The sequence below is a fragment of the Magnolia sinica genome, chromosome 6 (assembly GCF_029962835.1).
Source record: "Magnolia sinica isolate HGM2019 chromosome 6, MsV1, whole genome shotgun sequence".
In the NCBI taxonomy this organism is placed as follows: domain Eukaryota; kingdom Viridiplantae; phylum Streptophyta; class Magnoliopsida; order Magnoliales; family Magnoliaceae; genus Magnolia; species Magnolia sinica.
Genome location: NC_080578.1, coordinates 64,761,220 through 64,905,398, shown reverse-complemented (window position 1 = coordinate 64,905,398; position 144,179 = coordinate 64,761,220). Strand labels below are relative to the sequence as shown.

The following is a 144,179-nucleotide window of genomic DNA, read 5'->3' as shown; positions in this document are numbered from 1 at the left end:
GCTTCCTAATCAAATGGGGGCATGACAAATAGAAGAATGAAAATGCTACAAAAGGTGAGTCATGTTCTCATCTTCATGTGAATGAATAAAAGGTGTAAATTTTTAAACAAAGCTTCTCAAGTATATCAGGCATATCAAGGTCAAGCGTTGATGATTCCTACCAAGCACTGATGATTACCGTTGACGTTGATGATTTTTGTCCTGCCGACGTTGATGATTTTCATCAAATACGCCAAGTGTCGATGATTATCGCCAAAATTAGCAACTATTGCTGTCGTCATTAATCATTCATATAAACTCATTTTCTCAAAATTGCTATCATCTCCAAGCTGATACACTATTTTAAATATGATAAGAATGTTCTCAAAACATTATCAGCAGTGGCGAAATATCAATTATTAATTCACCAATTTTGGCACTGGAATAAACTATATGGCCAACCACATAGAAAATTGACGACAGCGATGGTAGCTTATCATTATTTAAGGCAGCCTAGCCAAGCCCTCAATGGTCAACTTGCATAAGACCTATCATCATCGGCGCTATATATATTATTCGGGCAACAGTGAGAAGCCATTGGCCCTAAAAAGCCCATATAGACCATCACATGCATACCCATGCAGGCAGTAGACGGAGCCAATGACAAAAAGTCTACAATGGCCAGTCACATGTGAGACCAATGCCACCTGTAGAGATTCCGACAGCGTCACGGGGAAGGATGAAAATACCCTCCCGCGAATGGGTCTAACCTTGCAGGCAAAGATAAAATCTATGTATGATCTCTTGAGCCTTTGCTCTTTGAGCCCTGCTCTCTTAAGCCTTTATTCTTTAAGCCCTGCTCTCTTGAGCCTTTGCTCGTTTAGCCTAGCCCGAAATCGGTAGTAAACTATAATTACTCTTTGAGCCCAAGTCTTGTCCAGTCAAGTTGTGTCTAGTTGTGTCTAGTTTGGTCAGGTCAAGTTTAATCAAGTCATGTCCAGTCAAAGTATGGTCAGTTAAAAGTACACTAGATCCACTACTCAAAAGCATGAGCTATGTGTGCATCAAAATGCTGCCGATACATATTTCACTTTAGATATTCTCAAATATGCAATTGCCTGATGAAAATTTCAAATATTGAGTAAACAACATACAAAAATGCTTTTCTCTTGAATCAGGTTCAAATAACAGCAACAGCAAATGCCTTTAAAATATTGGCAATTATCAAAGTTCAAATCTTCAATATTAGCAATTATCTACTCAAAAGTTCAAATATTCGAGATCAACTACTACCCTTTAATTGCAATATATTTATTTTTCTGACAAGAACTATGAGGTCTTTTGCCTTCTTGATAATAAAAAATAATTATCTCACAAAATTCTTAAAGGCGGCAGAAAATAACTAGCGAAGAATTAATGTTCTCTTTCGGTCAATTTAAAGATTTGGTCATATTTTTTAGATTTGTTAAAGGAGCAGCAAAGATTAGTCATCCTTCAAGGGTATCAGCAGGCTTTACTTCGGAAATATTATTCTTCTGAAGAAATCTTTATATGAAGATTGGCTTGGACAGGGGGCATGATATATTTCCCAAAAGTAATTTATGCCTTGGTCTTTCTGATAATTTCTTATACACGGTGGAGGAATCAATATGACACAATTAGCTAGGTAATAATCACACACTAAGTAATATTGACAACCCCACCAATACACTCAGCTATAAGAAGTATGAACCGAGAATAATGAAGCATGATCCAGCATGAACTTTCAAGAGTTGTTTTTTTATATTAAGGCCCGGTTATATGGTCTGATGTCATAACTTCTTACTGTTCTAATAATAATATTGCAAGACCCCAAGTATCGGATCTGATGGAGATAAGGAACAAATGTCTATCAAAAGAGATAGAATCATCATCAACAACTTCTATGGCCTTCAGAAGTTATTAAATGAAATCGAGAGAAGTCTTGTCTATTTTTCTGAATCAGCAAAGGTTCAGGAAAAATATACTCTTAGCCAGTCTATGAAGAAATGCTAAGGAAGCACAAACTAGAAAAGACTCAATAATTAAATTTATAGAGCCAGAAATAACGTCTCCAAAAGTGCGATATAATGCGAAGCACGATGACAAACACAAAGAGAAGACAACTCAATCGTTATCCTATTGCAAATATTACAAATATTCTAAATTTTTTTTCAATATATACTTCATGAAACTAAATTGCAAAATTATGATATTGTGAAGTACTAATTCTGATTAATTTGGAAGGAAAGATTACCATTCGGAAGCTTAGGTTATGCAGATCATGAATAAAGGAGACAATCGAAAAAGTTGTTACAATAGGAGTAGCATTAAAGAACAACTCTCTAAATGCAGAGTTCAAAGAAAGAATTGCAGAAATTAATCAAAGAAACTGTTGCAGCAGCAACATTGAAAGATAGTTCTCTAGCCAAGATACTCAAAGACGAAGTCATCACAGCTGTTACGGTGACGGGTTTCGATGAAAAGAGAATTTAGCCTCCCTATTCAAGCATCTGCTCGACACTACTGGCTGGGTCCAATTAATCTTCTAGTCGAGTGTGATCATTTAGTCTTCCATGCAAGCAAGGTCATCCAGTCATCCTTTAATTGTAATTCATTTGATTCTTCGAAGAAAATTGATCCTCCATTTGATTTCATAAATCAATTAAAGAAGGATCAAGGGGGCATCTGTTGGGTCCCAAAAATATATATTTCTCTCTCTAGAAGTCTGAATGTGCATCCATCGTCTCAGTGTAGAAATTCCATTGTGATCCTTGTTAGAGTGCAGAGGCCCTTGCTAAGAAGCCTCTGCTTGTGCACCCCTAGTTACGTGCCCAGGGTTGTGTGCTCCTAGTTGTGCGCCCCCTACCTAGATTCTTGTTGTGCACCCTTACCTAGATTCTCGTTGTGTGCCCCTACCAAGATTCCTATTGTGCACTAGAAGTTGTTGTGCGATGGAAGTTGCTGTGCACTGGAAGCTTTATGCGCTGGAAGCTGCTGTGCGCTGGAAGCTATTACGCGCTAGAAACTGTTATACGCTAGAAGTTGTTGTATGCTGGAAGCTGCTATGCGCTGTAAGCTGTTGTGCATTGGAAGCTGCTTGCGCTGCAAGCTGTTGCGTGTTGGAAGTTGTTGTGTGGTGCAAGCTATTATGTGCTAGAAGCTATTGTGCACTGGAAGCTGTTGCGGGCTGGAAGCTGTTGTGCGTTGGAGGCTATTGTGCACTGGAGGCATTTGCACGCTGGAAGCTATTGTGCGCTGGAAGCTGTTGAGCATTGGAAGCTATTGTGTGTTGGAAACTGCTGTGCGCTGGAAGCTGATGTGCGCAAATAGCCCTCTCACACATGTGAGATGCTTATAAATATGCCTCTCTCATCTTCATTTGGACAGACAAAAGTTGAAGAGACTGAAGGAACTCCCAGGGGTGAGAGAAAAGTGAAGCATGATGGAAGATCCGCACAACGGAATTATAGCACAACGGAATTATGGCACAAAGGAATTATAACACAACAGAATTATGGCACAATGGAATTATAACACAATGGAATTTTGGCACAATAGAATTATATCACAATGAAATTATGGCACAACGGAATTATAGCACAACGAAATTATGGCACAATGGAATTATAGCACAATGGAATTATGACACAATCCAAGTTCATGAAATTTCCATATCTTCTTAGATTGTTCACAAGTATGCTTGCCCAAAATGCCCTTTCCTTGATCAAGTGTGCCAATTGCTCGATTCATAAAGGGATAGTAGAGGAAATGTGAAGAATGGAGAAAGTGTACCAGGAGAAAGAAGAGTATGTCCGTACGACTGAAAGGATAAGTGAAAGAACGATCAATGCCTATCGCACAACCAAATCAAGGGCTTTAAGTCTGCATGACTCATCTGCCTTTACGATGAACAATAAAAGCGTCGAAATGCTACTAAAATTGTCATTGAACTATCTTTCTCTTTCATTCATTGTGTTTATTCATTATAATCTATCTTAGAATCAATGAAAATCAAAGGATGTAAATGAACTGAGAATAAATAGAATATTTTATGATCATTGTTCTCTCATTCTTTCTTTGTTATCATTAAATGAAATCCCCCAAATCAAATGCATTTGTTTCTTGTTCGAAACACCATAGTTTGGACTCACTTTTTACAGCCATATGACATTTTGTGGACAATACATTCTCATTACTACTTTTAATAATGTAGTAGTTGTCACTTGTGCATAAACCTTTCATGATAGATTTTCCTATATGATCTAAGATTCTACACATCTTTTGAGAAGGTGACCAAGTGTTCTTTGTCACGGAGATTATGTTTTAGACCTTCCACATAGAGAACATTTTTAATTTTGGGGAGCCCTGGTCCAACTATTGTTCCTTACCCAATTATTTTGGCGGAGCTCTCATCTCCAAATGTAACAGACCCATCATCAAATTCTGAGTAGTCACAAAAGTGAGTTTGGTCACCAGTTATGTGTCTGGAGCACTCGCTGTCAAGATACCACTTGGAGCTATTTCCAGCCTTAAGAGTAGTATGAATTACTAGACATTTGTTCTACTTGTTTTTATTTTTGATAAGGCTCAGTAAATTGAGAGATTCAGAATGCAGTTGTTTTGTGTATTTGCATTGACATCAACTACTACCTCTAGTCCTACATTCTTTACCATGATTCCAAACTTCAGTTGTCATGCCCCAAATTGGAAACCGGGCTCAAAGAATTCCTAATCACCAAATTCGGTGCCGATAGCCTTCGTAATACCCCATTCTCGGCTCCCAATGCCCATACACCAGATTATGATCCTAGGATCCTATAAGGAGGAAAATATATTTATCTTGTAAGAAGCATAACCACAAGTTTACCCAAATCACAAAGGCAACATCATCATCATCACATATCCACTAATATAAATCATTTGAGTACAGTGCTGAAAGGGAAACACAAATATCAAAAATTAAAGCTCCAGAAGACAGATGCACGCTCCAAGCTCAACGCTGCTGCGACTTAACGCCAACTGCACGCATCAATCGTGCATAAACTTATAGAAAGCTTAGAGGGTAGTGTAAGTGTGTGCGCAAGGTAAGTGCTAAGTATATAATACAAATTCATAAATTATATAATGTCGAAAATACTAGCTAGTCTAAGAGTCATACAATATCAGAGTATGCTATGTTAGAGTAATATGAAAACATGGTGGCAGGTCCATAAATACCATCAACCTTATTCAGGCTATGCGATGTAAAAACATAATAAGCCAAATATCGTATACTGAGGGTGCAATGTAATATGCAAATCCTGATGAGTCCACGAGTACCGTCAACCTCATTTAGGCCATATAAATGCAGAAACATAGTAACCCAAAATGCCAAATGCCTCGGATGTAATGCAATATGAGGTGCGAATGAAATGACCAATCTAGAGTGTCAAGTCTGGATGATAGTACATAGTATCGCAAGCTATGGGGTCCATTACAAGGGACTTCTATCCAAACTAGTCTCATACATAAATTTGGATAAATAGACTCAATGTGGTAAACTCTTGATCTCAAGTTGGTCGCGTGCCCAACCAAAACCATGGCCATTACGAAGGTACATGTAATGATCTAGTTACGAACCATCAACTCGAGTGGATAGTGAATGAATGAATAAGCGAGTCAAATAGTGGGTACGTAACCTCATACTCAGTACATCCATATGTCAGTATGACTCATCTCTATCACCGAGGTCTAGTATACTCCACAATGGCTGCCACCTCCCTAGCCGAACAACCAATGAGTGAAAACGACCTCACTATCTACTTAACCAGTAGTCTGCCAGTATATATCCGACTCATCGATAGCGAACTCATTTGGGAGCTGGTCAAAATCAGCCTAGTTTACAGTCCCCTCACTCGAGCGGATAAGGCCACACCCCCTTCCAACCGACCATAACACAGTGGGAGACGCTGCCTACTGGTATTCAGCACCCAGACACTCATGTATCCACTCGGTCTAGACGTTGGAGTCTCCTCTGGTACCAGAGGATTCTGGGACTCTCACCCAAGGGACATCCTATGTGTCCACAGTGCTAGAACCAAATATTTTTAATATCCCATATAGCCATCTACGATGAACCTATTGAGGCCACAACCCTGATATCACTAGCGCGCCAAGTGATCATGTCACATAAATGTGAGATGTATAAGTCATATCATCCAGTCATGCATCAAACCTATGCGTACTACGCGATCATGTGGGGTAACTCCATCTCTTAACGAGTCCACTAAGTAACTCAGCCCAATCGCAATCCTATGATCAACCATTCCTCACAACAAGTATACAAATGATGCATATGGACATGTATCATGACGTAATACTAAGCATGATCTCAGCGTGTCCTACTAGACTAAGTATACTAGCATGAATATTAGATATAAAGGCGACGACCGGTCTTAACCGGTATGTCACTTAAGAGAGTTGGTGCTGAATGACACGCCCTTCTAGACATATATAAGTCTATATGGAATGGTCCACGATAAACTATCCTAACCTATTCAAGGTACTAACATATCATATATCCTAAAGCGGGGTCCATAGAGGGACTGTGGATCTAACACATACATTGAGATAGGCTCTACACGGTGGATATACTAAATCTGGTCCCGTATATTCTTTCATCTACGGCAAGGGAGGTGAAGATAATGTACTAATTGCAAAGATAGGCCTCACACTCATCCTAAGAAGGTAAATGGACAGTGGGGATGATACATACATAACATGAGGTCTTAACAATTGATTACAAGGTAGAATACATCTCACGGGGTGAGTTAAGCGGGTATACAACAAGTGGGCTTCCATACTCCCTCTATCATGAACAACTGGGCTTTCCTATGAGGGCCCAATACGAATATAAGAAGGGCCTTTGTAGGATCCACACATCTAAGACTATCTAACCCTGTAAACGGTCCTGCTCATCAGCTAAGTGGGTCTTAAGTATAGACACTAAAATTTAAGTAGTCACGTGTACCTAGGTGGGTCACATCTCTATTGGAAGGCTCGGTATGAATACAAGGTGGGCTCCAATGTTTGGATAATCCTACAAGGTATGGTAGAAAGCACCATCATCAACTAGGGGCCCAAAGGATTAGGATAGCATAATCAAGGTAATATAATCATCAATGGGTGCCTAACGGTTTGGGGTAAGCCCAATAAGAGGAGATGAGAATGGGCCTAACAATGGGCCTCAGGGAGATTACAACGTGGACATTTAATCATCATTACTCCCAAGGTAATGAGCTAAATAACGGGTCCTAGGGAGGATTTCAATGGTGGACATTTAACCACTATTACCCCCTATAGAGCGGTCCACATGGGATTGAATCTAACTCTCTATGGGACTCACGACCCTTATACAAGTCGGGGAAATGAATGGGCATCGTGTATGTGACACATACATCATGATGGGCCTCATAAGGTAGCCCCATGGTGGGCATATGTCTCATAAATCAGGGGGGCCTGTTAAGGCAATGGATGAACGATGTGAATATAACACATACATCATGGTGGAATCACTCACAACAATTGGTCCTCAAATGCAGGCCGCACATACATCACAATGGGCCTCATACTCGGGCCACATATACATCACAATGAGCCTTATACTCGAGCCACAAATACATCACAATGGACCGCATCTCATGAGCCTCTTACATCAAGTGAGCCGCATCAATGGGTCGCACCAATGGGCCTCATATACATCAAGTGGGCCACATCCACGGGTCGCACCAATGGCCCTCATTACATCAAGTGGGCCACATCCACGGGCCACACCAATGGGCCTTATATACATTTAGTGAGCCGCATCAATGAGCCACACCATCTACACCATTCATTTATTTTTAGAGATTATTTTAGAACATTACCCAAAAAATGAATCATATCGAAAGATCATCTTAACCATACCACAAATAGCAGTGGAGATAATGATTTTCACAGTTAAGACTTCACAGGGCCCACCATCACATTCATTTTCCATCCAATCTGTTCATACGGTCACAAAGACCCGAATCAAGAGGAACAACAAATATCATATTGATCCAGAATTTCCATGACCCCTCAAGGATTTCAATGGTAGGCGTTCAACTCTCCACTGATTTCTACAGTGTGGTCCACCTGATAGATCTGTCTCACTTTTAGTCTCAGGCCTTAAGACGAGCTTGCCAATTGGATGGATGGTTTGGTATAACACTAGCATTAGCGGGACCCACAGAACTAGATATAACACAAACATCAGCAGGACCCATAGAACTTGCTAACGAGATCATAGCAGTGGCTCCCACCAATATTGCTGAAGTCATCAGCAGCTATGGCTGGCAGGGTCCCTAAATGGACGGTAAAAATAAACACATATATCATGTGGGTCCTGCACGGATGGACGGCACAGATAAAACACATACATTATGGTGGGGTCCACCCTCAAATGGACGGTGTTGATGAAACACTTTCATCACCAAGTAACCCACCGTCTAGCAATCTGGACGGTGGAGATAAAGTACATATATCATGGTGTGGTCCATGGTTCAGACGATGGACGGACGACATGGATGAAATCCACACATTAGGTGGTCCCACCGTCCTGACAGTGGACGATGTGGATGAAACACATACTACACAGTGGACCCCCATGTGGATGGACGATGTGGATGTGATCCATACATCAGGTGGGTCCCATCGTCCAACCATCTGGACGGTGCGCTGACACCAGCCAATCCCTTCCAACCTAGGTGGGTCTCATGTGGGGCCCACCATCATATGTATATTATTATATATTATATATATTATTATTATATTATTATTATTATCATTTTTTTAAACGGTCCAGCATCCAGCATCCCAGCTGGACGGCCAACGTGGACAAAACACATGCATTACATGTGGGCCCTACATATGGAGGGTTTGGATTTGTCACACGTGCAGCAAGGTGGGTCCATGTGAGTGGCCCACCAAGATTTCTGGATCAAGCTGGTATTTTGTGTTTCCCATCATCTAGACCATCCAACTGGACCACCAGTCCAGCAGGGTGGACAACAGGGCCACTCCACCTGTTGGACGGTCTGGATCGCCCCTAGGTGGGCCAACAAATTAGGAAAGAGAGAGAGAGAGAGAGAGAGAGAGAGAGAGAGGGAGAGAGAGAGAGACCCTGCTGGATGGTCTGGATCACCCCTAGGTGGGCCAGCAAATTAGGAAAGAGAGAGAGAGAGAGAGAACGAGTGATGGAGGGACCCCGGCACTATGGGCCCCCCCTTCCATGCATTACAACATACATCAAGTGGGTCCCATTACATGTGGGTCCACCAATTGAAATCAATGGTGGAGATCCATTCTCCACCAAAATGTAAGGTCTAGATGACGTTTTCAAACTAGGAAAGTAAACATCATGATGGGGTCCATGGAGAATGGCCCCATCATGGAATGATCATGTGAATCATGGCGGGCCATCGGCCACACTTAGGGTCCAAAGTGAGATCCATATCATCAATCGGTAGGCCCCACTTGGCCCATCATCAAAACACAAATCCAAGCCTATAAAACACCAACCATTGGATATTCTTGGTTCGATGGAATGCCAAACTCCTTGGCTCTCTCTTTGATCGAAGATGATGAGGATTGGAGGGTTGAGATGGGAGATGAGAGGGGTAGGAAGTAGGCCACACATAAGCTCTCTCACTCTTTGGGAATGTTTGGACGGCCAACCTCTTGGTTGCTTGGAAAATGGGTAGAGGAAAGAGAGAGAGAAGGTGGTTGTAAGAGAGAGGTGATGGGTGGAGTGATGGATGGAGTGATGTAAGGGTTGACTTTGGGGTAGCTTATGTGAGAGAGGCATGGGTTATCTAAGAGAGGTGACATGTGAGGTATGGGTGTGATGGATTGAGTGATGGGTTGTGTACTTGATTGATTGATGTGATGGGTTGTAGAAATTCTCTCAAATTTTGCAACGCATGGCGTTTCTTCGAAAAATATGCGGGCCCACAACTCCTGTCCTGGGTATGACATCGGTGCCCAAGACACAGCATTGGAACCGCAATGACATTGCGGTCGTGATGGTACAAGTTTCAAGTCAAGCCAACTCAGATTCACATGATGCGACTTAGGGTTGTGGGCAAACGCCAATTACAGGTCACAGGTTATCGAAATTTGAAGGGGAGGATCACGGGAGTCTACGGAACGGTACGGAATAGGACACGGGCCTTACATCAGTCAAGATCACTCTCTAGGCAGTTAAGCCCCTAAGAGAGACTCGCTTTGATACCCAGTGAAATTACTGTAATGACAGCTCTAGTAGAAGTAGGAATAGGTCAAAGTGTCCTAAAGTGGGGTGAATAGGACTTTATAAAATTTTATGACAATTTAAAATCCTATTAACCTAATCTTGATCTAATATGAAACTTATTAAGATAGCTTCAACTTAACTCTAATGGCTTCCGATCCAAATAGAGGATCCAATCATAGGATTATTCAATATTTAACTAATATATAAACTTAGTCTATAATGGATGAACAATGTGACTATGTGTGGGATGTGATTCTTATCAATTCTAAATAATCATGTTAATATGCTTCATGAGAACATTCAAAGTAAACACAATAGAGTAATATGCAAATAAAAATCTCAAACACAATCATTTATAGTGGTTCGGCTACGTGCCTACTCCACTCCCGGTAGACGCACTCAACCCTTGAGTGTACCGAATTTCGGTAATGAAAGTTTTAAATCAGGTTCACCTCTAACCTTTACACCCTACACAAGGTTGACTCTAGGACCTACACAAGGTACCTAAACGTGCCTACACAAAGGCACACTTTTATGCCCTACACAAGAGCAAAGGATCCATACAAGGAACCTAGGGTTTTAAGCCCATAGGCCAAGGATCTACAAGAGGAACCTAAGGTTTGAGGCCACACAGGCTAAGGATCCACATAAGGAAACTAATTTTAGGCCACACAAGCCAAGGATTCACATAAGAAACCTAAGTTTTAGGACACACAAGCCAAGGATCCACACAAGGAACCTAGACTTTATGCCCTACACAAGAACAAGGGTCAACACACAGCACCCACATGTACTCTCCCATCGGAAGCCTCCTATGAGGACTTGAAAGGGGTGAGAAGCACCTGTGACCCAAACCTATACAAGGAATGATCAATAGGGTCTCTGGACTCTAATGACTTATAGATAAGTAGGTGAACCCCGCTAAGTACGTTGATTAAGATCTCCTCCTTGATGATGAAGATTCTTCAGCTCCCTTGATCCGTAACACTCGATGATGTTCTAATAAAGGCGACGGGTTGGGTCAAGGTTATCTTGGAATCTACTTTAATAAATATTACCTATTAAGGCGATGAAGAGATTCCAAGTTGGTGAAGCATTTAAGGGATCCTAGCTCAATGAGTTGTCATTACGGTGGTAGCTGGAAGATCCTTGAATGAGGAAGTTCATTCACCAATCCACTTTATTGAATATAAATGATGAGGGTGGATTGAGGAATGAACTCCCTATGAGAAAAAGGGCTTAGGGTAGGTGATATGAAGTTACTCTCTCAAAGATCTCCCTCTCTTTTTCTCTCACAAGCAACTAAGGGCAAGCTTTCCTTATATAGGTAAAAAGAACCAACGGTAATAAAAGATGTCAGTTTCTGACTGAGTTCGATATCATCGAACCTGCTTCGATTTCATTAAATGTATACTTTCGATTTCATTGAATCAATGTTCGATTATGCGAACCTAACTGAAGTATATACCTGGACCTTTCTGACAGAAGAACAATGACATTGAACATTCGTCGATGTTATCAAATTTTGAATCTCGATATCATCGACACTAGTTTCGATATATCGATCTTTTCAATTAATATTTTAAGAAAGCTTGCTGGTCATGAACAGGCTGGATTCAATGTCACCGGGCTTACTTCGATATTATCGAATTTCAAATGTCGATGATATCGAACCCTAGTTCGATACATCGATCTTTTTAGAAGATTTTCCTAGAAAGAATGCCAGACATTCCATTGTCTAAAATCGATGTCATCGACATAGTTTTGTAACATCGCGGAAAATTTTATGCAAGGACCTGAGCACCACCTCAATCAGGTTTCCCTTAGGACTCAAGCCTTTAGAAGTTAAATGTGAATTAGCTAGGGCTAAACTCGATTACCTGTGAAATTAGCACTAATCACTTTAAATTTGATCTGCAGGACCCAAAACCTGTATAATCGTTAGCGCTATGTTACCCTGAAATCTAGGATTCAACGCTAAATCCAGTTGCTCTCGGGAGTACTTATAAACTTTGTATCAGACCTGGACCACGTGTTGAAAGTCTGATAGCGTTGATCTTAGACAATTATGATCACCTTGCTGGGCTTGACAATCACCTCAAAAATTAAGTCCGGATGATGTCCTAAGACGATTTGCTTGAGTCCGGAGTGAGGAGTGTGAGAAAGGTGAAATTATTTAGAAATTAAATATGAATTTAAGAAATCTGAGTCGTGTCGCTTGCGCGCCGATTTTAAGCATTCTGACCGTCAGAATCTGACCCAAATTTACCCTTGGATCAGGGAAGATGGTCCATACATGTCAAAGTGCCGGTGGACCTGATCGAGTTTTGGTGACCGTTGAATTGAAACTGGTCTGCCACAGCTGATCTATAAATCCGATCGGTACAAAAACTTAGCCTGACCTAGATCCATGGTCAGTGAGCTTAAGTCCGACCGCACGTGGAAAAGGGACCACCAGAAGTGCTCCGTTGGACCGAAATAGACCCGAATTGGTTATAACCTAAATATACCTTGGCCCTGGGGCTATTTTCATCAATATTAGGCCTATATAAAGACCTTAAACCCTCACTCTCAAATTCCATACGAATTTTCCAAACCCTAGCTAAGAGAGAGAGAGAGGAAAAGAGAGAGAAAGTGAGAGAGAAGTTGGTGAATCATCTTGAGATTCTTCCCTGTTACTCTGCGTACCTAAACCATCACATCTGAATCATTATTCCGATGATTCTCAGTTCATTCTTGGGTAAGTCAATCAAACCCTAACCTGTTTTGGAGCTTAGAATAGTCTAAGTGTTGATGTAGCTCATTTCAATCCTGCCTTAGGTTATCTAGTCGCCGTTGACGAAGACTTATCGTCTGAATTAGATCTGTTGCGCAATTTCTGGTTTAAGGTGCGGACTATATTCGTATAGGTTATGGTTTTCAAGGCTTTCAATGTCGGTTAATGATTTATTATTATTGTGGGTGCAATTTCACATGCCAAATGCGATTTTTGTATTGCGTTTCTGATATATATGAACTATATTGAGATTTGTGTATTCTATGTATATGTAGAAAGTATCGTATTTGTATGCAATATGAGTATGTGGTTGCCATGATTAATTGTCGCATGTTTATGCTAGTTGTATGTGTAACAACTCCTTGGCAAGAGGAATTGTCCTAAGGTGAGCTATCACCAACATACGTCATGTATGTTGGAATATGTAGCCTAAGTGTTTGTAGAAATGTCTAAATGAATAAGTGTGTCATATATTGTACTTTTATGGGCGTTGAGAAGAGATTCTCAACTATCTTAATGATGTGTATGATTTCCTCCATGCAATCTATATTCTTTGTCTGTTTAACTTAGACGTTACTTACGTGTGAATTCATGTTAAGTTGATATTCAACAAATGCTAACATGCTTGTATGATTAGAATCGTTGATCCATTACTGTTCTGAATTGCTAGTATGAATATCTATTATACTTGAATGTGCTTGGGACTATGAAATAGTCCAGGGAATCGGTAACAAACCTTGAGTTCGTGGCCGAGGTCATTTTTGCCATGTAGGACGTGTTTGACGAACCCAAGTCATAGTAGGGTTGTCGGCAGTGGTTTGGCCACACGGAGTATTTGCGCACTTCATGTCGTTCAACTCAACGTGCGCTCGTGCTAGTCGAGTTCGTCAAGTAACCCGATTGTCCCGGTGGATGTGCACCCTGTATGGACGCTATTGTTTGAATCTAGGGTACCAAACTTACCAGTGCAATCCTGTTAACTATGGTACCTTGATCCACTAAGACTTATGAGTCGGGCATGGTGGTATGGAACACCGTGGTCGAGCTGTTGGCCTACGCTGGGGTGACGAGCCTCCCCGTAGTGACCAGTGAGCAATTCAGACTAGTGAGCCGATTATGGTGGTATGGGACACTATATTCGTGCTGTCGGCCTACATTGATTGGTGACGAGCCCTTTGTAGTGACCTCGAGCATACTTTGATACTGCGTTGAGGTGACGAGCCTTAGGGTAGTAACTAAAGTATGATAGGCATGCATTGATTGGTGACGAGCCCTTTGTAGCGACCTAGAACCACAATATCGTATGAGATTGTCTAGGACTGACTACCCTAGAATGGATCACCATTTGGGAATTGATATGAGGAAGGTACATTTGCTTCCCAATCCTGTTGTATGAAAAGGACTAATAACAATTTGGTAATCATATTCATGCACCGCATTGCATGTGCTTTGGCGTCGTGGAGCACTGTGGGAGGTTGTCATGCGTACCGTAAGATGAAGACGCTGAGGGAGTGCAGGCCGAGAGCATGCATCATTTCTGCATACATCCTTGCATTAACAAGAGTAATTAAGACGTGTTTGATTGTATTGCCTTATCATTACTGCTTGATTGAATTGATAATATGTTAACTTTTACTGTATAGTTCCACTGAGTTGATCACTCACTCCCACATTATAGGATGGTGTTTCAACACCAACCAGACTCTGTCTTAGATGCAGATGATGATGCGACCCCCGAGGCAGAGCAGGAGTATGAGGATGACGAGAACGCATTTTCTTTTATGTAGTTCTCAGGCAGGTTCATGTGAGCCGTGTCCTGAGCTACAGGGATTCTAGGTTTATTTTGTAATGGATGATTTCGTTTTGATACTTAGATTGAAATAAACACTTGTAATTATGACCTGGCAGAGCATACATATCTCAAGGACTCATATAGATATACATATATGTTTCTTCAGTCTTCTGCTTGTAGATTTCACCTATCCCTGGTTTATGTTTGCAGTTTGGCTTAATCTACTCCATGTTTTATGCACTCATACAGACAACATACATCCATCATTGCATATGTTGCATAAGTGATGTTTTGAAACTTGAGAGTTGAGTTATGCTCGACCCCCGAATTTCAGGGCATTACAAGTTGGTATCAGAGCATGATTTGGATTAAATCAGACCTGGGTTATGGTCACACAATGCATGCTGACACCACCTTAGTGTAGGAGGGTGTGAGATAAATCTAAAATTAGTGTAGGTTTTCTAGTTGCACCTATCGGTGAAAGTTTACTGAAAACGATCGCTGAGATCGGGTCTGTACACACTCTTGATCACAAACAACGGCACCAAATCTCTTCTAGACCATCCATCAATGGGTTTAGACTATGTATCATCCCATCCCAGCCGTTAAAATGTCAATAAACCTAAACCTGTATCAGATTCTAGTCGAAGTAACCCGAATCGAGTCGAATCGGACTAGGGGCCCAATCAGGACAATTCCAGGGGGACCCACATCATTTTTGTTCTTGGGAAGGGGGAGGACCTCACCCCACCAATGAGTCATCGCCGGTTAGTCTAGAGACCGGCGAGGCCCTCGCCGGTTCGGCGAGCCCTTGCCGCCCAGTGGGTCGGGACGGGCTGGGCCGGTCGGGCCGATGCCGTTGGGGCCTAGTGTGGCCCACTCCTTCATGGTTCATTGAATAAAACACCTCCCAAACCCTCTTTCCTTCATAAACTACCCTCTCATGCTTCCCTTTTCTTGAAGTTTCTCTCAAAACCCCATAAAAACCCATCTTCAAACCCTTTCTTCTTCCATTTTCGTGCATCCCCATTCTACCCATCTCAAAACCCACCTCCATTGCTAATTTTCTTTCCTTTTCATTCCATTTGAGCACTCAAATCCCTACTTTGAGTCTCAAATTTGTGGAAGCCCCATCATTCCTTCCATTTCCCTCTTTTCTCTCATTTTCCATGGCCCTATTCAAGCTTATTACGGCCATATTTTCTATTTCTAACATTCTCTCTTTCATAGGAAAGAAAAGAGCTCCCGTTGATGAAGCCGGGCCTAGCCGCCCAACCCGTGCACGGAGGCCAAGAGGTGCCGCCGCGAGCACGACCGCCACTCGAGAGTATCAGACAAAGCTGGACCTCGATCCCCCTGCTGCCGTTGGAAGAACTTTGTTGGTGGAGCTATCTCATGGAGTCTATGAGGGCCATAAGGTCCTTTTTGAAGCTCATATAGATGCACGGCTATTTAGAGAATATCTCTTGTTTGAGCGCCTGGAGGAGGCCAGGTGGGGTCCGCTATTTGAAGGCGAATACTGCATGAATGTGAGTACTGTCCAAGCTTTCTATTCCCACATTCGAGAACCTTCACTGGAGCCATTGCAGTTCAAGATCCCTTGCAGAAGAGATCAGGAGGCCACAATCGACATTGCTTTGATATCCCGACTTCTGAACGTGCCGCTCAGCGAGGTTCATATTAGTGAGAAGAATTTGAATAATGTGTGTGAAAGGGATCGCCGCACGTGGTTCCTGTGTGGTCGTCTGGTCGAATGGCAGCCAAATAGAAGCCTCTTAGGGACCAACATGACAGACGATTTCTGCTTGCTTCACCATATCTGCACATTCAATGTCTATCCTAGGTGGAGCAATCGCAGTGAGTGCACACGCCTGATGGTGAATTTTTTGTATCAGGTGGGGCAAGGAAAGAAGCTGTGTGTGCTTACGTACATCTTGCGACAGATAGTCCTTATTGCACGTTCGAATAGAAGGACTGAATCACTCCCATTTGGCCGACTCATCTGTAAGCTTACACATGAGTTTGGCTATAGGCTTGGGGCGAAAAAGTCGGTACCTGTCCGTTACATCAATGAGATGACTCTTAATCAGATGGACATTGGGCCTCATCGACATCAAGCCTTACTTAAAGAAAGTGAGGATGAGACTGAGAGAGAAGAGGAAGAGAGTAATGAAGAAGGTGGAGATGAAATAGAAGAAGAAGAAGAGCAGGATGAGGAAGAAGTGGAGGCCCAGGACACGAGTGAGAGTTCTCCTCCTGCGGCACCGGAGCAGTGCACAGATCAGGCCGCTAGGGACGCCCGTATAGCTCGGCTTGAGGAGGGTCAGGCTGTCCTATGGTAGGACTTATGGATCTTAGAGGCCTCGTGAAACATAAGTTCAAGAAGGTATCTCACACTCTGAAGTCTATCCTGTGTTGCCTGCAGGATAAGGGTGCTCCTCCTCCATCTCCTGATTTCGATGAGTAGTTGCAGATGTAGCTGTCCCTTGCTCTGTTTTGTTGCTTGTTATTGTGTGTAGCCGTTATAGGCGTAGTAGTTTGGAAGTTATTTTGTTGTTTAAAGCTTAAGATGTATTAGCTCGCATGCTTTCTCTGTCGCGATCTATGTAATGCTGCACTTCTTATATTACGACAATTTTGTTAAATGAAATGCATGTTGTTTTCCTTAAGTTGTGATGAAATGCTGTGTGGGTGGATTATGTGGATGTTGAATCTCACAGGTTGCATCCCCAGTTGAATGTAGGGTATGCCTCCTAAGGGCTCGAAACTTCGACCCGTCTTTCTTTGGGTGAGTCGCTTGCCGGGGTTCCCCCTAGGCTATAGCCAGACGGATCCACAGTTAGGCCTGTCTCATTTTGGTGTTGGGCCAGACTCTCAGCCAGCTACTGGCCCTGCCGCTGGGCTGACTCCTGTGATACCACCCATGGCTCCACCAGTCACGCCTTCGGTTCCTGAGCCGAATCGTGCATCTGCGTCGACGCCTCATGCATCTTCGTCCGCTCTGCCTCCTGATAGGCTTAAGCAAATGATGTTGTTGATGCAGTAGCAGCACTAGCAGTAGCAGCAGTAGAAGCAGCAACAACTTTTGTCTTCCATGGCTGGTATCTTTGCTCAGTCGATGGGGGCGACTCCACCTGCTTCACCTATGCACCCATCTGGGAACACTAGTGCTAGCAGCACATTTGAGCGATTCTAATGCTTACGTCCTCCCACATTTGCAGGTTCTCATAGACTCGAGGAGGACGAGTACTGGATTGACCGCATCTCTAAGATGCTAAGGCCGCTTCACTGTTCTAAGGCTGAGCAGCTTGAGCTTGCCTCCTTCATGTTTGAGAAGGAGGCCAATTTATGGTGGGACAATGTTCTCCGCAGAGTTGTGGAGGGTTTTGAGTGGACATGGGAGGCGTTTGAGGCTCGCTTCCACGAGAAGTATTTCCCGGTCACTTACCGACATGAGAAAGAGAGTGAGTTCCTTTGCCTCCATCAGGGAGGGATGTCGGTGACGGAGTATGAGAACCGGTTTACTGAGTTGGGTCAGTATGCCCCATTGCTCCTGGGTGATCAGCCGATGCAGATGCAGCATTTTTCTGAGGGGCTGAGGCCTGAGATTCAATTGAAGATGTGTTGTGCTAGCATCTCTTCTTTTGCTGAGTTAGTGATCATGTCCCTGCGAGCTGAGCAGGACGGGGACAGGTAGCACCTTATGCGAGAACCTATGGTTCCCAGACCGCGACCTGACTTTTTAAGTACACCATTTCTTGGAAAGAGGTCGTGGGGAGATTCTCCTCCGAGATGTGCAGCGTCGCCGGCTCAGTTGATGCATTCATACTTGCACTGTTCATACTGTGGAAAAATCGGGCATTCGGATCGTAATTGCTTCACATGAATGTGGGACAGTGGATTTACTCCGCCATAGAGGATCAGTCGTCCGATGCCTCAGGTCATATTAACTCCACCCCTTCATTCAGTGCCAACTCACCCATCCTTTAGACCTTCTGTACCTCGCTTCAGGCCACCTCAACGGCCCATGGTACCACCGCTGAATCGCCCACAACAAGCTCGAGTTCACGCACTTACAGCTGAAGCGCCTGGGGCTGACTTGGCACCGAGATCCTTTGAGGTTACAGCTCACATCCAAAGTATTCCTGTCTCCTTGTTGGTGGATACCGGGTCCACTACCTCTATTTTATCATATGTGGCAGTTAAGCGCCTAAGTTTGGGCACTGTTACTATGAAGGGAGTGACACTCACTACCGCTACAGGGACCTCCTCTGATATTACCAAGATTTGTATGGGTTGTTTGATTGATCAAGGGAGCAGATCGATTCTAATTGACCTATTTGTCGCACCTCTATATCATTACGACGTCATTTTGGGCATGGATTGGCTCACGAAGATGCGAGCAGAGATTGATTGTGAAGCTAGACTGGTGACAGTCCATGGACCTGAGGGCGAGACATTTACTTTCCTTGTTCAAGTCAGTTACACTTTCCGTTTTGGTTGTTATACTTCTCTATTGGAGAGTATTGCTGGTTCGGCACTTAAAAGCACGCCAGTAGTTCAGGATTTTGAAGATGTATTCGAGTCAATTCCTGGATTACCCCCTCGGCGCGAGATTGATTTTACTATCGATCTCATGCCTGGTGCGACACCTATTTTATTGCCCACCTATCGTATGCCTCCGAGTAAAATGGAGGAATTGAGGAAGCAAATAGATGGCTTGTTGAATTTGGGCTTTATTTGACCTAGTGTGTCCCCTTGGGGAGCACCTATTCTGTTTGCCAAGAAGAAGGATGGTTCCTTGCGATTATGTATAGATTATCGCAGGTTAAATCAGGTGACAGTTAAGAACAAGTATCCCTTGCCCAGGATCGATGATCTATTTGATCAGTTGAAGGGGGCACTATACTTTTTGAAGATTGATCTGCAGTCATGGTACCATCAGTTGCACGTCAAGGATGAGGATGTGCAGAAGAACGCATTCAAAACTAGTTTCGGCCATTATGAGTTCCTTGTGATGTCGTTCGGTCTTATGAATGCACCGGCCGTGTTCATGGATCTGATGAACAGGTTGTTTCGGCCATTTTTGTTCCGATTCGTCATTGTCGTTATCGATGACATTTTGATATACTCTACGAGTCGGGAAGAGCACGAGGAGCACCTAAGAGCGGTCTTGGATGCTCTCAGGAAGAATCAGCTTTTTGTGCAGTACAAGAAATGTGACTTCTGGAAGGAGGAAGTCAAGTTCCTAGGACATGTGGTGTCCAAGGAAGGATAGTTGATGACCTCACTAAGGTAGCTGCAGTTCAGGACTGGAAGCAGCCTGGTTCAGTTACTGAGGTGAGAAGCTTTCTCGGTCTAGCAGGCTATTATCGACGCTTCATACAAGACTTCTTGAAGATAGCCAGACCGTTGCCTCAGTTGACACAGAAAGACTTGAAGTTTGCTTGGAATGAAAAGGCAGAAATAGCTTTTCAGGAGCTGAAGGACAAGTTGACGTCCGCCCCTGTACTAGTATTGTCAGAGTAAGGGGTTAAGTATACAATATATACTGACACCACTCGCATTGGTCTGGGTTGTGTCCTTATGCAGAAGGACAGGGTGATTGCATATGCCTTAAGACATTGAGGAAACACAAAGAGAATTACCCTACACACGACCTGGAGTTGGCAGGTGTCATTTTCACATTAAAGCTCTGGAGGCATTACCTCTACGGAGAGGAGTTCGAGCTCTTTTGCGACCACAAGAGCCTTAAGTATATCTTCACTCAGCGTGACTTGAATATGAGGTAACGCCGATGGATGGAAACATTGAAGGACTTTAAGTTCGATGTCTCTTACCATCCAGGCAAGGAAAACCTTGTGGCAGACGCGTTGAGTTACAAGAAGGCTATAGAGTTTGCAGCTCCGGTAATGATAGCTAAATGGGACATGATGGAGTTTGTGCGAGACTTTGAGCAGAAACTCACGGTGGAAGAGCTGTATGAGGTTATTGCACACATTCGAGTACAACCCCTCATTGACGAAAGGATCATTGCAGCTCAGGCAGATGATGAGCTATTGGCGAAGATGAGAGAGCGGGTTCGTACAGATGAACACTCTTAGTGGAGTGTTGGTTCAGATGGGGACCTACGATATTGTGGCCGCCTATGTGTCTCAGATGTTCCTGACTTGAGAGGAGAGGTTCTTGAGTCAGCCCATAATTCAAAGCTTGCAATGCATCCAGGTAGCACGAAGATGTATCAAGATATGAGGAGATCCTACTGGTGGGACAACATGAAGGTTCACATTGTTGAGTTCGTATCTCGTTGTCTCACGTGCCAGCAGGTCAAGGCAGAGCATTGCCAACCTCCTAGACTGCTTTAGCCCATGCCCATAGCAGAATGGAAGTGGGACTTCATCTCTATGGATTTTATTTCAGGGCTACCGAGAACGAGGAAGGGACATGACTCTATTTAGGTGATCGTCGACCGATTGACGAAATCGGCTCATTTCTTACCGATCAGAGTGACAAACACTACAGACAAGTTGGATAGGTTATACATCAAGGAGATTGTACGTCTGCACGGAGTTCCCTTGGTGATTGTGTCTGACAGAGACACGCGATTCACATTTATCTTCTGGACTCGTATCCAGGAAGCGATGGGTGTGAAATTGAAGTTCAGCACCGCGTTTCATCCACAGACAGACGGGCAGACAGAACGTGTGAATCAGATTCTGGAGGACATGTTGCGAGCTTATGTTTTGAATTTCAAGGACAGTTGGGATGACTGTCTCCCTTATGCAGAGTTCGCGTATAACAACAGCTTCCAGGCGAGTATCGGCATGTCTCCCTACGAGGCATTGTATGGTCGCCCATGTAGAGCACCGCATTGCTGGGCAGAGGCTGGCGAGCGTAGTTTGATTGGCCCAGAGTTGGTACAGGCGACTTCAGAGAAAGTTGACATTTTTCGACGCCGACTGCTGACAGCCCAGAGCAGGCAGAAGAGTTACGCTAATACGAGGCGGCGACCGCTTGAGTTTGAGGTTGAAGACCATGTATTTCTTAAGGTTTCCCCTATGAAGGGAGTCCTGCGGTTTGGTAAGAAGGGAAAGCTCACGCCGAGATTCATTGGTCCATTTCAAATACTAGATCGAGTGGGAGCGGTAGCATACTGCCTTGCTTTACCCACACCACTTGCGAGCATGCATAACGTATTTCATGTTTCTATGTTGAAGAAATACGTTCCTGATCCTTCGCATATTATCAGTTGGGAGTAGGCGCAGTTGAGCGAGGATGCCACATATGTACTGCGACTGACGTGTATCCTAGACAGGAAGGAGCAGGTATTGCGTAACAAGGTCATCTCTCTTGTGAAAGTACTGTGGACACATCATAGTGAAGAAGAGGCTACTTGGGAGACTGAAGTTGAGGTCAGAAAGAACTACCCTCAGATCCTCAAGGAGTATGAGAAGGTACTAATTTTGAGGATAAAATTTTTTCTTTAAGAGGGGTAGATTGTAACATCCCAGAAAATTTTATGTCAGAACCCGAGCACCACCTCAATCAGGTTTCCCTTAGGACTCAAGCCTTTATCAGTTAAATGTGAATTATCTAGCGCTAAACTCGATTGCTTGTGAAATTAGTACCAATCACTTTAAATTTGATCTGCAGGACCCAAAACCTGTAGAATCGTTAGCGCTATGTTACCCTGAAATCTAGGATTCAACGTTAAATCCAGTTGCTCTCGGGAGTACTTGGAAACTTTGTATCAGACCTGGACCGCACGTCGAAAGTTTGATAGCGATGATCTTATACAATTATGATCACCTTGTTGGGCTTGACAATCACCGTAAAAATCAAGTCCGGATGATGTCCTGAGACGATTTGCTTGAGTCCGGAGTGAGGAGTGTGAGAAAGGTGAAATTATTTAGAAATTAAATATGAATTTAAGAAATCTGAGTCGCGTCGCTTGCGCGTCGATTTTAAGCATTCTGACCATCAAAATCTGACCCAAATTTACCCTCAGATCAGGGAAGATGGCCCATACATGTCAAAGTGCCGGTGGACCTGATCGAGTTTCGGTGACTGTTGAATTAAAACTGGTCCGCCACGACTGATCTGTAAATCCGATCGGTACAAAAACTCAGCCTGACCTAGATCCATGGTCAGTGACCTTAAGTCCAACCGCCTGTGGAAAAGGGACCACCAGAAGTGCTCCGTTGGACCGAAATAGACCCGAATTGGTTATAACCTAAGTATACCTTGGCCCTGGGGCTATTTTCATCAATATTAAGCCTATATAAAGACCTTAAACCCTCACTCTCAAATTCCATACGAATTTTCCAAACCCTAGCTAAGAGAGAGAGAGAGGAAAAGAGAGAGAAAGTGAGAGAGAAGTTGGTGAATCATCTTGAGATTCTTCCCTTTTACTCTGTGTACCTAAACCATCGCATCTGAATCGTTATTCCGGCGATTCTCAGTTCATTCTTGGGTAAGTCAATCAAACCCTAACCTGTTTTGGAGCTTAGAATAGTCTAAGTGTTGATGTAGCTCGTTTCAATCCTGCCTTAGGTTATCTAGTCGCCGTTGACGAAGACTTATCGTCTGAATCAGATCTGTTGCGCACTTTCTGGTTTAAGGTGTGGACTATATTCTTATAGGTTATGGTTTTCAAGGCTTTCAATGTTAGTTAATGGTTTATTATTGTTGTGGGTGCAATTTCACATGCCAAATGCGATGTTTGTATTGCGTTTCTGATATATATGAACTATATTGAGATTTGTGTATTCTATGTATATGTAGAAAGTATCGTATACGTATGCAATATGAGTATGTGGTTGCCATGATTAATTGTCGCATGTTTATGCTAGTTGTATGTGTAACAACTCCTTGGCAAGAGGAATTGTCCTAAGGTGAGCTATCACCAACATACATCATGTATGTTGGAATATGTAGCCTAAGTGTTTGTAGAAATGTCTGAATGAATAAGTGTGTCATATATTATACTTTTATGGGCGTTGAAAAGAGATTCTCAACTATTTTAATGATGTGTATGATTTCCTCCATGCAATCTATATTCTTTGTCTGTTTAACTTAAACGTTACTTACGTGTGAATTCATGTTAAGTTGATATTCAACAAATGCTCACATGCTTGTATGATTAGAATCGTTGATCCATTACTGTTCTGAATTGCTGGTATGAATATTTGTTATACTTGAATGTGCTTGGGACTATGAAATAGTCCAAGGAATCGGTAACATACCTTGAGTTCGTGGCCGAAGTCATTTTTGCCACGTAGGACGTGTTTGACTATGGTACCTCGATCCGCTAAAACTCATGAGCCGGGCATGGTGGTATGGGACACTGTGGTCGAGCTGTCGACCTACGCTGGGGTGACGAGCCTCCCCGTAGTGACCAGTGAGCAATTCAGACTCGTGAGCCAATTATGGTGGTATGGGACACTATATTCGTGCTGTCGGCCTACATTGATTGGTGACGAGCCCTTTGTAGTGACCTCAAGCATACCTTGATACTGCGTTGAGGCGACGAGCCTTAGGGTAGTAACTAAAGTATGATAGGCATGCATTGATTGGTGACGATCCCTTTGTAGCGACCTAAAACCACAATATCGTATGAGATTGTCTAGGACTGACTACCCTAGAATGGATCACCATTTGGGAATTGATATGTGGAAGGTACCTTAGCTTCCCAATCCTGCTGTATGAAAATGACTAATAACAATTTGGTAATCATGTTCATGCACCGCATTGCATGTGCTTTGGCGTTATGGAGCACTGCGGGAGGTTGTCATGTGTACCGTAAGATGAAGACGCTAAGGGAGTGCAGGCGAGAGCATGCATCATTTCTGCATACATCCTTGCATTAACAAGAGTAATTAGGACGTGTTTGATTGTATTGCCTTATCATTACTGCTTGATTGAATTGATAATATGTTAACTTTTACTGTATAGTTCCACTAAGTTGATCACTCACTCCCACATTATGGGACAGTGTTTCAACACCAACCAGACTCTGTCTTAGATGCAGATGATGATGCGACCCCCGAGGCAGAGCAGGAGTATGAGGATGACGAGAACGCATTTTCTTTTATGCAGTTCTCAGGTGGGTTCATGTGAGCTGTGTCCTGAGCTACGAGGATTCTGGGTTTATTTTGTAATGGATGATTTCGTTTTGATACTTAGATTTTGAAACAAACACTTGTAATTATGACTTGGCAGAGCATACATATCTCAAGGACTCATATAGATATACATATATGTTTCTTCAGTCTTCCGCTTGCAGATTTCACCTATCCCTGGATTATGTTTGCAGTTTGGCTTAATCTACTCCATTTTTATGCACTCATACAGACAACATACATCCATCATTGCATATGTTGCATAAGTGATGTTTTGAAACTCGGAAGCTGAGTTATGCTCGACCCCCGAATTTCAGGGCGTTACAAGTTTCGATATGATCAGTATTTGAATTTTGATGTTATCGAGGGTAGCTCGATTCTTCGATCATATCGAGATGATTTTCCTATCAAACTTGTTGGTCATGATTTGTCTGAATTCGATGATATCGAATCTCCCTCGATGTCACCGGTATTTGAATTCCGATGTCATCGAGGCTCGTTTCGAGTTATCGACAAAATTCCCGATCGACCTTTGAAGCTTGCTGGACACAAACTAGCCTATATTCGATGATATCGACTCTTGCTTGATGTCATCGGCATTTTAATTCCGATGTCATCAAAGCATGGTCGATTCATCGGGAATATTGTCCAAATATCATTTTGGTTGTTGGACGTGAATAACCTCAATTCGATGTTATCAAGGATGTATCAATGTTATAAAAAAACATTTGTTCGATATCATCGATCCAATCTCGATTCATCGAAGAAAGCTGAAAACTTAGAGAATTTTCCTATTTTGCAAAATCAGTTTTCAAACTTATACTCCTATGTTTTTCTAAGCTTTTTAAGGATTTATATACCTAGGTGTTTTGGGACATGGGACGTGAGGCTAAGTTTACCTGTGACGAGCTCTGAACACACATCCGGTTGAGACAATGTCTTGAACGATCTTCATATAGGGCCCACTTAACTTATGGACTCAACACTCACGCTAATTAACAAACTAGGGCACTTTCATATAGAACCACTTCTCTTTAAGTAGATTGTTCAATATCCAATCATATAAACAAGGGTTCTAGTTTCTAGATTGATTTTAAATTGATTCATACCAAAGGCTACTTGTTTGAATTCCTGAAGATCTCAAAGAAGAGTATCTACTCTCTTTATAGAATAAGATTCATAAAACAAGAGATCTAGGAATTGAAACAAAAAGTTATTAAAGAAATATTAAAAATACCATGCAATAGCTTGACAATAGTGGGGACTTCTCTCTCTCTCTCTCTCTCTCTCTCTCTCTCTCTTGATGAAGGCTTTTATCAGCTTGAATTGGTAATTTCGAATTAAGAGAAGGCCTTTATTTATAGGCTGAAAGGTTGTTGCTTCGACTCGTCTAAGAACAAACAAAATTTCAATTTTTGAGCGCGATCAGATAAAACAGAACTTCGACTGGTCGAGGGTGTTAGTTTTTAGTTACTGGACTTCGAGTCGAGCAACCCTCGACTGGTCAAAGGCCTCTCTTTCACTAGTCGAGTAGCCTGCTTGACTAGTCGATGAAGTAACGAAAAATCCATTTTTTTAAGTTCAAACTTGGACTGGTTGAAGATTTCTTTAGACTGGTTGAGCCACAGATTAGACCAGTCGAACCTAAGCCTAGACTAGTCGAACTATTGCCTAAAAAACCCATATAAGTTTATATATTGAAAGAACCGAAGCCTTAGGTCTTTCTAGAGTCTGTTATACCTAAAATGACTGAACATTGAAGTAGCTTGAATTTTTAAGAACTTGTTCTTCTACTTGAATCTTCAATAGAGCTAGAAGTTGAAGATGGAGCTTGATCTTCTACTAGAAGTGTAGTAGAACTTGAATTTAGTAAAGCTTGAACTTTCCATCTTGATCTACTTCATGACATGAACTTCAATAGAGTCTTGAACTTAGTAGATTGTGAACTATCTTGACTTGAAGTAAGGTCTTGAACTTTCCATCTTGATCTACATTAGACGGACCACTTCATAAGTTGTTTTGTCTTAAACGAAATTTGACAAACAAAGGTGTGCTTTATACGATATAACACTTACATTATCAGCGTTAGTCATTGATCCATTCCTCCAACTGAGATTTGGGTGGTTCCACCAACTAGAATTGTATGTTTTTTAAATTGGACCACTGAAAGGTTATTGATAATTATTTATGACATTAGATTGCCCATTCAACAACTCTTAGAATACAGGAATTGTGGGACAAACTTGCATCAAGTGCACGTTACTTGTGCAAATATCACAAATAGTTTTAATCGTATCATTGGGTTTGACCATTTCCACTTTCTTCAACTCAATGGCCTCAACTTTTCTCGTGAGGCTAGCTACCCTAGAATTAACATCGTCTTCTTCCCTTAAGACATAAATTCCTCATTTTTCCTTGGGTTGAGTCAACTTGGGATTGGTCGACTTATTCGTAGTACCCCATGATTGCACGTTTTCAGATAACATATCAAAATAATCCCACGCATCATTGGGATCCTTGTTGATAAAGTCCCTATTGCATATCATTTTATGAATTGGTGCATGGGTGAAGTCGATAGAAAAAACTTATTACCGGCCAAATCTCGTAGCCATAATGTTGACCGGCATTTAGAAGTTCCTTAAACCTCTCTCAACATTAGAAGAAAGTTTCCTCCTCTTTTTTGTGAAAATTTCATTATGTCTCATCTAAGGGTGTCAATCTTATGAACTTTGAAGAACTTTTTAAGGAACTTTCAGGTCATGTCAACCCATGTTATTAATCCCGGCCTTAAGGAGTGGATCCATGACTTGGCCTTCTCCTTCAATCAAGATGTCATCAGACATGTTATTAAAGTGCATGGTGGCTACGATCTCATCAAACTCTTTGAGATGTAGATATGAACTTTTAGAGTATAGTCCATGAAATTTTAGAAGTAGTTAGATCACTCTCGGTTTAAAATCCATGTTTCCTGCATTGTGTGGAAAAATCATATAGGTAGGGGTGCACATCCTAGCTGGTTGTAAATAGTCATGTAAAGTTCTAACCGGTGGACCATTGCGCATATCATTATCATCTTTTTGTGTTTGTTCTTCAACAATAACACACTCATTGGGTTAGTTATCAGCCATATTCTTAGCCAATTCAGAGGATCTCATGTATTTTCTAATAATGTGGTGAATAGACAATCCTTCAACTAGTCCTCCCTCACTTAGAAGACAAAGAGTGTGATCACGGACCCACTTGGGCATGAACCACTTAGACCTAGTTCTAAATGTACTTTCACTCCTAGAGGCAAACAATTAAAACCTCTACAACGAAAGAAAAATTCAAAAATGATCTAAAGGAATAGGGTTTGAACTGTAGTACCTGATTAATGTTTCCAGGTTAGATTTTGCAAAACGGAAGAACAAAATAATCAAAATGATGTTAGTATCTATATTTTAAAAAACCCTAACCTAGAAACACAATAAAAACTATCCTTGTCCTAAACAAACTCTAACCCTAAAGTATTTCAGAAAAACGCAACCGAAGTCCCCGGCAATGGTGATAAAAACTTGATCGATTTAGAAGAATGACAACCACAAGTGCAAGGCTATGATGTAGTTTTTAACTCGGTGAGGCTAAGATCAAATCCTTAGGTACTTACATTGGTACATTCTCAAAACACTTTAGAACTAGAATTCAAAGTAGAACTAACTATGAAATTTGAATTAGAGGAAGCTATAATAGAAATCTAAGTATTATATAAAGAAAATAAATAAAATTAAACACTAGAGCATCAATGATATACTTCTAGCCATTTTTAATGTATAATTTACTTGATTCAATTAGATAATACAACTAGAATCGAAGTCTTATCCTATCCTGCCGAATAATAGAGTGGTTAATTCAAAATTCAGAAACCAAAACAGATATGAACTTCAATTGATTCAGTTCCCACATGAAGTACCAAGTTATTGATCGTAGGGAATCTAAAGTATGTATCGTACCCATAGTCTATAATAAATTCATAAATTTTATACATCAATCCATTACAAAATAGATAACTAAACAATCTTGGCCTTCCTAATTATCCAAAATGCCTGGACTCGACAATGGATTAAAGTAAACAAAAACTAAAGCTTTATTTTTAAAAAATCAATGAATTATTCAACATTCAAACCATAAAACTTGAATCAAAGTAAACTATAACATTAAAAACAACTAAAAGCTTCACCTCATAGCCATAACTAAGATATTTATCCAACCATTGTCATAGTTGAACTGAACTTAAAAAAATATATATATATGAAAAATAAACTAGAACCGAAAGATTAAGGAAGAAGTATAACTCTATGGAAGCTCTCTCTCTCTCTCTCTCTCTCTCTCTCTCTCTCTCTCTCCAACCCTAATTCTTGTTTAGAGAAGCTTAGATATCCACTTTAGAAAATTTCGTATCGACTTCAAAATTGCACACGTTTTGCTATGCTTCGGTCTCACCAAAGTTGCACGAAATCCAGCCAAACATTCCTTCAATTAGAACTGAATTTATCTAAAAACTACATTGAACTCTCTATCTCCTTTCAGTCGGGACGAATCACCCTTTGGTCTAACTGAACATCACTTTGGTTGCACCAAATAGTCCTTCGGTCGAGATGAATTTAATATGAAAATCCACTATTTATTGCTGGACTATTTTTAGCACCTTCAGTCGGACCAAACATGCCTTAGGTGGGATTGAATAGTCTGTTATTTCTGTTATTTGGCTGTGTGATTTTTCAGACTTCTCTTCATCTTTAGCACTTGATTTTCTTGGATCTTTGGCATTGGAATTCATCAATATGATCCTCCAAGCATCCAATTATCCACTTGATCATTCTTTTAGCTTTAAATCATTACTTTAATTGCCTTTTTGTCTTACCTCTCCATATCACCTTGCATAGCAAAACACATAATTAGATCAACTTAACAATCTACGCATATAAAACTTGTCACGCCCCAAATCCGGAAATCGGGCTCAAAAGATTCCTGATTGCCGAATCCAGTACCGACAGCCTCCGTAGTACCCCATTCTCAGCTCCCAGTGCCCATACGCCAGATTCTGATCCTGAGATCCTACAATGAGGATTTTCCAACGTACATTTGTCTGATAAGAAGCATAACCACAAGTATACCCAAATCACGAAGGCAACATCATCATCACATATCCACTAATATAAATATTTGAATACAATGCTGAAAGGGAAATACATATTTGAAAATTAAAGCTCCATAGGACGCAGCGTGCTCCAAGCTCCACGCTCCTACAACCTAACGCCACCTGCATGCATCTATTGTGCATAAGCTTATAGAAAGCTTAGAGGGTGGTGAAAGTGTGTGCACAAGATAAGTGTCAAACACACAAATACAACACCATAATCATACAATGTCGAAAATAATGGCAAGATCATGAATCATACGATATCAAAGTAAGCAGAAACATACTAATAAATCCATGAATTTTATCAGCCATACCAAGGCTATGTGATGCAAGGCATGAATACTACGACCATATCGAGGCTATGCGATGCAAAAACGTAATAAGCCAATATCATATACTAGGGATGCAAATCAATATGCAAATCCTGCTACGTCCATCTAGGCCATATAAGTGCAGAAGCATAGCAACCCAAAATGTCATATGCCACGGATGTAATGCAATATGTGATGTGAATGAAATGACCAAGCTGGAGTGAAGTCGGGATGATAGTATGTAGTATCGCAGGCTATGAGGTCCATCATAAGGGAATTCTATCCAAACCAGTCTCATACCTAAATTTGGATAGTCAGAAACAATGTGGTAAACTCCTGATCTCAGGTTGGTCACGCGCCCCAACCAAAATCTTGGCCATTGTGAAGGTACACAATGAATTAGTTACGCACCACCAGACCGAGTGGATAGTGAATGAATGAATGAATGAGTAAAATGTTGAGCATACAACCTACTCAATAAGTCCACATATCTATACCGTATATCTCTGAGATCATTACCGGGGTCTAGTTGCCACCCCATCGCGCGTAACAAGGTGAGTGGAAGAGACCTCACTATCTGCCTTTCAATATCGGGCCCGACTCGTCGATGGCGGACCCATTCCTCGAGCTGGTCAAACTCAGCCTAGCTTTGCCCCCTCCTCTCGGGCAAGTAAGATCGCACCCCCTTCCAACAGACCACGACACAATGGGAAATGCTGCCTAATGGTGTACGGCCCTCATGCACTCATGCATCCACTCGGTCTAGACATTGGAGCAACCTCTAGAACCAAGAGAGTTTAGAGAATTTCACCCAGGGATATCTATAACACCCCATGTAGAATAAATTTTTGGTGTCCTATTTGGCCATTCATGATATGCTTGTGGAGGCTACGACCCTGATGTCGTTAGGGTGTACGGTGGTCATATCACAAAATGCAAGATGCATGAGTCATACCATCCAGTCATGCATCAAACCTGAACGTCCCGCATGCTCACGTGAACAACTCCTCCTATCAGGGAGTCCCATAATAATTTACCCAATGGCATGTGCTATGATCAATCATTCCTCATATCAAGCATTCATATGATGCGCATGGGCATGGATCGTGAAGTTATACTAAGCATGTTATATGATGATGGTGTGCTCGCCGCATATCAAGGATGGACCTAGACAGCCTACTCATAAAAAGAATGGGCCTTACAATGGGCCCAAGGGAAGGTTACAATGTGGACATCTAACCATCATTGCCCATCAATGTGGACATTTAACAAACATCGCTCCTAAGTAGTGGCTCACATAAACATCATTACATACATTATAATGAAATCACACATTACATCGGTTCGCACATTCAACGCATTGGGCCTCACTCAAGGGCCACATATACACCACATCGGGCCTCGCCATATGGGCCATAAATGTATTACAATGGACCTTATCAAATAGGCCACAAATACAAAACAACGAGCCACATACATGGGCCTAATACACATCACAATGGGCCGCATAACATGGGCTTAACATATATCACAATGAGCCGCATGACATGGGCCTAATACACATCACAATGGGCCGCATGACATGGGCCTAATACACATCACAATGGGCTGCATAACATGGGCCTAAGCCATCATATACATCAAGTGGGTCGCATCAATGGGCCACACCAATGGGCCTCATATACAACAAGTTGGCCGCATCAATGGGCCGCACCAATGGGCCATCATATACATCAAGTGGGTTGTATCAATGCGCCATGAAATAAATACATCATAGTGGCCCTTAGAACTTGCTGATGTGGTATAGCAGCTACATAACTGGAGTGAGGTACACCAGTCAATCCAATCCCCACCGTCCAAGGTCCAGATAGTGTGGATATACAACATATCATCAAGGTTGGGCCCATCGTGGATGGACAGTGTGTAGATAAAATGCATACATCTAGTGGAGTCCACGTTCATGGACTGGACGGAGTGGATAAAACATTTACATCATGGTGGACCCCACGTCCATCAGCTGGATGGCGTGGATATAATACATACACCATGGTGGGCCATATACATCAGGGCCCACCGTTCCATACACATGGACGGTGTGGATATATGCAACACATTAAGGTAGGACCCACATGTGTGGGTAAAACACTTGCAACATGTGGGTCCTAAGCAGATGAACAGTTGGATAAAACACATACTCCATAATCAGACTCACTGAGGTTGCTGATGTCCATTCAACAGCTATTTAGCTGCACGGTACACCAGCCAATCTACATCCACCGTCCATGGATTGGACAGTGTGGATGTAACACAACAATTTAAGGTGGGCCCTACACGCTGCCATGGTGGGGTCCACGTCAAATGAATGGACGTTTAGGATATAACAAACGCCTCATGATTTGGCCCACCGTCCAGAGTTTTGGACGGTGTGGATCAATGACACATACATCATGGGGCCCACACAGCACTGCTCATCGTGGAGGGGCCCACCAGCACGTCCAGACCACTGGATGGTCTAGATGGACGGACAGCGTGGAAGACACATACATCTAAGAGCCCACAAGGCCGTTGACGTTGTATACAACAGCTAAATGGCTGGTGTACACCATGTCATCCAACGTCCAGGTAGGTGGGTCCCACATGGGGCCCACCATAACGTTGATTTCCATCCAATCTGTCTATAAGGTCACAAAGACCTGAATAAAGAGGAAAAATAAATTTCATATCGATCCAAAACTTCTGTGACCCAAAAAGGGGTTTCAATGGTAGACGTTCAATCCCCTGCTGCTGGGTGGTGTGGACCACCTGATTGTTCTGAACGACTGATTTTTGGGATGTCCCAATAATTAAAGGGGACCCATCAAATAGACAGTGTTGATGTTCAACACACATTAAGGTGGGGCTTGTGGTGGGGCCCACTGACCCTTCATCCAACCAAGCAGCGGATGATGCTTGCTGCAACGTCCTCTGGACGCTAGCAACAACAGTGTCTATATATATATATATATATATATATATATATATATATATATATATATTTGCAAGGTTTTTCATAGGTGGGGCCCACATCAGAAGGATCCACTTCGCTGATTGGGTCTCCAGGCTCATGACAGGCCTAACAAGCCCAATATTGGATATATTTTGGCGTGTAGAAACATCATAGCGGGCCCTAACAATTTAAATCACCCAAAACCACTGTTTTCTACATTATGGCCCGCCACAGATTTGAATTGGCTTCATTTTTTGGCTCAACGCCTAAAATAAGCTTGGAAATTAGTGGACGGTAAGGATCAGATACATACATCTTGGTGGGGCCTGTTATGGGCTCCACACTCCTCCCTACAAAGAGTGTTGGGATGCTGCTTGCTGCAGCATTCTCTAAATGCTGGCAGCAGCGTCCATTACACACACCACCACATTCACACTGTAGTGGGATTTCACCACCTATGTGGGCCCACTTGATGCACAACATGGATGGTCCACTGGATGGACAACGTGGGTAAAATACACACCATAAGGTGGGTCATCATTCAAGGGAAAAGAGAAGGAGAGAGAGAGAGAGAGAAAAAAAAGAAGATGGTGTGATGAAGAGGCCTCGCCACTGTGGGCCCCTCCATGCTATACAAACCATACATCAAATGGGTCCCACCATATGTGAGCCCTTAAATCATCAAAATCAAAAAATTTAATGCTATAAACACCCACCATTTTCGTTTCTTCTTAGTTCGATGAAATCCCTAGCTCCTCGGCTTCGATTTTAACGAAGGATGATGAAGATTAGACGGTTGGATGGTGGAGATGGGAGGTAGGAAGGTGGGACACACTAGCTCCTCTTTGGTAACTTGGACATTTCTCTTGGGAGCTTGAAAAATGGAGAAATAAGAGAGAGAGAGAGAGAGAGAGAGAGAGAGAGAGAGAGAGAGAGAATGGGATGTAAAGAGAGAGAGAGGGATGGGTGTGAGTGAGTGATGGAGTGATGGGAAGTGATGGGTGTGTACTTAACATGTATGGGTGGAGAGAGAGAGAGAGAGTTGACTTTGGGGGTTGCTTTTGGGGATAGGACATGTACTTGACTAGAGATGTGATGTGCACTTGAATGATTGATGTGAGATTCTCTTGGGTTTACAAATGCACGGCGTTTTTCTTAAACTAAACGCGGGCCCACATCTCTTGGCCCGGGTATCGCATCGGCACCCGAGACGTGGCGACAGCACGGTCGCAAGGGTATAAGTTTCGGGTTGAGCCGACTTTGAAATATGAGATACGACTCAAGGTTGCGCACAAATGTTATTTACGCATCGTGGGTCACGGAAATTCAACCCAGAGGACCGCGGGAGTCTACGAAACAGTACGGTCTAGGTATGGGCCTTACAAAACAAATGCAAGCTTATAAGTAAATATGTAATATTTCACATTCAACATCAGGCTCGCAGTTGTCATGTGTTAAGGGTCGTTGTTATCATGTGTTAAGGGTCATTGTTGTCATGTGTTAAGGAGAGGAATGTGCACTTGACTCAATTCCCACGCTTGAGAATGTAACTAATGAGAATGATCCACCAAAAAATAATGTGTAGGTGTATGGTAGTGGATTTTGTTGAGAAAACTTTGAAGAAGAAATTTTTTGGCATAAATAACATCAGAGATTGTAAAACTGGAGTAGACAAGAGAGTGGTGGTGGGTCCCAACAAAGGAAGTTTCGAAGGAAGAAAGAAGAAGCCCTTTGGAAAAAAAAAGGTTGCAAAATGTAAAATGAGATCTCTCAACGTATTCATCTTGGGTATGGGTCGAATCCACTCAATCCATTGTAGTAGGATTTTCACAAAATGGCATGGGCCAAAGAATGAGCCAAATCTGTAGATAAGGTAGACCACACAGGAAATAGTTGGGAGTGAACTACCATCATTATGGGTTGTTGTGAGCAATAAAAAAACTCATATCAAGTAAAAATTAATGTTTTCCCGCTAAAAAGATGGGCCAAGAAAAGAATGAATGGATTGGATTTACGTTTAAGCGGGTTCAATCGCCACATAATGAGCACTTCATGTATAGGTATTGGGGATTCGATCCAAATTTCTCCTGTAATCAAAAGTAAGAAGAAAGCTCCGAAGGCAAGGAGCGTTTTGGTTCTTATAAAATCTTAAAGAGTCCCCAGAAATAAAAATAAAAGTAAGATAATTTTCTTGCAACAGCCACACCCGGATGACATTTTGGTACAATTTCTCCAAACGAGTCAAACAATAGCGTGTGAGCAATTATTCCAAACAACACCTGTTTTTACGCAAAAGGACCAAGCTCTTTGAGATCCCATATTGTACGCCTAAAAGCTACTCCCTACTCCGTGCATCAGGAGGTAACCCCCGTGTAGACTGCACATTCATTCGGGAAAAAGCTCAAACCGAACCGGACCGGGAGGACCAGAATCCTCTACCACACTCTTTTATTTGTTTCTTTTTTATTCTCGCGCACACACGCTCCACACACACACACATACTCACGCAGTAGTGGGATTTTACCACCTATGGGTACTCAACCCTTCTGAGTTTTTAATACGTTCGGTGTAAATAAGTTTTTTACACGTGATGGACGGATTGGATTTTACAAATACACCATGTTGGGGCCCACAGTGCTTGGATGTTTTAAGCAGCATAAAACAGGTGTGGTAGACGATTCGGGTCCGAACCCCGGGGGGGGGGGGGTAGGCCAGGCAGCGTGGGACAAAAGAGTTTTGTCAGTATATGGGTACAGAAATCATCGCTCCCCTTGTCTTAATAACTACCTTCCAACATTCCCAGCAGACAAAAGAAGAAGGAAGAGGTCATGGTTTTTAGTTTTACTTGCATATATAATTTATGGTTTGCACCAAACAAAATTTCATTCATTCCTTTGAGAGAGTCAGTGAGAGGATGGAGATGGAGATGGTAATGGTTAAGAAGGAGGAGAATGGTGGAAAGCGTCGTTCGGGCAGTGAGGGGGAGATGGCACTCTCCAAAGCCAAGTGCATAAAGAGGAGGAGAAGGGAGGTGGCCGTCATGGTGGGGGACGATAACAAAGAACAGCTCGACCCTTCTTCAACAACCACAACTGTCAAGAGGAGCTCTAAGTTTCGAGGCGTTAGCAGGTCTTCTTCTTCTTCTTCTTCTTCTTCTTCTTCTTGTTTTCAAAGGGTAAGGGAAAGGCTTAAAAGATTGTAAGTAGCGGTAGTAAGGAAAGACCTAATGACCTATCATTTAACAGATGATATGGTTAATTAAAAAAGAAAGAAAGAAAAAAAAAAAAAAGATGAACCTGATTGAATAGTGGAATGGTTTGGCGTAAAACCATTTGCGTAGCTGCCCAATTAGGTGAGAGAAAGCGATAAATGATTTTTTTTTTTCTAATTAATTTTTTTCTTTTTTTTTTTGAGTTTGCTTGTTAGTACACACCCATGTCAGTGCACACACTCCATGTTAGCCACCCCCGCTAGGGATGGATGCCAAAAAGCGATAAATGATTGATTATTATTACTATTATCATTTTATGAACAGTTATTGCATATCACTAGTAACATATTCTTCACCCAGCAGATATGTCAACGTGCCTCACGGCCCCCACCGTTGGCATCACATGGATTGAGTATTACCCGCAACTGTCCCGAGCTTGGCACAGGCTGGGGCTCCGACGGGGGCCATCGTGATGTGTGGACACTCCGTCCATATCCAAAAATGAGGCTGATCCAGGGTTCATGGACCACACCACGTACAGTAAGCAGTTGTCATAATGACTCACACCGTTGACACCTTCCTAGGGCCCGTCATGATGTTCATTTTCCATCTAATCTGTTCATAAAGTCACATGGACCTAGATGAAAGGAAAAAAGAAAAAATAAATCAGATTAGTTCCAAAACTTTCCCAAGAATTTTTTTAATGGTGGTTGTTGAATCCCCACTGTCTGGTCCACTTGAGCGTTGTATCTGACTCTTTTTTTTTTTTTTTTGTCTTGTACCGTAAAATCATATGGAAAATTGAATGGATGGTGTGGATTAACCCATGCATCACGGTGGGACCCTCAGAGCCCCATCCTATGCCGAGCTCGGTAGTACCCAATCCGCGTGGTGGGGCCAACTTTATGTAGGCTGCAGGTGAGGTTGGTTCACTTTTCGGGGAAGCCGTGGGTGTGCTTACATTCCACCTAGGTGCATGATCTTATCCTTCGTCCTACTTGTTTACTCTCACGAGATTCCGTGGATACACACTGCTTTTCTAACTTTAGTATTAGAATAGTGCAACTTTGTTCCATTTTATTACAAGATGTAGATCAAATAATAGGGGGTTGCATATATACCTAACTAGAAGACCAGAATTTTTTATTAGGTTTTATTCGAATAGCATGTGGGGAGAAATTAAAATGCATTTTTAGTTGCAACTAAACACGTCTTCATTAGGTGGGTTAGACTAGCAAACAACTGGGTAAAACTAAATATTGATGGCTCTACAATAGGCAACCCAGGAAAGTCGGGAGGTGGAGGAATTGTGAGAGGAGACAAAGGGGAATTTCTATTCACCTTTCGGTCAAGTTATGGGCTCGGCTCCAACAATAGAGCAGAACTGAGAGCGGCGTAAGGGGTCTTCTACTGTCACTAAACAACAAGTTGTTCCAAATCGAGTTAGAATCGGATTCGAAATTCGTTATTGACCTCCTCTTAGGGAGATCGACCCCTTCTTGGCAACGAGGACCATGGGCTGCCAGGATTGGTAAGCTCATGGGTAGGGTAATATTTCTCTCAGGCTCATTCATAGGGAGGGGAACGGCCCGGCCAACGGAATGGCCCGTATGGGGAGTAAGTTGCAATCGTTCATCTTCTTCGACAGTGCAAATGACCTCCTGTCTCATATTCGGGGCTTGGTCTTCTTAGATAAAGTTGGCATAGGTTCCATTCGGGTCTTCTTGGTGGGTCCCTAGCATGATTTTTTTTTATAGGGGTAGTTGATTTTTTTTAGCTGTGTTTACGATAGGTGCCACCATTTTCTTATGTTGGTGCGGGGTTCCCGAATTGCTCCTGATGGTTGTACAACATAGTTGCCATTGAATGAAAAGTTTGCTGAGGTTTTTTCTTTTTCCTTTAAAAAAAAGAGAAAAAGAAAAAAAAGAAAAAAGAATTTGGATAATGATGCTAGCTTCTCATTTGATTAAAAAAATGCAGGCATAGATGGACAGGACGTTATGAAGCACATCTATGGGACAAGGGTTCCTGGAATGCAACACAGAAGAAGAAAGGAAAACAAGGTATAGAAGATAGCATTTGATCTTTCTTCGATATCTTTCATTTCTTTAGATCATATATATATATATATATATATATATATATATATATATATATATATATATATATATATATATATATATATATTAATACTTTCCTGATCATTTCATAATTTTGTTCTATGTGGGCCATGTTCATCTTTCATCAACGAACCAAATAGTCTATTTAGGTGAGCAGTTGTTTGATTCATAAAATTTCATCTATATTTGATACATTGTTATTTTAAACTAAGGAGAAGTGCTCCTTGCTTTTGCTAACCAGGGGCTTACGATGAGGAAGAATCTGCAGCAAGGGCTTACGATCTGGCCGCACTCAAATATTGGGGGACCACCACGTTCACAAATTTCCCAGTACTCTCACTCGATATGTCACTAGATCCAATCTGAAATCAAATGTTGATTATTGTAGCGGGTTTGGGTCCAAAGTTTTAACAGGATTATGAAATGTTAGTACACCCACTGTCAGTTCACACTTCACTGTTAGCCACCCCCACTAGGAAATCATACCAAGACCTCAGTGTTGAAACGAGGTATCTTTCACTCGAGCTATGGATCAGGGTGTAATTGAGATCTCCCAAAATCAACAACCCAGCCATACCAGACCTTATCCAAGCTACAACAACCAAACCCAGAAAACTAATTATTTCAAGGGAAACTGGGAATTAGAAAACATGAGGTCACAAGTTTAAGCACCACTCGTGGTGTGAGTGCAAGAGTGTGTGGGGGTGGGTGTGTGTGAGTATGTGAGGGAGGGGTGAGTGTGTTTTATTTATTTATTTATTTTAATTTTAAAGAGGGAATTAGAAAACTATGTAATTACTAAGTATAATTGAGAAAATTAGGAATTAAAAATTCTAATTAGCTGAGTGAATGTGAAAGTTGGTGAGACAAAAGTCAACATGTTTATCATCGGTTAGTAAATTTCTAATGTATTTATGTTACATTGTTGATTGTGGACCAGGTGTCTGATTATGAGACTGAAATCCAAATAATGCAAAATGTGACAAAAGAAGAGTACCTAGCCACTTTAAGAAGGTATTTACATAGAAGATTTGGATCTATTAGTGCTAAATTCTTTCGTTTGTTTGTTTTTATTTTTTAATTTTTTTCTTCTTTCTTTTTTATTCTAAATTTTTTTCTTTTCTCTTCTCCTCTTCTTCTCTCTTTCAGGAAAAGCAGTGGCTTCTCCCGAGGTGTATCCAAGTACCGTGGAGTGGCACGGTAAATATATTTGGTGGTCTCCTTTATAATGCTTTCATGGATAAAAGGAACAAGGTGGCACAGCACACACCACAGAACTGGGTGGTGCGTATAACATCACTAAGTTCTGGGTCCCACCATGATGTATCTGATATATCCACACCGTTTATCCATATTGCAATATCATTTTAGGGCACAGGGATAAAAATGAGGTAGATCCAAAGCTCGAGTCAACCATAACACAAAAAGCAATAGGGATTGAAGGCTTACATTTGAAAACTTTTTTGAGGCCACCAAAGTTTTGGATCAAGCTGATAATTGTGTTTTTCCTTAATCCAAACCTGTTTGACAAATAAACATCATCATGGGCCCTAGGAAGGTTTCAACTGCTTTCTTAGGTGTGGAATCGGATTGTGCAGTGTGCACCTAACTAGTGTCTTGATGTCACCAAGTTTTGTGGGCTCTGCCATAATGTTTTTGTTATATTTATGTAGTCTATCCATTTTGAGAGATTATTTTAGGGCATGGGCCAAAAAAAATGAGTTAGATATAAGGCTGAAGTAGACCAAATCATAAAAAGCACTAGAGAGAATAAGGCCCACCATTGAAACCTTCCTAGGGCCATGATGTTTATTTGCCATCTAACTTGTTCATAAGGTCACACAGACTAGGATAAAGAGAAAACACAAATATAAGCTTGATAAAAAAAACTTCTTTAACCCCTCAAAAGTTTTCAATGGGTAAGCATTTAATACCCAATGTTTTCTGTGGGTGTGGTCCAATGGAGCTTTAGATTGCCTCATTTTTTGGCCCTCGCCATAAAATGATCTCATAAAATGAATGGACAGTGTGGATTTAACATATACATCATGCTGGGTCCCATAAAACTTGGTGAAGGTCAGTAGAGTGTGGCACACCATGCAAGTGATTTCCGGTCAATAAGGACGCAGATTGGCCCCCGACCCCAGCACCAGCCCGCTAGCTGTTGTCAAAGCTATGTGGGCCAGCGTGATCCAAAATATGAGGCAGATCAAAAGCTCAAGCAACACTAAGGAAAACAATGGACATTAATCGCTTACAATTGAAAAGCTTTTGTGGCCAGAAAAGTTTAGGATCAAGCTGATATTTGTGTTCTACCTTCGAAGGTCCCTGTGACCTTATGAACAGGTTGGAAAACATCACTTTAGGGTTAGGAAGGTTTCAAAGGTGGACATTATTCCCCAAATTATTTCCTGTGGTGTGGTCTTCTTGAGCTTTTGATCCGCCTCACTTTTGGGCTGATTCCCTGAAATGAGCTGGCAAAATGAGTGGACAGAATGAATAAAATACACACATTGGTAGGGCCCACGGAGCTTTGAAATCAGCTAGCTGGCTAGTGTTGAGATCATCAGCCAGACCGCGGCTCGTCAATAAGCTGCTAGCCTTTCCATTTTATCAAATGAGAAGACATGTACCTATCATCTTAACTCCCTTTAGGAATGGACTGTGAAAGTGGGACTATACGCTGAATAATGCTGTATACACTCTCTGCCTAACATCTATCGCCCCGAGATTTATGGACAGAAACTTGTTGCTTTTTCGATACAATACAGGCACCATCACAATGGCAGATGGGAAGCAAGGATAGGAAGGGTTTTCGGAAACAAGTACCTTTACCTTGGAACTTACGGTGAGTGTTATTTCTTTAATATATAATCAATCTTCTCCCACTGTTATAAGACTTGGACACTTGGACAAGTCCGATACAGACTCATCCAACTGATATGGTTTAATACCCATGGTCACCCCGATCGACTAGGGCAATTAATTAGGCTGATTCAGCCTCGACTCAGGTCTAAATTGAGATACAATCAGAGAGTCACCGAGCCTTTTTATCATTTTGACAGATATTGTGTGAGTTCACTAGACTATTGGGAAGCCAATACGACACCAAAAAATGTGGTCCTCCTTGGGAATGCAACAACTACTGCAACATCGATATCAATAGCCTTGTGGGGTGATGATGACATTGTCACCTCAAATCTCCTTTATAGTGTAGTAAACTCACTCCTCAGTGAAGACGTAGATATGTGGGGATGACTTGAATGTCTTCTTTCAGGTACCCAAGAGGAGGCTGCTGCAGCTTATGACATAGCAGCCATAGAATACAGAGGTATCAATGCAGTGACCAACTTCGACCTGAGCACATACATCAGATGGCTACGGCCTGGTGTGAACACTTCCACTCCTCTCCAAGAACCAAGATCCAGCAGTGAAACTCGACCAAACCCATCCCCGTCCACCATATTTCCCAGTGAAGAACCTGAGCCGTTCTTGCACCGCAACATCTTCGCTATGGACAACATGGGCTCCCCTCAGAAGCAAGAATATCACCCTCTGCAAATACCATATGGGAACAGCAGGTCATCCACAACTACTGCGCTTAGTCTCCTCTTCCGATCATCAATATTTAGAGAACTGGTGGAGAAGAACTCGAATCCTACAGACAATCAAACCATCGAAGGGGATGAGACAAGTCATAATCGACAACATTTGGCTAGTGACGATGAATTTTGCGGGATCTTCTACAATGGGATAGCGGACATTCCATATGTTTGTTCTTTGAGTGGTGATGTCGTGCCCAGCATTGAATTGCAAGAAGAGGGTGTATCAACTTACTACGATCAGACTGCAGGGTCAGTCCCCTTTGAGCAGTGTTTTTGAGCATGTCTCCCATCCATTAACTAGCGTTTGATGAGACATCTTAGATACATCTCGTTCTAACTTCATGGACATTCCTCCTCCCTTTAAAAAAATAAAAAATAAAAAAATTATATATATATATATATATATTACAATCGATTGCATGCACCCCAATTGTCCTCTTCAAACTTACATGAAATATCCTTTTAGAGTCATGTACAAGTGATCCCGAGGTCAAGAATAAAATAGAAACAAGTCTCTTGTATTTTCGAGCTATGTTGCCTGGGAGTTCCATCAAGGTGCACACCAAACATCTTATGGAACACATTGACACTGGTATATAGTAATTAATGAAAGCCGGAAACATCCTTGAACACATAACTAAAAGAGCCTTCTTTGTACAAAGACGGATTAAAGACAAGCACGTACTATAGAAAACATTATACGTACTATAGGATCTTTAGATATGTTGGACAATTTTTTAAGGATGAGATTAGATTCTCTATGGTTGTCGTCTCCAAATCCTGACACCTATATTTATAGGCTTCATTCCTAAAAATTCAAAATTGAGAACAACTCCTTTTTCCATTATAGGTTTCTATAGAAATGAGATCCTTTTCTTTTCTTTATTTTTATATATTTATTTTTAAAAAATTTTAAAATTTTAACTGAGGATTAAAATCATTGTATCTTGCCATCCATTTGTTTTATATGTTGTCTCTTATGAGGTGTGTGATGGCAATTTTAGGTCATAAAATCTAAAAAGTTAATGAAAGCCCAGATCTTACACGTGTTCCATATCTGCACATATATGAGGATTTAGCAAACCGTTCCATCATGACACACTGGGAGAAATAGATAGAGGTGTGTAATTCCTCCTCGTCCCACAGCTCTATCGTTTTAAATGGCCCACCTGGTGAAACGAAGAATTCTCCCAAAAATCCCCTATGCTGTGGAATCTGACTGATTTCTTGCAAATCTTGCTCACTCAATGCCCAATCGAAGATCTGAAGGATCTCTTTCATTCTCTCCTTGTTAAAGCTTTTCACCACCACACTCACTCCTTGTTCATACAACCACCTTAGAGAAACCTGAGCAATAGATTTTCCCCTAGCGTTTGCAATTTGTTTAAGGATTGGACTCTCCATCACCGCAAGTGATCCCCAGTAGGCTCCGTTTGCCCCAAGTGGAGACCATGCACTCACGTGAATTCCTTGCTCCTTGCAGAACTCTCTACGCTTCCTTTGCTGCCATGCTGCGTTCATTTCCACCCTGAACGAAACTGTCCAAATCTTGGGCCCCATTGCAGGTATATCACAACACAAGACAAATAGTTAGACAAAGGGTGCCCATCAAATGGACCGTTACAATGGAAAACATTTCAATAATCTAAATTCAACAAACAAGTGTCCGGTCAGGGAAATAATTTTGATACCCTATCTAAAGTTGGGCCGCGAATTTTTTTATTTTTTTTATTTTTTATTTTTTATTTTTATTTAAGAAAGAAAGAAAAAAAGAAAAAAAAAAGTCTAAATTCTAGCCTGGAATTCATTTCAAAGTGTTAAGATAACATGACAGGGACTGTACTTCGGGTTGCCCATGGAGCACCAAAAAAACATCTCCGGAGCAGCCTATGGTAAAAACCTATACATGGTCCAACTCCCTAATGGCACCGAGCCATCTAACACGACCATCCCCCGGATGGCAAGGGGAAGTTCCCGTGCACCCTTGTAGCAGCGACTACCTTGGAGCTCACTGCCCTCACATGCCAGCCCATTTGCCGGGCCATTTCCCTCTCTCTTGATGTGAACAAAACAGAAATAACTCAACCTGTTGAGGCTGGAAATGTGGGCCATCCAATGCCTCCATTTCTGGCCTGCCTGTGAGATTTGGTTAAGTGAGTCAACCACCAACTTAGAGTCCGATTCAACTACCACCTTCCACAGCCCCAGGCTTGCGCATATGGCAAGGCCCTCATAGACTGCTGTAAATTCTGCGTCGTTGTTTGTACCTAGCCCATAACCATTGGAAAAGGCAAAGACTATGTTGCCATCAGCCCTCCTGCAAATGCCGCCTACTCCCGACATCCCTGAGTTCCTCTTAGCCGACCCGTCCACATTAAGCTTGATCCAGTTACTCTCAGGCCTCACCCATTTCACCACTTCAAAACGCTTAGCGGGGAGAAGAGGTGCATTGATACCCAGATTCCTAAGCTGGAGACGACCCATCCAGGATTCTGATCCGGCTTGAGAGACCCATTTACTGACCCATCCCAGCCACTAGTTAACATGTGCTATGACAGCCCGAGAGGAGATATTCTTGCCATCATACCTAGCTGAATTCCTAGCTTTCTAAATTTCCCAAAGCATAAAGCAAGGGGTCAAACCGCGGAGCTAGAATAAGGAGACACCCGGTGTCATCACCCCCCACCATTGGGCCATCCTTTCTTGAGTTGAGCGGTGGGTGGCAAGGTTAAGCGCTAAACCGCAGAAGCAAGAAAGCCGATGTTGAACAAATGATCCCGAGTTTCAATGTTGGGTCACTGGCCATTGGCCAAATATAGAAATGTGATCTAATGAACTGCTACAATCCTGAATGTAAAATGCTCTAAAATCAGATTAATATCACACCCTGGGGAGATGCCATCATGCCAAATCCGTAAGTGACCATAAGCTTTTATCCAATTTTCTCATAGCTTTTCCTTGACTGTTAATACGATAACATTGAATCAAACACATTTGATTCACAAATCTCAATGCTAGGTACAATTACAATACGCACTTACCTACTTTTGATACTGAACTGATTTTGTTTTACACTCTCAATCAATCAAAGCCCATTGAAATTATTTAATGTATAATATAAATGATTTTCTGAAATCATTCATTGTAAAATCTGGCAGTGTGTTCAATCTAACACCTCAGTAAGTCTGTTATGCATCATCACCAACATTTGATAATTTATGATCTTCATCTAACCCATCACCGTGATCCGATATATATTTGGCCACATTCATAGGATGCTTGTGACCTACTCAAATCCATATACAATACCTTGATAATGCATACTGAAGTAACGTCACCTTATTGCAATCTTATTACTTAGTGTACACTAGTAATGAAAAATGAGTCAATATAAACTTAGCAAACTTGAAAAGAAACAAGATTATAATCAACTTATTACTTGTAGATAAATGGCCTCTGGGTATGTGCCAGTTTATTAACACATTGTGATCAATTATTAAGTGATTGCTATTCTCGTCATCATCATTGTGTACGGGATTTGCATGTCAACTAATGACTATCCCCATTCCAACTTGTAGTCTTACAGAACCTTGTTAGGCACGTAGATTATAATAATCATCTCATAGGTCTGGACAGAGGTACTATTATACGTGCGTCTTATCAAGCACTATATTGCACATACCCATATAATAGTCTACAATGTGCAACAGGAAGAACAAGCCTTTAGTTAACAATTAACGACAACAACACCCCATTATATTGACCATAGAGTAGATTCATCATCACTGCATGTATAAAATATTCACAAACTCGTATGTAAAAGCATGAAGAAGATAATCAACTCAATAATCATGCGTCCACTATTGTTGGTGTTTCGGAGCGCTTGTCAAACAGGTATGATAATTTCAAAGATTGTTTGACTTCAAGTGTCTGTCTCCTTCAGATGTATGGACTGCACGTAATCAGACGATCAAGACGATTGCTAGGACGTAATATTGATTTCGATTGTGATAGCCATCTGACCACTACCTCCAATGAATGGTTAACTCAAATAGTCAAACATTCTACCAGCATAACCCAAAATGATCAGATACTATGGAATGTTCCTATTATTTCAAAGGCAGAAAAATTGAAAATGAATCACTTAAAGATAGGCTTAAGGTACGTTACGATGTCGCTATCTTCAAGGCGATATTGGCACCCTACTGGCGATTAAACCAATTTGCAAGAGGGTTACAGCAAATTTGCTTCCAGGATACAATAAACCTCTTCTCCAAGACTGGAAAAATGTAGGTTTCGGCCTACAAAACCTAAAAACCCCACCCCGAACACACTTTTACAGCGTACAACCCTGACTTCTATGCTGTTATAATTTACCGCCTAAAAATTGTTTGTAATTTACTGCCTGAAAATTGTATCTTTCCAAAAATGAAAATGGTGAAGAAGAAGAAGATGGAGAGGAGATTGTTGGAATTATGAATTCGGATTGACCCAAAGATAGGTTTATATAGAATCACAAGAGATGCTTAAGGCTCTTTTCATGAAAAGACATCTTCCATGGTGTCTTTCCAACAACAGCATCCCTCCATTTCAAATTCAAAAGATTCTCCCTTTACCAAGATGTAGCACCATTCATACCAACAATCACCAAAGCCACAACCATTCTTTTCCCAAAATAAAATTTCTTTTCTTCTTATTTAGAAAAAACCCAACAATGCCCCACTAATTTTCAAAATATAGAGGTCAGGGTATGTAAGGAACATAAGTGCATAGGAGAAGATGTCGTATGAACTTGAACCTTCACTTAGTGTAAATAAATCAAAGTTGAATCAGAATCCTTAGTGACTATGGTCTTGAACTAATTATTCTATATGACACAACCGGACATGTTACACACATATATTTCAATTGTCATGTGTTCTAAAATTATAGCACATTAATGGTCTTGTGCTCTGTCCTGAATTCATGAGTTCAAAGAATAGCTAAAAACTCTCGAACATCAGGAAGTGGCCCCACTTCCAATACTCATATTGGTGAGTCTGTATGAATGCCCCTGTAGCTATAGCACCCTTGAAAGAACTCATTAAGAGCAACATCTCATCCTCATTTTTATCATTACAGGTACCCAGCACTATACATACATCTAGGAATGAGACATATAGAAAACGTACAGTGCTGCTTCAAACATTTCCTGTGAGGTACTTTGCCCATTGAACTTATTAACTTAGGTTGGGTTTCCCTCATCCAGTGTCCGTGAAATTGGCTTAACTCTTATTCCTCTGGATATTCTACTAACAACATCCCTTGTCAGTCCCTTAGTGAACGGGTCCGCTAGATTCTAGATAGATTGTACATATTGTATGTTATAACACGTCACCAAGTAGTTGCCGCACAAAACTATGCCTTAGGCTAATATGTCTGGATTTTTCATTATAAGTCTTGTTATATGTCTTTGATAGTGTTACTTCACTATCACAGTAGATAAAGACTAGTGGTAAAGGCCTTACCAATAATGGTATTTCTAATAAAAGATTTCTTATCCATTCTGCCTCTTTACTACTAGCGGCCAAAGCTATGAATTTAGATTCTATAGTAGAGTAAAATATGCAAGTTTGCTTCTTAGATCCCCAAGAAATGACAGCTCCTCCAAGTGTAAAAATCCATCCACTAGTAGACTTGGATTCATTAGAATCAGTGATCCAACTTGCATCACTATACCCTTCAAGTACACTAGGGTAACCAGAAAAATGTAAACCATAGTTAATAGTTTTTCTCAAGTATCTGAGTACTCTACAGATAATATTGTAATGATCTAAACTTGGATTACTTGTAAACCTACTCAATTTATCTACTGCAAAAGCAATATTAGGTTGAGTAGAAATCATAGCATACATAAGACTGCCAATCACCTTAGAATACTCCATCTTGATACATTATGACCTTCATTTTTAATTAACTTGATATTAGAATCAAAAGAAGTAGAAACTGAATTCTTATCATAGTGATTAAACTTTTTAAGTATCTTTTTAATATAATGTGATTAAGATAGAGTTATACCATCATTGTTTGTTAATAATTTGATACTTCAATTCACATTAGCTTCACCCATATCCTTCATATCAAAACTAGATGATAAGAATATTTTATTGTTATTTATAACATCTAAACATGTACTAAAAATTAGCATATCATCTATATAGAGACATATAATTACTCCTTTACTATCAGAGAATTTTGAATATACACATTTATCATATTCATTATTCTTAAAGCCACATGAGGTGTCTACTTTATCGAATTTTTCATGTCATTGCTTAGGTGCTTGTTTAAGTCCATATAGCGACTTAATCAATTTACATACTTTATTTTCCTGTCATGGAACTATAAAACCTTTTGGTTCCTCCATATAAACCTCTTCATTGAGGTCACTATTTAAAAAAGCTGTCTTCACATCCATCTGATGGATTTCTAACTTATGAATAAATGTTAGAGCAATTAAAACTCGGATAGTTGATATCCTTGCTACTAGAGCATAGGTATTGAAAAAATCAATACCTTCTTTTTATATAAATCCTTTAGCCATTAATCTGACCTTAAACCTTTCTGTAGTTCTATCTAGTCTTAATTTTCTTTTAAAAATCCATTTACAACTTATTGATTTTGTTCTTGAGGGCAGATCCACAAGTTTTATGTTTCATTTTGTAATATAGAATCCATCTCATCATTTATAGCTTTCTTCCAAAAAAAAGCATCCTGAGACCTAAGTGCATCATCTATTGTTACTGTATCATTTTCTTTATTATAAACCAATATGGTTTCCTTTGTTATGTTATATTTATCTCCTTCTATTAACAGAAAGTAGAAATCGGGTCCAAAAGATGTACCTGTTCTGATCCTCTTATTCTTTTAGATTCTATGTCCACTTTATCAAGACTTCTGATATCTTGATCGGGTATCTGAGAACTACTGCTTGTATTAGGGTCTTGAGATCTTATCTCTTTTCTAGTTATAGAAGAGAATGAGTTTTCATAAAAATCGGCATCTCTAGATTCTATTGTGGTGTTTACCGAGATCGCATGGTTAGATTTTACAACTACAAGCCTATAAGCCTTACTAATTTGCACATATCCTGTGAAAATATACTCAAGAGATCTCAACCCTATCTTAGGTCTTTTAGAATCAATAAGCCTAACTAAGGCTCTACAACCTCATACCTTGAAGTATGAGATGTTAGGAATCTTATTCTTCTATAGTTCATATAGAGTCTTACAAGTCTTATAGTGAGGTATCCTATTAAAGATATGACAGGAAGTCAATAGGGTTTCTCCCCAAAATCCTGAACTGCATTATTGAGCATAGAGTTTACCATGTTTATGAAAGACCTATTTTTCCATTCTGCTATCCTATTTTGTTGGGGGTGAATAGGGAGGTGTAATTTGGTGAATTATACCATGATTTTTGTAAAACTCTGAGAATTCTAAGGATAGATATTCTCCTCCCCTGTCCGACCTTAGAATTTTAATCTTTCGGTCTAATTGGTTCTCAACTTCTGCCTTATATATCTTAAATTTTTGTAGTGCCTTATCTTTATTCTTCAATAGGTATACTAAGGTATAATAGGAGAAATCATCTATAAAGGTTATGAAATACCTTTCCCCCCTCTTATTATTAAACTACTTATTTCACATATGTCACTATGAAGTAGGTCTAGGAATTGTGATTCTCTTTCCACCATTGAAAACAGTTTTCTAGTTATTTTAGATTATACACAAATACTACATTTGTCATTATATTTTGTATAATTAAGGATTAGATTAAGATTAGACATATTATTCATACTATGATAACTAATATGTCTTAATCTAGTATGTCAAACATCATGTGAATCAGCATATAGACGAAAGAAGAATTTTCATTTATGAGGTTCAATTTAAACATTCCATTGCATACATAGCCCTTCCCTATATATACCACATTTTTAGACACAATCAATTTATCGGATTCAAATAGGAGTTTGAATCCAAACTTAGTCAGTAGACTAGTTGATATAAGATACCTCCTAACATCTGGTACATGTAATACATCGTTCATAGTAAGGACTTTTTCAGAAGTTAGATTAAGACATACCTTCCATTTTCCTACAACCTTGGATGTGGAGGCATTCCCCATATATAGTTCTTAATTATCCCCCATTATTTTATAGGAATTGAACATGTTGTAATTTCTACAAACATGTCTAGTAGTACCAGAATCTACCCACCATTCAACATCCTCATTTACCATATTAACTTCAGAGATGATAGCAGTTAGATTCATGTCTTCCGTCATATTGACTTACCGTTTCTTTTCTTGCATTTTCTTTTCGTATTTTCGGCAGTATTTCTTAAAGTGACGAGGGATTTTGTAAAAGAAGCATGGACCCTTCTTGGATGTGTTCTTTTTGAACCCTTAGTTATTAGGTTTGAGCCTATCAACTTTCTTGAAATGTGGCTTCTCTAATTCCCGATTCACACTAATCTTAACTACATTCGCATTACTTAGGGTCTCCTGATGTTCTTCATTTTTTGTCACGGAGGCTAGATTCTTCTTCTATTCGAAGAAACATTAAGAGGTCCTCTAAGGACATTTTCTCTTTTTTTCTGTTTCAATGATTTTTTAGTATCCTTCAATTTAGGTGGAAGTTTAGCAATAATTGTAGATTCTTGGAAAGATTTTCGAGATTAGTGTCATCGATAATAATCTGTTGAATGATGACCTGTAACTTATGTACTTGATCAAAGACAGGTTTCCATCCAACATTTTGAATTCTAAAAACTGACTTACAAGAAATTTTTTATTGCCTTCGTCCTCTGATGTGTATTTGGTGAGCAACGCCTGCCACAAATCCTTAGCAGTCTTCTTTTGATGGTAAATAGCGTATAACGAGTCAAAAAGAGTGTTAAAGATATGACCTTTGCATAGGTAGCCGTTACGCTCCCAATTTTGTCTCTTTTGAATTTGTTCTAACGTATTATTATCAGATGGTGGTGAAGGAGGATCTTGAGTGACCACGTGATCAAACTTGAATGGTGTGAGGAAGAGATGGACCCTCGATTGTCATCGAAGAAAATTTGAGCCGCCAAAAGGTGTAATTCGAACAAAGTCAGGATGACTCATAGAAGAGGCCATAATATCACCTTAAAATTGTTATTTAAGAGGGGGAAAAAATAGAAAATGAATCACTTAAAGATAGGCTTAAGGCGCGTTACATTATCTTTATCTTTAAGGCGATATTCGTACCTTAGTAGTGATTAAACCAATTTGCAAGAGGGTTACAACAAATCTACCTCTAGGATACAATAAGCCTCTTCTCCAAGGCCAGAGAAATGTGGATTTCGGCCTGCAAAATCGAAAAACCGCACCCCAAATACACTTTTACAGTTTATAACCCTGACTTCTATGCTGTTATAATTTACCCCCTAAAAATTGTTTGCAATTTACTGCCTAAAAATTATTTACAGTTTAGCGTTTGAAAATTGTATCTTTCCAAAAACCTTCCAAAAATGAAAAGGGTGAAGAAGAAGAAGATGAAGAGGAGATGTTGGAATTATGAATTCGAATTGACCCAAAGATGGGTTTATATAGAATCACAAAAGATGTTTAAGGCCATTTTCATGAAAAGACATCACTACAAGAAAGAGGGTTTTTAGCAACGAAACACATTTTCGTCGCCAAAAGTCACTTTTAGCGACGAAATAATTTTTCGTCGCCAAAAGTGTACTTTTAGCGACGATACTTTTAGCGACGAAAATTTTCGTAGCTAAAAATCATGGATGAGACTTTTAGCGACGAAAATTTTCATCGCTAAAGGCTGCAAACAACTTTTCCTAAAAATGAACGGATTACTTTTAGCTACGAAAATTTTCGTAGCTACAAATCGTGGATGAGACTTTTAGCGACGAAAATTTTCGCTGCGAAAGGGTGCAAACGATTTACTTTTAGCTACGAAACTTTTTGTAGCTAAATATCGTAGATGAGATTTTTAGCGACGAAAATTTTCGTCGCCAAAGGCTACAAACAATTTCTCACTTTAATCGAATCGATTACTTTTAGCTACGAAACTTTTTGTAGCTAAAAATCATGGAACAGACTTTTAGGAACGAAACTTTCGTCGTAAAAGCTGCAAACAATTTTTGAAGCCGCTCGAATGGATTACTTTTTGCTACGAAAATTTTCGTAGCTAAAATTTGTGAATGAGATTTTTAGCGACGAAAATTTTCGTTGCCAAAGGCTGCAAGCAATTTTTCAAAAAATTGAATTACTTTTAGCTATGGAACTATTCGTATCTAAAAATCATGGAATAGACTTTTAGCGATGAAACCCTTCGTCGCTAAAAGCTGCATCATAGATTTAACAAATTAAGATTACTTTTAGCTACGACACGTTTCGTAGCTAAAAAACCTGGATGTGACTTTTAACGATGAAAAGTTTCGTCGCTAAAGGCTACAACAATTTTTAAAAAGTGGATGAGACTTTTAGCGAGGAAAATATTCGTCGCTAAAGACTTTTACCTACGAAATATTTCGTAGGTAAAAGTCTCTTTTTTTTTTAATACACACCTGTTAGAATATAATTCATCATATTCTTCCTGATATACACCTGTTATATAATATATTTCATCATATTTACATTCACATCCATCTAAACCCAAACTATGTAAATTCATCCAAACATAAACTACATTCATCCAAACATAAACTGCATCCATCCAAACACAAACAATCTTATGGAAAAAAATAAATAAAAAGAGAGAGAACATATGAGAGGTGATCCAGACAAATGAAAAGAAATCAGGTTTAAGTTATAGGTTATAGGTTATAGCTTTAAGGAATTGAGAATAAGTTAAGGTTTAGGTTTAAGAAATCAGGTTCTAGTTCGGGTTCGGTATCAGGTTTAGGTTTGGGTTTTCAAGTTTAGGTTTAAGTTTAGGTTAGGGAGTTGAGATTAGGATTAGGTGTAGGTTTAGGTTTAAGGATTTGAGATTACATTTAGGTTTTAGGTTTAGGTTATATGTTTAGGTTTAGGTTATAAGTATAGGTTATAGGTTTAGGTTTAAGTTAAGTTATAGGTTAAGGTTTAGGGAATTGAGAATAGGTTAAGGTTTAGGTTTAAGTTAGGTTATAGGTTAAAGTTTAGGGAATTGAGAATAGGTTAAGGTTTAGGTTTAGGAAATCGGGTTCGGGTTCGGGTTCGGGTTTAGGTTTGAGGTTTCAAGTTTAGGTTTAGGTTAAGGAGTTGAGATTAGGATTAGGCGTAGGTGTAGGTTTAGGAATTTGAGAATACATTTAGGTTATAGGTTTAGGTTTAGGTTATAAGTGTCGGTTATAGGTTTAGGCTATAAGTGTCGGTTATATGTTATAGCTTTAGGGATTTGAGAATAGGTTAAGGTCTAGGTTTAGGAAATCGGGTTCGGGTTCAGGATCGGGTTTAGGTTTGGGTTTTCAAGTTTAGGTTTAGGTTTAGGTTAGGGAGTTGAGATTAGGATTAGGTATAGGTTTAGGTTTGGGGAGTTAAGAATACATTTAGGTTTTAGGTTTAGGTTTAGGTTTAGGTTTAGGTTTAGGTTTTAGGTTTTAAGTTTAAGTTAAGGTTATAGGTTTAGGTTAGGTTTAGGTTATAGGTTATAGGTTATAGGTTATAGCTTTAGGGAATTGAGAATAGGTTAAGGTTTAAGTTTAGTTTTAGGAAATCGGGTTTGGGATTGGGTTTAGGTTTGGGTTTTCAAGTCTAGGTTTATGTTTAGGTTAGGGAGTTGAGATTAGGATTAGGTGTAGGTTTAGGTTTAGAGATTTGAGAATACATTTATGTTTTAAGTTTAGGTTTTGGTTTAGGTTATAGGTTTAGGTTTTGGTTTTAGGTTTAGGTTAAGGTTATAAGTTTAGGTTATTGGGTTATAGGTTAAAGGTTAAGGTTATATGTTTTGGTTTAGGTTTAGGTTTAGGTTTAGGTTTTAGGTTTAGGTTAAGGTTATAGGTTTAGGTTAAGTTTAGATTTAGGTTATAGGTTATAGGTTGTAGGTTTAGGGAATTGAGAATAGGTTAAGGTTTAGGTTTAGGAAATTGGGTTCGGGTTCGGGTTTAGGTTTGGGTTTTGAAGTTTATATTTAGGCTAAGGAGTTGAGATTAGGATTGGGTGTAGGTTTAGGTTTAACGATTTGAGAATACATTTAGGTTTTAGGTTTAGGTTTAGGTTTTAGTTTATAGGTTTAAGTTTAGGTTTTAGGTTTAGGTTAAGGTTAAGGTTAGGTTTTAGGTTATAAGTTTAGGTTATAGGTTTAGGTTTAGGTTATAGGTTTTGGTTATAGGTTATAGGTTATAGCTTTAGGGATTTGAGAATACATTTAGGTTTAGGGATTTGAGAATACATTTAGGTTTTAGGTTGTAAGTGTAGGTTATAGGATTAGGTTTAAGTTAGGTTATAGGTTAAGGTTTAGGGAATTGAGAATAGGTTAAGGTTTAGGTTTAGGGATTTGAGAATACATTTAGGTTTTAGGTTTAGGTTTAGGTTTTAGGCTTAGGTTTAGGTATAGGTTATAGGTTATAGTTATAGGTTATAGCTTTAGGGAATTGAGAATAGGTTAAGGTTTAGGTTTAGGGTTTGGGTTTAGGTTTAGGTTATAGGTTTTGGTTTAGGTTTAAGTTTAGGTTTAACTTTAGGTTATAGGTTATAGGTTTTGGTTTAGTTTAAGGTTATAGGTTTTGGTTTAGGTTTAGGTTAAGGTTATAGGTTTAAGTTAAGGTTATAGGTTTAAGTTATAGGTTTTGGTTTAGGTTATAGGTTTTGGTTTAGGTTAAGGTTATAGGTTTTGGTTTAGGTTATAGGTTTAAGTTATAGGTTTAGGTTAGGTTTAGGTTTAGGTTTAGGTTGTAGCTTTAGAGAATTGAGAATAGGTTAAGGTTTAGGTTTAGGACATCGGGTTGGGGTTCGGGATCAGGTTTAGGTTTGGGTTTTCAAGTTTAGGTTTAGGTTTAGGTTAAGGAGTTGAGATTAGGATTAGGTGTAGGTTTACGTTTAGGGATTTTAGAATACATTTAGGTTTTAGGTTTTGGTTTAGGTTTTAGTTAATAGGTTTAGGTTTAGGTTTTAGGTTTAGGTTAAGGTTAGGTTTGAGGTTATAAGTTTAGGTTACAGGTTATAGGTTAAGGTTTAGGTTAAGATTATAGGTTTTGCTTTAGGTTTAGGTTTAGGTTTTAAGTTTAAGTTAAGGTTATAGGTTTAGGTTAGGTTTAGGTTTAGGTTTAGGTTATAGGTTATAGCTTTAGAGAATTGAGAATAGGTCAAGGTTTAGGTTTAGGAAATCAGGTTCAGGTTCGGGTTCGGCATCGGGTTTAGGTTTGGGTTTTCAAGTTTAGGTTTAGGTTAGGGAGTTGAGATTAGGATTAGATGTAGGTTTAAGTTTAGGGATTTGAGAATACATTTAGGTTTTAGGTTTTAGTTTATAGGTTTAGGTTATATGTTTAGGTTTAGGTTTAAGTTTAGGTTTAGGTTTTAGGTTTTAGGTTTAGGTTAAGGTTTAGGTTTAGGTTTAGGTTTTAGGCTTTAGGTTTAGGTTTAGGTTTGAGGTTATAGGTTTAGGTTATAGGTTATAGGTTAAGGTTTAGGTTATAGGTTAACGTTTAGGTTATAGGTTTTGGTTAAGGTTTATGTTTAGGTTATAGGTTATAGGTTATAGATTTAGGGAATTGAGAATAGGTTAAGGTTTAGGTTTAGGAAATTGGGTTCGGGTTCAGGATCGGATCGGATCTAGGTTTGGGTTTTCAAGTTTAGGTTTAGGTTTAGGTTAGGGAGTTGAGATTATGATTAGGTGTAGGTTTAGGTTTAGGGATTTGAGAATACATTTAGATTTTATGTTTAAGTTTAGGTTTAGGTTTTAGTTTATAAGTTTAGGTTATAGGTTTAGGTTATGGGTTATAGGTTATGCGTTATAGGTTTTGGTTTAGGTTAAGGTTATAGGTTTTGGTTTTGGTTTAGGTTTAGGTTTTAGGTTTAGGTTAAGGTTAAGGTTATAGATTTAGGTTATAGGTTTTCGTTAGGTTTAGGTTTAGGTTATAGGTTATGGTTATAAGCTATATAGCTTTAAGGAATTGAGAATAGGTTAAGGTTTAAGTTTAGGAAATCAGGTTCGGGTTTGGGATCGGGTTTAGGTTTGGGTTTTCAAGTTTAAGTGTAGGTTAAGTAGTTGAGATTAAGATTAGGTGTAGGTTTAGGTTTAGGGATTTGAGAATATATTTAGGTTTTAGGTTATAAGTGTAGGTTATAGGTTTAGGTTTAAGTTAAGTTATAGGTTAAGGTTTAGGGAATTGAGAATACATTTAGGTTTTAGGTTATAAGTGTAGGTTATAGGTTTAGGTTTAAGTTAGGTTATAGGTTAAGGTCTAGGGAATTGAGAATAGTTTAAGGTTTCGGTTTAGGAAATCGGGTTCGAGTTTAAGTTTGGGTTTTCAAGTTTATGTTTAGGCTAAGGAGTTGAGATTAGGATGAAGTGTAGGTTTAGGTTTAGGGATTTGAGAATAGATTTAGGTTTTAGGTTTAGGTTTTAGTTTATTGGTTTAGTTTATAGGTTTAGGTTTAGGTTAAGGTTAGGTTATAAGTTTAGATTATAGGTTATATGTTATAGGTTAGAGTTTAGGTTATAGGTTTAGGTTATAGGTCATAGCTTTAGGGAATTGAGAATAGGTCAAGGTTTAGGTTTAGGAAATCGGGTTCAGGTTCGGGATCAGGTTTAGGTTTGGGTTTTCAAGTTTAGGTTTAGGTTTAGGCTAGGGAATTGAGATTAGGATTAGGTGTAGATTTAAGTTTAGGGATTTCAGAACACATTTGGGTTTTAGGTTTAGGTTATAGCATATAAGTTTAGGTTAAGGTTTAGCTCATAGGTTTTGGTTTAGATTAAGGTTATAGATTTAGGTTTGGGAAATCGGGTTCGGGTTCGGGTTCGGGATTGGGTTTAGGTTTAGGTTTTCAAGTTTAGATTTAGGTTTAGGTTAGGGACTTGAGAATACATTTAGGTTTTAGGTTATAGCTTTAGGGAATTGAGAATAGGTTAAGGTTAAGGTTATAAGTCTAGGTTTAGGTTATAGGTTAAGGTTAAGGTTTAAGTTATAGGTATAGGTTTAGGTTATAGGTTAAGGTTATAAGTCTAGGTTTAGGTTATAGGTTAAGGTTAAGGTTTAAGTTATAGGTATATGTTTAGGTTATAGGTTAAGGTTTAGGTTTAGGAAATTGGGTTCGGATTCAGGATCGGGTTTAGGTTTGGGTTATAGGTATAGGTATTGGGATTTGAGAATAGGTTTAGGTTATGGTTATAAGTCTAGGTTTAGGTTATAGGTTATAGGTTAAGGTTTAGGTTTAGGCTATAGGTATAGGTTTAGGTTATAGGTTAAGGTTTAGGTTTAGGAAATCGGGTTTGAGTTCAGGATCGGGTTTAGGTTTGGGTTATAGGTATAGGTTTTAGGATTTGAGAATAGGTTTAGGTTAAGGTTGTAAGTATAGGCTGTAGGTAAAGGTTAAGGTTTAGGTTTCGGCTATAAGTATAGGTTTTGAAATTTGAGAATAGGTTTAGGTTAAGGTTATGAGTCTAGATTTAAGTTATAGGTTAAGGTTTAGGTTTAGGTTATAGGTTAAGGTTTAGGTTTAGAAAATCGGGTTTGGGTTCGGGATCGGATTTAGGTTTGGGTTATCGGTTTTGGGATTTGAGAAGAGGCTTAGGTTAAGGTTGTAAGTATAAGTTATAGGTTAAGGTTAAGGTTTAGGTTTCGGCTATAAGTATAAGTTTTGGGATTTGAGAATAGGTTTAAGTTAAGGTTATAAGTTTAGGTTTAGGTTATAGGTTAAGGTTTAGGTTTAGGAAATCGGGCTCGGGTTCGGGATCGGCTTTAGGTTTGGGTTATAGGTATAGGTTTTGGTATTTGAGAATAGGTTTAAGTTAAGGTTATGAGTCTTGGTTTAGGTTATAGGTGAAGGTTTAGGTTTAGGCTATAGGTATAGGTTTAGGTTATAGGTATAGGTTTAGGTTTAGGAAACCGGGTTCGGGTTCAGGATCGAGTTTAAGTTTGGGTTATAGGTGTGGGTTTTGGGATTTGAGAATAGGTTTAAGTTAAGGTTCAGGTTTCGGCTGTATGTATAGGTTTAGGGATTGGAGAATAGGTTTAGGTTTAGGTTTAGGTTAAGGTTATAAGTCTAGGTTTAGGTTATAGGTTAAGGTTTAGGTTTAGGTTATATGTTAAGGTTTAGGTTTTAGAAATCGGGTTAGGGTTCGGGATCAGGTTTAGGTTTGGGTTATAGGTATAGGTTTTGGGATTTGAGAATAGGTTTAGGTTAAGGTTATGAGTCTAGGTTTAGGTTATATGTTAAGGTTTAGGTTTAGGATATAGGTATAGGTTTAGGTTATAGGTTAAGGTTCATGTTTAGGAAATCGGGTTCGGGTTCGGGATTGGGTTTAGGTTTGGGTTATAGGTATGGGTTTTGGGATTTGAGAATAGGTTTAGGTTAAGGTTGTTAGTATAGGATATAGGTTAAGCTTAAGGTTTAGGTTTCAGCTATAAGTATAGGTTTTGGGATTTGAGAATAGGTTTAGGTTAAGATTATGAGTCTAGGTTTAGGTTATAGGTTAAGGTTTAGGTTTAGGCTATAGGTATAGGTTTAGGTTATAGGTTAAGGTTTAAGTTTAGGAAATCGGGTTCGGTTTCGGGATCGGGTTTAGGTTTGGGTTATAGGTATAGATTTTGGGATTTGAGAATAGGTTATAAGTTAAGGTTAAGGTTTATGTTTCGGCTATAAGTATAGGTTTTGGGATTTGAGAATAGGTTTAGGTTAATGTTATAAGTCTAGGTTTAGGTTATAGGTTAAGGTATAGGTTTAGGTTATAGGTATAGGTTTAGGTTATAGGTTAGGGTTTAGGTTTAGGAAATCGGGTTAGGGTTCGGGATCGGGTTTACGTTTGGATTATAGGTATAGGTATTGGGATTTGAGAATACGTTTAGGTTAAGGTTATGAATCTAGTTTAAGGTTATAGGTTAAGGTTTAGGTTTAGGCTATAGGTATAGGTTTTGGTTATAGGTTTAGGTTTAGGTTTAGGAAACCGGGTTCGGGTTCGGGATCGAGTTTAAGTTTGGGTTATAGGTGTGGGTTTTGGGATTTGAGAATAAGTTTAGGTTAAGGTTCAGGTTTCGACTATATGTATAGGTTTAGGGATTTGAGAATAGATTTAGGTTTAGGTTTAGGTTAAGGTTATAAGTCTAGGTTTAGGTTATAGGTTAAGGTTTAGGTTTATGTTATACATTAAGGTTTAGGTTTTGAAAATCGGGTTAGGGTTCGGGATCGGGTTTAGGTTTGGGGTATAGGTATAGGTTTTGGAATTTGAGAATAGGTTTAGGTTAAGGTTATGAGTCTAGGTTTAGGTTATAGGTTAAGGTTTAGGTTTAGGCTATAGGTATAGGTTTAGGTTATAGGTTAAGGTTCAGGTTTAGGAAGTTAGCTTCGGGTTCGGGATTGGGTTTAGGTTTGGGTTATAGGTATGGGTTTTCGGATTTGAGAATAGGTTTAGGTTAAGGTTGTTAGTATATGATATAGGTTAAGCTTAAGGTTTAGGTTTCGGCTATAAGTATAGGTTTTGGGATTTGAGAATAGGTTTAGGTTAAGATTATGAGTCTAGGTTTAGGTTATAGGTTAAGGTTTAGGTTTAGGCTATAGGTATAGGTTTAGGTTATAGGTTAAGGTTTAAGTTTAGGAAATCGGGTTCGGTTTTGGGATCGGGTTTAGGTTTAGGTTATAGGTATAGGTTTTGGGATTTGAGAATAGGTTTAGGTTAAGGTTGTAAGTATAGGTTATAGGTTAAGGTTAAGGTTTATGTTTCGGCTATAAGTATAAGTTTTGGGATTTGAGAATAGGTTTAGGTTAAGGTTATAAGTCTTGGTTTAGGTTATAGGTTAAGGTTTAGGTTTAGGTTATAGGTATAGGTTTAGGTTATAGGTTAGGGTTTAGGTTTAGGAAATCGGGTTAGGGTTCGGGATCGGGTTTACGTTTGGATTATAGGTATAGGTAGTGGGATTTGAGAATAGGTTTAGGTTAAGGTTATGAATCTAGGTTAAGGTTATAGGTTAAGATTAAGGTTTAGGTTTAGGCTTTAGGTATAGGTTTTGGGATTTGAGAATAGGTTTATGTTAAGGTTATGAGTCTAGGTTTAGGTTATAGGTTAAGGTTTAGGTTTAGGCTATAGGTATAGATTTAGGTTATAGGTATAGGTTTTGGGATTTGAGAATACATTTAGGTTTTAGGTTTAGGTTTAGGTTTTAGGTTTTAGGTTAAGGTTATATGTTTAGGTTAAGGTTTAGGTTTAAGTTAAGGTTGAGGTTTAGGTTATACGTTAAGGTTTTAGGCCATAGGTTTTGGTTTAGGTTATGGTTATAGGTATAGGTTAAGGTTTAGGTTTAGGTTATAAGATATAGGTTTAGGGAATTGAGAATAGGTTAAGGTTTAGGTTTAGGAAATCGGGTTCGGGTTCGGGATCGGGTTTATGTTTGGGTTTTCAAGTTTAGGTATAGGTTTAGGTTAGGGAGTTAAGATTTAGATTAGGTGTAGGTTTAGGTTTAGGGATTTGAGAATACATTTAGGTTTTAGGTTTAGGTTTAGGTTTTAAGTTTTAGGTTAAGGTTTAGGTTTAGGTTAAGGTTGAGGTTTAGGTTATAGGTTAAGGTTTTAGGTCATAAGTTTTGGTTGAGGTTAAGGGTATGGTCCCTGCAAATACAGATATAAACACGGCCATCCGGCGCAAATAGCCAGGCCCTTCCAATGCTGTCCATAAAAAATGGATAGCTTCATCATGGTCATAATAGCGGTTCCCTCTTTCCAAGGAACCCCGCTCTTTCGAATAGCTCCGACGCACATCCGGGTCTGCTCCATTAATTTTGATCAAATACATAAACACGGCCTGTCCAAATGGCCAGGCCCCTCCAATGTTGTCCATAGGAAATGGACAGCTTCATCATGGTCATAACAGCGGTTCCCACCTTCCAGGGACCCCCGCTCATCCGGATAGCTCCGACGCACATCCGGGTCTGGTCCATTAATTTTGAGCAAATACATAAACACAGCCTGTCCAAATGGCCAGGCCACTCCAATGGTTTAGGCTTTCCTTACCTTCCATTGTATGCTTTCAAGGTGCAGATGGCAATTGAAACACACATACATCTTGGGAATCGCTTCTCAAAACCGCAGACTGTTTTGTTTTGAAACTCGTTCATCTCACCTGAAAACCTGTCACATAATGAATAACTGTAACCACAATGATAACTATTATGAATGCACTATAATGAACGAATTATTATTATTATTATAGATAACTGTAATTACAACATGGATGTTGGAGTCACTTATGAATGGGTAGAATGACATATAAAGATTATAATCGACCTTAGAAATATAAATGCCATTATAGATAACTGTAATTACAACATGGATGTTGTGTGTGTCTATTTCATATGCACCTTAACATATATGTCTGCGTGCATGTGCAGGTGTGTGTGTCCATATATATATATATATATTATATTAGAGAAGGGAAGGGATTATTTAAATCATTAACAAAAGAAATATATGAATATTAAAAGATGTTGACTTCTTCATAAAATGCTCAGGCCTATAAAGAAATGGAACCAATGTCCACACCACCTGATTGATTTGCATATAAAACAACCATATTACAACGAACTATTTCAATCTCAATCCAAACCATCCATGGTGGGATGTGGATGATCACATATTTAATAGCGACCCGCATGGCTTTGAAGTGGATTGAATCAGACCTCTCTAAACATTGCGATGGGCCTTAAGATAGTTTTAACGGTGGTAATCACTCTCCCCGCTGTTTTCTATGGTGGGGTCCACTATATAGTTTTTATCTACCTCATTCTTTGGCTCATGACTTAAAATGATATCTCAAAATGGATGGACGGTGTGGATATAACAAATACATTGTAGTATTTCCACACCATAGGAAATAATGGACCACACCATAGGAAACAATGGACTTAAACTTATACCATTGAAAATTTCTTAGGGCCACGTAAGTTTTAGATCGAGCTTAAATTTTTGTCGGCCATGTCGGCCATCCATTTTTCTAGCTTATTTACAGAATTGACACCAAAATTGAAGCAAATCCAGAGCTCAAGTGGAACATACCACATGAAACAATGGGAATATAATGATTACATTTGCATTGATGGAAATTAGCATTAATATTGGATAATGATTATATGTCTAGAAATACTATGGTTTCCCAAACTAGATGGCATTTTTTACCTGTTGACAGTAAATTTTGTGGGCCCTATCATGATGTGTGTCGAACATCAATACCGTGGATTTGATGTGTCCCCTTTAGGTTATGAGATATCTCAAAAATCATCGGTAAACGAAACTCAAGTGGGCCATACCATTTAAAACTATGTGAAGACATCCTAAAAAATATAAAAGCACTTGATGGGGCCCACATGAGTTTTGGATGCGACTGAAACTTGGTCTGACCCCTCATCCAAGTGGGACAATATCATTGTGTTGGGACCCACCATAATGTATGTGACTTACCCATGTCATTAAACCCTTCGGTCAGCTCATTTCAGGGGACGAGCTAAAAAAAATAAAAATGATGCAGATTCAAAGCTCAAGTAAACCACAGGAAAAATGGAAATTGAGTGCCTGCCTACCATTGAACTTTTGCATGTGGCCCTGATAGACGTGTATCTAGATATACAGGTTGTATTGTAAACGAGATTCGATTTCACACCAAAGAACGTGAGAAGTACAGGACCACACAAAATAGTGGGGTGGTTGTGAAGGGAACAAATGAGGAGGATGAAATTGACTTTTATGGCATTTTGACAGATATTATTGAGCTGAGTTATTGTATGAGAAAACGGGTGTACTTATTTAGATGTGATTGGTGGGACATTGGAAATAAGAAGTTGGGAATACAGACTGACAACTACTTTACGAGCGTAAATTTATCTCGGAAGTGGTTTAAGGACGACCCATTTGTCCTCGCCAGCCAAGCCGAACAAGTATTTTATCTCGCTGATACCAAGTTAGGCGGCTCTTGGCACGTGGTGCAGAAAATAAAGCCCAGGAATGTATTTGACGTTCCCGTACCAGAAGTTGAAGATAGCGAGGATGGGAGAAATGACACGTTTAGGGTTGAAGAAGCATATCAAGAAGACATACCATCTAGGGATACAGGGACTGATTCAAGTGTTGATATTGATGTGGTGCAATTAGATAGAGATGATGTGCCACCTGATCATGTTGATGCCTCAATAATACGTGATATTATTACAGATGATAGCGGTTTCATTGATGACGACGTTACGGACAATGAGGATGAAATACTGATCAGTGATAGTGATGGTGAAGAAATAGCTCTAAGCGATAGTGATACAGACGACGATTATTAAATGTACACATGATTTACATGTCATTTTTCAATTCGAATAATTTATGTATTCCATGTATACGTGAAAATTACAAGTTATGATTAATTCTTTTTATTGACTTGTTTATAATCTACATTTGCAGTTGAGTCAATTTCTGATCATATCCTCCTTAAACCGGAGCGTAGCAGAATCACGCAACATACTTCATCAGCTGTTGCAGATGGATGTTTCGGTCCTATCTTCTTCTGGTAGGGCCATAGAGATACCCGATCTGGTCGATGAGTGTAGAGTGGAATATATCGACGATGACTCAGAGGAAAGATTGTGCTATCTCAAAGAAATTCCAGAGCTGATGGAGATATATAACCGCAGGAAACGAGATATGGAAGATGCGACTCTGTCACTTGCACATCTGAATGGAGTCCCAAGAGACCAGATATCTCCTATTGTGACTGGCATGTTGGCTGTAAATATGTCGAGTGCTTCGCACCAAATGACATATGCTTCTGAAGTACACGATAGCTTACGCAGGGAGTACTTCAGATAGTTTACCTCAAAGTTATTTCGTATTACAATGAATTATGTGTATTTAATATAGAATGACAATGTATAATGGAATTTCCAATGATTATAAATTAAAGTTTACAGTTTTATTATATTCTGCTTGCATTATAGTGTAATGGTCTAATCATATTTTAATCATCTCTCTAAGCATAAACACATGCATTGTACCGTCAACACTACTTGTACAATATTTTAGTATATTCCACTTGTATTGAAATTGTTTAAATTTATAAGTTTGTAGCTCACACATATTCAGTGATGGCACCAGGTGGGAGAGTACGTCATTCGCGCACTGGATCTGCCCTTCTACTCGTGAAGTGACGAAGCCAGCATCGCCGTCACATGTTGCATCGCAGGCGTCTGATCCCTCAGTCGCGCATATACCAGGCACTATATGTAAGTCTAGGCGTATATTTCTTTTAATGATTTCTGTTTATGTTTAAACTTACATATTTCTTTTGCAATAGCGTCGTCGACCAGCCGACGAGGACGTGGACCCACGCGTGGGTTGCTTTTAGAGCGACTTACGCGTGAGGGTAGGGTGACGGTAGAGTTCCCACAGGACTGCATTAGACTTGTTGGGAACAATGTCATGTCGTTTACATCGGAGGTCGGTGTCTTATGCCGATCTCTGATCCCCCCCACCACTCCCCGTTGGGGGGACGTGACAGATGATGTGCGGCAGCTCATCCGTCAGCGCCTTCAGGTAAATTTTAGTAAATTAAAATTTATTTTATAAAAGTTAATTTACAGTTAAGTTATTTTCTTAATAAGTTTATTATCTTAATCTATTATTTATGAAACTGCAGGATAAATTTGACTTGGATTTGAGTGTTCTGTACGTCTCCCATGCCGTCGACGACATGATGAAGGAGCGGTTCAAGGATTACCGCAGTAAGTTACACCGGTAATACAAGCGGTGCATGAGCCACGAGGAGGCCGTACAGTCCGCACCGCTGCACGTGACCGATGAGGATTGGCGGATACTCTGCGATAGGTTTTCGTCTGATTCTTTTCAGGTAATATTTACATATTTATGATATCTTAATGTAATAATTAAATTTTCAATTAATAACAATGTATTATGAATAACGTGTTCAGAAGAGGAGCAAAATAAATTTTGATAATAGAGGAAAGTTAGAAGTGAACCACGTAGCTGGTTCAAAGTCATTTGTACGACATGGTAAGAAAGTACTGGTAATTATTACGTTTATATATTCTTTTCATGCATTTATATTAATTCTATTGTCTTTTCGATTACGCAGCGAGATTCCGTCACTGGCCAGGAGCCCGGACTAGTAGACTTTTACAAAGGGACTCACTGTCGGCAGGCGATAGGATCTTGGGTACATCCTAGAGCCAGTGAGATTTGGGTAAAGATCCTTACATTGTAAAATTTATTTACATTAAATTATAATAATGTCATTTATTATGAAAATTCATATGTTTTCATTACAGGAGGAGATGAACACCTTACGCAGTCAGCTCACTCCCGATGGCACTCAGTGGAGTGAGCCAGAGATCCTGAGTCAGGTGCTTGGCATATGTGCGTGGGTTTGGCCATGGTGCCAAGCTCATGCCACCCGCTAGAGCTGCCTCCAGCTGATCCATCGTCATTGGCGACAGCGCCGTACGCCGAGCTAATACTGCAGAGAGAGAGGTTCATCAGCTACGGGTCGTCGTCGATGACATCAAAGATCAGCTGGATAGACAGAGGGAGGAGTAGGCGAGGCAGAGGGAGGAGCAGGAGAGGAGGATGGAGGAGGAGCTGGCGAGGCAGAGGGAGGAGCAGGAGAGGAGGATGGACGATCAGCTGGTAAGGCAGAGGGAGGAGCAAGAGAGGAGGATGGAGGAGATGCGGTGGAGCATGAGCGACGGATGATGGAGATGTTTCAGGTTATCGCTGCACGCTTATCCACTGATGCCCCAACGCCTCCGCCTTCATCTGTGTGATTTTTTTATACATTTGTTTATTATGTTAAGTTTTGAATGAATGTGATGCGCATTAGATTATTTGTGTTTAGATGAATGTAGTTTATGTTTGGGTATGGATTAATTTAATTAGATGGATGTGAATGTGAATATGATGAAATATATATATAATAGGTGTATATCAGGATGAATATGATGAAATATATTGTTAACAGGTGTATATCAGGAATTTTGAGCAGAATTTTAAGAGGTATATTTTTTTTTAAAAGACTTTTAGCAACGAAAATTTTCGTAGCTAAAAGTATTGTAAAGTATTTTTAGCAGCGAAAATATTCACCACTAAAAAGGCTTGTAAAGTTTTTTAGCGACGAAAATTTTCGTTGCTAAAGGTGTAATGAATTTTTGGCAGCGAAAACCTTCGCTGCTAAAGGTCATGTTAAGGTTTTTTACTGACGAAAATTATCGTTGCTAGAAAGGAACGAATTTTTAACAGTGAAAATTTTCACTGCTAAAAGTCTTGTATAGTTTTTTTTGCAACGAAAACTACTTTTAGCAGCGAAAATTTTCGCTGCTAAAAGTCTTGTATAGTTTTTTTTTGCGACGAAAATATTCGTCGTTAAAAACGGAACTACTTTTAGCAGTGAAAATTTTCGCTGCTAAAAGTCTTGTACAGTTTTTTTTGCAACGAAAATTATCGTCGCTAGAAAGGAACGAATTTTTAGCAGCGAAACTTTTCGCTGCTAAAAGGCTTGCATAGTTTTTTTTGCGACGAAAATATTCGTCCCTAAAAACCGAACTATTTTTAGCAGCGAAAATTTTCGCTGCTAAAAGTCTTGTACAGTTTTTTTTTTTTGCAACGAAAATTTGCGCCACTGAAAGTAATGAATTTTTAGCAGCGAAAATTTTTGTTGCTAAAAAAGTCTTTATATGTTTTTTGCGACGAAAATATTTGTCGCTAAAAACTGAATAATACTTTTAGCAGCGAAAATTTTCGCTGCTAAAAGTCTTGTACAGTTTTTGTGGCGACGAAAAATTTCGTCGCTAAAAGTAACGAATTTTTAGCAGCGAAAATTTTCGCTGCTAAAAGTCTTGTATAGTTTTTTTAGCGACGAAAATTTTCGTCGCTAAAAGCCTTGCTTTAGCGACGATTTCAATTTTTTGCCGTTAAAATCCATGCATGTTGGTCTTTTAGCGACGAAGTTGGCGACAAAAATTTTCGTCGCTAAATGTTTTTAGCTATGAAAATCTGACTTTTAGCAACGAAAATTGTCGTTGCTAAAAGTGGTATTTTTTGTAGTGCATCTTCTTACAAGGTGTGTTTTCGACAATGTTGGTGTCTTTCCAACAATGACATCCCTCCATTTCAAATTCAAAAGATGCTCCCTTTACCAAGAGGCATCACCATTCACACCCACAATCACCAAAGCCACAACCATTTTTTCCCAAGATAAAATTTATTTTCTTCTTATTTTGAAAAAATCCAACAGTTCTATCTCCAATTTTTATGCCATGGTGTATACATATGGTGGCAGTCCAATCATCATAAATGTGTGACATATGCATGGTATGGGATGATAAAAATCCTGAAAACTTTGGATGCAAGAGGATATTCGTTACACCTAAGTTACAAAACTACATATCCCATATTGCCCTTGGAAACTTTTATCTAGTTTCAAGAACACAAATCACGTTGCTCAACTTAAAACCAGTGTTGTGTGCCCTGCAAATTCAATGCGTTGATCATAATCGTTAATTTATGATCTTATCCATAAATCATGATAAACATGAATCCTATGTGGACATGTCATTCATGCCATAATTAATATGGCAGTATATCTTAATCACACATGTACATAGTTTAAAGGAGAGGGATTCCTCATTAGTAAAGTTAATTTGATAATTTTATTGATTTAACAAAAGCCCTCACTTGTATTTAATTCAATCTCATCTTGGGTCAATTGTGATAGATGCACTACAAGAAAATGGACTTTTACCGGCAATCAGAAGCGCCGATAAAAGCCCAAGAAAGCGCTGGTAAAAGGGTGTGTCGAAAAATCTTTTGTCGACACCTACCAGCATTTACTGGTGCTTCTCTGAGCACCGATAATGGGGTATACTTTTCCGGCACCCATTCTCATTTCACTGACACTTCTGGTGGCCGCTAGTACTTCTGAAGAAGTGCCAGCAAAATTCTATCCAAGCACCGGTAAAAGTATTCCAAAGCACGGTTTCTAACGCCGATAAAAGTCTTCTGAATAGTTGTATAGATTTGAGAGGCCCCAGCGTAGGTCAGTAAATTTTGATATATATATATATATATATATATATATATATATAATTCAATTGAAACCTCTATTTTTTAAAATATTTGAAACATAAAAAATGTTGCAATACAATTAAAATTGAATATTAAACAAAAAATATATTACTTCGCAATAATAAAATATAATATTTACAACAAGTTGAAAATGGTCTTAAATTAAAAAAAAAAAAAATAAATAAAAAAATCCTCCATCTGGTCCACTCCTAGCATGAGTGGTGTTAAAAGGTTGAAGTCCATGTAAGCCTAAATTTAGGCGCAATTGATTAAAATCCTGTACACAAGGAAAAAAAAAAGTCAAAAAGTAGCATTGCACAAAAATAGAATAAATGAATTAAAAAATAAGTCATTAATTTCAAGGTTGAAATAGTATAATAGAGCTATCAATGGATAGATGCATCAAATGCGTCTAAGTCAAATTAGGACCGTCCAAGCTCTCTAGCTATGCCGTAAGTGATACAGGCTTTATCTGGACTAAACTATCTCTACTATTGATATTCATATGGGCTGCAATCAAAAGGTTATCTAGGTAGTTGGGCAGTTTAATCAAAAGGAGTTGCCACAGTCCATAGATTGCCTACGGGTCCATGTGGCCTTAAGTTCTTAAGAGTTACATAAGTTTTGGATAAAGCTTGGGATGGAAATAGTAATTTAAAGATGATGTTAAGGGGATAACTTTTGGAGATTTTGTTTTCTTTATGAAGATATATACACAAAGATGTATAGAATAGAAGTGGATAATGTGTTGAGTGATCTGAACTTTATTACACACATTGCACTACCAAAAAATCGAGCAAAGGCTACAGACTTTGAAAGTTTTTGGCTACGGATTAAATCTGTAGAAATTATACTGCAGATTTAATCCATAGCTAAAACCTAATTGATTTGTAGCTAAAACCTACATCCTCACCAGAACCTTATTAGATATTAATGATGCTTAAGGGGCTCCATAGGGCCCATTAGAATATATGTGTTTGATCTAGGCCGCCCATCAATTCTTAAATATAATTTCAGCGGATGAGCCCAAAAATTATGTAGATTAAAGTTCTAAGTGGACAACACCATAAGAAATAATAAAATTTAAATTTCTATTGTTAATATGTTATGTGGTCTTCTTACAGATTTGATCTGACTCATTGTTTGCATCAACCCTTAAAATAATACTTTAAAATTAATGGACGGAGTGGATAAATAACATACATCATGGTGGCCGCCACGGTTCTAAAACCCACGGTCTTAAAGGGCCGTCCGTCACGCGCCCCTCCTCCAAAATAAAATTTTTGTCCACCCTTTTTTCCCACGTGCATACCTCCCAAAACACACCTGTTCTTAGTCGACCTTTCCTTTGCCCTCTCTCAATCTCCCAGGCTCCCTCATCCTCTCTCTCTCTCTCTCTCTCTCTCTCTCTCTCTCTCGCACTTAGCCTCTCCCTTTCCCTCACCCTCTCTCGATCTCCTGCTCTCCCTCACCCTCTCTCTCTCTCTCTCTCTCTCATTTTTCCTTGAAAATCAATATATATAATAGAGAAATCTCGGTGTCATGAAATCAATGCTACTCTACAGTCCAGTCCAAAGATTTTTTGAAGAAATAATGCAGTTTTGTTGATGTTTTCTCAGGTAAGTCTTCAAAATCTCAGTAATTTTTTGTATGTGTTTCATTGAATTTTAAATTTTAGTGTTTTCAAATTTCATGTTAGGATAACTCACTTTGGAGCGATTTTATTGCGAGCTGTGAACAGATTTCAATTATTGGAGAATTTGAAGGATTTCTTAGAAGGTATGGCGTTCTGCTTGCAATTTCTAATGAATGAAGCATATATTTATTTTGATTTATTCCACTTCTGCAGTTCTCTCATTTATCGATTAAGGAATTGTTTCATATTGTAATTGATATCATTTGAGCTTTTGAAGGTTTTTTAAGGAATCTGATCGTTTTATGATTATGATTTTGTACTTTTTGTGTGTCCTGGTAAATCTTGATGATCTTGCTGTAAATATCGTCTCTTTTTTCAATTGATTTTTTTGTGTTCTGTATCCTCACTTATTGATTGTTGAGGCATATGAGATTTTATTAGTATCATTATTAAACACGAAGGTTTTGAGTGCTTCCTTGTCTTTTTCGTAGTTCTTTGAATGAGAATCAAAATTCTGAGTGGAGACTTGTGTTCCTGTTTTCCTAAATTTCCATGGTATTTTATTTTATGATTGATAAATTTGGTTTCTAAAAACAAACAAATAAATAAAGGGCCCGATTTCTGTTTGAGGGACATGACTCTTGAGTCAGACATCTGAAATTGTATGCATGGGACATGTGGACGGGATCTAGATTGTTCGTCAGGCTGGCCAACAATGGGTGATCCATAGCTCATAAATCACACTAATGATTGATCCAACAATCTTGACTGTCTGATGGGTAGCCTACTAGATAGGCACTAAAAGAAACAAAGAAAGGTAAATATAAGTAAAGGTCCAGATTTAGTGGATAACTTTTTTGTTCAGATGGTTAGGATTGTCTACTGTATGGCATGCCTAATGAATAGTCTGGACTTCCTGATAACCCCATTGTAAGACATTCACTCCCTTAATGTGGATTGGATCTTAGTTTCTTATTTTCTACTAAAACTGTGAGATTTCCCTTATCAGACCACAATTAAACAATACGATCAAGTTGATGTTGTAGGTTTCTTCAAGGCCCTTATACGGATCAAGGAACTGTCTCTAAAATTAGAGAGGCTATCAGAGAATAGAAGGAAATCACCGTTCAGCTGATCAATTGCACAAAGAGTGGTAAGTTGCTAATGTCAGTACTTCCATGTATGATGTCACTATACCATGTCAGTTCCATCATTTATTGCATTAGATATGCCATGCCTTTGAAATTAATGGACAATTGATGATCCGACTCAACTTACAGGTGTGGCCCCTAGAGAGTGAATTAGCCTCATTTTCGAGAAGGGTAATCTTCATGGGGGGCCTACTGTTTTCATGTAATGGATGTCCTACGCAAGTGACATGCTAGTGGAAAGATGGTATGGCACCACAAGTTGCAGTAGGTGATAAGTTCTGTTACCATTTTCTGTTGTAGAATAATTAGGTCTGTTTTGTATAATATCGTATATTTCATAGTACATGCTAACATAGCATGCAGATGGGATGTAGATGAAACCAACATATTCAACGAATCATTGTAGATGCATTGTTGATTTTGTCAGCGCAACATAGATCAGGACTATCTAAAACTCAAATCTACACTTGGAGTTTCCTGTTTATATGAACGACAAACTGCCATTCCTGTTTTGAGTCATCGTAGATCAAGTTGATCAGCCTTTCTGTTAGGAACTAGATCATTCAGTTTTGGACTAGAACAGACTGTCAAGGCATCTGGTCCTGGTCATTCAAGGTTTCAGACTAGTATGACAATTATGGAGTTCCAACTCACCATGAAACCACCAAGGAATGCTAAGTGAACTCTTGCAAGTAAACTTTTACGGCAGTCGCCTCTTGCACATGGCATCTTGGCACCCACATGAGCAATATTCATGCTGATCATTAGGTGGCTCCCATAGTGTAGATTCCTGGCCCAAAAATAGGCCAGTTTATTCATTAGGTGGGCCACGACGTTAAAAAAAGAAGTAATGAGCATTTGAAACAAAATTAACCCATAGTCCATATTCAACATACAAGTGTGGCCTATCTGAAGAGTGCAGTCACATGAGTTTTGGGACAAGATATTGATGGTGTTCTGCACCTGATGAATATCATGGATCTTGCACATGTGTTATTCCCATATGTATATAGGACAACAGGACAAACTATAATAAGCATATAAGGGCAAGCATTCATGTGCTAACCTAGAGAGTGAATCAGCCTCACTTTCGAGAAGGGTGATCTTCATGGTGGGCCTACTGTTGTCACGTAATAGATGTCCTACACAAGTGACATGCTAGCGAAAAGATGGTATGGCACCACAAGTTGCAGCAGGTGATAAGTGTTGTGCAGCACGCCAACAATGTTAGTGAACCGAGATCCAATCTCCAGTCTCACCTACTAACAATAAATAAGAAGAAATATAATCTAAAAGTAGAATCAAAGCATACCAACAAACCACAAGACAAAATATATGTGGAAAAACCCCAAGTAAAAAACCACGGGTGCAAACTTCCACTATGAAGAAAAATCGAGATTACAATCAATATATTAACTTTCTTGATGCTTCCCTGCACAGAGAAAACCCTGAGACTTACTTAGAAAACCTTTTTTCATACCCTAGAATAATCCTAGGACCCTTATTTATAGTTTAGGCAACTTAACTTCCTCACTCTTGCAAAACCGGCTCAAATTTACGCAGTCCGCATCAAATCCACAAACGAATCTGCGTAACCTCAACTAGTCGAGCAGGCTCCTTGACAGGTTGAGTGGACCGTCGACTAGTCGAACACCTCAGACACCAAAAATTATAGCTTGCTAGACTTTGAGTCGAGTGAACCCTCGACTGGTCAAGTGGGCCACTCAACCGGTTGAGCAGCCCACTCGACTGGTCGAGCAGCCCTGTCTAGATGTGGCTCCATATATTAACAGCTCCCACTTTGAGACACATCGCTATAATCCTTCATCTTCTACATTCGGAGTGCACCACCTCCCCGTCTTCAAGCCTGAAGACCAATCAAAGCTGAACAGAGCTTTAGCTTCTCCCGTGTGACTGCCTTGGTGCATATCCGCAGGATTCTCACTTGTATGGATCTTCTCCAAAGCAATCGATCCATCTTTGAGTAACGAACATATGAAGTGATATCTAATGTCAATACGCTTGGTCCTTGAATAAAATGTTGAATTCTTAGTTAAGTGTATTGCACTCTAACTGTCACTTTATAGCTTGCAATCTGCTTGCTTCTTTACTAGCTCTTCCATGAAACCTTGCATCCACACCATCTCCTTGCATGCTTCTATAGCTACAACATATTCTGCTTCCGTTGTACTGATAGATACTATCTTCTGTAACTGAGAGACTCAACTGACTGTAGTACTACCCAGAGTAAATACATAACCTGTATGCTTCTTCTACTGTCGATATCTCCTGTCAAATCTGAATCAACGTAGCCTTGTAGCTTGATTTCCGATCCTCCATAATACAACCCTACATCCGCAGTACATACCAAGTATCTAAGGATCCACTTCACAGCTTCCCAATGTTCCTTCCTGGAGTTGTTCATGAACCTGCTAACAACTCCCACTGCTTGAGCAATATCTGGCCTCATGCTCACCATAACATACATGAGACTCTTAATAGTTGACATGTATGAGACTTTAGCCATGTAGTCTCGTTCCTCCTGCGTCTTCACACCTTGTTCCTTAGAAAGCTTGAAGTGGTTGGCTAATGGAGTGCTAACCGATTTAGCACCTCCCATACTGAATCGATCAAGTACCTTTGCTATGTACTTTGTTTGTAACAAAACCAGTTTCTTATTTTCTCTTTCACACTTTATCCTCATGCCTAGGATTTGTTTTGCATCTCTAAAATCCTTCATGGCAAATTCTCTAGACAGTTGTCTTTTGAGATCTGAGATGTCCTTCATGCTTGATCCGGCCACAAGCATATCATCAACGTACAGAAGAAAGATGATGTACGACGTATCAAACTTCTTCAAATAGCAATAGTGGCTTGCTTGACATTTCCTAAAACCATTTCCTGACATGAAACTATCGAACTTCTTGTACCACTGACTCTTCTTTAGTCTACACACATTCTTCTCCTTTCTTGGTGTCACGTATCTTATCGGATGATGCATGTATATCTCTTCTTCAAGGTCCCCATGAAGAAAGACTGTCTTAACATCTAGCTGCTCTAGATGAAAGTCCTCTGTAGCCACTATACTCAAGACCATATGAATCGTAGACATTTTCACCACTGGTGAAAATATTTTAGGGAAGTCGATACCTGCCTTTTGTTGGAACCCTTTCATAACCAATCTAGCCTTGTACCATTTCAAACCATCGTGTTCCTCCTTCAGTCTGTAAACCCACTTGTTATGAAGAGCTTTCTTACCATTAGGTAGAGTGACTAGCTCCCATGTACGATTGGATTCAAGAGAATCCATCTTATCATCCATGGCCTGCTCTCACTTAACCCGTGTATCTGACTGTAATGCCTCTTCAAAACACTCTGGTTCCCATTATTTGTCAGCAGTAGATAATGTAAGGAGGGTGAGTATCTGACCGTAGGTCTCCTCTCCCGAGTAGACCTCCTCACAATCGATGTCTGCGGCTCTGCCTCATAATGCTCTTATGCATGGTCATCCTGTGGCAATGTAACACCTGTGTCCAGTAACTCTTCCTACTCTACGAATTCTTTCTCCTCGGCCTTATTTTGCTATACACTATCCTTATGTATCACTTTTTTTATTAAAGACTACATCCTTGCTTCTGATGATTTTTTAGTTTTCTATATCCCAAAAATGGTAGCCAAAATCATGTTGCCCGTAGCCTCTAAACATGAACTTCCTGAACTTTGCATCCATCCTATTTCTGTGCTCTGCATCAATGTGAACATATGAAGTGCAACCAAACACTTTAAGATGTGCAAGGTTCACTTCTTTTCCAGTCCATGTTTCTTCTAGTAGCCCATCATCCAATGGTGCTGAGGGACTTCTATTGATGAGATATGTGGCAGTATTCATAGCATCTACCTAAAATATCTTGGGCAACACTGCATGTAACCTCATGCTCCTAGCGCGCTCAAGAATAGTCATGTTAATGCGATCAGCCACACCGTTCTGTTGCGGTGTCCTTGGAATCATTTTCCGATATTTGATTCCATTTGTTGCACGATACTCCTAAAACCTCTTATCATAGTATTCTCCCTCATTATCTGATCTGAGACATTTTATTATTTTACCTGTCTCATTTTCACCATTACTTTTCACTTCTTAAATACATCAAATACATCATATTTATGCTTTAAGAAATCGACCCACAGTTTTTTACTAGCATTATCAATAAAAGAAACGAAATAACGTCAGCCACCGATAGATGATACCTGTGCTGGTCCCCACACATCAGTGTGCACAAGCTTCAATAGATGTGTCTTTGGAGCCTGTCTTGCTTTCTTTTAACTTACCCTCTTTTGTTTACCATACACGTAGTCCTCATAGAATTCCAAGCCAATAGACTTCAGCCCTGATAACATCCCTTTTGACAATAGCACTTTCATCCCTTTCTCACTCATATGTCTCAACCTCTGATGCCATAACTACCCATTCACTACAGTTGATGCGACTATGAGTGAACTATATGATCTTGAAGTCACATATAAAGTACCTTTCTTCTTGCCTCGAGATATCGCCAAGGCACCTTTTGTGATCTTCCAAGAATCACTAGTGAATGTCATCACATATCCGGTATTGTCCAACTGCCCAAACTCGGTACATGTCTGACATCTTTCAATTTCAAAGTCATTCCATCTTTCTGATTTATATGAACGTTTCCCTTTTCAACAATACTGCACGACTCATCATCACCCAGGTAGACTCTCCCGAAGTCACCTGATATATAATCACGTAAAACTTCCTTACACGAAGTGGCATGAAATGAAGTACCTAAGTCTATGACCCAAGACTCATTCCTCGCATAAAGAGACAAGATCAATGCCTCTGTATTACTCTCCTCAGATAGATTCACTGAATCCTTCCCACCTTGAGAGCTTCCTTCTTGTTTCTTAAGCACCCTGTAATCGCGTTTCATGTGCCCCTTCTTCTCGCAATGCCAACACCCATCTTTGTCTTTCGGTCCCTTGGACTTCTTCCTTGACTTAGAACGTCTGTGTTTATTGCCTCCTTTGTTCAGCGATCTTTCTCATCTTTCAACGTTTAGATCATTCCCTAAATCCCCTAAAACTCCCGATGCCTTTCTTCTGGATTCTTTGGTGAGAATTAGACTTGCCACATTATCGAATTTAAGCTTTGTTGATTCTGAAGAATTGCTCACAACAATCATCAAACCATCCCAACTATCTGGTAAACTAGACAAGATCAATAATGCCCTGACATCATCTTCAAAAATAATGCCAACGGATTTCAATTGGCTCGTGACTGTATTGAACTCGTTTAGATGTTCAGTCACGCTCCCACCATCTGACATCTTCATGTTGAATAATTGTTTCATAAGATGAACGTTCTTGGATGCTGAGGGTTTCTTATACATCGTAGCTAGGGCTTTCAGTAATTCTTTTATGGTCTTCACCTAGGATATATTGAAGGCGACACTCTTAAATAAAGATCGTCGGAGCATTCCTAAAGCCCTCCGATCCAATAAATACCATTCATCATCTGTCATCTTCTCTGGTTTCTTCTCTTTTCCTTCTACATGAATATAGAAGTCTTTTTGATATAGATAATCCTCCATCTGCATCTTCCAGAAAGCAAAGTTTGAACCATCAAACTTCTCAATTCTAGTCTTCCCTTCTTCCGTCATTGCTCCCACTAGAACTAAACCAATAGCTTTGATACCAGTTGTTGTGCAACACACCAACAACACTAGTGAACCGAGATCCAATCTCCATTCTCACCCACAGACGATAAACAAGAAGAAATATAATTTAGAAGTAGAATCAAAACATACCAACAAACCACAAGATAGAATATACGTGGAAAAACCCTAGCAAGGGTAAAAAACCACGGGTGCAAACTTCCACTATGAAGAAAAACCGAGATTACAATCAATATACTAACCTTCTTAATGCTTCTATGCACAGAGAAAACCCTTATCCTTGCTTAGAAAACCCTTTTTCATACCCTATAATAACCCTAGGACCCCTATTTATAGTTTATGCAACTTCCCTTCCACACTCTTGCAAAATCGGCTCGAATTTATGCAGTCCGCATCAAATCCGCAAACAAATCTGCGTAACCTCCACTGGTCGAGTAGCCTCCTTGACTGGTCAAGCGAACCCTCGACCGGTCGAGCATGGGCCTCAACTGGACGAGCACATCAGATACCAAAATTACAGCTCACTGGACTTTGAGTAGAGTGAACCCTCGACCAATCGAGCAGCCCACTCGACTGGTTGAGCGGCCCTGTCCAGATATGGCTCTACATCTCAATAATAGTTCTCCAAACCAAAATATATTTCCTTGATTTATTATCATTTTTTACCATCATGCTTATCATTGATTTATAGCATAATGATAATTGGTTAATATCAAATGATGGTTGATCGCATCATTTTGTCTTTTGTTGTGCTTTTCTTTTGCCTTTTGGGCTTTAACAATATTCAGTTCTTTCGAAAAAACAAAAAAAAAATGAAATGATGTATATACCTCATTTTTATGCTCATGTAAATAATTTATGTCAAATGTTTCAAATTTTTGTTTTAAATGTCAAACTGCTTATGAGTGCTTCTGTAAGTGCTATGGTTTGTATCCTTCTTTGGTTGTCAAATTTTTGTGGTGCCAAAAACACAATCTGTGTCTTGTGTAACATGTTGTGTTTTATGTTCAAGATACTGCATCACTTTGCTTCAAGTCAAGAACGAAGAACTAGTTCAATCCATGCTAGTATATACTACATCAAAAGAAGCGATATTGTTCAAAGACTCAATGTATACAATTCAAGACGAAGTGTAATTCAAGCTTTAGAAGATCTCAAGTTCAATGTTACATCAAGTATAGAGATCTCAAGCTTTATAATCTTAAAAGGTCAGCTATCATCTGAAGAACTGAAGTCTCAATGTTCATACCTCACTTCCAAGGTATGATTGACCTTAGGGTAGGTCATTCTGGATACATAATTCAAATTGAGTCTATTTACATGTAATTGGTCTGTTCTAAGACTAGTCCTGAATCCTGTTCGACTAGTCCTAGCACTGGCTCGACCAGTTTAAGAAATTTTAGAACCAGTCCTAAGTTGTTGCAATTTTTTAGAATTTTTTGGTTGAGCTACGACCAGTCCTGGAGACTGTTCGACCAGTCGTAGGAACAGTGTTAACTCCAACCTGGACTAGTCGTGGAGATACGGCTCAAACTATAGCAACCATTATTGGTGTCTCACGACCAGTCTTAGGGTGTTCACGACCAGTCGTGGGAGGCACACGACTGGTCGTGGACTACCTTTGACCAGTTGTGGAACAGTCTGATCCGATTGCGCTTGAAATTTTAAAAATTTGTTTCATCTATGACCAGTCGTGTAGTACTCAGGACCAGTCGTCGACACGATTTCTGCAACTATAAATAAATGACGAATTTCAGAGTTTGATAATTCAATTCAAGTAAAATCAATGCATCACTCTGAGACAAGTTTGTGTTCATTTTTAAGCTACATTGTGGTTATTTAATATTCTCTTTTCTTAGCTTTATTAATTTGATTTTGTTTCTACATTTCAATCTGAATTGAAAAGAGGAATTGTTGTATTCCTTCTTCTTGGAATCAAAATCAACTATAGCTAGCCCATCTGGTTTAATTTAAAATCAATTAGAACTTAGAACCATATCAAAGTGAGTATTGGACATTGAACTTCTACATTCGAACTTCTACTCCGATTGGTTCTTCCGGGCTGCTTCAAACAAAAGGAGAAATCCAGGTATTCTACATTATTGCAAGTTACATTCTTTTTGGTTTCTTTTGGGATTCGCCAGAAAAATCTCATTATGTTAGTTATCTGAGGAGAGCCAAAAAACTCAGAAAGAGGGGTTTTTGAATTGTGTAAGCCTATTGAAAGACACAATTGTGAAGGTTTTAGGTGAACCTGTGAAACCTATTTTGATAGTGAATGTTGATATCCCCTATGTGAGGATATTAGGAGTGGAGTAGCAAGCTGTGTGGCTGTTTTATAATAGTTGGTGAACACACAGGCGAACCACTATAACTCTTTATGTTTTATGGATGTGTGATTTATTTTTCCTATCTTTTATCATTCAAATTTGTGGAATGTATGTGTGGATGTGAATGTTGTAATATTTACATTTCAAGCATAGTGGGGAATGTTATAATAATTTATATTTAAATTCTTGCAATTTATTTCAATTCATTGCTATTTATTCATTCCTTTTCAGTTTGAGTTTTTGATACAAAGAATGTTCTAGAAATAAGGTTGTCCTGCCATAAACCCTTGGTTTTTATGGAATAAGGTTGTCCTTAGAACAACATGTGTATCAACCTCTCAATACTTGTTTATTGAGGTAGCTTTTCATTTAAGCATTGTGAATTGATTTCCTTTATTTGGCTATCTTATTATTAAATTCCACTGTAATTATTTTAAATTTAGCATAGTCCTATTCAACCCCCCCCCCCCCCCCACCCCCCACACACACACCCCTCTAAGATATATAGCTTGGCCTTTTCAAGTGGTATTAGAGCCTAATAGCTTGTTTTTAATTCTTTACTCTTGGATTCATTTCCTGTGCTAACAATCTAAGCTATATATAAGATATCAAATTTTGATAGCCTTTCAGTCATTAGGCCTCCACCATTTGACGGCTCCAACTATGCCTATTGGAAAGCTAGGATGAGGATTTTCCTCAAATCAATAGATGAGAGTGTGTGGCAAGCCACAGTGACTGAATGGACCCCTCCTACCATGGAAGTAACTGGTGTTGATGGTTCAAAATCAATAAAAATTTCACCGTATTTCTTATGGACCACTCTTCAGAAAAATGAGAGTAGTGTCAATGCAAAAGCACTAAATGCAATCACTTGTGCACTATCACCGGATGAATTCAAAAGAATTATATCCTGTGATATTGCAAAGCAAGCTTGGGATCTTTTAGAAATGACACACGAGGGTACAACAATTGTCAAGAAATCTAAAGTCTAAATCCTCACAACCAAATTTGAGGAAATACATATGGAAGAAAATGAAATGTTTATGGACTTTTATACAAGATTAAATGACATTGTAAACTCTATGTGGGGTCTTGGTGATAAAATTCCAGAAAGTAAAGTGTGTGCAAAGATACTATGCTCACTTCCTGAATGGTTCAATTCTAAGGTAACCGCGATCCAGGAACTTCGTGATACAGACAATATGAGGGTAGAAGAACTATTTGGGTCTTTACAAACCTATGAATTAAATTTTAAAGCTCCTAAAGGCAAATCTATCGCTCTTAAATCTTCTAAATGTATTTCTTAAGAAAATTCTGAAGACGATATGTCACTTTTAGCAAAAAAGTTTTACAAGATTTTCAAAAGTAAAAAGAGGGTTGATTTTCAAAAATCAAATGATAAGAAAAGATCTAAAACTAAAACCTAGAAATCGTTAAAAGATAGTCAATGATATAACTGCCAATAATATGGGCATTTAGCAAACAAGTGTCCTAAAAAGGATAAACCCAAAAGGAAGGGTATGTTGGCTACTTGGGATGAATACTCTGATTCTGAAGCCTCTTCTGAATCAGAAGATTCTGAAATCGAGTCGGGCAATGAAGTTAAAGCTCTTATGACTCTAGCCAAATTCACTTTTTCAGATAACAATGATTCAACAAGTGAAGAAAATCTGAATAGTGATTGTGAAAATGAAGATGATCTTCAAGATGCTTACAATGCCTTATACAAGGAAAGTTGTAAAATTGCTGTCAAACTTAAACTTCAAAAAGAAAAATTTTCGAAGCTTAAAGAAAATTTTGAGTCTCTTGTTTTAGAAAAATCTCATATTTTAGATTATTTTGAAAAGTCTGAATGTGATTTAGAATTTAAAACCTCCCTGGTTGAAAAACTTAAATCTGAAAATGATAAACTTAAGCTTGAAAACTCTTCTCTTTTGAGTTTAAAGGATACATGGAGGTATGCCCAAGGAGATCCAAAGTTTGAAAAACTTCTATCCGGATCTAGAAAATGTAGCGACAGATCTGGGTTGGGCTATGATAAGAATATACCTTCTAAACAGAAGAATACCCCTCCGAAGTTTGTAAGAGGAGAAACCTTTAACTCAAAAGGGAAAAGTACTTATCAAAGTTTTTCTAAAAAGGCTAGAACTTTTTAAAAACCTAAAAGCAACATATCAACTACAAAACTCAAAACCAAAACCCTTTAGCTGAAAAAATAGTTGATTTACTTAAGGAGCTCTTAAAATCTAACTCAGTGGGTCACTCATACATCAATTACAAATACAAGAAGACTAACTATACTCCAAAACCCAAAACAGTTATGAAATGGTTCTTAAGGTTACTTGCTTGGTTGCCCACACTGCTTTCAAAGCTACAAGCGATTCAAAGTGGTACCATGATAGTGGGTGCTCCAGGCATATGACAGGCGACAAGGCTTTATTCACCGATCTTAAAGATATGATTGATGGGTAGTCACATTTGGTGATGGTAGCAACTACAAGATTATTGGCCAAGGTACGGTTCAACTCTATAACCTTCCCTTATTTAAGAATATTTTATATGTTGAGGGGCTAAAACAAAACCTGTTAAGCATATCTCAAATATGCGATAGCAATCATAGCGTGAACTTTTCTAATCAAGGTTGTGAAATTTTAAACAAAAAGGGTTCTGTAATATTAATTGGTCGCAAGACTTCTGAAAACTGCTATATTGTAAGCGATGGTAGCTCATCTAATCAATCATGCTACATTGTCCATACCGATGAAACAAAATTATGGCATAACGTCTTGGACATGTACATTACCGTAATTTATATAGATTGAGCAAGAGAGAACTAATAAGAGGTCTACCTAAATTACAAAAAGTAGAAAAAATATGTGGTGAATGCCAAATTGGCAAACAAACAAGGAGCTCTCACAAAAAGGTGAACTCCAATGCCACATCAAGACTACTCGAGCTTCTCTATATGGATCTTATAAGACCAACCAGGATGGAGAGTCAAGGTGGCAAAAAATACATACTGGTAATCGTGGATGATTATACCCGATTCACTTAGGTAGCTTTTTTAAGAGATAAATCAGAAACCCTTGATGAAGTAAAAAAAGTTCTCAAACGAATCCAAACTGAAAAAGGTTTCAAGTTTGTAAGATCTGTAGTGATCATGGATCTGAGTTCGAGAATAGTAGTTTTGAGAAATTCTGTAGTGATCAGGGAATATCGCATGAATTCTCTACGCCCAAAACACCACAACAAAATGGAATTATGGAGAAGAAAAATAGAGTGCTTCAAGAAATGGGAAATGTAATGTTAAATAGTATGAAGCTCCCTAAAAACCTTTGGGCTGAAGCCGTAAATACTGCTTATTATATAATTAACCGAGTTTACACAAGTAAGTCAAATAAAAAAAACTGCTTATGAAATGGGGTTTGATAAGAAGTCTACTATTAAATATTTTCAAGTTTTTGGTAGCAAGTATTATATTTTACGTGACCGTGAAAATCTAGGAAAGTTTGACACTAAAAGTGAAGGGATCTTTTTAAGATATTCTTTAAACAGTCGCGCATATCACGTACTGAACAGGAGGATTGGTGTGATTCAAGAATCTATTAATGTGATTATAGACGATCACTTGAATACACCTGCCCCAAGTTCAGATAATGATGAAGTTCTTTTAATCGACAAACCAGATACTTCATCAAATCAAACTAATACTGAACAAAGGACTGTTAAAGATTATCCAACTACTCAAATTCTTGGAAACCCTCTCACTGGTATGCACACTCGTAGACAACTAGAAGATATGTGTAATTACGTGTGCTTTACATCCCAGATAGAACCGGCTAACGTAAAAGAAGCACTTACTGACGAGAACTGGATAGTAGCTATGCAAGAAGAACTTAACCAATTTGTGAGAAAGGGTGTTTGGTATCTTGTTCCTAGACCCAAAGATAAACATATTATAGGAACTAAATGGATTTTCAAAAATAAGTCTAATGAACTTGGTAATATAATTCGAAACAAGGTTAGACTGGTTGTACAAGGGTACACTCAAATTGAGGGTATTAATTATGATGAAACCTTTTCCCCAGTAGCTCGTCTTAAATCAATCAAACTATTCATATCCATTGCTTTCTATAGAAAATTCAAAATTTATCAAATGGATGTGAAGAGTGCCTTCTTAAATGGTGATTTACATGAAGAAGTGTATGTTGAACAACCAATGAGTTTTGAAGACTCTAAGAACATTGATCATGTGTATCGCCTTGAAAAGGCTCTCTACGGTTTAAAACAAGCTCCCAGGGTGTGGTACGAAAAATTGACTAAGTTTTTACTAAGTCATAAATTTCAAATGGGAAGTGTAGATAAGACTCTTTTTGTTAAAAAACATAACGATGATATCTTAATGGTTCAGATCTATGTTGATGATATTATTTATGGATCTACTTGTACTAACATGACTGTTGAGTTTACAGATTTAATGAAATCTAAGTTTGAAATGAGCATGGTTGAGGAATTAAACTATTTCCTAGGGTTGCAAGTAAAACAACAACCTGATGGCATTTTCATTTCTCAAACCAAATATGCTCTAAACTTAATCAAAAAATTTAGATTTGAGAATGGTAAGAATTTTGATACTCCTATGAGTACAACTTTAAGACTCTCAAAGGACTCTACAGGTAAATGTGTGAATCCTAAATTATATCGTAGTTGATTGAGAGTATACTTTATCTAACTACAAGTAGACCTGATATTGCTTTTAGTGTTGGTATTTGTGCTAGATATCAATCTGATCCTAAAAAGTCATATCTAACTGCTGTTAAGTGGATTATTTGATATGTTGCAAGTATTGTTAATTTGGGTCTCTGGTATCCATATGATACTAGTGTTCAATTGGCTAGGTACTTTGATGCTGATTGGGCTAGGAATATCGATGACAAAAAATCAACCAGTGGTGGTTGTTTTTATATTGGAAATTGTTTGGTTTCTTGGTTTAGCAAGAAGCAAAGTTCTATATCGCTCTCAACTGCTGAGGCTGAATACAATCCAGCAGGAAATGCATGTACTCAACTTGTTTGGATGAAACGTATGTTAAGCGATTATGGAATTGCACAGGAATCATGATATTATATTGTGATAATTTCAGTGCAATAAATATTTCTAAAAATCCAATGCAGCATTCATGTACCAAGCACATTGACATTAGGTATCATTACATTCGTGAATTAATGGAAGAAAAACTAATTTCTTTAGAATACATTCCTATTGAGACTCAACTTGCTGACATTTCACTAAGCCGCTCGACAAAAGCAGGTTTAATAAATTAAAATGTGATCTTGGTATGTGCAATCTAAATTGAATATTCATGCATATGTGTATCGTAATGTAAATATATTTGATAATTTATTAGTTTAAATTTTAAATTTTTATGAAAAATGCATATTTATATTAGTACACGACCAGTCGAAGACGTGCTCGACCGGTCGTGATAGACCGGTCGTGAACGGGCCAAGACCGGTCGTGGAGCGCTCTGATCTCTTTTGTTTGGGGAAAAATATTTTTTTCTTCATTTCTTCCTTCTTCTCTAATGGGTGTGGCCCGACTAGTCGTACCTAACTACTTCATTCTTCAAGGTAAGTGCATCATTTCAGTTTTCCTTATAGATTTATGCTCTATTCACTCCATTTTCTTCCTTGGAGTGGTTGATTTCAAGTTCTCTTGATGATTTCAGGGTTTTCTACTCTCAAATCTGATTTTTGTAAACACCACTCTATCCTTTTTGCATCTTCTAGATTCTTTGAGTTTCTTCATGCAAATGGATGCTAGAGGGAAAAAGAAAACATCCCGTGGTCCCTCATCCTCTAGATCAACTCCCATCTCTCGGCGCCATCTTCGATCACCAAAAGATGATCCCTCATATGTGCGGGATTTGCGTATGTGCAATGTTATTGTTGAACATCCTGTTGATCTTGAGCATATTGCTCCTTTTGATATCCTTCCACTCCTCCAAGCTGTAGGATGGGCTAGCATATTACATTGGGGTGGGCCTACATACCAATCTATTGCTCAGGCCATGTTTGTATGCTTCTCTAAATTTTCAGCTGAAAATTTAACATTTAAAATTGATGCCAGAGAAGGTCCATTTGATGTAGACCGTCATCTCATATCTGGCCTTATGGACATACCTATCAATGATGAGGGTATTCCTATTCATACTTTAACTAAAAAATCCTCAGAATTAGAAAAACGCATGCTCACTAGAGATCTCTGCAATATGGATGTGCAATGGATACATAAAGGGAATGCTCTCCCCTCAAAGTATTTGTTACCCAAATACAGGGTTCTCCATAGAATTTTTATTTCAAACCTGTATCCTTGTTCAAGTAACAAAACTAAACTGACTGCGTTTATGATTTGGATTTTGAATTCTATTATCTCTGGTACTAAAATCTATCTGCCTTCTTTGATATGTCATTTCATCATTCAGTTTCGTCTCCATCCAGGTCATAGTGATATTCCGTTTGCTTATCTTATAACTATGTTAGCCATTAACACAAGTTGTTATGCCTGTTAGAGAGGCTCCTATCCATCATCTTATTTTTAACAATTCTAATATAAACAAGATGAAAATGGAATTAGCTCCTGGCCAAGTGGGTGTTGGTGTTGGTGGAACTGAAGCTAGAAATGCAGATGAGGCTGATGATCTTCCTCTTGATGATGTTAATATGGATGATATCTTTGATGAGCTTGAATCTGATTCTACTAATAATCCGGATTACGTGCCATCTGATTTTGATGCTCGTCTTCGTGTTCTTAAGGAGAAGGTTGAAAATATGAATGTTGCCCATGATCTACGGTTTAAATATATGCGCAAGTATCCTAGGCGCTTAAACAAGGGCCTTCATCGACTTGATCCTACTATTCCTACTCCTTCATCTGGATCTGATTAAGTATTTTATCCTTTGGTCTGTATTAACTTTAATACTATTTTACCTTGTGTTGGTATGTGAACTTTATTTGGTTTGCTAACGTTGGTTTAAACTGGTTAATGGTTTGTGGACTTTTAACTTGATTATATCTTGAGTAGTTCATCTCTTTATTACTCTTCTGTTTCTTATTCTATTCCATTTATGTGCTTCCTTTGTCATATTGTGACAAAAAGGGGGAGAAGATTTAGTTTGGACTGTTTGGAATGGATATGGGATAGTAACATTAGTTTTCTGGATATATATATATATATATATATATATATATATGTGCTACTCAGGGGGAGTAAATAAGGGGTGCTTAATTGTTTGTGTTAATTAATGACAACTGGTGCATGATTCTTTAACCAGGCTGCAATTGGTTTTCTTATATAACTAGTGCATAATTCATTGTTGAGCATGTTGTGCTTCTCTTATTTTTATTGAAGTCTGTTTTGTCACAAATTTGACAAAGAGGGAGATTGTAAGTGCTATGGTTTGTATCCTCCTTTGGTTGTCAAATTTTTGTGGTGCCAAAAACACAATCTGTGTCTTGTGTAACATGTTGTGTTATATGTTCAAGACACTGCATCACTTTGCTTCAAGCCAAGAACGAAGAACTACTTCAATCCATGCTAGTATATGCTACATCAAAAGAAGCGATCTTGTTCAAAGACTCAATGTATACAATTCAAGATGAAGTGTAATTCAAGCTCTAGAAAATCTCAAGTTCAATGCTACATCAAGTATAGAGATCTCAAGCTTTACAATCTTCAAAGGTCAACTATCATCTGAAGAATTGAAGTCTCAATGTTCATACCTCACTTCCAAGGTATGACTGACCTTAGATTGACCTTAGGGTAGGTCATTCTGGATACATAATTCAAATTGAATCTATTTACATGTAATTAGTCTGTTCTAAGACTAGTCCTGAACCCTTTTCGACTAGTCCTAGCACTGGCTCAACCAATCCAAGAAATTTTAGGACCAGTCCTAAGTTGTTGCAATTTTTTAAAATTTTTTGGTTGAGCTACGACTAGTCCTAAAGACTATTCGTCCGGTCGTAAGAACAATGTCGACTCCAACATGAACCAGTCGTGGAGATACGACTCAAACTACAGCAACCATTTTTGGTGTCTCACGACCGATCTTAGGGTGTTCACGACCAATCGTGGGAGGCACACGACCGGTCGTGGACTACCTTCGACCAGTCGTGGAATGGTCTGATCCAATCGCGCTTAAAATTTCAAAAATCTATTTCATCTACAACCAATTGTGGAGTACTCAGGACCAATAGTAGACACAATTTCTACAACTATAAATAGACAACGAATTTCAGAGTTTGATAATTCAATTTAAGTAAAATCAATGCATCACTCTCAGATAAGTTTGTGCTCATTTTTAAGGTACATTGTGCTTATTAATATTCTCTTTTGTTAGCTTTATTAATTTGATTTTGTTTCTACATTCCAATCTGAATTGAAAAGAGGAATTGTTGTATTTCTTCTTCTTGGAATCAAAATCAAATATAGCTAGCCCATCTAGTTTAATTTAAAAACAATTAGAACTTAGAACCATATCAAAGTGAGTATTGGACATTGAACTTCTACTCGGATTGGTTCTTCCGGGTTGCTTCACAGATAAGGAGAAATTCAGGTATTTTACAATATTGTAATTTACATTCTTTTTGGTTTCTTTTGGGATTCGCCAGAAAAATCTCATTGTTTTGGTTATCCGAGGAGAGCCAGAAAACTCAGAAAGAGGGGTTTTTGAATTGTGTAAGCCCATTGATAGACTGTGGAGGTTTTAGGTGAACCTGTGAAACCTATTTTGATAGTGAACATTGATATCCCCTGTGTGAGGATATTAGGAGTGGAGTAGCAAGCTGTGTGGCTGTTTTATAACAGTTGGTGAACACACAGGCGAACCATTATAACTCTTTGTGTTTTGTGGATGTGTGATTTATTTTTCCTATCTTTTATCATTTAAATTTATGGAATGTATGTGTGGATGTAAATGTTGTACTATTTACATTTCAAGCATAGTGGGGAATGTTGTAATAATTTAAATTTAAATTCTTGTAATTTATTTCAATTCCTTGCTATTTATTCATTCCTTTTCTGTTTGAGTTTTTGATACAAAGAACGTTTTAGAAATAAGGTTGTCCTGCCATAAACCCTTAGTTTTTATGGTGTAAGTTTATCATTAGAACAGCATTTGTATCAACCTCTCAATATTTGTTTATTGAGGTAGCTTTTCATTTTAGCATTGTGAATTGATTTCCTTTATTTAGCTATCTTATTATTAAATTCCGCTGTAATTATTTTAAATTTGGCATAGTACTATTCACCCCCCCCCCCTTTAGGACATATAGCTTGGCCTTTCAGCTTCACTGAAAAATGCATATTCAGAGGTTTGCATGGGACCTTTGTGCAGATCTGTCATGTTGTCATTCTGTAACTGTAACGCCCTGAAATTCGGGGGTCGAGCATAACTCAGCTCCCGAGTTCCAAAACATCACTTATGCAATATAATTAATGAGAGAAGTATGTTGACTGTATTAGTGCATAAAACATGGAATAGATTAAGCCAAAACATAGATATGATTCAGGGACAAGTGAATAAAGTAAGCGGAAGACTTATAGGAAAATGTGTACAAGTGTAAATCCCTAAACTACATATACAAGCCAGATCGTAGGAAAGTGTTATGTAACAAAATTTGAGTATAAATTACATCATTTCAGTTCCAAAAATATAATCCCAGAGATCCCGCGCAACAGACCGAGGCTCGCTAGAACCCGTCTGAAAACTGCATATAGGAGAAGGCAGCCTCGTCGTCATCCAGCTCCCGCTCTGCCTCAGAAGTCGCATCCACATCTGCAACATCAGAGCCTAAGACAGAGTCCGGTGGGTGTGTAACACCGCCCCAGAAACGTGGGAGTGAGTGATCAACTTAGTGGAACAATAAGGCACTGGTTAACATGATATCAGTTCAATCAAACAGTAATGATAAAGCAGAACAATTAAATAAATCCTAAGTACTCTTGTTAATGCAAGGATGAATGCAATATGATGCGTGCCCTCACGCGTACACCCTCAGCGTCTTCATCTTACGTTACGCATGACATCGCCTCAAAGTGCGCCACATCTACAAAGCACATGCAAATGCGGTGCATGGATATGATTACCAAGTTGTTATTAGTCCATTTCACACAGCAGGATTGGGAAGCTAAGATACCTTCCTCATATCACCATCCAAACCGTGATCCATACTAGGGTCGTCAATCCTAGACATCTCATACGATCATATAGTTGAGGTCGTAGCAAAGGGCTCGTCACCAATCAATGCACGCCTTTCATGCCCTTACTACCATAGTTCGGCTCGTCACCTCCTTGCGGTATCCAGGTATGCTCGAGGTCACTACAAAGGGCTCGTCACCAATCAATGTAGGCGACAGCACGAATATAGTGTCCCATACCACCATAATCAGCTCACGAGTTTAGTTGCTCACTGGTCACTACGGGGAGGCTCGTCACCCCAGTGTAGGCCAACAGCTCGACCACGGTGTCCCATACCACCATGTCCAGCTCATGAGTCTTAGCGGATCAAGTACCATAGTTAATAGGATTTCACTGTTAAGTTCGGTACCCTAGATTCAAACAGTAGCGTCCAATACATGGTGAACATAGATCGGACAATCGGGTTACTTGACGAACTCGACTTGCACGAGCGTACGTTGAATTGAACGACATAGAGTGCGCAAACACTCCGCGTGGCCAAACCACTGCCGACAACTCTAATATGGCTCGGGTTCGTCAAAACTCGTCCTCTGTGGCGAAAGCAGCCTCAGCCACAATCTAGGGTCAATTACCGATTTCCTGGACTAAGGCATAGTCCCAAACATCTTACACTACTACAGATATTCATATGGAATGTAAAACAATAATGGAACGATAACTCCAATCATGGTACATACGCATCTGAAGAATATCAACTTAACATAAATGTAAGCATAGGAGATGCTTGAATTTAAATAACTTGGAATGTAACTGCATAAAGGAAATCATGCGCATCAATAGGAGTATTGAGAATCACTTCCCAACGCCCACATTAAGTGTAATGAGTTACACTTTAGAGCATTCATGCATTTCTACAAACACTTAGCATACATGGAACAACATACATGACGTATGTTGAAATACATGCATTTAGACAATACCTTTTACCAAGGAGTTGTCATACATGCATCTAGCATACATACATGACAAATAATCATGGCAAACACAAGTGCATATTTTATATGTATACGGTACTTTATAAATACACATAGAATACACAAATCTCAATATAGCACATGCATATCAGGAAAGCAACGTAAACACAACATTTGGCATGCAGAATCTCATCCATAACAAGAATAAATCATTCACTGAGATTGAAAGCCTTGACAACCATAACCTATACACTTAAAGTCCGCACCTTAAGCCAGAAAAGAAACACCGAACTGATTTAGACGAGTTGTCTTCGTCAACGGCGATAGGATACCCTAAAACAAGGATAGAAATGAGATACAACAACACCAAGACTAATCTAAGCTCTAACAGAGGTTAGGGTTAGGTTAACTTACCCCAAAAGAACTCAGAATCGTCAGAAGAACGATTCAAAGTGAAGGTTCAAAGATGAAGAAGAACAAGGAAGAATCCAAGATGATTCACCAACTTATCTCTCTCACTTTCTCTCTCTTTTCCACTCTCTTTCCAAGCTAGGGTTAGAGAAAATCGTATGGAAAAGAGGGCTAGGGTTTAAGGACTATAAATAGGTCTATTTTTGATGAAAATAACCACAGGGTCAAGGTATACTTAGGTTATAACCAAAGTAAGCCTTCCTCGATCCAACGAAGCACTTCTGGTGGGCCTATAACCACGAAAGGTCGGACTTAAGCTCCTTGACCATGGATCTAGGTCAAGCTGAGTTTTCATACCGACCGGCTCTTCAGATCAGCCGTGGCGGACCACACTCAATTCAACGGTCACGGAATCTCGGTCAGGTCCACAAGCACTAGGATATGCTTGGGCCAACTATCCTGATCAGAGGGTGAAATTGGGTCAGAATCCAACGGTCAGATGGCTTAAAATCGTCGCGCAAGCGACACGACTCAGATTGCATAAAAACATATTAAATATCCAATCGTTCTCACACTCTTCACTCCGAACTCAAGCAAATCGACCCAGAATATCACATGGACTTGATTTTCGAGGAGATGGTCAAACCTAACTCGGTGACCGCAACAGCATAAGATCATCGCCATCGGACTTTCGACGCGCGGTCCAGGTCCGATCCAGATCTTCCAAAAAATCCCCAGAACAACTGGATTTAGCGATGGATCCCAGATTTCAGAGTAACATAGCGCTCACTAATCTACACGTTTAGAGCCATGCAGATACAATTTGAAGTAATTGATGCGGATTCCACAAGCAATCGAGTAAAGCGCTAATTATCCCAAAACAACTACTTAAGGAAAGATTAGCATAGAAAATTCCAAGGTCGTTACAGTAACGCCCCAGTTTTTGGGACCCGAGTATTCAAATCGTTTCCTGAAAACCCAGTGTTAACTGGTGATCAATAGGTAATCAAATTAAAGTACGATTAGTAGAAGCAAGCGTAGTATGGATGCAACCCATCTCAAAGTACATATCCTAGGCCACTTAGCTGGGGCCCATATACAAAATTCGGAAATGTAATTATTCAAAAATAAACCATCTCAACTAATCTATTTATTCTGGCCATAATATGTAGCCGCTTCCGGATGCGACTCCTCATTGTAAAACTCCTCTTTGATAGTAGCTGACTTTGGGTCTGCCGCACATCCGTCAGTACCTGTATCTGCATCCTCTGTATGGTTGAACAATGATGAATGAGTGGCCAGCTCAGTGTGATCTCCCTTCAAGATTACACACTGCCACCCTAGATAAGAAATAACATAAAACATCCAAACAACCCAAAACACAGTAAATGCAATCTTATTATATGCATGGATGCGTGAATACAATCATCGCCCCAGTGATGCTCATCTGTGTGGACATTAGGCTCGTCACACATACAATCATCAACCTGGGAAAACTCATCCAGTCGGACAAAATACGTACATTATGTACGATAACGATAGACGCTGGTCTGTGCCATATATGCATGATTAGCCAACCCATTATTAGTGCAGTTACAATCAGCCAATTTAAATAAGCTCAAGGTCATTACATAGGTTTGTCACCAGCGTAGGCTGATAGATCGGGCATAGGTCCCATACCACCATCCCCGGCTCATGAGACTACCGCCTTAGGGTGTATATAGAGCCCATCAACACGTGGTCATTCAATCCTCAACGTAAGGGGACTACCACCGTATGCTGACTAGGAATGAAGTATTGAAATCATCAAATGCGGCGATTAAAATGAGACGGTATGTATGATTTAAATACGAATAAACAGTGGTGGTAATAAATGTTGTAAAGTTCATTCCTTAGTCAGGTAAGTGAAATCACTCCATAGATGGGAACCCCATAAATTGACTACCACCAACCATAACCTCCATATTGCGGTCTACTCATATCACAACCGGTCTAGTTACACCCTAAGTACGGACTCTCTTTAAATAGGAGTTTCTATAGAGAGTTTTCAACAAGATGTGACTTACAACCAAATACAAACCCATGAGGATGTGATATGAAGATGTAAGCATGATTCAATACTTAAAGAAAAACTTACGTATGTATACAATTCAAGAGTCAAGTGCCCGTAGCTTGTCAGTTCTAAACATGTAATTATAGTAAACTGAGCCAGAGTCTAAGACATGCTTTTTAGATAGGACTAATCAAGCGATTTAACGGATTCTAATAACATGTGATAGTGTAAACAACTTAAATGATTGTTCCAATGACATATGGTGAAATAGATTAAGAGTTGATTACTTCTAAAATCTATATATAATAGCTAACCAATGGTTAGGTAAAGCAAAAAGGGCATGTACTCAAATAACCATTTGAATGATCATTCACTCCTAGAAAATATCATTTGCAACTGTTATAAAAGACTATTCCCTAATCAAGTTTAGAGATGGAAAACTCAAGGGAAAGAAAATCATCACCTTTTAAGGGTCGTATGACCACTCTTGATTCACGTCCTTGCATATACCGGGTAGCTCAAATCACGCGAACGATCTCCTAAGGTTATAGTTAAATATTTCCAAGGTTAGTGCATTGAAGCCATGTGGGTTTGAAAGGTCCTATGAATAAGGCTGTTTAGGCCTGCCTTAGAGGGTCTAGGCCCATCAAGTTTTGGCCCAAAAAGTGGCTCGGATCGGGCCTGTAATCCATACATGGTCAAGGCCTGAACTGGGCTTAACTAGGGCCTAGTTTGGCCCAATGTTGCTGGCCCCTAATGGCCCAAGATTGAGTATATATTGGGCCTAATTTAAGGTGATCAGGCCCGCTGAGATGCATTACGGGCACGGCCCACTAGTTGTGCACTAGTGAGGCCTACTGAGCCGTGTGATGAGGCCCACCCGCTGTCAGCGTGAGGCCCACCTGCTTCTGGCGTGAGGCCCACCCTGCTGTCTGATGGTGCAGCCCATTGATTTGGAAATCAGGTGCGGCCCACCTTATTGCTGATGGTGCGGCCCACCTTGCTGCTGATGGTGCGGCCCATTGATTTGGGAAATCAGGTGCGGTCCACCTTGTTTTCACTGGTGTGGCCTAAGGAGCCTGGACCTCGGACCCATGGTCAGTCTACCAGCCAGTTTCAACTGTTATCTAGGCCCAGGTTAGGGTATTTTTGAGCCCATCTACAAGGTTGCACGGCCCAAACTCAAGCTCTGCTTTCACCTCATTTTCACGGTCTATCAAGGGCCTGATTGCTACTCGGTTCAGCCCGACCTTGACCCAGATGTTGGCTACCTTTAGCCATGCATTCAGCTGTTCTCAACTTGTTAATCTCAGTTATTTTCAAGTAGAACATTCAGATATTTTCAGGATGATTTTCCAGCCATTTTCAATAAGATTTCCAGCCCATTTTTAGCATGAACTTAGGCCTAATTTTTTAGCCTGTTTACATGGTCCGGTACGGTTAGGTCCCGGCTCTAATCATGGCCCAAAAATGGTATGGATTTGGCCTAATTTTTTAGCTTGTTTCTAGGCCCTTCTTGGGCCCACTTACAACCTCTCCTTGGCCTAGTGAGTGCTGGGTTTCAGGCTGACATATAGCTTGATTGCTGGCCTAGTTTCAGCCCGATTCCATGACCTTACAAAGGCTAGTTACGAGCGGTTGCTGGCAGCAGCTGGAAACCATATTCACTGCCCGTTTTAGTCCGTTGTAGGGCTTAAATAAGGGACTGCCTGCAGCCCAAATCTAGGCCTGATGAAGGTCGGTTCTCAGTCCATAACAGAGCCCAATAGAGTCTGTTTTTGGCTCTGCCCAAGCTCCCTTGTGGCCAAATTTTCGGCCAAAAATATGGCATCCAACATGGCTGATATCTAAAAAGAGAAAATAGAAGAAAAAGGGAAGGACTGGGCCATTACCTGGCCGAATCTGGGAGGTTGCTCATACCTCCACTCTCTCTCTCTCTCTCTCTCTCTCTCTCTCTCTCTCTCTCTCTCTCTCTCCCTTTCTTTCACTCTTTCTTTCTTTCTCTCTCTTTTCTTTCCTTCAATATTTTCTTTCCTCCTCTCTTTTCTTTTCCTCTCCCTTTCTAGTGTGAACCCTGAAGGAGGTTGATCCCCATTTATAGGCAGGGAGGGGAGTGGCTGACGATTGACAAGGGCCCTCCATATCCCGCTATGTAGATTGAAGGGTGAGCGTGTATGGGGTCCATCCGTGCATGGGGATTCATAGCTGGTGCTCTGGGCTATCTAAGAGTGCATTTTCCTGGCCTAGTGGGGTCCATCTTGTGATCATGCTTGGATGGGTATTAGGGAAGATGACCCAACCATTAATGGTGGATTGCTGCCCATGGGGTTTCAGGGCGATCCGGTCCATTTGAGCAGACTAGATGGGGCCAATGATAGGTGTGAGGTCCACTTTCTGGCCCACAATTGCTAGTTCTACTCCATCTCATGAGAAGATCTGAACTTCTCCCATTTCTCATGGATGAGATAACTTTACTTCTCATCTCATACCAGTTCTTAAGGGAGGGCTGGGATCTTCCCACATGGCCCCCTGTAGATGGCTATAATGGTGCCATCCTCTTATAGCCAAAAATGAAAATCCCACTTTTTCTTCCTTAAGGCTTGCCTTGCCATTTCTGGTCATGAAGAGACCTCCCTAAGCTAGCTCGTGGGAGGTTGAAATCCCATGGATAAAGGGGGTGTTGGCCTACAGGTGAAGTTACTGATGGCAGTATTAGCCAGAACTTTACTTGGCTTTACAGAGCCTAAGAATCTAACTACTGGACACGTGAAAGAAGAAGAAACTTTTCTATTTTTTACTGTAGCTTACAAGCTCTCTGACTTGGTTACAAACGGACTCTATGAGCTCCCTTATATAGACTTTTCCCACCAATGTGAAAAGACACAAATACCCTTTTAAATTACACTATAGGGGCATGGTATTTACTACAATAACAAAAACCAAAATAAAATATTAAAATATCTTGCATCAGGAACTGAACAGTCGCATGGAGGAACTGAATAGTCGCATGGTGGAAAATGCCTATTGCTGGAAGCTTTCCTCCTCCGTTTAATGTCCTTGAGAATCCAACTGGTTTGGTTTAGACTTCCAACACTCCCCTTCAAACCAAAACCGGCTTCATTCCGAGCATCGTTCTTAGTCGTTTGAATGTATTTGTCGGTAATACCTTTGTGAAAATATCTTCCACCTGTTCCGTAGTATGACAATACTCTAATTTTATCATTTTCTGCTTCACGTGATCTCTCAGAAAATGATATCGGGTATCAATGTGTTTGCTTCTTCCATGCTGCACCGAATTTTTAGCTAGTTCGATTGCTGACTTGTTATCCACATATATGACTATGGATCTTTCCTGCGGATGCTTCAGCTCCTTTAGTAGGTTTCTCAGCCAAATTCCCTTACAGACAGTAGACGATGCTGCCATGTACTCTGCTTCACATGTGGACAAGGCGACCACACTCTGCTTCTTCGAATTCCATGTGAAAGCAGTCGTTTTGAGATAGAATACATAGTCAGTGGTGCTTTTTTTTTCATCTTGGTCACCTCCCCGATCACTATCTGAGTATCCATATAGCATTGCTTCATCATTGTATGGATAGAAAAGACCAAATTCCATTGTTCCTTTGACGTACCTGAGAATTTTTTTTACGGCTAGCCAGTGCAATTCTTTTGGTGTTTCCATGTACCTAATTAACAGTCCAGCACTATAGACGATATCCGGCCTTGTGATTGTGAGGTACCTTAGGCTTCCAATCAGACTCTTGAACATAGTCGAGTCAACGCTTCTTCCTTCTCCGTCCTTTGTCAGTTTTAAGCTCGTTGCTACAGGCATGCTTACAGCATTGCAATTGGCCATTTTAAACTTTTCAAGCAATTCCTTGGCATACTTCTTCTGAGATATATAAATGCCACCATGTTGTTGCTTCACTTCAATGCCCAGAAAAAAGGACATCAGACCTCCGTCGATCATCTCGAACTCCTTAAACATGGCCTTCTTGAATTCATCAAACATCGGTTGGTTGTTTCCTGTAAACAACAAATCATCAACATACAGCCATGCTATAAGTATATCGCCATGGGCATTCTTCTTGATGTAAATTGCATGCTCATATAAACATTGGGCAAAGCCGTTCTCTTGAAGATAGTTGTTGATGCGTGCATTCTAAGCACGTGGAGCTTGCTTCAACCCATAGAGGGCTTTCTTCAGTCAATACACCTTGTGTTCCTCCCCTTGCATAACAAAGCCTTTAAGTTGGTCAACATAGACCTCTTCTTCCAGAATTCCATTCAGGAATGCAGATTTCACATCCAGTTGGTAGATCATCCAACTTTGATGGGCTGCAAGGGCGATAATCATCCTCACAGTGTCAAGGTGAGCAACAAGAGCGAAGACTTCTTCATAGTCCACCCCTTACTTCTGTTTATAGCCCTTTATTATGAGCCTTGCTTTATAGCGATCGATCTCACCATCAACATTTCTCTTGATCTTGTACACCCATTTGACGCCAATAGTTTTCTGGCCATTAGGAAGTGTAGATCAGCTCCCATGTGTCATTTTTCTCAATGGCATGAATTTCTTCTTTCATGGCGATTCTCCAACATTCTTCTTTTATGGCTTCCTGAAACGTCAGAGGCTCATGATCTACATACAGGTAGAAAAGATTGACCTCTTCAGTTTACTCATAGATGTCGCTTAAGCTTTTCATTTTTATAGGTGCCATGGGTTAGGACGAGCTGGCCAAATTTTGACTTGATGAAGTACTTCTAGGAGTGATGGAATGTACTCCTGGACTTCTGTGTACTGATGATGCGGCTGAAGTGTTGCAGGCGTTTGCTCTTGACGATCATACCTTTCTTCATGTTCTTCTATTTCGACTAGAATATCTTTAGTCGATTCTTCCTTGTTCCATTTCCAATCTTCTTCCTTACTAAAGACTACATCTCTACTCACCACTACTTTATTGGTTAGTGGATTGTAGAGCTTGTAGGCTTTAGATCCTTCACTATAGCCGATGAAGATGCATTTTTCACCACGATCATCAAGCTTCCTTCTTCTTGCTTCTGGAACTTGAGCGTAGGCAACACGCCCAAAGATCCTTAGGTGCGTCACACTTGGTTTTTAGCCACTCCAAGCTTCCTATGGTGTCATGTTTCTAATGCTCTTGTTTGGACACATTGAGCAGGTAGGCAGTATATGCAACTACCTCTGCCCAGAAGCTCTTTGGCAGGCCTTTCTCCTTCAACATGGTCCTCGTCATGTCGAGGATGGTGTGGTTCTTCTTTTCTATAATTCCATTCTGTTGTGGCATGTAGGCTGCAGTGTATTGCTACTTGATGCCTTGTTCCCTGCAAAAATCTCGAAATGCATTTGAGGTGTACTCTCCACCTCTATTAGATAGTGAAAGCGAAAGATTTTTCTTTGATGCAATACACCCAAAGTTTTTGGCTGAAATCATCAACGAAGATAATAAAGTATTTATTACCTCCAAGAGAGGGTGTTTCAAGTGGTCCGCAAATATCAGTGTGAACCAACTGAAGTGGTTCCTTTGCTCTTCTAGACACTCCACTTGGAAAGGAGTTCCTTTATTGCTTACCGAGTGTGCACGCCTCACACACATATTCTGGAGCTTCAATAGCCGGCAAGCCATGCACCATGCTTGATAAGGATAAGAGTTTCATGCCTAAAATGGAGATGCCCAAAGCGAAGATGTCATCTCCATGAATCATTCTTCACGAGTCCATAGAAACACTTCTCAGCCTTTGTATTAATATGAAGTGGAAACATGCGATTCTTCGCCATTTGGAATTGAGCCACAAGTCTCCTGTGAGCATCTCTTATGGAGAGAGAATGGTTCTCCATGTGTATGACATACCCCTTCTCAAGGAGTTGGCCAATACTGAGGATGTTATTTTTCATGTTTGGTACGTAATACACATTAGAGATGTAATTTGGCTCACTATATTTCTGATAGATTTTAATTTTTCCTTTACCTATCACAGGTACCTTTGATGAGTCGCCAAAACTCACATCACCACGAACTCCTTCTGTGAGTTCCACGAATAGTTCTTTGTTACCACTCATGTGGTTGCTTGCACCCGTGTCGAGATACCACACATCTGGCCGTTCGCATGCTTTTTCTTGTACGAGGAGTGTGGAGTCTTCTTGTCCATGGGGTGATGCTTTAGCATAGTTGGATCATTTATCTTGATCCACTTTACTCCAACACCCAGAGGTATAATAGCCAAATTTCTTGCAATTGTGGCATTGAACGTTCTTTGTGTTTCCACTTTTATTGATTTTGTTGATGGCTTGGATGATATCGACGCTCTCTACCTCTTGCACGATTGATAGTGCCACGACCGCCTCGTTGTGTATGGCCATTCTTTTGTTCTTTTAGAGTCAACTTGGACTCTAAGGCATGTTCAAGCATTGAACCAGCATTCTTTTGCATTCGTTGCTCATGCACTTGCAATGATCCCATCAGTTCTTCAATGGATAGTTTTTCAAGGTCCTTTGATTCTTCGATCGCCAAAACCACATGCTCAAACTGGGTTGTGAGAGATCGCAGTGCCTTTTCAATGACACATATGTCTTCAACCTTTTCACCATTTCTTTTTAAATTGTTAATAATAACAATTAGGCGTGAGTAGTCAGAGATACTTTCACCTTCTTTCATGTGCACCGCTTTGAACTCGGCTCTTAGTCCTTAAAGGCGAACCTGCTTCACTCGATCAGCGCCCTTGAAGATGGTGCCAAGGGTATCCCAAGCTTGCTTGCTTGGTGTTGCTTCGGCAATCTTTTCAAAGGTTGATTCATCCAACCCTTGATAGAGGAGGAATAAAGCCTTGTTGTCTTTCTTCCTTTGATTTTTTAGAGTCGTCTTTTCTTCATTGGTGAAGGCGGCTTCTTCCCATCGGTGACGATCTCCCATAGTTCTTGCGACCTGAACAACGCCTTCATTTGGATGAATCACATTTCATAGTTGTCCTTTGACAACTTAGGAACCTGCGGCTGGATTGTGCTGGCCATCTTTTCTATTTTTAAGGAAGGAATGACTGATTTTTTTTAAATGAAGGGAGAGAGATGAAATAGAAAACAAATTTTTTAGCTAGAAAAACTTTTGAAATCTGAATTTTTTATTATTATTATTTTTTTGAAATCTGATTTTTGTTGACAAAAATGTTGAAATCTGATTTTTATTTTTGAACAAATTTTTCTTTAAAAAAAAAGCACAAGAAGAATGCACCTAACAAGACTCTTAACTGGTACAGAAAAAGCTCATCCTAATTTTGACTGAGATGAGACAACAGACTTCCTACAGACTTCCTACAATCACTGATACCTATAAGGGAGCTGTTGGAGATCTACAAAAAAAAAAAACCCGAGATTGCCAATCATGATTTGGGAGAAAGAAAGGTAGTCACTTCTTTGAAGAAAGTCCTGGATGCATCAAAGAAATAGATTGCAACAAAAAAAAAGAAGCCCGAACGAACGTTGAAACAGTCTTGCTACGAAATCACTTGATAAAATGAACAAGAACACCTTGTTGCTATCTAGAGAGCTAGAGATTGTGAATGCTAAAAACGCTAGCCTTGAATTCGAGAAGAACTTGGCTCTGATACCAGTTTGATGGCAGTATTAGCCAGAACTTTACTTGGCTTTACAAAGCTTAAGAATCTAACTCACTGGACACATGAAAGAAGAAGAAAGTTTTCTATTTTTTATTGTAGCTTACAAGCTCTCTGACTTGGTTACAAATGTACTCTATGAGCTCCCTTATATAGACTTTTCCCACCAATGTGAAAAGACACAAATGCCCTTTTAAATTACATTATAGGGGCATGGTATTTACTACAATAACAAAAACCAAAATAAAATATTAAAATATCTTGCATAAGGAACTGAACAGTCATATAGAGGAACTGAACAGCCGCATGGAGGAAAACGCCTATTGCTGGAAGCTTCCTCCTCCATTTAATGTCCTTAAGAATCCAACTGGTTTGGTTTGGACTTCCAATAGTTACATGATGGTCCTTTCTCTTGGATCCCAGTCACACATGAAAGGAGTGGACGGTTCAAACCAAACTTCTTCATTTCTTGGCACGGGTTCAAAACTCTATACGGTTTTGGTTAGTGGGACCCTACAAGCAAAGTGGATGGTTTGGATTGTCCGAAAAAAGCCTAGGGTGGCCCACTTTGGGGCTTGAAATCTCCCAGAATCGAAATTTCAAATGGCGGGAGGGATTTCTTTCCTTTTTACATTTTTGCTCGGTCAAAGGCTGTTTGACCGAGCAGCTTGGTTTGATGCACATCATTCAATGGTGGTATGAGGTGCACGTGCATCGTGTATAGGGTCCACCATGATGATTGTATTAAATCTACTCTGTCCAATCATCTTGGGGGCCCTGCCTAGGGGTTCTGGTCCATTTTGGGGTGTAACTGAGGCCCAGGTGGGCTGTATCACTTGTTTCGGGTCCTATTTGGCTAAAGTACATTGATCCAATGGTTGGATTGGCCTGATGATTGGTTTCAATGGTTGAATGGGGTTTTAAAATACACTGATTGTTTGGTTGACCGTTAATTTATCCTCAATAGTTGTTAGTGGGTGCATTGTCCCACATGACTTGACTACTTTATCCATAAGTTGTCTTAACTTGAAATATTTGAGTTGTTTTACCTCTCTGACTGGTGTGGGGTTTGACTTGGCTCCTAGATACCGTCGATGGATGGCCTCATCTTTGGTTAGGAGTCCCATCCTGTACGTATCAAGTTGAAGTCTCTTAGTTAACCGGTCTCATTTCCTACAATCACTGGTTCAAGAGGTAACACCTCTGTACTAGAGGTATGGGGTGTTACACGTTCACCTATTAACCCCGTCTCTACTGTATAAATGATTGATTATTTTCCTTTTTTAATGATTTATGGAGATTGAAACTAGCTTGCAATATCATGCACCCAAAAGAATAAGCTAAGAAGAAAATTATTCCATTCCGTTACCATTTTCTATTGTAGAATAATCAGGTCTGTTCTGTTAGGTTATTCTGAAGATTGGTTGATTAGTATTAGGTGTATCTTTCTTCCTTCAGGAGAGCTACCTTAGAGTATATCAACTTTTAGAACTTTTGTTACTCTAGATCTTGATGGGAATGCATGCCAATTTGTGCTAGTAGATTCTTTGCAGGGAGGTATAACTGTAGCCTTAGGAAATATGACTGAAGATGATTGGAGGTGGCATATGTTTGACACTGTCAAAGGAAGCAATTGGTTAGGTAATACATTCAAGTGATAGAAATTTCCAACTTTGGCATTCACTTACATGGCATGTTCTATAACCTTGGTTATTTGAGTTACAATGAGGAATCAAATTATTATTATTTTTTTCCTTGCATCAGTTCTTCTTTCTTTCTTTTCTTTTTTTCTTCCTAATCTTGGGTAAGAAATATTTTACTATATACCGTACTCTTATATTGTCTTTTCTTAAACATCTTCTGCACATTCTTTGCCTTCTAAGTATTTACATAACTACAATTATTATTACATGTTATGTAATTTCAATTAAACTTAATGGAGCATCTCTACATTTTCCACTAGTTAACAGGCGATGGAGTCATGAGAGTGTGATTTTTGTTTTTTCCCCTTTATGGTGGCCAATTTGTATGCAATCAATTGTTTTATAGGTGTTCTTAAAGTGGAATGTTGTTGTGTTATGTAGGCGATCATGATGCTATCCAGTATACGTGTAGAGAGGCACCAAAAGCTGTCATAGAGCTTGAAAATTATGGGTTGCCATTTTCCGGAACTGAAGAAGGAAATATATCAACGTGCATTTGGTGGTCAAAGCCTGAATTTTGAAAAAGGTTCACATACTCAACTTTGTTATAGGGGTAGTTAGTTTCACGAGTTATCTGTAACATTTCCTGATTTTTACCGTCTTCTGTGTTGCAATTGTAGGTGGGCAGGCCTATCGTTGTGCATGTGCTGTCGATCGAACTGGTCCATGCTTTATTGCACACTCTTTATGGCCAGGCAATGAGACATAATACACAGTTCTTCGTGGAATACTTTGCTTTGGATCTTATAATAAACAGTACGGGTAAGTTACTTTCTAAGTGATATATTTCTCCACCTAAAAAATTGACCTAATCTTGCTTTCCTTTGATTTGAATTTGAACTTTTTGTGGTTCTCACTTGTCAAACACATATTGAGTGTGATACAATTGAATTGCTTTAGTGCAGCTAGAAAGTGCTGAATGATTATCTTTTGAATTTTATGTGGCATTCTTTTCCATTTTATGGGAAATCATAAGGTGATAACTTGACATATTAAGGTAGGATACACCAAATAACTAAAGTATGGACCAGCCAGATCCATGTGCTTTTGTTGAAAGAAAGACTGGGGAAAAAAAGTTTTGAATTGAGAAAATCAGTAAGAGAGAAAAATGCTGGCATTGTTTGAGAAATCAGCGGCAAAGAGCCCAGAAGGGCTGAAGAGCCCACATGAAAATGGTGGAAAAGAAGGAAAAGGGGATTTGTTGGAGCATATCTCATATTTGAATTCTTCTGTCATCTCTATAAACCTTGGCCCTCTTGCATCTATGGCTTACACCACTCAGAAACAGAATCCTCTCATCCCAAGGCTATTTGCTGTCGTGGACGATATATTTTGCTTGTTTCAGGGACACATTGAGAACATTGCCATTCTAAAACAATAGTATGGACTAAACAAGACAGCAAACGAAGTTATCATTGTAATCGAAGATTCCAGGACTATGAGAGATAGAGGTCCTTATCGTGTAGACCAGGTTATGAGGAATCTAAATGGAAAATTCACATTCATTCTGTTTGATAACTTCGCAAAAGAAACCTTCATAGCTGCTGACGCTGATGGGAGTGTTCCCTTCTTTTGGGGCACCAATTCTGAAGACCATCTTGTTCTCACAAACGATGTCGAGATCATTAAAAAGGGTTGTAGGAAATCTTTTGCACCATTTCCAAAAGGCTGCTTCTTCACAACCTCTAAAGGGTTGCAGAGTTTTGAACATCCACTTAATGAGTTAAAGCCATTGGTGAGGGTTAATAGTCAAGGTCAGGTGTGCGGTTCAAATTATAAGGTTGATGCAGAGTCAAAGAAGGATACCGGCATGCCTAGAGTCGGGAGAACTGAAAATTGGTCTGCGCACTACTGACCTAATATCCACCACCCAAAGAGGCTTTGTTATAGTGTGGCCTTTGGATGGTATTTATCATCCTATTCATAACATGGACATCATTTCTAGTTCTTATATGATTGACTTTGCTGCTTTTATATAAGAGGATGCTATGATTCCTGAGCATGTTTAAATTAATAGATTTTCTTTATATGAAGTTTTTATCCCTTGATTTGGGTCTTCTAAAATGCTTTAAAAAATGTGCTTTTCTTCCTTGTGTTTGCTGACTTCACTTGTCTCCTTTTTTATCAAGGAAATGTCATATTAAAACTCATTAGGCACTGAGCTTTTAGCTCAGCAAGCCTTGCTTGTTGCATAGACCATTACAAATTTGTCATGGAATATAATCAATTAATGTTTCCATGCTGCAAATTGTAGTGTTCTCTTTTAGGAGAAATGACCGATATGTGAAGATGCGCTTGAATAAAGTTTCAGAGTTGATACACAATTCTACCAATCACCAAAACTTGGACAGTGTAGGCATTTCTGTTCACTTTCAGGAGATAATTGATATGGTGAGGCCATTTCTTTTGTGTCAATTTCATTCCTCTTTGAGTTTTTATTAATTCATAAAAAAAATGGTCATACATGATGCACTTCTTTCACTTTGTCTTTTCTTCCTCCAATGGTCATTCCGATTTATGAATGCCATGACTATTTATACGATGATGGAACATATGAAGCTGTTGCAGGAAAGTGACTTTATCATTACTAGAGTTGCATTTCGAGACAACTCTTCAAAGTACTACATAAACGACTGTGGAAGTAATTTTACAGAGGTCACTAAGAAATTGAAAGGAAAAGGAGTGGACTTGGACTTGGAAGTAATTTTACAGAGGTCACCAAGATTTGTATTTTCAACATTATTGTAATTGTAATTGTAATTGATTGAATGAAGGATTGTAATTGATTCATTATTGAATGAATGATTGTAATTAAATGAATGAATGATTGTAATTGAATGAATGAATGATTATGCAGGTGGTAATTGAATGAATGAATGATTATAATTTTTATTAAATGTGGGCAATAGCTACGGATATCGACCCTAGCAGATAATCGAACAACCGTAGCTGTTATTAAATTCAGAATATTGCTATGGATCCAACATACTTTTAGCTACAAATACTATCTATAACTGTACGTACTTTTAGCTACAGAAATGGTTGCTACGGATTATATCTGTAACTATTGTAACCTATGGCTACGGATTAAATCCGTAGCCGTAGACCTATTGCTATGGCACTTATGACTACGGTCGTGCTACGAACTAAAACTGTAGCCATAGGCTTATGGCTACGAATTAAATCCATAGCCTTTGCCCGGTTTTTTGGTAATGTTGGCACTTTAACAGATTTACCGCATTTAGGTTCTAAACCATGACATTCATTACTACATTTTGATGGAAAATGGATGACTATTGGATTTTTTTCTTTTTCTAATTTATTTATGTATTCAGTTTTTTTCCCATTTTTTAAGAAAATTAGAAATGACAAAAAATGCCTTACAAATAAAGTTGGACAACTTTGCTACCACCCATATTTAAATGGTTGGTGATGTATGCATAGAAGTCGTCCTCTATTGTTACCATCATTTTGTTGACTATACAAAATAAGGCCAAATAAAGGATGGATTGGATTATTCGAGCAGTGTGATTTTTGCATGGTAACCTATGAAATATGTTCTTGATTTAATTTACAGTTTAGATCAATAGATTGGAGACTTTGGAAGGTTATAGTTGAATCAGATTCCAAGTTGGTGGTGGGCACGCTCAACCGAGTCTCTCAGGCGGGTTGGAAGTGGGTATATTGGTTGGCCCGTATCTCTAGCCTCAACAGGATGGGATCCTTTCGCTTCTCCCACATTTTTAGAGAGGGGAATAGCCCGGATGATGGCCTGGCATGTCTAGGCAGCATCACAAAAGGAAATAGGCTCTTCAACACGTTGTGGGACCTCCCTCATGATATTCGGGGGATGGTGGTTTTAGATAATGTCGGGTTGGGTGCCATTAGGGTGATGGATCATGTATAGTTTCTTTTACGATGGGTTTCCTCGAGTCTTGTTTTTTTGGGCTCTTGGGGTCACCTGAAGTACAATCCTTGTAATCATTCCAGCATGAAATGAATCTAAAAATATTTTTTAAAAAAAATTAATCGATTGGACTATTATAGTGTTCTGCCAGAACTGGAGTAGTTCTCATCATTTAATATATCAAATATTAGCTTCCCAAAATCATTTTGATTTGAACAAAGTTTTTTATTGCAATTTTAGAAAACAACATTAGCTTCATTAAACCACTTTACTTCACCCCCAATTCATTGAAATACTATGGATTCCAAACAACAATTGTATGTCAACCATCAACTGATAATATGCATATACAATGACCAATTAGTTTTATGTGAATTTTAACGTTTTTAAAGTTTGACAAAGAGCATCATCATTAGCCCCATGCAGAAGTTACCTGTCTTGTGTGTGCATGAAGCTATGGTACTGCAGCAGCATCAACATCCCTAATAAATGGTCGAAGATTCTTTTTAGCCCTGGTAAAGGATTGTCAAATATGAGGCGTTCGTCAAATGTAGATGTTGAAAAGGAAATTATCATCTTCTGATGTCCCAATCAATGAATAATTACTTACCCTAGGGATACAAGCAAACCAGCCAACTGCCTAGATCCTACACGTTCAAATATTGTTCCTTATTTAAGGGCCTTCCTGATGGCATCCAACCACTATTGTCCATTGGCACTCCCCTCAAGTCCTACCTATAATCAATAGAACAGTCAATATCTGTAACTAATTATGAGTATAGATTACAAGTGAGATAAAGTTATGTTGCTCCTCCAATGCTCCAATACACATTGGGTAACACATATCATATTAGAAAATATTTTCAAGTTATGCCTAAAGAGAAATGAAATTATATAAAGAAAAAGATCAACCAAAGATACAACAATAAGAACTTCCTGACGTAGATGTTTCTCGGTTACAAACATTGTAGTAGAAAACAAAGATTGGGTCATCCTAAAGACATGGAATGGTTGGCATAATATATTTACTAAGACATTACTTTGCAAACTAAAATACATGATGTGCTAATGCTCAGCCAGAACCTTGAAACATCAGTTTCATTCAACTCATTACCTCTACTTGTAATGAACTCAATGATAGCCTGAATTGCACCTTCTGCTGACTGCTTCACTTTATCACACATAGAAGCAGTGCATCCATGCATGGTGATTACAAGCTGTAAAAGTGCCCTGGTTTGTCAATCAGTGGAGCGCTGAGTCAGCAAGACAAAGGAGCCCCATTGGAAGATTGTTCAAGCGTCTACCTCAACAGGATGTGTGCCTGAACTCACCAAAGGTAAACATTAGCCTCACATCCCATGTCCCAAAGCACCAGGTATATAAAACCCTTAAAATCAAATAGAACATCCTAAGGTTTTAGGTAAGAAAACTATTTTACAAAATCAAGAAAATCTTAAGTTTTCTACCTTTGTCGATTTATCGACAGGTGGTTCGATGGAATCGAACCCTGTTATTGATGTCCTCGAAACTCACTCGATATTATCGAATTGATGACTTTAGATGTCCAGCAACCACAAAGAACTCTGGACTAAATTATCGATGAATTGATGGACTGTTTGATGTCATCAAAATTTGAATCTTGAGTCCATCTAGTTAACTCGATAAAATCGATATCTGGTCAGTTGTCTCCAATATACTACTAAGGCAAAACATGCGATTCTCAATATATCGAAGGGATCCTCGATATCCTCGAAATTCAAATGTCGATGATATCGGTAGACTTCAATGATATCGGATTGGGACACAATTCTATCCAACAAGTTTTCATGTTAAAACTTTCATGTATCAGGGATCACTCGATAAAATCAATATTCAAATATCGATTATGTCGAATCGGGGTCGAGGTCATTGAAATAGGACATAAACTATCCAGTGAGCTTATAGGAAAATTCCTTGAAATTATCAATGAATCGACACTGTAATCAATATCATCGATATTCAAATTCCGATGATATTGAGTGATACTCGATCATATCTTATACCTATTAGGTTTTAAAGGCAAGTGCCCTCACATTTTCAAATGTCGAGGAATCGAACCCTGTGACGATGAAATTGGAGTTCGAAATCCAATGACATCGATGAGTGTTCGATTTCCTCGACTAGTTGGCAAAAAGTTTCATAAGCATTTGAGTATGAGTTTGTATCATTGAGTGGTCATTCGATGGTATCGAGAGTATACGCTCGATGATATTGAACCCTGCTCGATGATATCGAACGCTATAAAAAATATAACCATTTTATATCCATTGGAACCTTTTACCTATTTAATGCGAGCTTACCCTTGGTTGTTGGTAGAGAAAATAGAGAGTGCTTTTGAGTGTTTTAAATCCAGATCATATACCCTAAGCCTTTTCTCTCATGGGAGTTCATCCTCCAATCCACCCTCATCATTGATATTCAATAAAGTGGATTGGGGAATGAACTTCCGTATTTAAGGATCCTACAGCTACCATCTTAATGACAAATCATTAAGATGGGATGCCTTGAATGCATAGATGATTGGAATAGCTCTGTCTCCTTTATAAGAAAACATTTAATAGAGTAGGATTACATCATAACCTTGACCCAACCCGTAGCCTTATCTTAGTACATTGTTTGAGTTACAGTTCAAGGGAGTTGAAGATTCTTCGTCATCAAAGGAGGAGATCTTCATCAACGTGCTTAATAGGGATTATCTACTTATCTGTAAGTCATTAGAGTCTAGAGAACCCTTGTGATCATTCCTTCTGTACGATTGGGTCAAAGGTGATTCTCACCCCTTTCAAGTTCACGTAGGAGGCCTCCGAGGGGAGTATATGTGGGGGTGCTTTGTGTTGACCCTTGCTCTGTAGAGAGCATAAACCTAGGTCCTTGACCTGTGTGGTTTAAAACATGGGTGATATATGTTGACCCTTGCTCATGGGAGCATAAACTAGTGGGTTCCTTGTGTGGATCCTTGGCATGTGTGGCCTAAAACTTGGGTGCTGTGTGTTGACCCTTGCTCCTGTGTGGGGCATAAACTTGTATCATGGAGACACGTTAGAGTCAGCCTAGAGTAGGTTGTACTGGTTTGAGGTGAACCTGATTTGAAACCTCCATTAGTGAAATCCGGTACACTCAAAGTGTTGACTGAAAGTGGAGTAGACAAGTAGTCGAACCACTATAAAAACAACTATGTTTAATATTGCCATTTACTTCTACTACTTGTGTGATTTCTCTGAATGTTCTCACATCCCTTGTATACATGATTATTTAGAACTGAGTAGAATCACATCTCACACACGTAACATCCATCATAAACTATATTGTGCATCTTGTTTATCTTTTGAATAAGTTTTGTGATTGGATCCTTTAATTGGCTTGGAAGCCATTAGAGTTATTTTGAAGAATTCCTGATACTTGCATATTTATTCAGGATAGGGTTGATAGGTTTAAAATGTTCATAAAATATTAAAAGTCCTATTCACCCCCCTTTAGGACATCTTGGCATATTCTTACTTCATATAAAGTGGTCATTACCAAAATTTCAATTGGTATCAGAGAGGGTCTCTCTTAAGGGCTTCACCGCCTGGAGAGTTATCTTGACTGAAGTTGGTTATATGGCCAAAGGAGAGGGCTCATCGGTCACTAGACCTCCAGTATTTGATGGATCAAATTATGCATACTGGAAGGCTATAATGCACTACTTTCTGAGATCTTTGGATCATGATATTTGGGATTGTTGAAAGAGGATATGTGCCACCAACAAATCAAATAATACTTGAAAATGTCACAACTATCACTAAACCAAAATCCAAAGAAATGTGGACAACATTCGATAAAGAAAAACAAACCTCTGAAGCTAAAGCAATGAATGTTATCTACTGTGCTGTGTCCCAAGAAGTCTTCAATTAAATCAGTGTGTGTGGAACAGCCAAAGAAGCATGGCACTTGTTGGAAACAACCCATGAGGGAATAAGCATAATGAAAATATCCAAATTACAGCTCCTAACATCACAATTTGAAAGTCTCAGAATGGAAGAGCATGAGACCTTCATGGAGTTTTTCACAAAACTGAACATCATTTGTAACTCCATGGGTTTATTAGATGAAAAAGTTTTGATTCCAAAAATCTATAGGAAAATACTAAGATCATTACCGGAACGATTCAATTCAAATGTTACAACCATAGAAGAATGTAGAAACATGGATGAAATAAAAGTGGAAGAACTCGTAGGTTCCCTATAAACATTTGAACTACATTTCAAATAAACTCCTAAACCCAAAAATATTGTCCTCAAAACTTCAAAGAACACTACAAATGAGGAAGATGAAAGTGAAAGGGAGAATGAAGATGAGGAAGTGACTTTGTTGCCTCAACGGTTCATAAAGTTCTTTCATAAAAATCGTGGCCGACCATTTAAAGGAAGAGAGCTGGACAACAAACATTTTACAGGTAAATCTAGTAAAAAGACAAAGGAACTATAATGTTGTAGCTATCAAAAGTTTGGACACCTATCTACTGAATGCCCAAATAGGAAAACTAAAGGAAAGGCAATGGCAGCCACATGAGATGATACTGAAGAGTCAAATTTAGAATGTAGTGACTCAGAGAGTGATGGAGATAAAAAATCCCTGAAGATACTTATGGTCTCTACTGCCTCCAACATTCCTACTGAAACTGAGAACATAGAAGAACCTTAGGCCACTGAATCATTTCCATCAGATAATGAGGAAACGGAGAAAGAAGAAGAAGAAAAGGATAAATTGCAGGATGCCTATAATCAACTCTATATCCATAGCATCAATATCCTTAAAAGACTTGGAATAATTGAAAATAAAAATAAATTGCTGCAAAAAGATCTAGATAAAACTTTAGAAATCAATACACATATGATTAATGATCAATAGCAATACCACTCAGAAAATGATAGGCTCAAAATAATCAATAATTTTCTCAAATCTGAGTCTGAAAAACTGAACAAATAGATTGAACTATTAAAAGATAAAAACATGCATCTTCAGAATGAAAATCACACACTCTTGTTTGATTTAGAGAAATCCAGAAAGTCTGTTGAACTGAACTATAAATTTTCCCAGAGTAGTGAAAAATTAGAAAAACTCTTAGGGATGGGAAGACCTAGAAAAGACAAGAGTGGTTTAGGATATGACAAGTTCAAAAAAAAAAATCTGGAAATGCAGCACCAAAGTCTAAAAAATCTGCTGCATCAGGAAGTAAAACAAAAACCACTCCTGTTTGTCATTCATGTGGTGATTCTGGCCATTATAAATTTGAACGCATATCTCTTAGAAGGACTCAACTCAATTCTAGTCAAAATCACACTAATAAATACAAACTAACCAGAAGAACAATACAAAATGTCAGAAGTCCGCCTAGGAATATTGCTAGAGGTAATACACATCCATCACCACCCAACATGACTAAAAGAATGAAGGAGTTATTGAATCAAGTGGCTGAATTAAATCAGAAAACTAATGACTTTGTGAAACAAGGAAACATGATCCAGTTACCTAACTTGATTAATGAATCAAAACCTACCATAGTAAAAAATCCTGTAACAAAATGGGTAGTGAAAGAAAAGAAATATTGCCTTGTTACTCACTCAAATCATATAACAGGCAATGATGCTAAGTGGTACCTGGATAGCAGATGCTCAAGACATGTCACAGGTGACAAATCCCTTCTCTCAAACTACTCAGATCTTAATGATGGGATAGTCACCTATGGAGATGGAAGCACTGCTAAGGTAATAGGACAAGGAATTATCAAAGGAATAAATGTGCTCAAAAAATGAGAATGCCTTTTGCATTAAAGGATTGACGCATAATCTTCTAAGCATTTTCATATATGTGATAACGAGCATGTGGTTATATGTAATCAGGTATGCAAGATCCTAGACCTATCAGGTAAACCAGTGATGAAGGGTTGTCACACAAATAACCACTGCTATGTCATTAAAGGCAAAGGAAGTGCTGATCCATATGCTTAGAAACATCTGAGCATGGAAAAACATGTCTAGGTCATGCATCTAGATCTGGATAGTTGTTGAAAATATGCAATTTTGATGAATTTTTACGATATATTTGAGGTCCCTCACCTCAATTTTTGTGTATAAACATCCCGATGTTTATAATTTTGGATTGTACAATGTCTGTACAAATTTTGATGTGTATACTGTCCGATATGAAGATATACTAAGTTATACAAATATGAAAGATTGTCAAAATACTGAAATGAAAGATAAACATCTTCGATAAGTCTATCGATGAATCGTATGGATGCTCGATGAAATCGATTAAATATCGATATCATCAAGGCCTCTTTTGAAATCAGAAGAGTCACATGTTCGAGAGTGTTATCGAGGACACCTTCGATAACATCGAATGGGGTATATCGATATCATTGAAACCATGTTTGATGATAACGAAGTTTACCGCCCGATAAAAGGCAGTGGGAAAAAATTTCATTTCACTTCTAAAACATCATTTCCTCTCCTCTGCTCATCTATCTTAGCCGTTCTACATGAAGCTTCATCAGAGAGTCCTACAAGATCATCAAAATCTAGTAATATCTAGTCTATTTCCATAATCCTCAAGATTTCATCTTGTGACTTTTGTGTATTTCAAGATATTTGAGAGAAGTTTTGTCTATAAAATCCCCAATTCATCAAATATCTCTCTCAGTGGCTACTGTCAATGGGAAAGGACAAGGGCAAAACGTCTAGTCCTGGAGAATCCTCGAGATCCTCCAGACAAAAAGTCCTTACTCGGAGGTAAAGGGCAAGGGCGCCTGATCATGGGACCCCAACACTCCAGTGAACAAGACTAACATCACGTGGTGGGTCCCAACATGACGCACTGGTCCCTCCTCCTGCTAGGGTAAATCCTGCTCTAATAAAATATACTGGAAGAAAACTGGTTCGAGAAAGGAAAATTGGCAGGGAGTGCCTAAAACTGTACAATCTGGAACCGCTATTAGCCGTAATTGATTGGCTGCCTCTCCTCGACTTTGGCGGCCCATGTCACCATGAAAGAACATATAACTTCTTTGCTTCCAGCCACTCTCTTGTGGTAGAACCTCCTTCTATCACAGTTTCTGTTGGGGATGTCAACGTAGAAATTACCCCTGAATCTATTGCAAGAATCTTTGGCCTCACTTTATCTCCCGTCGGTCTCCCTGACCTGGACTATGAAAATGTTGATACTCGATCTAAGGTCACGAGATTTCTTTGCCATAGTCGGGATATCCCTTAGCAGCAAGGTAATGCGTTAAAGGAAAAATTCATGGAATCGAGGTATCGTATTCTGCATGACATATTCGCCTTAAATGTGTATCCTCGGAGTACCAATCGCGCAGACCTTACAGGTTTCATGGCCATGGTAGTATATTGTGTAGCAACTGGGATCAAGATATGCCTTCCCACTCTGATTGTTCACCAGTTAGTGTATGGAATTCACACTTCTCGAGATGTCCATTTACCCTATCCTTGGATTATTCACATTCTGTGTGATACGATCGATCTTTCAGTAACAAACGATTGGGAACTTCCTCTCCAACACTTCAACAAAAAAAACATTAAAAAGATGGATTTGAAGTTCCACCGATATCCCGAAGACCAACCCGAGGAAGGGATTCATGAAGAAGGTGAACCTGGTGAAGGGGCTGCACAAACCGAAGGCGCCGGAATGGCCGAAGGTGACCCTCTCGCATCGCAACAAGCTCCGTCTCCATCCGACCCCATGCAGGTAAAAAGATTCAAGCTACATCAAGATCGGATTGGAACGACATTGCGAGAAGTCACTCAGCTGAAGGAGACGATGAATGCAAGGTTCACTGTACTAGAACGTTTGGTGGCCGGGGTGCAACAGTTGGTGCAGCAACTGGTGGATTTAATCACCTACTAATGCGACGATACAACACCATCTTCCTCCGTCCCTCCACCATAGTATAGACAATCATTGTGCCATCACATACACCCAATTCTCATCTCAGCGTATGGGCATGGATATATTTTTTTAATGCCCGATGATCATATGAGTGTATGTGATGGATGACTAACATGGGAAGTTTAACAAATTTTTTTTTTGTGAAGTTTGAATATCCTCTGAGTGAGGAAAATACTCTCTTTTGTATGCCCATGGATGGGTTAGATATTTGTGGCTATTGGTTTGGGATGGATATTGCAAGACTGCCAAACTTGGGCAATTCTTCTTTTGGATATTTTGTTTATGGTTGTGTGATGATTCACACACACACACACACACACACATACATATATATATATATATATGTATATATATATATACATATATACACACACACACACACACACATATATACATATATATACACACATGTGTATATATATACAGATATATATATATATATATATATGTATATATGTATACACACACACACACACACACACACACACACTCACACACACACATATATTTGCTACCATATTTTGCTTTGATGTTCTATGAAATACTGGCATGAATTGTAACTGTCTTTTCTCCTGCATATTCCTTGCTTGATTCGTGTTGTCTGATCTTTATCTCCATACTATTATCTTTTGTTCAACATCTCTCTCCGTTGTCATAGTATGCATACCTGTTTTCTGATTCTGCATTTTATCTGAGTTCTGATTCTCCCATATGCTTCAACTTCAGTCAACATCTATTTCTATATTGCCCTTTGCCAATGACTGATAAAAAGGGGGAGAACAAAGAACAAATTCCACCCTAGAGGAAAATTTGTGTGTATTTGTTTGTGAATGGTGATACAGGTGATAGGGGGAGCTGACATGTGTTAGGGGGAGCAGCTGCAAGAAGGTAGGGGGAGAGTAGCCACTGAATGATACAGTCATATGTGTGTCTGAACTAGGTAGCTTTGTAAAATTGTGTAAAGTTCATGTACACACAATTTAGGGTGTTAGTCTAAAAGTTGTTCTAGGGTGTTTTGTCACGTAATTGACAAAGGGGGAGATTGAAGTGCCCTGGTTTTTCAATGAGCGTGAGTTTTGAGTCAGCAAGACAAGGGAGCTGCATAGGAAGATTGTTCAAGCATCTGCCTTAACATGATGTGTGTTCGAACTCGCCAAAGGTAAACCTTAGCCTCACATTCCATGTCCCAAAACACCATGTATATAAAACCCTTAAAATTAAATAGAACATCCTAAGGTTTTAGGTAAGAAAACTATTTTACAAAATTAGAAAAATCTTAAGTTTTCTACCTTTGTCGATTTATCGACAAGTGGTTCGATGGAATCGAACCTTGTTATCGATGTCCTCGAAACTCACTCAATATTATCGAATTGATGACTTCAGATGTCCAGCAAGCACAAAGAACTCTGGACTGAATTATCGATGAAACGATGGACTATTCGATATCATCGAATTTTGAATCTCGAGTCCATCGAGTTGACTCGATAAAATCGACATCTGGTCAGTTGTGTCCAATATACTACTAAGATAAAACATGCGATTCTCGATATATCGAAGGAATCCTCGATATCCTTGAAATTCAAATCTCGATGATATTGGTAGACCTTTGATGATATCGCATTAGGACACAATTCTATCTAGCAAGTTTTCAGGTTAAAACTTTCATGTATCGAGGATCACTCGATAAAATCGATATTCAAATATCGATCATATCGAATCGTGGTTGATGTCATTGAAATAGGATATAAACTGTCCAACGAGCTTATAGGAAAATTCCTTAAAATTATCGATGAACCGACACCGTAATTGATATCATCGATATTCAAATTCTGATGATATCGAGTGATACTCGATCATATCTTATACCTGTTAAGTTTCAAAGGCAAGTGCTCTCACATTTTCAAATGTCAAGGAATCGAACCCTGTGTCAATGAAATCGGAGTTCGAAATCTGATGACATCGATGAGTGTTCAATTTCCTCGACCAGTTGGCAAAAAGTTTCAAAAGCGTTTGACTGTTGAGTTCATATAATTGAGTGGCCATTCGATGCTATCGAGAGTATACGCTCGATGATATTGAACCCTACTCGATGATATCGAACTCTGTCAAAATTATGACCATTTTATATCCGTTGGAACCTTTTACCTATTTAATGAGAGCTTGCCCCTGGTTGTTAGTAGAGAAAATAGAGAATGCTTTTAAGTGTTTTAAATTTGGATCATATACCCTAAGCCTTTTCTCTTATGGGAGTTCATCCTCCAATCCACCCTCATCATTGACATTCAATAGAGTGGATTAGGGAATGAACTTTCTCATTCAAGGATACTGTAGCTACCATCTTAATGGCAAATTATTAAGATGGGATGCCTTGAATGCATAGATGATTGGAATCGCTCTATCTCCTTTATAGGAAAACATTTGATAGAGTAGGATTCCATCATAACCTTGACCCAACCCGTAGCCTTGTCTTGGTACATCATCTGAGTTGTGGTTCAAGGGAGCTGAAGATTCATCGTCATTAAAGGAGGAGATCTTCATCAACATGCTTAATGGGGATCATCTACTTATCTGTAAGTCATTAGAGTCCAGAGAACCCTTGTGATCATTCCTTCTGTAGGATTGGGTCAAAGGTGATCCTCACCCCTTTTAACTCCTCGTAGGAGGCCTCCGATGGGAGTGTCCGTGGGGGTGCTTTGTGTTGACCCTTGCTCTGTGGAGAGCATAAACTTAGGTCCTTGTATAGGTCCTTGACCTGTGTGGCTTAAAACCTGGGTGTTGTGTGTTGATCCTTGCTCATGGGAGCATAAACTAGTAGGTTCCTTGTGTAGATCCTTAGCCTGTGTGGCCTAAAACTTGGGTGTTGTGTGTTGACCGTTGCTCCTGTGTGGGGCATAAACTTGTGTCGTGGAGACACGTTAGAGTTAGCCTAAAGTAGGTTGTACTGGTTTGAGGTGAACCTGATTTGAAACCTCCATTAGTGAAATTTGGTACACTTAAAGTGTTGAGTGCGTCCGTCGGAGTGGAGTAGACAAGTAGTCGAACCACTATAAAAACAATTGTGTTTGAGATTGCCATTTACTTATACTGCTTGTGTGATTTCTTTGAATGTTCTCATATCCCTTGCATACATGATTATTTGGAACTGAGTAGAATCATATCTCACACACAGTCACATCCATCATAAACTATATTGTGCATCTTGTTTATCTTTTGAATACATTTTGTGATTAGATCCTCTAATTGGCTTGGAAGCCATTAGAGTTATTTTGAAGAAATCCTGATACTTGCATATTTATTAAGGATAGGGTTGATAGGTTTAAAATGTTAGTAAAATATTAAAAAGTGCTATTCACCCCCCTCTAAGATATCTTGGCATATTCCTACTTCAACTAAAGCGGTCATTACCGCAATTTCAAGCTGCACAAAATTGATAAGAGATATAGAGCTGCTCAAACTGAACTTTATGTAAATGAAAAAAAAAACAAAAATAAAATAAAATAAGATAAAATGAAATAATTCCTTACCTCATCTTTGGTTAGCAAAATACAAACAAAAAAAACAACCCTGTTGAAGACCTCCGACAAATCAGTAAAAGCATCCTACAAAAGAAATTTTGAAAGATATTTTCATGCATGATAATGTTTCTCTGCAACATTAACAGAATAAGCTTATTATACGACTAGGCAGATTCCTCAGTTACATTTGTAGAAAAAGCTTATTCTACAATATGTGTGGAGCCCATCATGATCTGTGCAAGGTTCTATTGTCCATCTTGTATTCCACCCTCATTTTCCTTTTCGAGGACAAAAATCAAGCTGACCCAAAACTCAGTATTGGACATGCAAAGAAAAATCAAGTGCCCTACCACTTGATGCACATTAAAATTGAACTCAAGTGTCCCACAATCTGATGCACATTGGGATAGAATGTGTCCATCCACCACAAGGCCAAAACTCTCAAACGTACCAATTCATAATATTTTTCTCAAAATTATACTGACTAATCATTAAATATCATGAAGTTTCTTGATGATAAAGATTTTGAAAGGAAAAAGACTTACCAAAAAATGAAGAAATTCTAATTCTTCTTTCCTACTTCCTCCAACTAACAACAGCTGAAAAAAAGAGGGAGTGCATATGGGTCCCACATGTAGATGTAAAATAATCTTATTCTACAATAGTTGTAAAGGAACAAGCTGTAATGAAAAACAAAACTGAATCAATCAAAACACTATCTTAAAAATACTTGTAGATAAAAAATGTTCACACATTCTTTTTTCTCCTTTCACAAGTCACAATTGTGCAGCAATCATACATGCTAGTGTAGAACAAATCTTGGAAATAATCTGATAAAAAAACATATTTTTTGTGATTTTAATCTTACAGTAATGTACATTAAGGCTCCGACTCCCATTTGAGTTAAAGAATTTGACCTGAGCTTTCACCATAATGGGTGAGGTACTCACTTAGAATCGGGTGCATGCTTCCCATTTGAGTTAAAGAATTTGTCCCCATTTTAGCCATGTGCTTGGATAACCAAGCATGATAACTTGACCTTTCCACCAAGCATGATAACCAAAAATCTACCATTGCACCAAGCAACTTTAGGAAAAAGGAAATCTGGATCAATTGATAGCGAACCACTACAAGGAATGGTCCAACAACAATGTGGCGAGTGTACACACTTTCTTCCATACTCCCCATTTCTATATCTAGTTAGATTTGTATTAGAGAGAGAGAGAGAGGAGTAAAGGATCAAGCATTCTTACAAAGTTAGGACATGATCCCAAGTTGGGGAGCAATAAATGCCCAACCAATCACAAGGATCTGCATCAAAGGCATTCCAATTTGACAGCATTGAATGGGGATCATCGTATATAGATTCCTTGAAGGCCACGAGTGCCAAAACTATGAAACTCCAAAAGCCCATTGCATAGATCCACCACAAAGGAGATTCTTTTTTAAGAACTCAATGTAAATCCATTGTAAATTCTATAGCATAATTTGAAAAGGTTAAAACCCCATTCAACATACTGCTGAAGCAGAGATGATAAGATTCTTCAAGGATCATGAATACTAAAACTGTGAAAATCCTAACAACCTAGCTCATAAAATCCCAAACCAGTAACTCTGTTAAGAGCTTGTACACAAGTTCAATGTACATCTCTATAATATTTTCAATATGCATCACATCCAGATTGTGCCGCATCAAATTATGTTCCTAATACAGCAAATTGAAAAAGATACTCTGCTTCTTCCAGTTGTATTGATCTTTTGCATTATCCTCTCGTCTTCTCTTATACCCATGATCGCCAGGAGTCTTCTTCCCAAATGTGACATTAATTCCTTGTAACTGATCTAACACATTAGACCAGATAGTAAAGTTGGTGCATCACTAAATTCTTTTGTACCATCAAAAGATTTGCTATTACTTCTAAATATATGATCAAGTTCTAAGAATCGACGATGACCCATATAACAAAACTTTTGACCATTCTTCAAGTATTTAGATGAAGTCCTTGTTACAATAAGGACAAGCAAGGCATCCTTTTGTTCTCCATCTAGACAAGTTCACATATGCAGGAAAGTCACTGATAGTCCACAACAATGCTACACGCATTCAAAAATATTTCATTGCTTGAGGCATCATAAGTGTTTATGCCCACCTCTCACAATTCCTTCAACTCATCTATTAAGGTTGCAAATACACATCAATGTCAGTCCAGTAGGACTAAGAATAAGGAAGGACATCATGAAATAAGATTGCTTTATACACATCCATGGTGGCAAGTTATATGGTATCAGAATAATAGGCCATGTGCTATAAGAAATACTCATTGTCTTGAATGGATTGAAATCGTCAACTGCTAAACCAAGTCTAACATTGTGACTATCCGACGAAAAGGTCACATTGTAGTGGTCAAAATTTTTCCACGCTGGGGAGTCAGCCAGATGCCTTAACATTTCCTCTTCAATGCGATACTCGTAATGCCATTTCATAGAAGACGCTATTTTAGATGACATGTACAACCTCTGAAGCCTTGGTTTCAAAAGAAAATAGCATCATATTTTAGCTGGATTTTTTTTTTTATCTTTTACAGACGAAGAAGTCACCTCATCATTTGATTGATGTTCAACTGTTTTCCATCTTGAAGTACCACATATACCACGTGATTGCTCATCGATAGCCTCCTTCCAATACAACGTACAATTATTGGGACAAGCATCAATTTTATTGTATTTTAGGCCCAAGTCCCCAATAATCTTCTTGGTTTCATTGAAAGACCTTGGTAAGGTTTCATCTTTGGGAAGTGCATCCTTTAGAAATTCAAGTAACATCATGAATGACTTGCTGCTCCATCTACCAAGGCACTTAATGTGATATAGTTGAATAACTTCTTGTAGCCTAGGTACAACTCCTTATCGATGTCTTCTACTAATTTCAAAAATTATTATGCTTCAGTTTTAAGCCCCTATGTAGGTCTATATGCTGCATCACTCTCTTGATTAACTAGGCCTGAAAAATCAAATGCATCGTGTAACAATCTGTGCATATCATCGTTTGGATCCAGATTAAGCATAGAAGAAGAGGTGGCTTCCCCATGAAAACGTCAATGAGTATAACTTGTATTAAATCCGTCACACACGATATAATCATATGCTTCTTGTCGAGATACCCAAAAGTTGTTATTGCAGTTCTTACATGGACATAGGATCCTCCCTTTATCACTTGTATTTGTAAATGTAAAGTCTAGGAATTTCGTAGCTCCACTTAAGTATGCATTGCTCACCCTAAATCATTCAATGCAATTGGAGGATATGTCAAACAATGCATCTTAACCATTGGGCCATAACGAGTGGAAGGAGAAGTTACTGAGATACCTTGACAAATGAATCCAACTCTTATCCATTACTATGTCCCTCGGCCACTTTGACAAGTTAGTTGAAATATAACATGGGCCTGACAAAGCTTCCTAGGAGAGATAAACTAGAATGGTTGTAAAAAAATTTAAGGAGGAGTATTAAAGAGATAAATTAGAATGAAACAAGCACCATTATTGCTCACCTCATAAGCGACGATGATTTAAGCATCCAATAGAATCCCTAATGGTGTCTCTAACTAACTAACTAAATCAGTCACCCAACCAAGACTAGATAGATTGTAATGATTTCATATTCCCATTTAAATGCCTACATCGAACTTCTGATAGCATCTCCCCATGTCTCTCCGAATACGTTGATCTTGCATTTGATTCACATGTCAAGTATCCACATAATGTGAGGATGTTTGATATTAGAAATAAATATAAGAAACGTAACTAGAGAGAAAAGGATGGATACAACATAGACTAGCATGTGCATTTAAATTAGGGAACTGAAAGCATTCTAATCTATCCAACCTTGAACTGTCTGAAAGTGGGACAATGTGAGAATTGTTATGCCTCCAAAACCACACTATATATATCTATGCTTGGCCACATAAGAATTCTTAAATGGGCAACTAATTGTCCTATACTTAAACAATTACATAATCAATCCCAATTGGCATTCATCATCTAGCTAATGAATAACATAATGCATTTAAACTAAAGAAATAAATTTTGTTTTGATAAATTAACCTAGTAATATCTACTACATACTAGTAACATACAAGCAATATTGGGCTGTAAGAATATCACGTCCCCTTAAAAAATAAATCCTCTAAGGATAACATATATATATATATATATATATATATATATATGAAAAGGTTCTATGCGGTTGAGCTTATGGGAACTTCCATGAGGTCGAGCTGTGTGGGCTGTGTGGACCCCACCGTGATGTGTGTCGAACATCAACATGGTGTATTTGATAGGTCCTCTTTAAATTCTGGGATATCCCAAAAATCAACTGTATATGGAAATTAAGTGGGCCATACCATCTAATATCATGTGAAGACATGCCTAAAACATATAAAAGCACTTGGTGGGGCCCACCTGAAATTTAGAAGCATCTGAAACTTGGTCTAACCCCTCATCCAAGTGGGACACACATAATGAATGGTTTGGATTTGTGAACCACATCTCGGTGGGCCCAACAAATGATTATGAATGTTTTAATGGAGGGTAGCCTCTCTCAACTTCTGTATGTGGTGTGGCCCGTACAAGTCACGGATTGACTTGATTTTTAAGCCTTAGGCCCACCATGGAATGGTGCATCTGACTGATGGGGTAGATGTTTGACATGCATCATGGTGGGGCACACACAGTTCGACCTCATGGGAAGTTCCCATGAGCTCGACCGCATGGAACATTTTCCCTATATACATAAAAAGTTATTTATTGCCATTCTCAATTGCAAGTATCATTCATCATCCAACTAACTATTAACAGCATTTACAAAAATAGAATATATCCAACCAGCTTTATATAATAAGTTTTTTTTTTCCTGATTACTTGTTAATGCAGTTCATGGTTCATGGATCTAGAGGGTGTTTAGGATCGTGGCTTATGTTGAATGTGTCTCTCTTTTAGACTCAATGGGCAGTTCTGGTAGTTCCATGCTAAGACCCTTGGCTCGACGTGAAGCGGGCTCTGAAGGAGCTACTACTCAGAGAGTACGGCTAGAGGTGTTACCTCTTCTACCAAATGAGCTATTGTTCTAAAGAAATTTAAATTAAATAATAGACTTCGAAACACTTCAGCACATTTCAACCTCTTCTACAAAAATCAAAGAACTGCAGTAAGGTTAAACAATAATGGAGATGACATTATTAGTTTAGAAAAAGATGATAGTGTTGTAAAGGAGATGGCATCATGAAGAGCTCTCGAAATGGACTTATGTATATAGAAATGTATTGAAAACCAAAACAACATCATTGCGATCGATCATACTCAATGAGAAAAAGTTCATTGATCAGACAACCTAGATTCCCCAATCAAATGCATTTCTCATTAGTTGCCAATCAATTATAGATGATGAAGATAACCATACACATATGCCACATCTACAGTACATATAATGGGCGGATGATAACTCCAATGCACCTAGGAGCATAGGTCAAACACTCTAAATGACCAATAAAAAAATTGAATCAATAACAAGATATAGATCTTATAAGCTCCCGGAGAAATACTTCCTTGTGGCTATACATACTGTGAACTATCAAGTCCAAAAGGCGACTGACCTGCATAATTAAGAAACCATGAGAATAATCAATCAGATATAAATAAAGGCAATAGAAGAGGTGGAAAATCCAAATACTTCTAATGACACAAATTCGTAGACAATCTTTCAAAGAGAAATGAAATAAAATCAACTAATAACAACGTTTACAAAAATAGAAGATATCCAACCAGCTCTATATAATAAGTTAATTTTTTTGACTACTTGTTAATGCAGTTCATGGTTCATGGATCTAGAGGGTGTCTCGGATAGTGGCTCATGTTGAATGTATCTCTCTTTTAGACTCAACAGGAAAATCTAGTAGTTCCACGCTAGGACCCTTGGGTTGACGTGAAACTGAGCTCCGAAGGAGCTACTGCTTAGGGAGCACGGCTAGAGGTGTTACCTCTTTTACCAAACGAGCCATTGTTCTAAAGAACATGGTAGGGATGTATGGGTAAGAGAAGCATCATAACACATATTTATAGGATTAAAGGAGATTCACAAAGTTGATCCATATGAGGTGTTGTTTAATAAGAGTATAAGTTGGGTGTGTATTCTATATCTGTTTTAAATGCTAAAGTGTTTACTTGGAGAACACGTGTAGTATCCCTACAAGGTATGTTTCATATTCTTTTGTTCTCCATGATACCATAGGATGACACTTAGTTACTGTCTTACTAAATTATTCATGAGAGAAGTTGTTAAACAATGTGTGCCATATGACTCTGTAGTAACTAAGTATGCTTCATGTTACATTTGGTAACATACACACTTATTACATGGCAATATATGTATGCTAAAATTTTCAAATCAATTCGATGATGTGGAAGCCAAGTTATGTAAGGAAACTTCTTACAAAATGATATTTGGAACAACAATTAAGAATAACAACAAACCTTGTAACAAAACACGTTCCCTGTAGTTTTGACAGTAACTATGTGTGCAAATTCAATAAAGACTATTCAAAATAGGGCAATGACATTTTTCTATAGTGGTAATCAAGAATAGATTTAGTGAAATCTATATTTAGTAATTCATGGACATCTAGAACCAAAAAATAGAAAAAATGAGAAATGGTCTAGTTGAATCTTGGATCTTCTTCAAATTATTGTACAATTAGCAAATAAACTGATGCACTTTTCTTAAGAAACTAAATCAAAAGTTGCTATTTCTGTCCTTGCACTATCTTATAAAATCTCACCACTTGCTTTTTAACTCAAATCTCATCACTTGCACTGTCAATCATTCCACCATTTGAAACAAAAGTGTTGTTAAAGAATGTCTTAAATCCTGGTCATGCTCAACCAGTCGAGGGACTAGCTTGACTAGTCAAAGGTCCTGGTTGAAGACAGTTCGACTCAAAGTCCAGCAACAATGTATTTGGGATTTCTGGGTTGCTCGACCAGTCGAAGGGGTCCTTCGACCAGTCAAAGCCTTGGCTCGACCAGTCAAGGGTTACGCAGACGGTGCGCGGTTTGTGCACGAACCGCATAAATTTGAGACAGTTTCTATGGAGGTGCGTAAGTGGGGTTTCCCTATGTATAAATAGGAGTCCCTAGGGCCTTTTTAAAGTATTCTAAGGTTTCCTAAAGGTATTCTAAGGGTTCCTAAAAGGGTTCTAGGGCTATTAAAAGGTGCAGCAAGGGTGAGATTTGAGGTTGTTCGAATTGGATAAGTCCTCTCTCTTTGTAAATTCTATTTTTATAGTGTAGATTTGTTGCTTTGTGCTATGGTTTTTTCTCAAAAGGGTTTTTCCACATTAAATCTTTGTGTTCTCTTATGATTTCTTGGTGCTCTTGGATTGCTATCCTAGATCCATATATGTGTGATTCCGCAACACAAATCCCAACAAAAAGAACACGAAATTTCCATAGAAAACTTAAAAGTGATGGAAGGTTAACCTATTCTAGCAAATAGATGAGCTTTATTTTTTCAATTGTTCCGGTTAAATTGTTATAGCTATGCAATATCACCTGATTCTATGTTGATTTGGATGCAGATTATTATGGTCTTTATGCTGTTATCAATCTTGTTTGAGTTTCTCTCAATCAAGTGATTTGGTTGCAGATTATTATAGGGCTCTATCCACTTTATATTTCCAGTCACTTAGCATAAAATGTTGCAACTAGCTGGGATGGAGCATGTGCTCAAGTGGACCACACCACAGGAAACATGTATATGAAGATTGAACGATAAACCCATTTGTAAATGTTTTGTGAGTAGTAATTAATTTCTTATTATTATTTTGTTTTACAAGTTGTAAGGAGAGATGGATTGAAACATTTGCATCAATAAGTAAAATGTAGTTGTGTGGTATTTGAATTATAATTGTAGCACTAGTATTTTACTAATATAAATTTGATGTTTTTCTGTTGCCATTCAAAAAAATAGAAAGAAAAAAGTTCAGTTGCACAGCAAGCATGAACCTTCCTCATTTAAACATGCTCCAACCAGCCATGCTAGAGGCACACATCAATAACACTTTGCATGCCAGCATGGTCCCACCCATTACAAATCCCCCACCCAACTATTACAAGCACAAAGGGACTATAAGGAAAGTAGGGCCGTAGAGGGCAATCACTAGGCACGTACCATTAAACATGAGTCACACAGACACTGAGACACATAGAAACGAGCCCGCCAACCCATGTTTATTGATCATGACTTAGATGCCAACATTGACATGTCCATGTCATGTGTTAGCCCAGCTATTATGTGCAGCCGCAATGGGGAATTTACAAATGGTTAAGGTCTAAACCATGCAGAGTCAAACAAGCTTGCTAAACATGATGGCACACATGCACCACACTACAAGAAAATAGGCCTTTAGCCACAATTTTTTAGTCTCAGTTGAAAAAATGGAGGCTAAATGTGTTTTTTAGTCTTGGTTACTAAGAACTGAGGCTAAAAGTTCATTTTTCACCTCAGTTGCTAAGGAACTGAGGCTAAAAGTATACTTTTAGACTCAGTTGCATAGGCACCGAGGTAAAAAGTCTACTTTTTAGCCTCAGTTATATAGGAATCGAGGCCAAAAGTCTACTTTTTAGCCTCAGTTACATAGGAATCGAGGCCAAAGTCTACTTTTTAGCCTCAATTGTATAGGAACCAAGGCCCAAAGTCTACTTTTTAGCCTCAGTTTCATACGAACCAAGGCCAAAATTCTACCTTTTAGCCTCAGTTGCATAGGAACTGAGGCCAAAAGTCTACCTTTTAGCCTCAATTGCATAGGAACCAAGGCCAAAGTCTACTTTTAAGCCTTAGTTTCATAAGAACCGAGGTGAAAAGTCTACTTTTTAGCCTCAGTTGCATAGGAACCGAGGCAAAAAGTCTACCTTTTAGCCTTAGTTGCATAGAAACCGAGGCCAAAAGTCTACCTTTTAGCCTCAGTTGCATAGGAACCGAGGCCAAAAGTATACCTTTTTAGCCTTAGTTGCATAGGAACCGAGGCCAAAAGTCTACTTTTTAGCCTCAGTTGCATAGGAACTAAGGCCAAAAGTCTACTTTTTAACCTCAGTTGCATATGAACCGAGGCTAAAAGTCTATTATTTTACCTTGGTTAATAAGAAATGGAAGTTAAAAGTTCAATTTTTAACCTCAGTTGCTGGGAAAGTGAAGCTATAAGGCAACTTTTTAGCCTCGATTATATATGAATCGAGACTAAACGTCTACCACATAAGCCATAGTATCTACCACACCATTTAAGAGTCTATCATCTAAACCTCGATGCTCTGTAGCCCCCACCATGATGTATGTGTTTCATTCATTCCATTTATCCATTTTTTAAAATCATTTTAAGCCTGAAATAGGTAAACACAGAGGAATTATACAATACGCTTACTCTGGGTCTCTAGTTCCAACAACTGAAACCCAATCCTGCGGTAATCTGGACCGTTGGCCTATTGTCCCACTGGCAGATATAAGATCCTTGTTTGATTTATATGCGAACATTTGTTGGATATCACTTCTCAACTGTCTATCTATATGACACAAATCAAATGTGAATATTTTCCTTCCATTTTTTTAATATGAAACATCATCAATTTAAATCAACAATCCAATGGTCTGGATTACTAATCATGTGCTCTAATTATCGTAATATGAAACCCACATATACTTCCTAAAATGTCCCGCAACATATACTTCCTCATCCACCAATCCATCCATACATGAAACTTTGCATGTATGCATGTATGACATACATACATTCGGCGCCATCCTCAACTCCTTCCATCCTTCTACCCTTCTCCTATAATACCCTCTGTCCCTACTTTTGTCATTTGTCTGGAAGAAAAAAAAATGCAGAGAGAGAGGAGGGAAATGAGAGAGAAGGAGAGAAGGAAACCGATGAAATCCTCTCGCATCTAGGGTTACAGAAACCCTAACCGGTTTTTCTATCACTTTTCTCTCTCTCCAATGCCCTACATTCTGAAAATCCCTAGAATTTCCATCCTAGGTTTCTTCCACATGCTCCTTGATCTGCATTACCGGGATTTTCTAGAGAGAAAATGGGGGTTTCTAGGGTTTATAGTTGAGAAAGAATAGAAGCCTCTGAAATCGTGATTTTTTCTTGAAATTTCTAAAAATCTATTCCATTTTCCTATTTGTAGAGGTGGATCTGACCATCGGAGATCTTCAAGGTGCTTTGTGTTTGTCACTTCAGAGTTTTCTGAAGAGGAATCGAGAGGTTTTCGGATTGCTGGCTTCGGTGATACTGAATCCTCAGAATTTGAGTTTTCCCATCTCCTTTTAGAGACATCTATCATTTTTTTTTGCTCAAATCAGAGCTCAATTAGCACGAAAGCTTGGATCTCTAGAGTTTTCAGACCTTTAGCTTGCTCATTTTCACTAAATTTTTGTAAGAAATCTAACCTCTTGTGTTTCTTTCACTTTTCCTCCAAAAGAATATGATCTATCTTTCCTTTCCAATCTTTGTTCAGCTCTTCCTTTAAAGCTTTTCATGAGTTTCTTTGATATGTTGAAACTTTAAGAAGCTAAAGTCATCTTTGAACTATTTTTGTTGTTTGATTTCTTTATTTTGCATTTTATAGGTTTTTCCTTCATTAGATTGATGTTCAATTGTATATCTAATTTTATTTAAATTAGATCTTGCAATGTTGGATATAATACATTTTCTTTTTTATTAGATGCTAGATATAAAACTTCTGTAGCTCCTAAGAAGTTTTAAATGGTAGGTGATCATTCTGCACTACTTACTGGATATAATACGTATGGTTCACTTGACTTTTGAATCGATCTCATTTTTTTAGATCGTGTCCTAAAATGATTTGTCAAAGAAAATGGATGGGGTGAATTTCTCATCAACATTACAATGGCCTCACCTATCTCCCATGGCAAGAAGTTCATGGGAAAGATTTCCGAAGAAAAGTCTGGTGGGTTTGTCACTTGTGAGAGCCATTGAGATTGCCCTGCAAATCTTTGGAATCAATTGATCCCAACTTTAAATTTCTATAAGAATTGCAACTTCTAATTCGGAAATTATAGTGTCTAAAATAGTCCTTAGGAGCTCTTCTATTTACAAACACTAATGCCTACACTGTTGACACACACACATAAAAAATATAATAAATAAATAAATAAATTGTACAGGATAGTATTTACATCGTTTCACATAAGCCATAATTTGTATTTTCTTCTCTCTTGTAGAACTGCATGATTAAGAGAAAGTGAACCTGTTTGACTGGAATTGTATATTTCTTGGCAGCTATATGCATACACAGTCACTGACTCGATGGGAAATATAGTGGGCTCATTTATTTTAGGCTTCTTTAAATTTGTTAGTACTTTATTTGGAGCTCTGCCCAACTTTCTCATAGGCAAATCTTGTAGGTAAGCATTAAGGAAGTGACTTTGCCTAAAATTTCCTTTCTTAGGAGTTCATTTCAAAATTCATTTTACGGGTTTCCATTCAATGCATCCATGGCAAGCTGCCTTTATTTCAATTACCTGTTAATCTCTTCATGGTATTTCATTAGCTCACAATTCTACTAGTTGTACTTATTATAAGTTCGTACTTATTACCTAGCTCTAGCTAAGAAATCTATTAATTTCTCTAGGGTACCTATTTTCGAGCAATGTGTTGACAATATAGTGGGTATTGCATATGCAATGGATATGCTGGATTATGTTGAAAAGGTCAGTTCTGCTATGGTTTTGATTTTTTTTATTTCACTTGTGCTCATGAGACTTATTTGCAATATGTTTAGCAGTGTAAGTGTTTACCACTCTTTCTATGGCTTGGGACAATTTGATCTATCTGCTTTTGAAGGTTGATAAACTAGAAAGTTTTGCTGTGGGAGAAATTGTACATAAGCCAGCCTACTTTGTACCTGGTAATTTTTATTTGCATTTAATTATGTAGTTGAGAAACTCGCTACATGCTATCTGTAAAGCTATTTTTGCAATTTTATTTTATATCACAGATTCAGAATGGAGCTTCCATAACATCTAATGCTAAGTGATAATTGTTTGTCTTTAGAAGCGCTGAATGAACTAACAGATGGTTACCTTACCCATATTATGTTAAAAGATTGCTATACTGCACTTTTACATTATAATTTTCCATAGAGCTCTTCTTTTTTTCTTTTTTCTTTTTTTTCAAAATGAATGATGAAATTTGGATGATATCACAAATTCAATGTCCATGTGGAATGTGCTGAGAGAGTTCCGCATCAGGAAGGTTCATATGGCTATTGTTCTAAATGAATATGGTGGAACTGTGGGAGTATGTTTACATCCTTCACATTTTCTTTAACAACGCTCATGAAGTTCAAAAGCTATTCATGTTACTGTTTATGTGATTTTGGGTGTTAACTATTTTAATACTATTGCCTCATTGATATTTTTTAACATCGGAAAGTAGTGAACAATTTTAATACCGCTTTTTGTAATAAAACCGGTACCTACTCTAGTTGACTACCAGAACTTTTACATGGCAAGAAACAACCATCAACATCTTGCTTTCCTAGCTTGATTTTTATGAGGATTGACGAGAAAGTAGGTAGGAGGTCGAATGATCCTGCATCACAAAGATTTGACATGTTGGCATGTCAGAGATGCATCAACATCTTAGGAAAGGAAACTGTTAGTTGTCTCCAGTATCCATGAATGTGTGCGTGTGCATGCATATCTATAGAGTATTTAGCCTCATTGCACCCTCTCCTGCTTCCCATTCTTTTGTAGTTGCTAACATTTTAAAACAGACTCTTCCTCGCTTTGGAATCCCTCCTGCTTTCCCTTCATGCTTTGCAAAGCTATGTTGGAGTTCCTTGCTTTTTAGTGGATTCCTTTAGCAGGTGATTCGCAACATTCACATTTCCCTGAGTCTGGTAAAATGCACATTGTTGGAAACTTTTCAATTTATCTTTCTAGTTTACTGCATAAGCATGGACATTTTGGTTCACTATTTGCTTCCCGTTTCAGAAATTTATGATCATATGGATCCCCTTGCCACAGGAAGAATGATAGGATTCTACCAGGGCTTTATATGGTATACTCTGGTTTTCAATTCTGACCAATTCCATGGTTCTATAATCTCTCTCTATTCTCTTTTCTTCTAGTTTTCTATCTCTGTGTCGGCAATCTTCTGAAGATGGTTGTGGTATGTACTGATTCTATATTCTCTGTATATACCTTGACCTCTTTTTTTTTCCTTTACTTTTCCCTCTAAACTTCTGGTTTTAGTCAGTGAACAATTGTTTTGTTTTCATTTGACCAGCCATGATTAGAAGCTTACAATAGCATTCAAAAATGACATTTCTGCATAGTAAGCAAATGAAGAAACATATTACAATCTGATATTTCTTCTATCAATTCTATTAATTGATAATGCATACAGAAACTCCAATACTTATATCTTCAATGCATGTAGACTGTTACAGTCTGAAACTGCTGAGATCTAATGCTATCTCTGGCCTCACCATTGCAAGCCTGTCAATCCCACAGGTACTTTCTTTTATTTACTATGGGGCCTCATGCCAGATTTTTCTGTTACATAATGTTGCATCATTTTCATTGATATATAAATGTCCCTAGGGACCTTGCATCATTTTCATTGATGAAATAGATGTTGTGGGATTCACTCGAAGGCAATGGTAATGCCATACAAAGAAGACATTACATCGGACCTTGTTAAAACCACAAAGGCTGAAGAGTCTGCTGCTGCTGTTGGGAGAGAACCATTGCTAGTATCTCAGTCAGAAGAAAAGAAGTTTATTGAAAAAGAGTGAGTGTTCATAAGCAGTGTTCATAAGTAACTGCCTGACAGGTCACTTACAGGCTAACAAGATGGATTAGAGCCTCTAACATTTCTCTTTTATAAATAGAAGCCTCTAACGTTTCTAAGAGAGAGAGATTTCCATCTTATTTCCATGGTTTCTCTGTTTGTGTCGAGATTTCAAGTCTCTTGGACTGAGGGAGAAAACCTATCTCTATTTTTCTTCTTTCTTCTTCTTTTCTTTCTGTTTTTCATATTTTATGGATTGGGATTCCAAGTCTATTTGACTGAGAATTGAAGACTCTTTTTGGGTTTTCTTGGGTTTTATTTGAAAGGAAAAACCCATTAAAATATTATAACTAATGTTGTGGATCTGACTGATTATGCACAAGTTTATGAATTGGTTAAAATAAATGATTATGCACATGTTTATGAATGGGTTAAAATAAATAATTTACCCTTAGTTGTTGAGAACTGATGTTAAAAAGTGAATTTAGCCTTAGTTGATACCAAAAAAGGCTAAATCTATCTTTAGTCTTAGTTTTTGCCTCAGTTACCTAAACTGAGACTACAACTCCCGTGGCTAAAGGCAGCCTCGGTTGTTGAGAACTGAGGTTAAAAATAAATTTAGCTTCAATTAGAGGCAACTGAGGCAAATTTTGATTTAGCCTCATTTCGAGAAAACTGAAGCTAAAAAGGTTCTTTTAGCTTCACTTGAAGAGCTGAGGCTCTAAAAGTCATTTTAGCCTCAGTTGCTAAAACTGAGGCTAAAGCCTTTAACCACAGGGGTTTCAACCTCAGTTTGGATAACTGAGGCAAAACTGAGGGTAAAGCTTTAGCCTCAGTTTTTAACTTTTTTAGCCACAGTTTTGAACTAAGGCTAAAGTCCCTTTTTCTTATAGTGACCACCGCTTGTAGAACTGTCTGACTAAGAATAGAAAGGATATGTTGTAGTGGTTGCCTTTGCAAATAGCAAAGAGCCCACTGATACATGTTTACCAAATGCCAATCCCATGCCAAAATGGTCATTTGCCACCCTAAATGTTAGCCAACTATTGCATGGTACTTGCAAAGGGGTATTGCTAATAGTTCTAGAGCATTTATAATATCCATTTTGATTTTTTTTTTTAAAAAAAAAACTTATCTCCATCTTGAATCTTGAGAATACATCTAAATGCCGTTAATCCATGAACCTTGCTATGGAGCTCACTGCACCCATCAAACTGTAATTGTCTTGTTCATCTAATACTAAATCTCCACTTTCATCCTTGGGAGGGTGACGTTACTTGCTGGAATAAATTGCCCAGCTTTGACCCAGCCAAGTTGGATTACCCTACTCTAAAATCCTCTATTTTCCTCTTAGATTTGGTCATTCCAACTGGATGTCCTTAAGTTACTTGGTTGGATAATATGCCTATGAATCTCCTTTGGATTGTCCAGCCAGGATACCACTTTTAGGTGAATTTCCATTTCCTTAGGAACACAAATTCTTCGAGTTGGTGCCACTTTTCTAGAGATTTTCTCTTCACATGATTTGCATGACAATGCAAAATACATTTCTTACATAAAAGAAGATCAAATATGTGTTGTTCGGTGAAGCACAATCACAAAATACCATAGTAAAGGTTTGGGATAGAGAACTCAAAACTGAAAAGTTTGTAAAGTAAGAAAAAATCTCAATAAACTTTCACCTGAATTGCCAGCCATGCACACCAAATGCGAGAATCTCTCCACCAATGTTTATGAAAATGGGATTTTCTAAGTAACCTATTTGGTGGCTACTTCGCAAAAAATCCACAAGGTAGTCCTTTAACTAAACAAGAAAGATAGAAGCTAAAACTGCTAAAAAATTGTTCTATTTTAGAAATTATAACTTGGAATTTTCTCCAACATGTTAAATTGTCAATATAGCAATCTAAATCCAATCTAAACTTTTGTGGCATTTTTAGAAGCCTTGTTACCTAGGTATGCTATGGGTGTCGGATACTACATAGCTATTTCTACTTGGACATGCCAACCTCTTAAGGAGAAGCGAGATGGGTACTTAGACACAACACACAAAATTTTGTAGCCTTCTTAAAAGCTATATTTCACACTTGTGGGTATGGTTGTTGGGTACGCCATGTGGTTGGGTACCTGGACACATGAACCTCTTAAAGAGGGCATGTGTGTAAGTTGATCTATTCATTATTTTCTCCTAGTAATTTATTAAATGAACTATAACAGATGAATATGAAAATATATACATATTTTAGATATAGTTTGATAGGCCAGTGGAGGTTAAAAGGGTCAGCATAAGGCAGGACACTGTAACATCCACTATTTACCCAAAAAATTAGAATGTCATAATATTGAGCTCCAACAAAAATATGTAAATACTTGTGATAATATTTTTCCTTTTTAGTGTCTCTTTTGCTGACACTGATGTTTAGTGCTTTGTCTCCCGCCCTGATAAAAAGGTAAAGGCGAAAACCTTTTAATGTATCATGGTTCCTCCCTAACAAAATACACCCAAAAGAGTCTCCTAATGATGAACTAAATTATCTATCGAGAAGAAGTTAGTGTTTGTGAGTTTTTATGATACTAGTTAATACTATTTAGTTCCATAGAAATCGAGCTCGAAATGTCATTTCTGTAGTGTTGAGACAAAAAACAGAGCTCGAAATGAAATAAGGAAAAAACCCTAGAAATCGAACAAATGATGCTGATAAGAATGATGATACCTATGGATCATGTACCAAAGAATTAAAATTCAAAGGAAGCTAATGAAAAAATTGTATACTTGGTACCTTCCCTTCTGTGCAAAACAGAGCATAGAAACAACAAAACCCTAGAAATCCAAGGAAGTAAATGATCCAGTGAATCTCCTCCTGTAAAACCCCAAATCCAAGCAAGTAAACAAAACCATTAAAGATTCAAAAAGAGAGGAAAAAAAAACATCAAGACCTTATTTGCTCACCGCTCTCTAAAAACCTATAGATCATGTACCAAAGCTTTAAGATAAGAATGATGATACGTATAGATCATGTACCAAAGCTTTAAAAATCAAAGGAAGTAAATGAAAAAATTGTATACTTAGTACCTTCCCTTCTGTGCAAAACAGAGCATAGAAACAACAAAACCCTAGAAATCTAAGGAAGCAAATGATCCAGTGAATCTCCTCTTGTAAAACCCCAAATCCAAATAAGTAAACAAAACCACTAAATATTCAAAAAGAGAGAAAAAACCATTAAGACCTTATTTGCTCACTGCTCTCTCAAAACCTGGAGCAATCTCATCAGTTCAAGCAGCCTTAGGTAGAGAAGATTTCATATATAAAGATTGGGTTTTGGGAGATTCGTGAGAGGAATGAGATGTAGAGAGAGAGAGATGGAAGGGAATCAGTGGAGTAGGGGGGCCAGGAGAGAGAGAGAGAGAGAGAGAGAGAGAGAGAGAGAGAGAGAGAGAGAGAGGAATCGGGGGCGTAGGGGATGGGAGAGAGAGACAAAGAGAGAGTCAAGGTGGGGAGAGTGAGAGAATCGGGGCGGGGAGCGAATGAATGATGTTAGGGTTTCTTTTTTATATTACAAATGTTTTGTCAGCGCCCGTTGTAAGGCTTGTATCCTAGTCCGTACTGTTCCCTAGATTCCTACGATCCTCCCTGTTGAATTTCGGTGACCCGTAACCTATAGTCGGTATTTGTGTGCAACCCTAAATCGCATCCCGTAGATCTAAGTCGACTTGACCTGAAACCTATACCCTAACGACTGCGTCGTCGCTGCGGTTCTAATGCCGCATCTTACGTATCAATGGGATACCTAAGTTAGGAGTTATGGGCCCACGTTTATTTCGAATAAACGCCGCGCATTGCGAATCCCGAGAGAATCTCTACCCAATCTATCACATTAATCAATCAAATGCAAGTCGAGTACAACCCATCACTCCACCCATCCCTGTCTTACACAAACCATCCCCAAAGTCAACTCTCTCTCTCTCTCTCTCTCTCTCTCTCTCTCTCTCCAGCCATCCCTTTCTTATAACAACCCATCTCCTTTCATCCCCTCTCATTCTCCCTACCATTTCTAAGCAACCTAATAGAGTGGACGTCCAAGCAATTCCCAAGGAGATAAAGAGCTAAGTGTGGCCCACTCCCTACCCTAAGATCTTATATTCTAACCCTTCAATCTTCATCATCCTCCATTAAAGGTTGAGCATAGGAGCTAAGGAGGCCAAGGGACCAAGAAGGAGTGAAATCGGTGGGTGATATAGGATTTCTACCATGGATTTGAGGATTTAAGGGCCTACATTCGGTGAGACCCATTTGATGTATGCATTGTAAGATAGGGAAGGCTCATAGTGGCGGAGCCCCTCCCCTCCACACGTCTCTTTCTATTTCTTCTTCTTCTTCTTCTTCTCTCTCTCTCTCCCTCTCTCATTTTTTAGATGGTGATGATGTGTTTGGCCCACCTGATGTGTTCAATAATCTGGATTGTCCAGATTTTCTAGATGTCAAGCAGATGGAGCCCACTTGCTGCTCGTTTTCGGGCCAGCCCGGATGAAGGAAAAATATAAATATCAAATTGATCTGAGCCCTGGTGGGCCACATCCATGTGGGACCCACCAGATACAAGAATTCCATCTAGGTCGTCCGTCCATTGCTGGGCGTGTGGGGCCACCCTGATGGCGTGCCCCATCTAGGGTTGTCCGTTCGCTGGACGTCCAGCGCCCCTGGATGAGGTGAAACACAAATATCAGCTTGATTCATCAAGTGGACCACATGTACGTGGACCCTAACTGATGCAGGCCATCCATCCATGTGGGTCCCACGAGTATATAGCTACTATGTTGACATCAACAAGTTTTGTGGGTCTGATCATGAGCTATGAGTTATATCTGCACCATCCAGTATTCTGGATGGTGGGACTTTCCATCGATGTATGTGTTTCATATCTACACCATCCAAGCATGCTGGATGGTGGGGGCCCACATGATATAATGTTTCATCCAAACTGTCCATCCGGCCATCCAGATCTTGGACGTGGGGCCCCACCTTGATGTTTGTGTTTGATCAGCGCTTCTAGACGTTGTGGGGCCCTGACATATGGGTTTTAACCTCACTGACAATCCATATACGTGGATTGGACCCCACCTGATGTTGTGTTTTATCAACGCCTTCTGGTCCAGTTGGATGTCGACCCGACCTTGATGTTATGGTCTATCCACACCGTTCGTCCAAACGGTGGGGCCCGAACATGATGTATGTGTTTTATCAACGATGTCCATCCATTTGCTAAATGTGGACCCACCCCACATGTGTTGCACGTGTGAGGGTGGGGCCCACCTTGGGGTATGTGTTGTATATTCACACCGTCCATCCTTGGATAGTGATATGTGGGGCCTACCTTGACTACATGTTTTTTATAACCACACCGTCCAGTGGTTAGGATAGTGGGGACCACTGTAATGTATGTGTTTTAAATCCATGTCGTCTGTCTATTTGCAGGGTCACCTGCTATAACGCAGGGCCCACCTGCCGTATGTTCAGGGCCCACCTATGATATTTGAGGCCCAAAGTGATGTAAATAAGGCCCATGTGGTGAGGCCCATTGTGATGTATTTGAGGCCCATGGGATGTGGCCCATTGTGATGTGCATGAGGCCCATGTGTGAGGCCCAATGTGATGTACATGAGGCCCTTATGATGAGGCCCATTATGATGTATATGAGGCCGATGTGTGAGGCCCAATGTGATGTATGTGAGGCCGATGGGTAAGGCCCAATGTGATGTACATGAGAGGCCCATATGATAAGGCCCAATGTGATATATGAGAGGCCCATGCGGTGAGGACATTACGATATGTGAGCCCACCATGATGTATATAATAATGTCTATGATGACCATCCATTTCCTAGTTAGTATAAGGTCATGGGTCCCATTACAAGATAGGCTCTAAATAGGCCTTGCCTTGGGAGCAATGATGGTTAAATGTCCACATAGTAAGTATCCCGAAGGCCTGTTGCTAAGCCCATAACCTTGGGAACAATGATGGTTAAAGGTCCACATTGTAACCTCCCTAGGCCCATCCTTAGGCCCATTCTCATCTTCCCCTACTGAGCTAACCCAAACCTTTGAGCCCCCATTGATATTAGCATAACCCACCTCATCTTATTGGGCTAAACCCAAACTATTGGGCCCCCATTGATGCTAGTAGGAGTACCCAAACCTTGAAGCCCACTCTTTGCTCTTAGGCCCATGAATAGGCCATCCTGACCCATCATTGTTATGAGGAGGATACATCATCACCTCTTACCATAGATGGAAGAATCTATAGTATCAGATTTGGTATATCCACTATTGAGGACCGATCTTCATGTTATAGATCAGATTCGTTGTTCTCTTATAGACCCCGCCTTATGTACAGGCCAATTATCGACTATGACTATGAGTATATGTTAGTATAGTATCACGATACATGCCCATATGCATCATCTACATGCTTGTTATAAGGAGTGATTGATTATAACATTATGTCATTAGGCAAATTGTTTATGGGACTCCCTGATAGGCGGAGTTGTCCTTCATGAGCGCACGTACATGCAGGATTGATGCATGACTGGATTATATGACTCATGCATATTCTGATATGGTTACTGTGTACCCTAGCGACATCAGGGTTATTGAAAAGGCCGAGCTAAGAGTCCTAGAGGAAGGGGGGGGGGTGAATAGGACTATGCCAAATTAAAATTTTAAATACAGAATAAGAAACAAATCAACAATGATAGCACTTAACAATTTAAATATCAAAAATGAATAACAACCTCAAATGCATAAGTATTGAGAGGTTAATACAGATGTTGTTCTAAGGACAACCTTACACCAAAAACCAATGGCTTATGGTAGGACAACCTGATTCCTAGAACGGTTTGTGTATTAAAATCTCAAACCGATGCAGAGGAATAAACAATAAAATAAATTCGGGTGTCAGCAAAAGAGACACTAAATTCGGGTGCGATAAGATAAGACCGTTCCACGACTGGTCGAGTGGCCTGCTCGACTGGTCGAGTCCTACACTTAACTGGTCGAGTGGGACAAAAAATGCTTGTTAGACTTTGGTCGAGCCTGCTCGACTAGTTGAGCACTGTTCACTCGACTGGTCGAGGATCCAACAGAAAATTCTAGAAATTCACAACAAACCTTGGACTGGTCGAGCCAATGCTTGGACTAGTCGAAAATAAGCTAAGACTAGTCGAGTAAAAGCCTATAAAATTATATAATAACCCAAGTTAAGTATACAATCCATATGACCTAACCTATGGTCAATCTAGGGTCATTCACACCTTATAGGTGAAATTTGAACATTGAAACATCATTCACTTCAGTTGATAGTTGATCTTGAAGTACATGAAGCTTGACATCTTGAAGTACTTTGAAGCTTGAACTTGAAGTACTTGTGACTTGTGTTTTAACTTGAGTATATCAACTTTAAGCTTGAGAAGATTACTTGAGCTTGAATTTTTAAAGTAATGCACACTGTCTTGATATAGTTGAAGCTTGAAAACTTGATCTAGTACTTGAACTTGTACAAGAATCTCTTGTTCTAATACTTGAGCTGCTTGAATCTTAAATTGGAACATCTTGAACTTATACTTGAATTGCTTGATCTTGAATATGAAGATGAGCTATACAAGATACACAGAAGTTTTGGCACTACATAATTTGACAATCATAGGATCTAGATAGAATAGCATTTATAATCTCCCCCTTTGTCAAATTCGTGATAAAACAAGATAAATAAAAATATTATACATGCACAAATAAAGAATCATGCACCAGTTAGATTAATAAAAAATCATGCACCAGAGAAAGACTACAAATCAATACTCCCCCTTAATACCTTACTACATAGAATCCAAGAGGAGAATTGAAGAAAAAATTGCTACCTATCACCTAACCACATTCTCCACATCTATCATAATGAAATAGGCATGTCAGGACAAATTCTCCCCCTTTTAGTCACAATATGACAAAGGAAAGAACCTATAAATGATGATGGAGACACAAGAGCCATGAGTGAGGAAAGGTTAAGATAACGTAGTGACAAGAAAACCATTAAAAACATGTCCAAACACAAGAAGAAATTCAAGTATTAAAAATTATTACATATCAGATATTCAAAACTAATCCGAACCAGAAGAAAGAGCAGGTATGGACGGATCAATTTGATGAAGTCCCTTGTTAATGCGCCTAAGATATTTTCACATATATTTAAATTACATTTCTTGGGACATGCATACCTTCAACCTTCTCCTCAAGTGAGCGCAAACGCGCATCAAAATTAGATGGTTGATAATCAGGATCAGCAGCAGAATTAGATTCAATTTCATCAAAGAGGTCATCCATATTGACATCATCTGGAGGCAAAGCACCCTCCTCTTCATTTACATCAGTAGCTCCACTAGCACCCTCATCAACTTGGTGTGGGGCCAACTTCAAATTCATCTTGTTAATGTTAGAGTTGTTGAAGGGTAGATGGTGAATGGGAGCTTCTCCAATAGGCTTAACCACTAGACTATGGGTGGCTAATACAGTAATAAGATAAGCAAAAGGTATATCACTGTGACCTGGGTGGAGAAGGAACTGAATCATGATATAACAAATAAGAGAATGAAGACACATAAAGACTCCATAAATGATAGAATGAAGAATACGAACTATGAATGTAGTAAGTTCAGTCTTGTTACCAGATCTAGGGTAGACATTTAAAATGAAAATCTTATGAAGAACCCTGTATTTAGGTAACATAAACTTGAAAGCGAGCGCATTCCCAGTACTCCATTCCGTATCCATATTACATAAAACTCTAGTGACCATCCGCTTCTCAGATTCAAATGGTTTTGTAACAAGCGTATTGATGGGAATACTGTCACGATTGACTAGAAGATCCATTAAACCAGAAATGAGGTGACGGTCTACATCAATTGGACCTTCTCTAGTAGAAATTGTAAATGTAAGATTTTTAGTAGAGAAGTCGGTAATACAAGCATACATGGCTTGCACAATAGAGCGGAATACAAGACCGCTATAATGTAAAATGTTATCTCATCCTATAGATTGAAGAAGAGGAAGGATACCAAAAGGTGTTAAATGATCAATGTTAACAGTCCGTTCTACTATCACATTACGTAAGCGAATATCCCGCACATACTCGGGATCTTCCTTAGGTGACCGAAGATGGCGCACCGTGATAGGAGTTGAACGAGAAGAAGAGGGACCACGAGATCCTTTCTTCTTGCTTCTACTCTCTATTACAATAAAGAAATCAAGGAAAATAAAGATTGTAAAAGAGACAAGAAGGGTTTCCAGTACATCAGATTTTAAGCTAGAAAACCCACCAAACAATCACAAAGCTTGAAATAAACCACACAAACAAAGAAAAGGAAGTGCAAAGGACTTGAATCTACAAGGAAATTAAAAATAATGCACTAACCATGGAGGAATCGAAGATGGGTTCGATCGGTCATGGTAGGGTTTGTTGGATAAGAAGGACCAAATGAAGAAAAAAGTGATTTTCTCTAAATAAAAGGCCAAACCCAAGATTCACGACTGGTTGAGTACATACTCGACCGGTCAAGCCACGACTGGTCAAGTGTGTACTCGACTGGTCGTGCACCACTAAAAATGTGCAATTTTGCATCTTAGTTGAATTTTAAAATATTCAAAATAATAAATATATACATTATGATATAAATAGGAACAAGTCATCAGTTCATATTGCACATGCCAAGATCAAATTTCAATTTTGCAAACCTGTTTTGTCAAGTGGTTTTGTGAATATGTCTGCAAGTTGATTCTTGGTCTGAATATATTCCAATGAAATTATCTTGTCTTCCACAATTCACAAATATAATGATATCTAATGTTAATATGCTTGGTTTGTGAATGCTGAATTGGATTCTTAGAGATATTAATTGCACTTGAATTATCACAATATAAAACCATGGATTCTTGCGCAATTCCGTAATCGCTTAGCATTCTCTTCACCCACACAAGCTGAGTGCATGGATTACCAGCAGCAATATATTCAGCCTCAGCTGTGGAGAGCAATATAAAACTTTATTTCTTACTTAGCCAAGAAACCAAGCGGTTCCCAACATAGAAACAACCACCGCTGGTCAATTTACGATCGTCAATGTTACCAGCCCAATCAGCTCTGTGTAACCAGCTAATTGCACACTAGGATCATGTGGATACCAGAGACCAAGATTAGCTTAACTAGTGACATATCACAAAATCTGCTTAACAACAATCAAATATGACTCTTTAGTGTCAGACTGATATCTAGCACAAATTCCTAAGTTAAAAGCAATATTAGGTTGGCTTGCAGTTAAATAAAGTAAACTACCTATCATACTGCGATACAACTTAGGATCCACACTCTTACCTGGTGAATCCTTAGAGAGTTTTAGAGTAGTACTCATTAGAGTATCAAAATTTTTCTCACTCTCAAATCCAAACTTTTTAATTAAGTTCAGAGCATATTTGGTTTGAGAGATAAAGAAACCATCAGGGATCTGTTTGACTTGCAACCCTAGGAAATAGTTTAGTTCTCCAACCATGCTCATTTCAAATTTAGATTTCATAAGATCTGGAAACTCAATAGTCATGTTAGCACAGGTAAATCCATTGATAATGTCATCAACATAGATTTTCACTATTAGAATGTGATCATTATGTTTCTTTACAAATAGTGTCTTATCAACACTTCCCATTACAAAGTTATGACTTAGTAAAAACTTAGTCAACTTTTCGTACCATGCCCTTAGAGCTTGTTTCAAACCATAGAGTGCCTTTCTCGAGTGATAGACATGATTAGCATGCTTAGGGTCTTCAAAACATGTTGGTTGTTCAATATACATTTCTTCATGCAAATCGCCGTTTAAGAATGCACTATTTACATCCATTTGATATATTTTAAATTTTCTAAAGCACACAATGGATATAAATAGTCTGATTGATTCAAGATGAGCTACTGGGGCAAAGGTATTATAATTAATGCCTTTAATTTGAGTGTACCCTTGTACAACCAGCCTAACCTTGTTTCTAATAATATTACTAAATTCATCAAACTTATTTTTAAAAATCCATTTTGTTCCGATTATGTGTTTATCTTTTGGTCTAGGAACTAAGTACCAAATATCATTCCTAACAAACTGATTGAGCTCTTCTTGCATAGCTACAATCCAGTTTTCCTCAGTAAGAGCTTCTTTTACGTTAGCCGGTTCTATCTAAGATGTAAAACACATGTAGTTGCACATATCTTTGATTTTTTTACGAGTGCGTACACCAGTGAGAGGGTTGCCAAGGATTTGATCATAAGGATGATCTTTAACTGTTCGTAGTTCAGTATTATTTTGATTAAATGAAGAGTCTGGTTTATTAAATAAAAGGACTTCATCATTTTCTGAACTTGAGACAAGTGTATTCAAGTGATCATCTATAACTACATTAATGGACTCTTGAATAACACCAGTCATCTTGTTAAGAACTTGATACACTCGACTATTTAGAGCATATCCTAAAAATATTCCTTCATCACTTTTAGTGTCAAACTTTCCTAGATTTTCTCGATCATGCAAGATGTAGCATTTACTACCGAAAACTCAAAAGTATTTGATAGTAAGCTTCTTATCAAACCACATTTTATAAATTGTTTTACCATTTGATTTTCTAGTATAAACTCGGATAATTATATAACAAGCAGTATTTACGGCTTCAGCCTAAAGATTTTTAGGAAGCTTCATACTATTTAGCATTACATTTGCCATTTCTTGAAGCACTCTTTTTCCTTTCCACCACACCATTTTATTGTGGTGTTTTGGGCACAAAATATTCTTGTGATATTCCCTGATCACTGCAAAATTTCTCAAAACTGTTATTTTCAAATTTAGAACCATGATCACTATGGATTTTAGAGACTTGTGATTCTTTTTCCGTTTGGATACGTTCAAGTATCCTCTTTACTTCATCAAGAGTTTCTTATTTCTCTCTTAAGAAGACTACTCAAGTATACCTGGTAAAGTCATCAACAATCAATAGAATATACTTCTTGCCACCTCGACTCTTCATTTTAGTTGGTCCAATGAGATCCAAGTGGAGAAGTTCGAGTGGTTCAGATATAGCTTTGGAGTTCACCTTTTTGTAAGCACTCCTGGTTTGTTTACCAATTTAGCACTCGCCACATATTTTATCCATTTTCTGTATTTTCGGTAGACCTCTCTTACCAATTCTCTTTTGCAATCTATACAAGTTGCGGTAGTGTACATGTCCTAGGCGCTTATGCCATAATTCGGTCTCATCAATTTGGACCATGTAACACGATAGATTATATGAGCTTGAATCACAAATAATGTAGCAGTTTTCATTAGTTCTACGACCAGTTAATATTACAGAACCATTTTT

General features: G+C 38.8%; 2 protein-coding genes, 1 long non-coding RNA gene and 1 pseudogene across 3 annotated transcripts; 2 read left to right on the top strand and 2 right to left on the bottom strand.

Moving 5' to 3' along the window:
* Nucleotides 1-36,206: 36,206 nt before the first annotated feature.
* LOC131250057 (AP2-like ethylene-responsive transcription factor AIL1) lies at nt 36,207-43,254 on the top strand. Its single transcript, XM_058250729.1, has 8 exons — nt 36,207-36,606; nt 38,669-38,751; nt 38,949-38,957; nt 39,050-39,138; nt 39,749-39,822; nt 39,958-40,008; nt 41,580-41,656; nt 42,086-43,254. The coding sequence occupies exons 1-8, from the start codon at nt 36,338-36,340 to the stop codon at nt 42,688-42,690; spliced, it is 1,257 nt and encodes a 418-aa protein (XP_058106712.1). The 5' UTR covers nt 36,207-36,337; the 3' UTR covers nt 42,691-43,254.
* A 173-nt stretch (nt 43,255-43,427) lies between these two features.
* Nucleotides 43,428-43,973, bottom strand: LOC131249637 (non-functional NADPH-dependent codeinone reductase 2-like). Its single transcript, XM_058250425.1, has one exon. The coding sequence runs from the start codon at nt 43,971-43,973 to the stop codon at nt 43,428-43,430; it is 546 nt and encodes a 181-aa protein (XP_058106408.1).
* Nucleotides 43,974-68,715: 24,742 nt separating this feature from the next.
* On the bottom strand, nt 68,716-117,957 carry LOC131248816 (uncharacterized). The gene is made up of 4 exons (XR_009172469.1): nt 117,887-117,957; nt 107,460-107,593; nt 106,810-107,111; nt 68,716-68,961 (listed from the first exon to the last, which is right to left on the bottom strand). It is a non-coding gene; the product is annotated as an uncharacterized LOC131248816 (long non-coding RNA).
* Nucleotides 103,543-104,517, top strand: LOC131248815 (stem-specific protein TSJT1-like; annotated as a pseudogene).
* Nucleotides 117,958-144,179: the final 26,222 nt, after the last annotated feature.

Bases quoted from the DNA above. Each gene is read 5' to 3' on its own strand.
- LOC131250057 (XM_058250729.1), top strand. From the start codon at position 36,338: ATGGTTTGCACCAAACAAAATTTCATTCATTCCTTTGAGAGAGTCAGT. The intron at 36,607-38,668 runs GTCTTCTTCTTC...AAAAAAATGCAG, and splicing joins AAGTTTCGAGGCGTTAGCAG to GCATAGATGGACAGGACGTT. The intron at 41,657-42,085 runs GTGAGTGTTATT...GTCTTCTTTCAG, and splicing joins CCTTTACCTTGGAACTTACG to GTACCCAAGAGGAGGCTGCT.
- LOC131249637 (XM_058250425.1), bottom strand. From the start codon at position 43,973: ATGGGGCCCAAGATTTGGACAGTTTCGTTCAGGGTGGAAATGAACGCA.